The sequence below is a fragment of the Numida meleagris genome, chromosome 5 (assembly GCF_002078875.1).
Source record: "Numida meleagris isolate 19003 breed g44 Domestic line chromosome 5, NumMel1.0, whole genome shotgun sequence".
Taxonomy (NCBI): domain Eukaryota; kingdom Metazoa; phylum Chordata; class Aves; order Galliformes; family Numididae; genus Numida; species Numida meleagris.
Window position 1 is genome coordinate 36,087,903 of NC_034413.1, and position 143,405 is coordinate 36,231,307.

Here is a 143,405-nt window from a genome sequence, read left to right on the forward strand (position 1 = left end):
GGAGCTGCACCCCTCTGTGCCTTCCATTCTTCACGTAGTGCCCAAAATTATGATATAAATAGCAAAGACCTAGCGTATATGGCTTTTATCAGCAGAGGCCTTTCAGAATAGGTTAGACAGGTGCCTGACAGAGATAATACAGTGCTGACTCTTCCTCGCAGCACAGAGCTGGGTGAGGTGGCCTCCCGAGGTCTTTTCCAACCCCTATTTTTCCATCGCTGTGTGATGTGTGTCAAGATCAGTAAGTGGGGCTTGGTTTTGCGTCACGCTTGCTGGAGGGAGGTCAGGGTTTGGCAGCTGTCCTGACTAACAGGCAGTTACGGGGCGTGCTTCAGGAAGTTGGCTCTCCATCTGGGCGCTCCTCATCCTGCATAGTGCTCTTCCCCGAAGTGCTTCCCAGGCTTCTCTGCAATGAGAAGGTGAGTCATGCCAGGGCAGTGGTTCTCCTTGGCCTGGCCAAGGACTCCAGGTGGTTCCTCTGGGGCTGGCCTTAGCCAGAAAAATCCCCTACTCATCGTGACTCTAGTGATGAGCAAGACAAGGACTATTCCTGCTGGGGTACAATGCTGCCAAGCTGGCTGATTTGGGACCTGGGGCTGGGATTGACTTGATCAGTGGGGATACGTGCATCTGTGCTATTGCCAGAGGGAAAATTGGGCTTTTCTTCCAGATAGCACAAGCATGAGCCCCCTTTAGCTGCTACCTGCATGTAGGATTGCAGTTTACTGCCCAGCTGTACTTCTCTGAACAGCCAGGACTGTATTGCCCTCTATAGTGGGGTCCAGCTGGCAGAGAACCCTCATCTCCAGTCCTCGTGCCTCTGCAAGGGTTCAGTTCTAGGCTAAGGAGGGGTGCTAATAAAATCAGCCTGCTGTTGCAGTGGAGTCTGTGCTATCTGGATCTGGATTTGTGTGTTGTTTGGACATCACTGTACCTGTTCAACATCTGGCTCGTGGTTTTAGGCGATTCACAATGGTTTTGTGACCACTTTGTCCAAAATTTAGGAGCTGGAAATTACTGTTCTTTGTGTTCTAGCTTTCTTTGGACATAACGTTTCTTTAGATCTGCAAAAACTGGCAGAGAGCCTGCCCAGACACTGATCTTCAGCAGTGCCTCATTGTGATCTTCAGGGACACCCAGATGTCCTCTGCAGCGCAGGATCTCTACCTACAAGCAGCTTGTCAGAGGTGTCAGCTTTCTGTACCCATTCCCAAACAGGACTCCTGCCTGTGCTTTCATAGCCTCTCAGTTCTGCTGATTTCATCACCCTTTCTGATAAGGTGATTGGATCTGATTTGTTTGAGTTACAGCCTGACAGCTTCCAGCTCTTGCAGACACAACACCGTATTGCACGGCATGAGGGAATGTGCTGGGCTCACACAAGCCTGCATCTGAGAAAAAGCAAGGAAGGGAGCCTTATACCTAGCAGATGTGATGTTACCAGGTCAAGGATTTGAGAGGATCAGGCAATGGGAAAAGCTGTGCTCAGATGGTGCTTTAAAGCTGTAAAGAGGAGGATGTGACAGGCTGAATCATCCCGTGCTCAGCAGCAGATCTGAGCACTGCTGCACAGGTTTTTACAAGCTGTGGTATGTTTGAGTGGTCCTGGATTGGCCCCAGAAGTTATTTTTTAGGGCTGCACTAAGCTATTACGAATTCATAAAAATCAAGTCTGCTCATGGCTTATTTATCGACTGGGCACTATTTGCAGTATTTCAGTATGTCTTGTTTCTAGGGAACTGTGATTTTCCTTTTTCATTCTTAGAAGCTTCTGGGCCACTAGAAAGGCTTTTCCCCTCTAACCAAGTTCTGTCAAGGCCGGTGACCTGCTATGAGCCAGAATGTGATGTACGCAATATTAAAACCTGGCTCTTCAGCTACAGTGGGAGGATTTTTTCTGAAGCACTTGTAGTAGTTCAAAAAATCTGGGGCAAGCCGGACTGCCAATTATTACTGTGCCTTTGTCCTATGATCTAGTGATGGAAAATCTGAAGTAAGACGTGATCCAGCTGTGGTTTTGGTGCTGTTTTGGACTCTGCGAAGGAGGCTGAGCCCTGTCTGTAGGTGCATCCTTTCTGCAGAGCTGGGCAGGGTGCATCCCTCCTCTTCCCCCAATTAGCCGTGGCACATGATTTAAACCACAGCAGTAGATCCTGGTAGGAATGATATTTAGGCTGTGCTTTGACGTTGGCTAGTGGTCTCAGCAATTTGGCTTAAAAGCTGTGTAACAGTCCTGGGCTCTGTACAGCCCTCAGGATGAGCTTCCCATGTTCTGGCCTGATGTTGCCATCAGAGCAAGCGGTGGCTCCTGGTATGAGGCCAGAAAGCTGTGGGAGTTTTAAGCAGAGAATGGAGGGTGCCGGCAGCATGCCAACATGCCATAATATTTACATAAAAGTACAGGAAAAAGCCTTGAAGAGCCATTCTGGAGGTACTGGAAAGACTGGGGCACTGAGCTTTACCTAAAGGTGGTGAGTTGCCTCTTTGAGGGCTTCTGTAGAGAGGTGTGGTGGTGGACTGGGGGGGATCATTCGGCAGCGAAGCAGCCTGGCAGCATCATCTTAACATGGAGGAGTGTGTTAGGGAAGAGCAGCTCAGCCCAGGCCTTCTTTTCATTGCTGCTATAGCTGTTATGGGCTCTTAAGGTGACTTCATGGCAACAAATGTGTCTCTTTCAGATTCCTCTATATTTATCCCTCTGCTCTCCTTGACTCCAGCCAAGTGTCCTCCAAATTATCTGTAGGACTCAGGAAGGAAAGTCTGCATGTTTAACTTCATGACTGATTTCAGTACGTGCTGTGTGAATGCAAAGCAGTGGTTGAAAGTACAGCCAAGAAAATACCAAGGGGATATAAGTGTGTGTATATAGATATGCATTACACTGAGGCTTGCTTTCCTCTTTTGCTGACGTCACATTTTCTGGCACTGTGGATGCCAGGTCCTAGTATGTGACATTTCTCAGCAGTGAGAGCACCTGTGAACTCTTATGCCACTGCTAATTTGCCATCTGATGGACATGGGGAAGAAAATGGAAACACTTCCAACATGCTTGCTCTCTCCCACTTCCCCCCTACATCTCCTTCCCCAGCTGATTTTTCCAGGTCAGTCCCTGTCTTTGGTCCTCCTCTCTTATTTGAAGACCATCAGTGGCCGCTTTGTCTGGAACAGCTCCGGTGGAGGCTTCAGAGCTTCCACCTGGGTGACTACAGAATGTCTCTTATTAATGGCCCTTAAGGAGGAATGAATATCACTGTTTCCTTTTCAAGGAGGGTCTGAGGTGCTGAGCAAACTCCTGGCCCAGATAGAGCTCTGCTGAAGGCATCAGCAAGATCAGAACGTCAGCTGCTGAGAACAAGCAATGCAGGATTCTTCTATAACACAGGAGCTGCGGTGGCTTTGTGCTCAACAGAGATGTGAGGAGAGCTGGCTTTAACTAAAGTTACTTTGGTACCATTAAAAGTGCAGCCCCTTGGGCAAATGGCCCAGCTACTTGCTTAGCCTCTTGGGAGGGTTTTAGCACGCATGCTGAGCTCTCCAGCTGCTGCTGTCAGCAGTAACTCTGCTAGTTAAAGTTAGCTTGAACTATATGCAGTTGGACCATCTGCAGAAGAGATGCACCCACAGCTGCTGTCAGCTGGAGCTATGCTGAAGCTTGGGAGTGAAGACCCTCTGCCCAGCTGTAACTCAAACACAGGCATTCAGGCTTCTTCCTCCAAGTTACACCTTGATGGATGAGCTTCATGTGATTGAATGGGAACCTTGCCAAGCATGAAGGACTATCAGCAATGTCATGGATGACTGTAGACTTCCTGCTGAGAAGTATGTAAAGATCTGTTGGGTTCTTATTTTCAGTCCACTGAAAGAGTGTTCTTGTAACAACTTTTGGCTTTCCTTATATCCTAATGAGTTTTTCTCCCTTTTCCAAAAAGTCTGAGACAAGTCAGTCCTAAACTATCCACTGCCTCTATTTGTCTGATTTCCTCCTTTTTTGGAAGTGTATGAGATGAGTGCTGTTGGGTGGAGGTAGGTTGGACTTTGTCCATTCTTTGGCTTTTGCCATGAGTCCAAAGGCTTTTATCTTTTCAGTGTGACTATTAAGCAAAAAAACACACCCCCAAAAACGGAAATTAACTCACAAACGACTTCATTAAAATAATAATCAAAGCCTCATGAAAGCATACAGAAATCCTGTAAACTCTCTCTTCTTTGAAACTTGAATCTTATCTCCCCCTGTCAAGGTTAATTGTTGCTGGGTTCAAACCATGGACAAGCTTTCATTAAGACTGGAGTTTTGAGCCGTGGTTGGGCCAGGTTTGTCTGCTGGGTGGTTTGAGCAGGGTTGAATTCAGTCCAGTACGTTAAGGAGGGAGTTTCATCTGTAACAGTGCATTTCATTATACATGTGGATTTAGATCTGACTTTTAATATTTCTTGAGTGTCTTCTCCCAGGGGTTATAATCTGCAGAGCTATTTTAAAGATGGTTGCTTTACATTGTTTCTTTCTGTATTGCTTTGAAGACCACAGTATGACAATGTTATCAGATCTAGAGTGCAGGAACAGCTGTTAGAAAGTCACACTAACATAAAAGACCCTTCTAGTTTATCTGTTGAGAAGCAAATGTTCTGTCCTGGGAAGCAAATCTTCCACATTTCCCAGTTAGCCTCTGAAGAGCCAAGGCTCATTTTTTTGACCCTAGTTTGAGTCACTGTAAGAGCCCAGCCTGTGCCTTCAGGATCACAGCTCTATCAGCTGATGTTTTTACTCCTGTAGCTCATGTTCTGCTGAAGGGGTGCATTGATAAGAGGAGCTATTAAGAACACTAGCAGTGAAAAAATAACAAACTACGTCAGCGTTTAGGGAAAAAAAAATCAAATGGGCATAATGAATACTAGAAATAGGTTTACAACCACTTGTGTTAGGAAATATAAATACATATTCTAAATGACAGTTCCCACCCTCTGCCCTGAGCTTCCATTTTAATGAGTCAGCTGGTGAGGTTAATATGGGAGACAGTATTTCACATGCAAATGAGTTAAGATTATGGTTCTGCTTGGGTAAATCACAGAAACTCTTCAATGCCTCGATTTACTCAACCTTAAAATGGGGCTGTCAGCATTCTCTTCACCTCTGTTCCGTCTCCTGAGATCCTCAAGCTCAAAAGGGCACTGAGAGATATTAGAAGAGGAATGCAATGAGCTAGGTCAGGGTGATGGCTGAGCTTGAGGATCGTGAAGGTCTTTTCCATCCTAAATGATCCTATGATTCTGTATTATTTTCTGACTTTCGGCCATTTTTATGAAGTGGAAAAGAGGCTTGCTTGTATTAGCGCTGGAATGTTTCCTGGTAATTGTGTTAGAACTGGCAGTGGGGGAAGTAAACTTGTTTTGGAAAGAGCTTTTTATTTTTACAGGAATTTTCATAACTTTATCAAAACTTTCCAAATCTTTTCATACCAAATAAAATTCCTGAATTCCTATTAAATGTGACTTGATGTGATTGATTAGCATTGCATCTCCAGCTTTTTCCTTCAGCCCCCTCCTTTCCTGTGGCCTGTTTTCATTTGCTTGCTAATCCAAGCATGTCTAATGTGCCTGGTTAGCTCGGGGAGGTTTTTTTATGGTATGGATATGTGAGGGAGATCTGGCTAAGATTGTGTTTAACAGTTGGCATCCATAAATATAGGTGGGGGGAAAAGGATAACAGAAAGGTCAGGGAGAAATGCTGTTGGTAAAAGGAGATGGTGGGGAGGTCTGGGGGGGTAAAACGTGCAACTGTGGCAACAGGAGATGAAAAATACTTGCGAATGGATCCAGACACAGGAACTGCAATCTGTTTGGGCTTGTATTGCTTTCTGCTGTCATGCTAGTTGCTTGGAGAAATGTGAGCACCCGTTCCCTGTCTGTGTCCAGCAGCCCTTGCTTTCAGCTGCAGTGCTTTGGCACTATGCAGTGTCACGTTTTTCCTTTGGTGAGCTCAGAAGTGCTGGTGATAAGCAAGTATCCTTTGCTGGTGTGCTGAAAGAAAGGCCACCTTGCCTTGCAAGCGCTCTCTCTGAAGACAGCTTTGGTGATTGCATTTAGGGAAGTTAGTCCATTTGTTCTTACTGTGAAGTACAGAAACCAGACCTCTCATTTTCATATGGTCTATATCCACTAGCAACCAGCTGGTGCTAGTGTTTGGTAGCAGCTGGGAGCCTGGTCAGGAAGCTTTTTTTTTTTCCTAATTATTATTTTTTAAAATTCATTTTTTTAATCTCTGCTGCCTTCTCAGTGTTGCTCTCTACACTCTGCTTGGTCTGTCACATTCACCACTTACACGTACCCCAGCAGTATGCTATGGATAGATGCGAACTTTCTTGGTGCAGTGACCAGACGGTGCCATGCAATTGGACCATGCTATAGGGACCTCCCCAGTGCATCTCGCTTCAGCACTCAGGGAAGTATGAACTCAGCATGATTTCTGTGAAGCTGGAGAAAAAGGCTGCATGGCTCTGGAACAATCTTTTGCAGTGTAGTGCATTTCCATGTGTGAAAATGGGTAGGCATACCATTTATTAGGCTAAGAAAGCTAAAGACTGTAGCTTTTAAATGATTTGTGTGTTTATTTGTATGAACAAATCCCATGCTTCCTTCGTTAACAGGAAGTGTTTACTTTAAGTACAGCACAAATCTGCTGTTGAGTTTAAGATTAAATAAATCCCCACTTATGAAAAAACCTAAGTTCCTATGCTTCCAAGTCTCTTTGTGGTAAGTTTGAGTTCTGTGTCAGAGACTTGAAGTTGGGCAGCCGGAGCTCCAACCAAGCAGGAAGGGTCAGATTTTAGGCTGTGTTAAAGGCTGGGGCCATCAAATAGCATGATAATCCTTTCATGTGGCTGGGAGGGGATCCTCTGGAGACAGGCAGAGGCCAGCCTTGGTGGAGGAAAGGCTGGGAGCAAGGTGAAGACAGGAATCCAGCCTGTCTGAAGCGCAGAATAAGATTTCACTTCTGGGGGTTGGTTCATTTGCTAAAGCAAACAAAACCTTGGTTTTGACTTTGCTCATTTGTTTCTCTTTTTCTGGAAATGTACTCCTTTATCAAGTGCTGCAGGAAGCTTCAAAAAACTCAACTGGCGATGAGACGCTCTCAAGCAATTTCACTTCTTTTTTAGAAAGATTTCCAGGTGTGTGTTCCAGTCAGCTGAGCATGGAACACCCAGGCTCTCTTACAGGTTTAGTGCCAGGGACTTAGTCACCAGCGTGATTCTGCAGTATGCTACACGTGGTGGCTATCACTTTACCAAGCACCGTGTTTTGTTTCAGTGGCATCAGACAGTTTTTTGAGGTTCCAACATGTTTGCTAGATGAGAGACTCAGAAGTCTCTGGGTGATGGGGTTTACAGAGGAGCTAGCATCTGTCTTTGGTGCCAGTGCTGAAGTGCCTTGCAGCAAGGGTCGTTAGCAGAAAATTGTCCCCTTCTGAAATTGAGTGAAGCCTTTGGGCTTTGCCTTGATTTACCTAGTGTTGGAGGAGTACTGTAAGGCTCTCTGTCCTCCTGCACAGAGGTGATCACTTCACAGTAAACACAGAATCAGTCTGGTTGGCAAAGACTTCTAATATCATCTAGTCCAATTGACAACCCATCACCACCATGCCCTTTCCTAGTGTGTAGTGCTGCATCATTTTGTAGAAGTGGATGTCCTGTGCTCTGAAATCTTCTACCAGTGCCATGGGTGATGACGGCCAGGAGCTCTGCCCTAGGCTCTCACACGTGGAAACCCTCTTGCAGTGATCTCCCACCTGAAGCCACTACTCTGTTGGGGTGGTGACAAGGGGAATTGGCATCATTTTGGTGTCAGAGGTGCTTGAGAATGCCTTGGTTATTGAGTCTGCCCTTCTGCATAACACGTGCTATACTCAAAAACTGTAGGGAAATAAGGGCTTACCCTGTCAGAGAGAGGCAAGCAGATTTGTCCCAGAATACTAAAGCATGTCCCTGCCTAAACAAATCACACTAAATACAGCACCTTTCCCCATCTTCTCTGCCACTCCAAAGTGACAGGCAGTAGCATAAGCAAAGCTAATTCACTGACTTTTCTCCAGTGCATTGTATAATTGATTTCGTCAAATAAAATCTACACGATAAAGCTCTGGAAGTGAAGGGAGATCTACAATTCAATTGTAGTTCAGCCACAAATCAATTTCTCTCTTTTTTTTTTTTTTGACAATTTCAGCTTGTTGGTGAGGCCAGAAAGAGTGGTGGTTTTACAAGGGTTGATATGCTCTTTATCATTGACATTTCGTATCCTGGCTGAAAATGGAATGAAAATGTTGCAGGTATTTTTTGGATCAGTCACGGGAGGTCCCGCATAGGTCCTGCATTGGATCAGTCACGGGAGGTCCGTTTAGTCCTGCATAAAGCTAAATATGGTTTTTATCTGTAAGTTTTGTTGTGACTGTGCTTCCTCCGGAATGCAGAATTTGGGGAGAAATGAACATATATTCATTCCAACTGACAGGCATTCAGTTTTTGGTGACTTTTATTCTCTTCAGTGGAGTCATTGCAAGACACAGGTAGCTCTACAAATGGATTGTGCTGGTGTAAATAGCAGTAATGGGCTGGTTTCCAGCGGAACTGGAGAACTGACCTTTAAATGTTCCTCAAATGATTCTATGGTTCTATGAACTGCTGTGGTTTTAATTCATGCTCTGTCCTGTCCCAGCTTCCTCCCATGACTTCAGCAAGTTCTCTGTGATTGAGGATAGTAGGTTCAGCCTCTCAGCTTCTCAAGCAGCAGCATTGAAACAGCTCGTTTAATGGAATCCGCTCCAATTTTGGGTCTTTTCTGGAAGGACAGAAGAGATAAGAACTTATTCTTCCATAGAGGAAGGAACAGAAAGGTCTTCATCATTGTGATACTTCTGGGCTATTTGAAACCAGAACTAGACACTGTCTAAGAAACTGCTTTGTGCGTTGAAGAGAGGTCCTGGTTCTCAACACAGGAACAGTTTCCCACTTTAAGTGGGAAATGTCTCAGTGAGCTGGTGACCCCAGGAGGTTCCAACTGCTCTGTTGTTCCTGGGTGCTCAAAGCCCACGGTTTCCTACAGTGTCAATCTCTCTCTACTGAGCCAACGACACCACTGTACACAGTAGTTTTATATTTCTCTCCATGCAGAATGATTTATGAGGTTGTGATATTGGCACTCAACTGTGTATTGGCCTTTTCTCTTACTGCTGCCTGAAGCCTGAGAGAAAAGCTGCAAATGTTACTGAGACAAAGTTGATCTAACTCTCGTCTGTGCTGTGATCCCATGGGAATGTGGTGGTCACCCATGATGTGTTCCTAGCCATACCAGGAGATCCTGGTTATACTTTGAGTTTCTAAGGGAAGTGCTGGGAGGCAGTGGGAAATGGCAGAAGGCATTGCCCAAGTGCATCAGTGGGAGCTGCTAGCGTGCAGCTTAGCAGAAGTGAGCTTTAAGGATGGATTCATAAATGGAGAAGGCATCAGAGTGAGTGTGGGGCCATAATGCAAGGTAGTGCCTGTTGTCTGGGGAGAGGAAAGGAAAAGTGGGGGTGTCTTCAGAGAATGGAAACAACAGTAATCCATGAGAAACTGGCAGAGAAATGGAAGCAATAAAAGTAGTTAACTTTGAATGGACTCTGTCGATCTTTTTTTTTCTCCTTTTTTTTTCCCCCCTGTCTGCTGCTCTGTTTTCTATTCACGATAAATGCCATCTCCAGGAGCAAAAAGGAGAAATTAGACCACATCTTCTGGAATGCTCGTGTAACTGGAGGAATGATGGATACTCTCTGTCACTGGCCATTGCAGAAATGGCTTGTGCAGTACATGTATTTTGGATGGGCTGTACTCCCACAACACCATTTAGTTTTTTTTCTATAGATGGAGCTATTTTCCATTGGGGTGCCTTTTTAAGAATAGCTTGGATCTATCTAACGGATATGTCAGCTGTAGCTTTTGAAGGCTTTACAAGGCTGGATCTTGTGGAAAACTTTGATTCTTCTTTGTCCAACTTTTGTTGCTTTTCATGGCTGGAGTGAATGCAGGATAGGTTTTGGCCAAGCAATAGGCCTTAGGCTCTTCAGAGGGATATGTTAAGGGAGCGGTGAAGTGAGAATTGGTGTCTCCTATCAATGATCTTGTCAGCCTCATGGTTTCCATGAGGTTGTGTGAGATGTGGCTGCATCACACAAGTTCCTTGGGTGCTAGTTTATGTCCAGAAAGATTGAAAGTGCCAGAGGAAGCAGCCTGGGTTCAGTAGGTTTAAAGCAGTCATGTCACTACAGTCTTTTTATTTCAGGGTTGCCCATATGTGTTCTGAAAGGAGCTAAGCTGAGAGATTGCACAGATCAGAGAGGTTCAGAAATCGAAGAAGCAGGAAAAATGAGAACACCATCTAGAACCTTACATTTCCGTGTGCACCATCCACCTTATTCCCGAGCTGACGTGCAGAGCTGGGCTTCACCAGCGATCATCATCCTTGTTCGCTTTGCTTACACAGCTGGTTTTCAAGTACTCTTGAAAAAACATACATTCAATACAAATATTATCCCTGTACATCCTCCCTCTGTTATTTCTTGTGTGCGGGATCAGCAGTTTGCAGAGAGTACCTCGAATCCCATCAGGGGCTGGAGCTATCCACAGTCTGTGAGAAACATCGCCTTACAAGCTCCTTCACCCGGCTGGCCCACAGAAGTGCAAGCGCTGACTGGGAAAGGTATAGCAGCCCTGGGATGGGTTCTGTTCAGTCAGACTGTAAAAAAGGCAACAGGTTGTGAGAGAAGCTTCAGTCTGTGGGAGAGATTGTGGGGTGTGAGATTGCTGGCTTTGTGCAGGTTATTATGCTTCCATTGCTGATTTCTAAATGGAGTCCTGTTGCTGAGAGAGACCAGGTTTGTCTTTACTAAAAACTTCGGGGTGGGTTTTTTCTGTTCCAAGGTACGCATGTAACTTTAGATGGCCATCTCTGTGCCTCATCACCTCTGAGATTTTTCCACTGACATTCACCTTGAGAAGCTACAAAGAGGTAAAAACTACAGTGGCTTGCCGTGTTTTTGCTAGTGTCTCACTTTGATATAAATCCTCAGGGTAAAAAACACCTTCCTTTTGCAGCGAAAGCAAAGGCTTGAGGGATCTTTCATGAAGCAGGCTTAGTTCCTCTGGAGGACTGACATCCCCATTTTTAAGGCCTAATTGCATGAAGTCTCCTGTGATAATTTCTTAGACAGCAAGGGAAAGCGGTTGGAGCCAGCCTCCAGCATCGAGAGGCTTGAGCCCAGCGGGTCGGTGTGGTGACTTGATAGGGCAACAAAGAGATCCAAAGAACTGAGCAACAGTGATCCTGTCCTATATGCTTAGAGCTTTTTTTTTCATCCATTACTAACACAAATTCCTTGGGTTGATCAATATTAAAACGGCTCACTTAAAGGCACATTTTCTTTGTGACTCAACTCTATTTTTATAACATCCTCATGATAAAGGAATGCTCTGTAGTATCAAGTTATCACTGCTTGAGAGCGGAGGCAGCGCTCGTAAAAGGCGTTGGTCTGACACCAAGCTGATGTTGTCAGCTCGGCCACACAGGGCTACTGCAAATAGCTATGGGCAGAGGAGTGACTGTGGTCTGAGCTCCCCAAGCACTCCCTGACACTAGCCAGATCCACGCTGGTAACCTAGAGGTATGGTGTTACTCTCTCCTCTTCAGTGCTTTGGATTCTGGGATCAACCAAGGCTGCACTTCCTACCTTCATGTTGGGACCACCAATGTAACCTTTCTTTCTTAGCTTTGTCCCCAGTATAATGTCACGGCACCCTGGCTCCACTTGTTGCCATGTGTGGTACAGGTTTTTGTTTCCCAAATGATATCCTCCAAAGGATGGCTGGGCATGATGGGCTGGGCAGCTGCTGATATCTCCCTGCCATCAGGAGCTACAGCCCTGTGTGCATTAAAGCTTTCCTGCTCCTGAGTAGTTCAGGTGGCTTTGTGTCTGCCAGAGCAGGTACAGTTTCTCAGGGTGCACCTCCATCTTCTAAACCTTTTTTTAAGCTATTTCAGTTTGATTTGACAACCAAAAGCCCACAGAAGACTGGTTTGTAGGATTTTAGCCCCCACATTTAACCTGACCATCATAGCCCCCTCATAAACTTTAAATAACAACAATTTTAAAGCCCTCTACAGCATTGATTTATATATTTTTCTACAGTATCAGCATTGCTTTAAAGAACAAAGGTTTTTATAATATGGTTGTAAATTATTCTTCTAAGTATCTTAAGTGCTTCCTGGGAATGCATGACCACTTGAGATGCTTCATAATTTATTTCTTCTCATGTTTTTCAGCAAGTGCAATAAAACATTGTAAATACCCCAGAATGAGGATCTTTGCAGATGGCGCAGACATGTACCAGGCTCATGTGGAAGTCCTTTCATCACTGTGTGAAGGAAAAAAGTAGATAGAAATGATAAGCCTGAAGGTTTCCACAGCCTATGTGACAGGTGTGAGCAGTTGAAGCTCCTGAAAAGGTTATAGACATGGTAACCTTGCTTTCTGAATCCTCTTTCTGGGATCCCCACTATCATCTCCCTTTGCATTCTGGCTCGTGCTCTAAAGTCAGCTGCTCTTGTGAACTGGTTCAAAAAAAAACAACAACAAAACACCACAGGCAGATGAGGAAAACCTGTGAAGAGCAATTACCATCAGTGCTTACATGCCCTGGTTAATAGATACAGCTGAAAGGTGTTGCTACTCTGAGAAGCAGAAGGGTGTTGTAGATAGGATGGTCTCTACCAACTCCAGCTGCTACTGGTGAGACTCCCAGCTACAAAAGCATGTTTTTACCGTGTGAGGTTTGATGAGCCATCTGTAATTCTCAGCAGACACAGTCAGTTTTATTTGAAAACTGTACAGCCTTACAATTGGCAATAAGTGCTTTTGTCTACATCTAGACTTGGGTGGCTGGGACATGCATCACTTGTATTCTGTTGAGCCGAGCCATGTTTTGGCTTTCAGTACTGCTGTTTTACCCTTCTTCTGCTGAGGGCCCAATGGGCTGTTTCATATTGAACTGGCAACATCAGGTCTGAAATGACATTAAGAGCAACCTCCCAACACTTAAGCTCCACATGTAACTCAAAGAGCTCAATGAATGTATGAAAGAGATGAAAAGCCTTGCTTTCCTTAGTCTTTCTTGCTGCTGAGGAAGGCTTACACTATTTCCAGTCATCTTGAACGGTTTTTGAGAGTAAATAAATTAAATTGTTTTCTGTTATTTGAGACAGTTCTCTCCCCAGCGTTAACCTTGCTTGAAGTGTGCTCTGTTGATTTTAATATGAGAGGAATCTAAAGGGACTTCTCAGAGCTCAGCAGCCATGTATAGCAGCTCCCCCAGGAATTGACCATCCAATGCTCTGAATGACAGCATCGGATTTGTATTTTCTCTAAACTGCCTTTTTGCTTTCCCCGTGCTCTTTATCTCTCTCATTTAGTTTTTACCCATAATGGCCTCAAACACTTGTAGCCACTTAATCTGGCTGTATTCCCCAGTTAAAGTGCTGTGCTAATCTGTGTGGATTTGTTACAGAGATGTAAATGCTGGTTGAAATATTACAAGTGCGTGTTTTTCTTTGGCGTGAAGGCCAAGAGATTGCTGGTCAGTAAGTAAACAGAGGAATGGCCTTTATTTCTTGCTTGATGCTGGGATTTCTGGCTAACTGCACCTCCAGGCGCACTTACAGAATGCCAACAACCACTTGCAGTAAGGCAGGGCATGCTGGTCCTTTGACAAAACAGATCCAGAGGGCTTGAGATATCATCAGCACACCCCATCTGCTCCTGTTAGCTCATGCAGAAACAGTAGTGGTTGTATCGCTTGTGGCATGAAGTAAACACCAGTCGCTGAAGAGCATTGATCTTTGTAGCAGAGGAATTGTTCATGGCATGTTGACCTGCCCTGAACTCCTGGTAAATCACAAAGTGTTATTGATCAGTGCAGCACAGATGTAGTAAGTAGTATGTTTCGCTCTGTGTAAACATACTGGGCATGCTTGTGAGATCAGTTATGAGCCCTGTCCTAGTGACTGCCCTAGATTCATTCCCATATTGCCTACAACATTCCCTATGCTCCTCACTCACACAAGAAGTTGTTCTGAAGCAACTGGTCATTGGCTCCAGATGTTTGCCTGACTGGCTGGCTGTCCCTGCTAACCAAAGACCTGCCTATGCAAATGCATACTTTGTGCCCGGGTCCTGAAGGATGAAACAAACCGCCTGCCTAGAAAACCAGGAAAGCCCCCAAAGCATGCCTAATGTCTGCTTTATTGACGTATGGGCCTCTTTCCTGAGCAATTAACTGCTTGGTGAGGATCTCACAGACCTGTTGGAAGTGTCTTTTGACCCTGCTTTCATTCATCTGGCCACTAATAGCTTGTTCAGGGATCCAGAGGGTTTAACCCAACCAGCAGACATCGCAGTTGGCCTGGTCACTGTCCTGCTGCTCACAGCTCAGATTCCTGGCTTCGTGAAGTAATTCATAAATAAACCCCCCCTCTTCCCTGTGCTACTGGAGCCAGGACAGGGTGTGTGCTGATTATGCCCTGGTGGTTGACATCAGTATCTTAACTCTCTTCATTGCAGCCTGCTGAAAAAAGCAAATGTATCTTTTCTTTGTTGTGTCAAGAGCATGATTAACTCCTCCTGTTGCTGTGCAAGAAACATGACAGGCCCCCGCAAGAAAAAGTAATCATCTTGGAGCAGCTGCCTCCATTCTCCTTTTGCTGGGCTGTGTTTCTCAAGATACAACAGCAATGCCAGTGAAGCAATGTCTCTCCAGAGAGAGAGCTGGATGAAGCATGCTGGTGGAGCTCCAGCAGAAAGCTTCACCCACAGAGGGTGGGGAACAGCAGCTGATCCAGACTGAGTGATGACTTAACCTTGTCTTAAAATTAAGACATTTTCCTTTTTTTTTTTTCTGCTGAAAAATTGATTTTTTTCCATGAAACCCAACATTTTTTTCCTGCAGAAAACTTCAGTATGTTTTTCTCTACCCAAAGGTTGCCTGTTGGAAAGCTCCCCACCAGCTCTATTGGTGGGCCAGGGAATTTTCCAGGGCTTGTGTGGCGTTTCCATTAGGTGATGTGAGGCAATTTTCTTTCTCCATTTTCCTTTTTCTTATTTTTAAAGACAGCCAACCAAAACAACTGCTGGTGAGAGCTTTAGTAGCTGATTTGTCTCATAAAACTTGCTACAATGTGAGAGGGCTTTTCCAGAGCTATCTGCCACTTGCTTTTGAAACTGTATTTTCTCTAATGCTACAAGTAGGAGTTAATAAAATGGCTGAGGAGTCTATTTCACTTTGGATGCCTAATTGCATCTCGATTTGTTTCAGCTGAGACTTGTTAAATTTATCCCATGACCCTGTAAATATAATCTGCCCTTTCATCCCTTAAATAGCCACCATCTCCTTTCAAATGTTATTTTGTGTTCGCATTTCTGGCTTCTAGCTTTAAGTAAGTATTTTAAACTCTGAGGAGCTTGGTTCTCTGCTTTCCGTTCTTCTGGCTGTGCTGAGTACAGAAGGGCTCCACTTATCTGCACCAGTAGACTTGAGATCAGCTCCTAATTTATTTCTTGCTTTTCACTTAAAAGCTGTTCTGGTGGAGAACAACTTTTTGGCTATTGAAAGACTGGAAAGGGGCCTTGAGGAATCTGCTTTTTCTCTTTGACAAATGCCAGTAATATTCCACTTGGAAAACAATCGCTTTTATTTTTCTTCTCTGCCTTGTGCAATCAGTGCGGCAGGAAGGTGCTGGAGTGGGCCCTCAACATGAAAGGTCCTGCAAAAGGGAAAGGATGGGTCATCCTGCCTGAAAAAAAGGCAAAGGTGGAGCAGGTTCTGTGTTAAATCTTGTGCCTTCCTTTCCCACAGTGTAACACCCATCTGCCTCTGCTATCAAGCGCACGCTCTGTGCATGACTTCATGCTGGCGTGGGGATGAAACACCACCAGGAGATATTTTACTTGTGTTTTTAAAGCTCTAGGCTTTGGTATAAATCCATCTGGTAGCATGCACTGGGGAAGCTTATAACAGAGCTCATCGCTTTTCCTTTTTCCTTTGACGTTTCCTTGGCTTTCACCACTTTGCAGGCGTTTCTTCATGTGCTTTGAAATGTGATTATTTGTGAAACAGCATCATGGATTTTTTGTTTGTGATATCTCTTTTTCTCTCCCCTATCCTTGCATTTCGTCATTCCTCTGGTTCAGACTTACTTATCCTGGTGAGGAGAGATGGAGTTAACATGGCTGCAGCTTTATGCCAGTCTGTTTGGTTCATTGAAAGAACAGTTGAACTTCCTCTACATCAAATTCACAATATTGAAATAAATAATTCTCCCCTTCTTCCAGTTATTTTCATAGGTGCTATCTGCCAAGACACACTAAAAGGGCTCAGAGTACTTCATATTGCAATTTATATCTGAACAGAGAAGGGCAGGGAACAACTGAAAGGCTGTGCAGGTCCCCTGGCTTGCTGTGATCTCTGTTGATGGGTGGAAAATCCCTGAGATCAGTTTCTCTTGTGTTTTTGCTGTCCAGCATGGAAATGTATTTTAAAAGGGGGAGTTAAGTTCATCCTGCAAGCGTATGTCATGGGGAAGGTGGGTTGAGAAGGGGAGCTGCTTTGATGATGAGTATTTTTCTAGAGGAAAAATGTGTGCGTCCACCAGAAAACACTCGTGCTTCCCTTGTATAGCCCTAAGACCTGCCCCAGCAGAGCAGTTGCCAGTGCAGTTAAGGGGAGCTTTAATCCTAGAGCAATTACAGTGCTGATGGGCACCCACCAGTAAAGACACTTCAGGGAGGCCGATCCATGCCATTATTCTCACACGTGATCTGGAGGACAGATCTTTACCAGAACGCTAATGTTAAATGGCATTGGATTTGGCTGTGAATATTCATGTACAACTTGTTTTTGGAGCAAGCGTGAGCAGAGCTGTTGAACTGCTAATTGCAGTTGACAGTGTTAATTTTCACACTGTGGTAAAAAAGTATCCCAAATTTTGGAGATTTCACTTGAGTCAGGGATGAAGTTCCTGACAGTTTTAAAGGGTGCAGATGTGAAATGCTGAGTTTGAATAATAAGTCCCTTTTAAAATACTTTATTTCATCTGAAAAGTTCTCAGACTCGTTGTTACTTTGTCAAACCCAACTTTTTTCTTTTCCTCTTAGAGAGCTTGAAGTCTTAACTTCCTATTGCAGCTTTGTTTAGTTGAGTTTATGCATTCTTAGATAAAACATTATACAGTCTGACCAGGAATCATACAATCACAGTGGGAGATGGGAAGGAACAGCATAATTTATTCTTGAAACAACAGGATCATCTACATTAGAGTGCAAGTTAGTTAATAAAAAGGCGTTTAGTGAAATAATAATAATAATGAAAAAGGAATTTTGACTGAGTTTTTCTTAGGAATAGTTGCACTCAGATGGGGAATGTGGCGCTCAAGTCTTGCCACAGAGTTTAGCTTCATCTCTTGTAAGCAGCTACCCTGGTCACTCTTGCATCCGTGATGAATGCATCCTTGGGGAACTCCTATCATGTCTGCTGTGTGAAATGGGCTGCTCTGCTTATTCCCTGGCAAAGCATAGGAGAAGCTGTCCTGGGAGAAGGGTAGGGTAGAAATAGACTGGAAAGACCAGAGGGCTTGGACCAGATCCTTAATGGGGTGGATAATGAATGCTGGCAAAAAAGACTAAACCATACAAAACTACTTAACCTCAGATGAGCCAGTTGTTCTAGGTTCTAGGACAAGCAGCAGCTCCAGCCATGTTTAGAAGCTGAAGAGAGTATTGAGTAGTGCCTGTGTTCCAGGGCTAGACAAAGGGCTGCTGAGTCAGTCAAGAGGTCTGAGAAGCAGGAGAGTCGTAGGGACTGTAGGGACTATCACTTCTCTCTGAGGATGTATGACAGTGTGGGTAGGGAACATCTTGCAGGATCTCTGGTTTAAAAAATAGCTTTAACCAACAGATAGAAGAAAGCTCCTGGAAGAAGAGAAATGCTGGGTGCAGCAAAGTTAGTGTTATGACTCCCCTTAGCACAAGCTGGGGCAGGATTTGACCTTGGACCTGCAGCAAGTACAGTCAGAGTTTCTCCTGGCCTGTAAACCAAGTCACTGAGTGTTATTATGTACACGTGCACACAATAGTGCTTAGAGCCTGTCTGCTGAGATCTTTCCTTGGGGATCCATATAAAATACCTCTCACAAAAGTTGCCCTGTGTGCAAACAGAGGAAACTCCATCTAGTGACGTAAAAAGAAAAGCCAACAAAACCTTTTCACACATGTATGTGTATACCTCTTATCTTACTACCAGTTTGTTGAAGATATCAGTCCAGCTAAACAGCACTCACCATATGTGAGACTAAAAGAACTGCCTGGGAAGCACTTTCAGGCCCTGTTCTGTATTCTGCCAATGCAACCAAAAATGTCCCCTTTGTCATGTTAGTGAATGAATATTCTTGTTCCCCTTTCTTCTTGGATTTATGTCAACCCTGAGTTTCAACCCAGTTTGATCTCCTTACTTTATTGTATTGCAGACAGTAGTCAATAGCTCTCCAGCTTGAGATTGCCTGGATTTATTTTCAGGTCAATCAACTCTCCTTGACCCACGTCTGAACCAAAATACATTCCCAGAAGATTCCCCCACAGGATACCGGATCCGAAGACAGAGTGACATTGTAATGAGTTCAAGGTTTCAGTTCAGTACAACAGAGTCCCTGTTGGTGTGGGGAAGGCAACCAAGCCATCCTTCTTGTCTCAGAGCTGGGATCTCTCATGGGGCTTTTCAGAGCAGATTTTGTCATCCACTGGTTACTGCTCTTCATAGAACAATGTCATTGATTGCATTCCTGGTATTTGCTGTCTGACAGGAGACTGGTCCCAGTACCATACATGTATGTTTTCATAGCTCTAACGTGTGTGTGTGGAATTTGGTGAGCAGGCTTTAAACAATCGATGGGTTGATCTGCATTCATGATTTTTTAAATTTATTTTTTACAGAGAAGGAAAAGTGGCATCTCCTTTGGGGACTGTCTGGCACACAGGCAGAACCAAATGATATTGCATCATAAAGTAGAAACACTGCTTTGAAGAGCTGGGACAAAAATGAAATGAACTCATGAATTTATCCTGGATGATAAACCTTCCTTCAAAAGAAGGCAGCCTTATGTTTAGTACAAAAGACTGTTTATTTCTTCTATGGAAAAAAAAAGAAGTAGTGTAATCGGATAGGATTAACTTTCCAGGGGCCCTGGACAGAAGCTAAAGTACAGGCTGCCTCCCTGTGCTCACATTGGATAATTTGAGCTCTGGAGTAGTCTAAGACCCCTCTGGCTTCCTACAGCATTTGGCTATGACCAGCTGCCAGCATGACTTGCACCTACAGCCAACATTAAGAACCCCAGCAATAAGGATTTCCACAGGGAAAAAAAAATCATCTAAATGCTCAGCTGGTACAAACAGCTTGTCTCAGCTGGGAACCTGGCCCAGGTATGGGCAGAAATACAGCCTTATTAGTGTTCTTCATCTCAAGTAGTAGTTAAATCAGTTTTAGCAAATACCAATAATGTATGACTGACTTAATGTTGCCTTAAGAATCTTTGTGGTTTGTGTGTTCTGACTTTGTTGTTTTGACCGTTTGTGGTTGATGTTGCATTAGCCCTTTTAATTTTATCTACTCATTTAATTACGTAGGAACAGTCCTGTATGCACTTTTGTCAGTGGGAGCAATGATGCTTCCAATTTCACACCTCACTGGAACGGATGGGAAAGTTTTGACCAAGATAGCTGTGTAGGCAAAAGGAAAGAGGGAAGTGAGAGCCTGAGTCCGGTTTGCATGTGTGTGCACTTTTATTTTTGAAAAAATTCCCAGGTAATCCAGGTGATAAGCAAGCTCCTTCTTTAAAACTTTCCAGTGGGCCAAGTTGAGTTAGCTGTGCTTGAGCTGGTTAAGGCTCTTACAGGGTCAAACTTACCTGTATTGAATTATTGTGTAAGAGCTGTTCAACAGTCATTGTTACTTTGTGTTGGTAAAATTTGGCTATGTTTTACCCTTGTTCCTCTGGATCAAGCTAGGATAGAATATTTTGGACAGCGAGTTATTGCAGAGAAAGGTCATGGTCACGAACTGTTACTGTATGTTATCTTGTATGCATGCTGAAGACCTTCCCGTAGCTATTATGAGAGCAGCTGTACAGCAGAACAACACCGAACCTGTTTGGGGTGATTGGACTTGTGCTTATGGAGCTGTGTGAAGTTGATCTAAGTCTTGAAAACAGAGGCACGTGAATTTGAGATATTTGGGAGTGCAGCTTTGTTTCTTGGCTAATACAGGCAATTACATGTAGGTGCCCCAGGGGTGGAAGGAACATCTCCTCCCAGGTATGAGGACTCTGTAGTTGGCAGGGGAGGTCCTCTAGATTACAGCTGATTGGTTACAACCAGTGTGGGAAAATTTTTCACTGCTAAAGGGCAAAAAATTACAAGGAGGAGCTTTGTTGATGACTGTCCCCTAAATTTATGATTAAACAAAGTGCCTAGCACTGTCTTGATTCAGTCTTGTGTATCTGATGCAATACAAAATGAAGATGCCTGTAGGATTCCGTGAGGAAACTATCATCTGGAGAGGAATCTAGTCCTGTGTTATAGCATCAGACTGCTGGTGTAGGAGCAGAGAAGCAGCACAAAGTACCCTGTGAGATTTGTGATGAGCAGAGTGCAGCCTTGAACTACTCAGTGAGGGAGGAGTTGCTGCTAGCCTCAAACTCAATCTTCATCCTTGAAGCTATGCGCCATGGTCATATCTACATGTGTTTTTCACAGGGAAAATATGTGTCTCAGGAGAGTGGGGCTTGTACAGTGTGCTAAGCACCTGGAGAACATGTACAGCAGTCAGTTCCAGCATTCTCCACACTTCAAGTCAAGCTGGGGAAAACTGGAACATACATATCCTATGCGGCTGTGCTGACTGCCATGCTAAAGGTATGGAGAAAGGGGAGGTTAGCTCCCATTTGAAATGAGTGGAAGTCCTGGGGGTACTGATCCGCTGCAGACACTTCGGGCCATGCGACGTTCTAGGACTGCAGGCTCCTAGAGAATGGAGACTGAGGCAGCCGCTGAAGCAGGGCTATAGTGAGCCCTTGTTTTGCAGCTGGTCATCCAGTTCTACCCGAACCCTGAGAGTCTCATGGGACTGGGGAGCTGGGAGAGCTTGGCAGTTTCTGGTGCTGAGCCCAGCAGCAGTCAGAGTTCCAAATGAGAATGCCAGATAATTCCCACCCAACAAACATCAAACCTGCGGAGAACACAGTTGTAATGCGTTTGTTGTCTCACCTGGCATTGGTGTTTGCTAGCAGGCTAGACAGCATTCACAATGGGCCCAGTAAAAAATTACCCTTTGTGTTCATTTACTTAACATTTCAAGGAATTGCAGCTCAATCAGGGTGACCTTCATTCTCAGCTCCCATGCATGGGCTTAGATCCAGTAACTCCGGTCAAGCTATGCTGATTTTCGGCAGCTGGAGCTTGGGCCTTGCTTTTAATGTCCCTTATTCTGTACTCATGAAGTCAGTTTTCCTTGCCAAGATTATATTTGCTTTCCTTCCTAAAGGACTGCTCTAAATATCATGCTTTAAAGCACTGTGTCTTTTCTCCCCACAGAGAACAATATGATATGCCACTGTTGAATTAATATGTCTATGAAAAGTGAATATAATCTCCCCAGTAGATCCCCTTTCCAAAAGATTTATGATTTAATGAATTTTTTACTTCTTACCGGTGTGTAGCATTCAGTCATTTTACACCTAGCAGGAGTTTTTCCCAAGGAAGCAAGGGAAGGCAGGGAGGGGGGTTCCACCATCCTGATTCAAATCCTTTTTTCCTCTCTCTGCTTTGGTGTGCCACTTGAAACACTTGTTGCTGCTGCAAAGTTAAACCCAACTTTCTGTACTACGGCTTCTGTCAGAATCTACCCTTAACACATGCAAGTCGTGGTGCTGGTCTGAGAGAAGTTTGGAATAGTGTTTATATAAAAATCAATGCCTCTGAAAGTCTTCATTGCTATCTGCTTGACTGCTCCAGGCAGTATTTCTTGCTCAAAGTCCTACTTCATCTTCCTCGTGGTCATGGTCCAGCGCATTTTCAAATAAATTGCTATAATGCCTCTGACAGTGGATTATGAAGCCACAAATAACATCCATAGGTAACACCTTTATTTAGTGGAAGAGGAGTAAAGCAGAAATGAGCTGTGAAGAAGAGAGCTGCTGTAGATAATTATTAGCTACATGGGTAATATTCCTAATTATGCCACCAATTGATTTCTCCTGAAAGCTCTCTTTGCCTTGAAAATGGTAAATTGATTGCTCTGCTGGCCCTTCCCATGGCTGCTAGGATGTGTGCTGTACCTGTGCTTGGCTTTTGAGAAACTTGCTGGGATCAGCGGCTGCAAATCCTGCTGGGATCGACAGAAAGTGCTGGCAGGGTGGCTGGGCAGGGGCACTGGCAGTAACCTCTCTCATTCTGTGTCTTCCAAGGAGAAAGTCAAAGAGCAGCTACAATCCTGGGTGGCCCCATTGATTGAGACACATGTGAAGCGGTGCATGCTTTATATTGTCTCTCTAAATCATTGCTGTTCATCATCACTTGTCAAGAGGTAAATGCTAAAGGCAGTATCCTTTCTGCCTGGAAAACACCAGTCTCCAGCTGCAGGTTTTCACAGGCCCATTGGTATATGGTCCTTTGTACCTCAGATGCTGAAGCAATGTGACATCCCAAGAAGCTCAGCTTACTTTCTCTAAAATTGTAATTTTAAATCCTGTCCTTATTGTTTGCAGTGGAGAAGTTGAAAATAGAGCTTTAGATTGGTGGTATGGATAGAAACCACCTCCTGACGGATTTTTTTTTTTTCTTTTTTTTTGTGGAATCAAGAAGGTGAATGCTACAGAGGAGAAAGGAGAGAACTTCATGTCTCTTCTCTTGTTCTCCCGTTCTAGGAAGCTGACTTCTTTGTGCCACAGTTTCCTTAGCTATAAAATAGGGTAACGCAGTGCATTTGTGAGCATGAGCACCACATCCTAGGGCACACTGCCTGTCCCAGCCAGCACCACCAGCACATGCCTGGGTGGGCATTAAATGACTTGATCGTCTTCTGTTGCAGGGGAAACAAAACTGGACAGTGCCACAGTCATGGCCTGCTGGACATTCCCTACTTGTTTCCTGCCATTTCACAGAGGTGACTCTGGATGTATTATAGGGTGAGGAACATCACCAGCAGAGGACAGAGAACCCTCTTGGAGGAGGGAGGAAATGAGTGCTGCATTTCCATCCAGCAGCCCACTGGCACTGACTCCCAGGGCTGCAGGAAGCATTTACCTTTGTGCACTTCATGTATCACAGCCTGATTTCCTGCAGGCGCCTGTCTGTTCAGCTATCCCTGGCTTTGTCATCTCGACATGGGTGTTTGCACTCCTGGCCAGCACACTGTTCTCTGCCTGTGCGTGATGCTGCTGCCTTCAGACATGCGCGGTGATGCTGCTTCCGTCTCACTTCTGCTGGATGCAGATCCTCTCTTATGCAATGGAGAAATGTTTCCCTTTGTCCCTTTTTGATGTTTGACATGCTATTCTAATGCTCCCCCTCCCAACACACGCATGTACTTGGCCATACTGGCTTTCTCTCTCACCCCCTCAAATCTTTCTAACACTTGAAGCTGCCAGCTTGCATTGTTTTTTTTTAATCTATTGACTTAAGTAGGCAGGACTTGGTGTTCGCTTCCATCTGCCTCGCAGTTGGAAAACGAAGCCTTAAGAGAAAGTGAGGAGGCTTTCAACTCTCATTCCAAGTGCCAACAGGGAGAGGCTGCAAGGCACACTGTGGAATTCTGGATTTTCTGTTCCTGTCCATTGCCCCCTTTAGTGTAAGCACTAAGAACTTGTGCTTTTGAGGGAAAAGAAAGATAATGCTTTAATTCAGGCATATTGGAGAGTAATAACCTGGCTTTTAGCACTACTTTGAGCCAAATACCCTGAGTCAAGTCATTCAGCTGCGTTTTCCTTGACTTTTCTCTCATAGAGCTAAAACTGTCATACCTATCTCCACTGGTCAGAGCTCACCCTTACGTGTGTTTATCTTCAGTGCCGAGCACAGCAGAGTGTTGACTTCGTGCAAGGCCCTATGCTACCCATGGACCTGGATAGCAGAGGCTCATGGTGGGAGAGTCCTGCTGCTGAAGACAGCCTGGTAGCTGTCACCCTTCAAACCAAAAAGTGCAGCCCTGGAGCTGGAGGCTGGGGCTACTCACTTTGTCGAGCAGTTGTCTGATATTCAGGATTCAGCCTTTAGGGTTTCTCTACACTGCCTGCAGACTGGGATGGCAAACTCCAGGTGTCAAGCCACAGAACAATTGCTGAACAAGTTCTCGCTCTGTTCCCATGGTGAAAATCCATGTCCTAGGTGAGAAGGAAATTTGGGTGGGTAAGAACTCATTGTACTGTGTCTGTGCAGGGAGTTCTTGCTTGCTGGGCTGTCTCAGAGCTTGCATCTCCTGGAGGCTGTGGTTGGACTGCCTTTAGCAGCGGTTATAGAGAAGATTTAACCTCACCAAGCAAGTAGCATTGGCCCTGTGCTGATCTTATCAGGGTTGCCCTGTTTCTCTGCAGCTCTGCTTGCCATGTTGTAGGGGGATGGTTTTGTGCTGTGAGGTTCTTTGAGACTGTGTTGTTTTGCTTACTGCTCAAGCATTTCATCCCTGAGCACTGAGCAAAATCTGGCTTTCATAATGGAAAGGGAATGGGCTCGTCCCTCCTGCGTGTGGAACGTGTTCCCTGTAAAAGATAGCTGGAGGGAGGGACCTGGAAGGGAAGTGAGGGCAGTGAGGGCTCTGCTCTCAGCAAATGCAAGAGAGGAGGCTGCCTGCAACTCCTGGACAGCAAGCAGCCTTGTGGTTGCAGATGCTGGATGGTATTTTTGGAGAGGCTGTAATCTTTGATGTTATTTTTTGGCACACCAAGTAAGGAAAAACTGCTCAACTTGCTTTTTTTGTCCAAGTGACTCTGGTCTTCTGCTGGAGTATTTTTTTTTTTTTTTGCTTAGGATTTTCAGAGCCTGATTTAGCCAAGGGCTTCAGTACACGCTTATTTTTAAACTGAAGCCCATCGTTGTCTGAACTCATCATACTTCAATTGTGCCAGCATTCATGGGCTTCAGCGCACATGCAGAATTTAAACGAATGCCGAAATGCTTTGCTCACTGACAGCTGTGAAGTTGGGAGGATCAAACTGTCCTCATCCGGGGAGGGGAGCGAGGTATGTTTCATCTCGCTTGCTCCATCTGTGGGACAGCAAGGGGCTTATATTTCTGTGCTTCTCCTTCCAGGCACCCAAACCTGCAGTGGGATGGGCTAGCTTCAGTGTGTCCTTTCAGCTGTGGGAGGTGTCATGTCCACAGCTTAACCTCCTCTTTGCTGGCAGAAAACCTGAGGCTGATTAACACACTTTGCTTGCAGGATGTAAATCTGATGGATCTATGGACTCTGCTGCTTGATGGTGTTTGAATGGAAGCTTCTGATTGCCTGTGGAAATAAGTATCATGGGGTAAACAAAATGCATACTATTTGGTGGTTTTGGGCCCCTCAATACAAGAAAGACATGGAGGCCCTGGAGTACATCCAGAGAAGGGCAATGAAGCTGTGATATTCTGGAGCACAAGTCTTGTGGGGAGTGGCTGAGGGAACTGGGATTGTTCATTGTGGAGAAGGGGAGGCTCAGGGGAGACCTTATCGCTCTCTATAACTGCCTGAAGGGAGGTTGTAGTGAGGTGGAGGTCGGCCTCTTCTCCCAGGTAACAGCAATTGTACAAGAGGTGATGGCACAATTTCTTATGAAAAAGAGCAGTGAGGCACTAGCACAGGCTGCCCAGGAAGTAGCGGTGTCACTGTCCCTGGCGGTATTCCAGAACCATGGAGATGTGGCACTGAGCGATGCTGTCAGTGGGCATGGTGGGGTGGGTTGGACTTGGACTTACGGATCTTGGGGGACTTTCCAAACTGGAATGGTTCTGTGATTCCTACATAGCGCAGGTGATTAGATGGCTTTCCTTTAATGAGGAGAGATGTGGTGGGATGGATTTTTTTCAACTGTAGCTGGCACATCTCTTACACCCCATCACCTTTCCTTGGCGTTACTTTTCCTTGGCTTTGCAAGGGAGCAGAGGTGAGAATTTGCTCTCAGTCTTCTCAGCGTGTTATATAATGTTATACAGGGAGAAGAAAACAGCACGGCTAACCCGCTCTTCCCATCCTTTCCCTCCCTCCTTCTGACAGTCATTGGCTGACTGAGGGTCTCTCCACTAGTAGCCTTTGAGCCAGCCCGGTGTATGGCGGAGGTATAAAAAGAGCCGCGCTCGACCTGCTCTGTATTTTAGGAGCGGGTTGGCGGCCTGTCCCCCTTGGGCTGGGCGGGCCCCTCCGCTCCCGCCTCAGCCCCTCGAGCTGCCCGGGCCGGGGGCGGGCGGCGGGGCCGGGCAGGGCCGCCCTCCGGAGGCGGTCTCCCGCCGCCGCTATAAGGGCCGACGACGGCGGGCGGCGCTCAGTGGCTCCGAGCGGGCGGCACGCAGACTGTGAGGTAATGATGGCGGGCGGCCGCGGGGGGAGCCGGGCCAGGGCCGAGCATCGCGCTGCCGGGCTGAGGTGGCTCTGTGATATGAGGTGACACGGTTGTTCCCGGCACGGCTCGGGAGCGCAGAGTCTCGGAGATGGGGCTTGAAGCGGTGAGGTTTGTTTAGGTGGTGTCCGAGCTTGTGCGTATGAATACAGAACATCTCATTTCCCTTCGCTGGCTGTAGGGGGAAGCGGTGATTGCTCGGATGCAGGCCCCTGAACTTTGTTGGGGCGGCAGTGCTCTGCACAGATTCAGCAGCAGTTGCAGCGTGTGCTTTGCAGAACCTTGCATATTTCTGCTGGTGGATTAACCCCTGATGCAGGTCTCTCATGGCAGTGCTGCTGGCTGTGAGTCTGATCCCAAGTGTTCTGTGGGTCATTCAATTGGGTCAGGCTGCTGGGACAAAGCTGGAACCCGTGTCTTCCACTAGAAACCTCTCACTCTCTGTCTTCCACTTGGGGACATCTCGGGTCTCTGCACGGGACAGTGTTCCTGTGCCAATTCTTCGGGAGCATCACAGATGTCATCCTTGCTCTGGCACAGGGCTCTGTGCTGGCAGGGAGAGCTCAGGTTGCTTTGACTGTGTTGAGGCAAGGTATGGGGTGAGAGGACTTAGCCAAACAAGCAGTTAATTTGGTTTGAATCTCAGCCTTGTCTTTCAGCATGCCAGCAAGATGAAAGACTGGGAGGCTGGATAGGTTTGCAGGAGTGAGCTAGATCCCCTCATGGGGCCAATTTGGGCCCTGTTTGTGGAGAGATTTGATCTCTCCTGGCTGTGTGCATGGCCCTCCTTATTGCTAGTGCCACCAGCTTCCCCTTCCACCGGGACAATAGTGCCTTGAATCTTCTCCTGTAATCTCCCCCCTTATCTCCCTTTTCTTCCTCAGTTTGTCTCTGGCAGAGCCTGACTGTGGCAAGGCAGGAAGGGTGGGAGCTTTGGGAAGAGCCGATTATGCAGACTGAGGAGTAAGAGGTGCTTTGTGAACCCTTTTCAGAGGCATGAAGCTTCCTCGGCCCAGCTGCCAGTCCCCTGTGGGGACAAGAAGAGACTGCTTAGTGCAAAAGCGTGTCCCAGCTCTTCCATGCTCTGTTGTCTCCTTCATATGTGACAACATCCTAGAACAGCCGAGCATTCACTGTGAGTTTCTATAATGCAGGCTATCCCATAAGCCCCACCAAAACCTGCATCCCACCCAGGAGATCCTCTGGGGAGGCAAGGACATTGAGAGATACAAGTGGCTGAGTAAGTCGTTTCTCTGTGTGCTTTCCTTGGTTTGGCTTGTTTCAGTCACTTGATTGCTCAATGCAGCCTTGCCCTGGGGTTGGGAGCAGGAAGCAGAAGGATGCTCTCAGTTACAGGATTTACATCTTAATTGTGGGTTAGGGGAATGGGGAAGAATGAGGATCCTGGCTATGTTTCAGGATGTTAAAGTGTCCAAAGGGCTTTTATATCTAAAGGAGGAGGATTGATGAGAGAAATGCAAGCTGAAACTATCAGCTAACAAGGGCAGTGAGAGAAGAATGCTTTTCTTGACAGATCCGTTACATGTTGTATCCCTTGACAGCTTGCTCAGGCTGTCCGCCTTGTAATGGCCAGACAGCAGAGTAAAAGAAAGCTACTTGTTGCAATTAAACTGGGAGAAAGGATGGGCTGCAAAGTCTACGCCTGTTGATGTTACTGCTGTGTGTTGGAAGAGATACAGCTGCTGCGCAGCTTGTGCTGCAGATGTGGCTCCAGAGCCTTTGGAGCTGTGCAGGGTGATACACCTGTGCCATCACTGGACCTCAGCTGTCCTCCCAGGTTGTGTGTCACAAGCAGGCCGCTCCTCCTTTGGCACCTGGCCTGGTGCTCCAGGGGAATGAGAGGGATGCATCCCTTGGTGTGGAAGCAGGAGGAAGCCTGACAAGCCCAGGAGCAGCCTTGGGTGGTATTGTTGGCCCAGCGGGGCAGGAAGCCTTTTACACTGCCCTAAAAGCACAACGGTAATTAGCAGTCGGATTTTGTGTGAGCCATGTGGGTCTGCTGGGTCCCTTCCTTCTGCTGGCAAGGAACTGAACAAGTAGCCCAGTGCTTTGTCTGCTGTCTGCCAATGGGGGAAGGGGCTGAAGAGGCAAGAAAGTAGGTTTAGAAAAACGAGAGTGTGGGGAGGAAGCAGTTGTTGTGGAGCCAGCTGTGATGGGGGAGTATTTTGTAAATCAAAGCTCTCTTCTAAAAAGAAAACTTAAGCCCAGCAGATCTACTCAGCGGTCAAGCTCTGATTCTTTTTCCTCAAAGCTACGTGATAATCGTTAAACACAGGGGATGCTTTGTAAAATGGAATTGAAGGGAAGGAGGGAGAATGGAGCAGGATTTAAATTTAAAATTGGATGAGGGTACAAAGCCCCTTAGTTCCCCATTTCTGCTTAATGCAGCTGAAGCTGGACTTGACAAGATGCTTAGCAGAGCTTGTGGTAAATGTTTTACAGTACCGTGTATCAGCCAGATCAATTCTACTATGCTTGAGGGAGTGCAGATAAAATGGCTTAAAGATTCCCCTGCTGAAAGCGATAGTATCATCATTTATGCTGGAGAAGACAGATTTAGTCGCCTGACATTTATTTGGCCACAGTGTACTTTGCGGATTTCACACCCGAGTATGATAGCCAACGTGATGATGTCAGACACGAGCTGCAGGAAAAAATCCCACACAAAGCTAGTGCTGTTCCTCTTTCGTGGACCAGATGAGTTTTGTTGTATGTCTGTTCTGCTTCCTTTACTCCACAGACCTCTTTAATGAAAGCGTGTTAGCAGAGTAGGACATCACTGAAGCAGCATGTCTTGCATGCACTTTTTGATACAAAGAAAACAGCAGAAACATACCCGTTAACTCAGCTCTTTTCTTTTGATCCCACTTGTTCCACAGGTCACTCAAAACCTGAAGTAAGCAAACATGAGTGCGCTTGATTTGACTTCAATCTGGGATTTTCTGGAGAAGGCCAACTTAACAGAGGTCAACTGGATGTGCAACAGCAGCGACTGCATTACAGTAGATGCGACAACATGCCCTGGCACACTAAACAAAAGTGCCCTGCTCTACACCCTGTCCTTCTTTTGCATTTTTATCTTTGTCATAGGGCTGGTGGCCAACTCTGTTGTGGTGTGGGTCAATCTCCAAGCCAAAGTGACTGGCTATGAAACCCACCTCTACATCTTCAATTTGGCTGTTGCTGATCTGTGTGTTGTCATCACTCTTCCTGTTTGGGTTGTCTCCCTCGTCCAGCATAACCAGTGGCGCATGGGAGAAATCACGTGCAAGATAACTCACCTTATATTTTCCATCAACTTGTACGGCAGCATCTTCTTCCTGGCATGCATGAGTGTGGACCGCTACCTCTCAGTTGCCTGTTTCACCAATTCTAGCAATCGCAAGAAGAAGATAGTCCGCCGCTGCATCTGCATCCTGGTGTGGCTTCTTGCCTTTTCTGTGTCTCTGCCAGACACCTATTTCCTTAAGATAGTCTCTACCAACAACGAAACCTACTGCCGTCCTGTGTATCCTGAGGAGAGCTTCAAAGAGTGGTTGATTGGCATGGAGCTCATCTCTGTCGTTTTGGGCTTCCTTATACCTTTTCCAGTCATTGCTCTCTTTTACTTCCTCCTTGCGAAGACCATCTCTGCCTCCAGTGACCAAGAGAGGAAGAGCAGCGGGAAGATCATTTCCTCCTACGTCGTGGTGTTTCTTGTCTGCTGGCTGCCCTACCATACTGCTGTCCTTCTCGACATCTTCTACAGCCTTCATTTCATACCCTTCAGTTGTCAAATGGAGAATTTCTTGTACGCCACGCTTCACATCACTCAGTGTTTCTCTCTAGTCCATTGCTGTGTCAACCCCATCCTCTATAGCTTCATTAATCGCAATTACAGATACGAGCTCATGAAAGCCTTTATTTTCAAGTACTCTGCCAAAACTGGTCTCACTAAGCTTATTGATGCTTCCAGAGTGTCAGAAGCAGAATACTCTGCTCTGGAGCAAAATACCAAATGACTGCAACTCCAGAAAGAACCCTCCTTGACTCTCTGACTTTTTTTTCCCTTTCCTTATGTTTGTTATGAACGGGGCATGAATTACAGCCTACAAAAGAGAAATAGCAAACTGTTATTTAAGAGTAGAATCAGGCACAATATGGAAGTGGTACCAAAACTAAGAGTTTTGTTTGTGTGTTTTGTTTGATCTCCTCCTAGCCCAGTCTGGACTTCTTGACAATGCTATGCAAACGGAACTGACTTCCTAGCAGACAAAGCCATTGTGTACCATAGGTAACATGCGTTTTCAGGATAAGCTTTTTCCTTCCATGTGTAGATTCCCTCTTGTCTCATTGTATATGCTATATACATAGTGTGTTGTATTTAAAAGCTCAAGACTTTATTTTCTGGCTATTGGTGTACCTTATATAATTGTATTTGAAATTGAAATATATTTTTATCTTGTATTTGAAGTATATTGCTGTTGAGCGTATCCAGAGTGCTGTAGTCTGAGTGTTAGACTGCCGTTTGGTTTTAACTATCCTTGGTAAGGGCATGATAATAAAAGGCAGTATGGCAGTGATCTCTGACGCGCGTCCTCACTGGCTGACACAGTTCATTGACCGTGGCGTTATGTGGTGGTCATACCCACGTGTCTGGAGCATGAAATGTATGTGTTGTAATACAGCTACCATCATGTTAAAATTAAAATATTGTAAGAGTTGTTAGCTCCTATGCCTGAACTTCACAAAGCTATATCCTTATGCACAGAGTGAATGATCTTGCTTCTGAGAGTTGTCTCTATTTGTAAGTTATTTTTGTAAAATAAAGATCTGGAAAAACTACACGTACTAGTGGTTTGACTTGTTTTCCCTGTTGCTGCCATCCATCTTCTTAGAAAAAAGCCAAAAAGAAGAAATCACAAAGCTTCTTTCTAGCTTCTCTTTAATCCAGGAGCAAACAGGTCAGTTATTGGTTGTGTTTTTCTGGTGTTTGTTGATGGTGGCAGAAACCATTGAATGAGGAATGTGAGACAGCCCCAGTGAGTGGCAAGAGGGGAAAGGAGAGGGAGGAATGAGTCTGTGGAAGGATGTAGTCTTTGGGAAGGTAAGGCTGATGGATTTAAGATTAAAGCTGTTGGGAATAATGAAAAGTTGTGTCTGTAGCTTAGAAATAAACATCTAGAACAAAAATATGGAAGTTCACAAAAGGAATGGATGCTTGGACTAATCTGGGTTCAATCCTCTGCCATTTTTGCTTGCAATGATATTCAGAGGTTAGCAGTCCTGAAAGCATTAATCTCTTTTTCTGTCTTCTCTTTGTTGTGAGCTGCTTTAAATTTGCATTGTCATACTGTAGAAGTGCGGGGCAAGATTCAGCTGGTGCAGGATGTATGGAGCAGACTTTTTTAAACCCAGTGAAGCACTTCAATCATGTCATCCTCACCCCAGGACAAGGTAATTAATGTTAAATCGATGATGCTGACTTGCTGTTGCTGGTTTGTGTATTTTGCAACTTCAGCACTACTGCTTTGCTGGTGAAGGTTATAGTCAAATTCCTGTTGTGAACAAAGCATGCTCTTGTCCCTCTGAGATCCTGATAGTCAATGGTTTTATAACGACTGTGCTTTGTTTCTTTATGGTACATTGCCATCTTTGTGAAGATGATCCTATAGATCTTGGGTAGCGCTGAGTGTTGGGGAGGTCCTGCAGGCCTGCTGCATGAGCTGCACGGATAAAGTCTCCAGGTGTTGCACAGCTGAGTCTGTTACAGCTCCTTGGAGGGGAAGGCCCTGGGTTTAAGCAGCTAGCTTTTCTCCTTGCTCCTTGACTGCTATCTACCCAGAGGCAGAGCTCAGACATTGCCCGTGACATGCGGGATGCCAGAGACAGCATAACTCAGCCCTGACCGCTGTGTTTCTCAGGGTTGGTCTGCTATGGGTTAGCACAACTGCTTTCAGAGAGTCTTTGCAGGGGCAAGGTCTGCCTGTCTGCTCCTGAGCAACAGGGACATTCTGGAGTTGGATATAATAGAAAAAAAAATGTACGTTGGAAAAAAAAAAATCTCTTTGTATGTACCCACATACCTATATCTGTTCTAGGGTGTTTACCTTATGGGAGTGTGTGGCCCAGTTCCCCAGCTGATATTCACATTAGGACCAAAAAGGTGCTTCTGGGCACCATGGAGTCTGATGTGAAGGAGGATTTTTCGGCAGTAACAGGTGGGTGAAAACATGTATCCTTGGGGAGAAGTGAGTGAGACTTGCAGTGATTGATGTGATGGCTGCTGGGATGCTGTCTGGCCAAATGTCCCCATCCTGGAGCTGGGGTGTTACAAGGGGTCCCTACTTTGTCCCGCTGTTTGGTGCAGGATTGTGGTCTGGGTCCCAGCAGTGCCAACGGATCCTCTCCTTCCTCTGATGGCTACAGGTGTGTAGCACGCTTGGGTACTCACTTTTCCAGGAGGCTTTTTATAAAAGCCTCAGTGGAATAGCAAATAAAAATCAAACCTGATGTGTCATAATCTGCATTGGAACGAGTACTCCTGCTGAACTGTTGGTCTGAAAGGATCCCAGCACTGTCAGGTTCCATGTGCCTTGCAGGCAGGCACCAAGCAAATGAAAATACATCTGCTCCCTGACAAAAGGTTTGTATTTTTTTTTATAGAAAGTGCTTTATTGTTACTCAAACACAGATTTCCTTTTATGAGCCATAAATGGCATTCAGGTGTAGTGCAGAGACTTTAAATCAGATCCTCTGGCAACCATCGAGATATTGTATTGTAAGAAACGCCTCATAGGCTAACTGGCTCGTTTGTCCTTTGACTAATTCATGGTTTCAGTGCTCCTGACTTTACATACTAGCCTTTGATGAGTTCACTGAGCGTAAAAGCTATTTAAAGTTACTAAGAAGCAAGAAATAACTCATCTGTGAGCAATATTTAAGCACGTGTCTGCGGCAGCGCTGCCAAAGCCAGACCTTAATCTGTTTCAGAGAGCTACTTGATGAGGCGAGTGTGACTAGTGCAAGGTGCTTGAGCAGTGGGGCTCTATGCTGTGTGAAATACAAACAGAAATGGGTTTGGTGAGAACTGACTTGTGTTCAGTCCCACCATGGAAATCCCAGTGTGCTTCTAGGTTCACTGCTCCCATATGGTGTGTGGAAGAGCATCTGAGCCAGAGTCTGCTCTGATTTACACCCTGGCTTTACTGTCAGATAATGCTGATGATTTGAAGGGAGCACTCCAGGATTTATAGGGCTTTTTATAAGAAGGATCAGAATTTTTAGCAATAATCCTGTGCAAGTGTATGTGTGCATCTGCAGCACTAATGCAATGTAATACCCATGTACAGCAATAACGCAAAGACATAATAATGGCAACAAAACAGATAATAGAAATGTGAAATTGCTTTTGCAAAAGTACATCCATTACAGGACTGTAATATGATTGAAACCAGGCTCAAAAAGATCCTCTGATGGATAATCCAGCTGTAGCCCCAAAGCAACCGGGCCTTTCAAACACCATAGTTGTGAGGAAAAATCAATCCCCTTCTGTTTTGGTAGTTGTTCTTTGAAAACAAATCCCTTTTTTTGTTCTTTAGTTGGTTTCAATCCTTTTATTTTCCAAGGACTGTGGGCGTGCAAGGCCTTAGTTAAAGGCCTCAGTCCTGGAAATGTTCTGACCTCATAGGACCAAAGAGGTGTCAACACCCCTGTAATGCTGTGAACCCAGGGAAGCCACACAGTACCAAACATCTGAGCTTCTGTCCCTACCTTGATGCTTTTAAGTCCTACTGCTTCCCAGGGCCCTTTCTCTGAAGGACAGAGCATGACCGTAGCCAGGAAACCCAGAAAGGACTAGAAGTTGGGGATAAATGCTTGTTTTGAGCCAGCCTCCTCCACGGTAAGCTGTTCTCTTTCCACTTGAGAATGTGAGTCCAGCAGAAGTTGGTCTCCTGCAGGGTTCCATGCACAAGTACGTCTGTCCTTATGGCAGTGGCACAGAGAAACAGCTCAAAGGAGGCACATCCTGATGCCCTCTGTTTTACAGCTCAGTCAGAGTGAAGCTGAATCATGGCACTGGGCTTCAACACTTTGAGGGCAAGCATCCAAATATTTTTGCAAAACAGAGTGCTGGGAAACCACCCAGACCCTGCACTGATGCCAAGGGGCACAGCGCAAACGAGAAGTGTGCAATCTGTGCTGCTTGGTGGGTCCTCATCAGCAGAGGGTTCAGGTTGCTGTGTGTCGACTGGCTCTTGGCATCGGCTGGTTTTAAGCCAGCTCTAATGATGGATGCTTTTACTTCTCCCCTCTAGGTTGGAGGGGAAAAAACCCAAACCCTATCATGTTTACTGTCCGTACAGTGCCATTTCCAGACTAAAGAAAAAGAGTTAAGTTACATTGTAACAGAGCAGTGCTGACAACGGCAAAGGTCAGGAAACTTTTAAGTAAGGTCACCCTATCAACTGCAACAGTGAAAGGATAGACATCAAATGCTTTGCCATGAAAGGCTGAAAAGAAGTAAATTCAGCATGATATATCGAAGCCCAAGTCTCTTTCATATGTTGCAGAGCCTCTGACATAGCAGGTTTACTGTTCAAGCTGTGATTGCCTTGCCAACATATATTCTGAGTTACCCAGGCAGATTTAATGTTTTTGCAGTAGTGGCTTTTCCCTTTTTTAGGAGGGCACTTGTCTTTCTCTTTTCAAAAATTGTTGCAGAAGATTTCAAACCTACCTAGGAAATGCCCTTAATCAATTTAGTTCCACCAGCAAGTATGAAAACTCAGATCTTTCTTTTTGCTTTCTCTAAACATTGTTTTGGTTGCTTGAGTAGGGTGACCAAGTCACAGCTTGACAGAAAAGTGCTTTTTGTTTGTTTTTATTTTTTACCCATCCAAGTGGCAGCTATGTTTTGTCCAGAAGGATTGACGTGACTGACAAGTGTTTTGAATTTCTAAACTCCAAAGTCTCAAAATGCTTGAAAAGCACATGACAACACACACAAAAATGTAAATCTTTGGAAAACAAGCTCCAACTGCACACACACGCACACACACACACACACACACAAATAATTTGGTAAAAGGCTGACAGACGTTGCATTCATTCCCCCTCCCCTTCTTTTTCTTTTTAACAAGTCAGTGTTTTTGGGCCACCTACACGCACATTTATGTGTTCTGCAGTGGGTAATCTGGCTACACAATGAGCCAAAGTGCAGGCATCGAGCGTCAGCCTGGATCTATCTGCATCTCAGGGTTGCAGCTCCTATCACAGCAGCTTGTGGGGATCTGTTCCCATCACCTCCGTATTGATCTGGGCCTTTGTCCAGTGGGTTTGCAACTCTTGGATGTTTGTAGTATTTAGCACTTGGGTTGTATGTCATTGCCTCTCACTGTCCTGGGTAATGATGGGGACAAAGTGGATTTGCTCACTCCAGATTATCCATGACAGAGAAATAAACCTCTTCTGGAGGTTACCCTATTCATATTTCCCTGTATCAAGGGCTAGTGAAACATCTGCTACCTGAATTTTGGGTGTGACTTCTCTAAGTGGCCTGTAATTCCTCTTTGGTGTGGCCGTAGGCTTTGGTTTTCCATTCAGGATGGAAGATGTGGGAATCCTGCACTGTGCAGAGGGTGCTGAGCCCTGTAGGATGTGATCCTGAGTTCTTTTCTCTAACCCAGCCAACTTGTTTCAAAGGCTGGCTTCGATTTCAAGGTTGCCCCGTTGCTTTGGTGAGGGGCGGAGGTGATGCTTTTATAAAGAGAGTGGTGATGGAAAGAAAATCTCTCTTCTCATTTCCCGTCCTGTCTGGACTGGTGAATGCGGTGTTCTTGGTTGATGGATTCAAAGGAGCGAAGGAGGCAGTCAGTTGGAAACACTGATTCTGCAGGCGCTCAGGGATCGCTGGCCACTGCTTCCTCTTGGTTCAGCTTGGCTGGTTCATCATGGGCCCAAAGTGGTACTGTAATGGGAAGCTGGCTGGCGGAGAAGCATCTCTATCTTCTTTCGCAGTGAATCACTAAAAAGCTGGAGTGCCTTGGATTCCTTCTTCTGGGAGAGAATGGCCCTCATTGTAAGTCTGGAGAATAAAACAGCAAAAAGAGAGAGGGAGGCTCTTCCCCACACATGCGCCAGCTCTCTTGGCCAAGAGGTAGGCTTGCTTTGCATGTCTCAGCCACATTTCATTTTGGCAATACCTGAGACTTTCTAACCCTCTCCTGACTGTTGTGTCTTTTGGTGGAGGTGAATGTCAAGCATTGTTTGTACAGTCGAATTGTAGGGTGGTGGAGCCTAGGAAATCCCTGGGAAAGGAGGAGAGGGGAGTGTTTAGTAAGAAAAGTATCAGCAGCCCCATTGGCTTCTTCTGGTGAGCTGTTCTTGATCTCAACTTCTGCTCTCCCTCTGCCTGACAGCACACTGGATCTGCCATCACCCCATTGCACCAGGTCATCTCTCAGTCCTGCTTTGGAAAAAGGTGCCTTGGGATACAAGCTTGTATTTAAGGCTGGAAGCTTTCCGACAGGCAAACATCCTGGACGCCTGAGAGGTGACTGCTTGGCTCAGCCCCTGAAAATTGAGATGCAAACCTGAAGTGCATTACACCCCTCCAGGGAGGGGTTTCACACTTGGAAAGCTTTGTGAGGTTTCCAGCATCTGCTGCTTCCAGTCAGGCTGGAATCCAAAAGTGCAAAGGCCCATGAAAGTGATTAATAAAGAACAAAAACCAGACCCTGAGAGAGGTTCAGCTCCACGACTCCTCTGAAATTGTAGGCCCACTCTCTGCTGGCTTGCAGAAGTCTTGTGCTTTACTGGGGTATTTTTGAAAGCCTGCCCATCAAACTAGGTCCAACCCTGGATGCTGTTTTTACAAGGGTAAAGAGCACCTCCAAGTATAAATTGTGTGTTGCCCATTGACGTAAGTGGGTTATACACCTTCATGTGGCCGCAGAGTTTGGCCCAGATAATTCAGTGCAAGTGAGTGAATTTACTTGCATGGGCAGGTGCTTCTGTACACCTGGCTTTCTCCCTGCAATTTGTCACTGTGCTTAATGGCAACTTCTTTTCTTTGGTTATGTCAGTGAGGCAGTCCCAGGTCCTCATGGCCTAGATTTCTTCCTTCCAGGCTTCTAGGTAAGCCCTCTGCTCTTTGGGACCAGTGGCTTTTTGACCATGTTGTGTGCTGGACCTTGGAGGTTCACTGCCCTTCTTTGAGGGATGCCCCTGAGTTCTAGGCAGTGCTGCTGTGCTCATAGCTGATTTTCATGTTAGATGAGAATCTTTGTTAGGCATTTCAACACTCATCCCATGTTACTGGCAGCTATAGTTAGAGAAAGGCAGCAGGGCAGATAGTTTCAAGGCTCACCAAGGTGACCCGCCAGCCTGTACCTCGTAGAACAAGGCTGGAGACAGCTGGCAGAGGAACAGCGAAGCTGTTGGCTTTATCTAGGCCACATGATTTTCAGGGAGGGGATTTTTCTGCCCTTTACTGCCTCTGCAGTAGAGACACCTGTCTGGATACCAACACTTTATTTCTCAGGGTAGATGAAACCCATCTGGTTTGGTTTGATGGTGCCTTCTGTTGTCTCCCTCACCTCCTCCTTACCCTTAGAAACCCAGGGCTGATTGTTGTCCTGCTCCACACTGCGTGTTCCTTTCTGTCCCAGGGCCTTATCTCTGCTTTGCACTGGCCAGGGAGGACCCAGGTCCTATCAGTGGTGCTGCAGGCACAGCCCTGCCTGGACCAGCGGCCTGAAATCCCAACATGTCCTGCCTTTCCTCTTTACAGCATGGCTATTCTATGACTTCTTCCACTCCATGTTCGGTTGGCCTTTCCCAGGCTTGCTCTGTGGTCTGGTTTGTGCCGATGGGTCGCTGCCTTTGAGGTGGATCAGACTGAGATCTCAGCCCAGCGCTGCTGCATCTGACCCTTAACCGAAGGGGAGAGCAGCGTGGAAGAACCTACCCCTGTTCTCAGAAAAAGGCTGGATGAGGACAGACCTTACAACCTGCAGCAGCAGTTGCTTTCCCAGAGGACCAAATTCCTGGTCCCCACTGTTTGTTCAGACTTAGCTTCCTGCCAGGGGTCATTTCTCTGGTTCCTTTCACCAACATGCACAAGTGATTATGCTCTGTAAGAGCAGTTTTCAGGCCATAGTGCTGACGGAACAAGAGCTATGTGTGTTCCCTCCCCACGAACTGATGCTTTTGCTGCCTGCAGTGCTCCCAGAAGTGAAGGCGAGGCTTGTAGGAAGCAATCTCTCTTGTTAGATTAGCCTGTAGATTTCAGACAAAACAGACAAGTCATTCTTCAGGCTAAAAGCCTATCTATTTTTTTTTTCCCATTTGTATCAGCGCTGTTTTTCCCATCTTTATCTGTGCATTGCATACAACCAGCTGATAAAAGACATGCACCGTGCTGTCCAACACTGAGGTGCTGCCTGGGCTTGGCAGCAACCTGTGATCTGGTTGAGCTCAGTTGTAACCTGCCTCTCTCTGCAAGCCCCTTGTACGTAGGTGATCCATGTTCAGGTGGGCTCTGCCCATCCGTCCTCCATCAACCAGCTGCCTACAAAGGCACGATGGCCTCTTCTCCTGGTACAGAATATCCCTGGAGGTGCCTTTCCCAGGCAGCTCATGGGAACTGGGGTCAGATACAGCCCTCTTCCTATCCCCGTCCCTGGCTGCAACAGCTGGGATTGTTTCTCTGCAAGTCTAATATGGGTAAGTCATATATCATGGGGGTAAAAATAATGGCTTTTTCTCTAGTGCCAGACATTTGGAAGCATCTGGTTAGATAGAGAAGTACCCAACATAGATAAATCATGTTTAAAAAGCTTGTAAATTTTGTACTGTTTTTTTTTTAATATACATTTTATTTATTTTTTTTATTTTCATTTGTGCTTCCACCTCCTGGGGCATCTCCCCAGCTGGCTGTGGAGGAGTGGTTGTCAGGGAAAGCACAGCCCAGCAGATGCTTCTTGAAAGACAAGAAAATAGTAGAAGAGCTCTGAATTCAGTTTTATACCTCGTTGACTTGGGATTGCCTTTAAAAGCTGGATTTTCAGCTAAAGTGGGTTTCCTTTTACTCTTTTGGCAAAAGAAACATTTTTCATGGGGCTTTTCTCAGAGCATATGTTCTCTTCATTTAAAAACTGGCTTTTTAAGCTCTGCTTTATAACTATGTTATATACCAATGCTTATGTAGTAATTCCTTGCTCCTTTCTTATGGCAGGATACTCTTTCCAGTTGCATATATCTTTGTCAGGCTTTACCTTTTGGGACTGGATTTTTCCACCTGAGGTGTCTGCCTTGGAGTCAAGTTTTCAGGGGAAATATCAGCTTGGAGTGACCCAGGCATTTCTAAGAATAAGTCAGTGGAAAATCAGATAAATTTGTCTGCCTTAAATCAAGTCTGGCTCTCTGCTGTGGAAAACGTATGGGGAAAAAGCGCAGCATGCTTTGGAGCAATTGCTTTGAAATTTGATGGTGGAGGGGTAGGAGGTGAGGGTCTGTGTGCTGGTGCTTTGGTTTTTGTGTATCTCTCCAAATCTGACCAAAACAATCTGGGGTTTGCAAGTGCTTGGAGAAGACCTACTAGAGCTTGTCAGCTGAATTCCCTGAATGCACCTGTCCATAGATCATGTTTTACTCTACCAGTATCTCCCTCACACCCAGGATTACAGAGCAGAACTGTCCTTTGTCTGTGCAGCTCCAAGGGCTTTGGTCTGAGACAGGTGGATGGCTTGTCCTTGGGGAAACTGCATCTCCTTTTGATGGCTTCCAGGGGGATGGAAAGCATCGAAATGCAGCAGATGATGGGCAGCTTGGACCACTGGGCCACCTCCAGCCTGGGTCTTGGGGTTGGAACTAGATGATCTTTAAGGTCCCTTCCAATCCAACTCATTCCCAGTCTGGGAAGGAACGGGTGTTCTGTCTCTGCCCTGGTGCCCCTTTTGGAGAGCTTTTTTGCTCCCTTTTGGGAGCAAGCTGGAATCACCCACCACATTTCACAGCTGGGTGCTAGCTTAAATGGGACAAGTTTCCTCCATCCTGCAGGGCTCTGTTATTCTCTCCTAAAGAGCTGCTGTCCTCTCCAGCATTATCCTAGCTCTTCCATCTTCAGCAGCAGTGAGGGGGAAAGACTGCCTGGGGTGCAGCAGGCTGGCTCTTCTGCTCAAAGAAAGACAAAGAAAGGCATTTTGCCCTCCAGAGAAACCCTGAAAGTGAAGATAGTCAAAATTAAAAGAAAAAAAAATCATGTTTACATGATCTAGAGCCTTGGCCCGTTGTCTGTTGGCCAGTGCGCAATTAAACTCTCCAAACATGTTGTCTGTCTCTGTGTGATAAGATAGGAGAGTGTGAATAGAGTGTTATTGATAGCTTCTGGACTTGCAGTGTGCTGGGGATTTGCTCTGGGAAATGGCGCAATGGGAGATCTCCCCTGGAACACCCTTTATGTTCGGTTCACAACTGATTTGCTCCAAACAAATGACAAAGTGCATAATCTGCATGAGAAAAGCTTGCAAAGAGACAGGGGCTCAGCTGTGAGATCCCATACGATAACGTGTGTGTGCGTATGGTAGCTGGGTGGGTTTGGAAAGGCCTTTTTGCCTAAAGTCCATCTTCCAGGGAGAGTGCGAGAGGCAGCTGACTCTACAGGTTTGGTAGCTGAGATGTAAAAACTTGCTGGACCAGCAACTCACTGAGCTGATTTCTGCAGGGCTCTGCCTCAGAATTGTTCTATCTTGGACTAGAGAATGGCCAAAGTCTGCAAAAAGTATATCTTGCTTCTTGGAAATCTTTAAGTGCAGGGCATTGCTCAGCTGGGTATTTAGGCCAAGTAGATTAGGGAAAGGCAGGAAGAGCTTCTGACTGTGCTGTATCTGTAGCATAGGTGTTAAAGATGTCTTTGTGAGCCAGTCAGAGAAGAATGCTGAGGAAATCCTGTTTGGGTTAATCTTGTTTAATTTTACAATCAAAAACATATGGCTGGCCATCTGGCACTTTTTGCAATCAAATATCTCACAATTAACAGTAATTTACTTGCCCTGAGACTTCCAGGATCCTTATGTGTGCTTTTTTTCTCCACCCCTAGTACGTGTGGTCCCCCTCCTGGAGCACTGCTGGGTGTAAGCTGAGCCCCAGAGCTGTCTGTAGGAAGCTGTGGTGGAGAGCAGTGCAAGGATCCCACGGGCATCTACTTTCCTGCTGCACCTTCTGCTCACACCCCCAAGAACTTCTGCCTTTCAGACCCCGCAGGAACCACATTTAGGGTAAGCCAAGTGGACCACTGTGCATACCTGCACATGCATCACTGCAAAGAGGAATGAGGCTGCAATTAAGGGGATATACTAATTACACAGCTACGTTTTCTACCAAGCTATGGGATTTCTGTAGATCTCTAAATGATTATTGCCAAAGCAGGTTTTCTGTGGCAGTTTAAATTACTGAATGTAATTAAACAAGATGCAGATGATCTTCTGCTTTCTGGGGGAATTAGAAGTGAAATGGGATGCAGAATAAGACTCAGCAGGCAAGTACACCGTTTTCCTATGTGTTCTTTCATTTGGTTTAGAGACCCCCAGGATTCACCACACTGAAGCTGACGGGTCTGACAGACCACTAGGATCACAGAATGCCCCAAGTTGGAAAGGATCTGTAAGGATCATCGAATCCAACTCCTGCCTCCACCAGGAGCTGCACAACCAGATAGCGTGTTGCTAGCTTGTCTTCGTTTAACCCAAGGATGAATTTGAGCCTTTTTGACTTGCAGTCTAATAGAGATGCTTTCTATTTCTGCTAACAGAATTTGCAGACAGGATGTGGAAGTATCCTGCCCTTCAGGAATGATGGGATCCATCTCTGTGGTAACGCTGAATTGTTAGGTGGTGCTGTTGAAAATGGCTTTTCTTCTGCTGAAATACCAGTCTGCTGCTTCAGGTACTTTATTTCCAGAGGTGACATTGGAATTTGCAGCCTCTTCAATAATGTCAGGTCTCTTTTGAATGAATTCTTGCCCATCCACCTCCGTAGCTTAACTGTATGAACTCAGAACACGAATAAATGAATTCCAGATGAGAGATCTGCATACCAGGAGGTAAGGGCTCTCCCGGGCATTCCTATGTGATTGCTAGCTCTGTTTACTATCCTAATATTTTTTTGCTAGCAGGTGAGGAAAAAAATAATTGAGCTCTTTCACTCCTCCTCCACAAAATCACTGGCTTCGTATGCATTCACTGGCATTCATATGCTTCATATCCATATGGTGCTCGCTTAATTAGCAAATGGAGCAAAAATATGCGTTTAGGTACCAGGGTAGGTTAGCCTGCTGTTACACTCCATCCTCCAGATTGTTTGCTGAAATAGAGAGGAACCTTCTGAAGGGCAAGAGCACACTTTAGCAGGGCTCCCAAAGGGGAATTGCCATCGATTGGATGTGCACAGCTAGCAGATAGAGAGTTTCATGGTGCTCCAGCAGCTGAGTTATCAGATATCAAAGATACAGCTTGGAGTAGATTTGACATTCACCCAGAGCAGCTCACTGTTCAGTCTAGATAACGACAGTTAGAAAAACAAAGTGATTAGTGGAATACCATGGGCACACAGGTCAATAAAATGGTTGTTATTAGAACAGTGAAAAAATGCTGAGTATTATGATTCAGGACATGTGTATGTGGACATTTCTAGGCAAATGCTGTTGAGTTTTGCACAGAATGCATTTTGGAATTTCTCCGCTCTGATCCCCCCTTTTCCTCTTTCCTTGCAGAGCCACAGCAATCTCTTTTGTCTCTCAGTGCAGGGTGGTTTTTGTTTTTGTTCTTTTTCCCACAGTGCAGCCTGTGTCTTCATTCTCTTTTCCGGAAGAAGAAGAATGGATGACCCAACAATTAGGACCTAGGCATCTGGCAGGTGAGGGACGCCTTTGGTAGGAGCTCTCCTCTTTCTGGGGCATGTGCAGTGTGTCACTAAGGATATAGTTACAAGGGCTGATGGCTTTGGCCTGAACTCTGCTCAAGGTCAGGTTTGCCCACCCTTTGACACTGTTTAGAAGAGACTGTGCCATCATCCCTGCCAAGCAGAGGAAAGTCAAGAGGCACTGGAGGCCAATAAAGGACAATGAATCAGCCATGCCACAGAGTGAACCTTGTTCTTTAGCAGAGCTGGATTTCACCAGCACAATAGCTAGATTACACAGCCATTTCCTCCAATTACCTTCTCTGTCAAATCTCTCTGTCATCTGGCACTAGGAAAGTTTGGTTTAAAATTCATTGTGAATCAGGGCAGTGACACCAGAGATTTCTAAATTAATATCCTGCCAGCAGGAATTGAACTTGTTTTTTCCAGTTGTGTCAGTTCTGATTCTGTTGCTTGTCAGAGAAAACTTTGGCTTGCCATCTGGTCTCAACCCAGCACTGTGAACTTGCTGCGCTGTGGTGGCCTGGTGATGCTTTTGCACTGGGCCCTTGTTGTCATCTGGTAAATGAAAAGCAGGAGATCATGGGCACAGGGTGCACTGTGTGAAGGAAAGAGAAGACACGACCTCTTCCCTGAAACAGTGGAAATATGCATGCTTTTGCAAGTGGGGATGACTATGGGACAGAGATCTTCACGGCTGTTAAATGAAATACTGCAGACCCACGAGGTAAGCTGCAGTGGGGTTGGTGGGAACTGGGAGGCTCTCCGTTTCTTTGTCCAGACTATAGCAGTCAGACTGGGGCAGTCTCTGTAAAGAAAGGCTGGTGGTGCAGGTTGTCAATGTATGTGCAGCACTAAGGGAGGACCACTTAGCAGCAGGGACAGCATAGGGCCTGGCATGTGTCCTTCTCTTGGAGCTAATTTGGGGTGCTGGTGAGCTGGCAATGAAGATGCAGTGTGCCTTGAGTGCTGACAGCACAGCTGGGAAAGAGAAGACCCAAATTTGGAAAAAGGAGCCCTCAGTTCACTCTGCAATGAAGGACTTTGTAGGAATGCAAAGCTGAGTGCTACATAGGTGTTGATTATTTATGTCTCTTTTGTTGGCTGTTCTCTCTTGCCATCTTCTCATCTCTGTCTGTCCCGTGTCCTCCTCTCTTAGTTTCTTTTCTGACTGTCAATGTGTAGGTGTGGGGGCTGTGGTATTCACACAAGGACCTCTGCGAGGTTCTTGGCTGTGGTGGCCCATGGTAACGTACTGCTGTAGTGGTGATACAATTATAGAATCATTTAGGTTTGGAAAGACCCTTAGGATCAAGTTCAACCATCAACCTAACCCTGCCCAGCAGGGAGATGCTGTCAGTCTTGTCCAAATTCTTTATTGGTAGGATACTTTATTACTGTTACAGTTTCAGGATTGTTAGGGTTTACATCAAGTCCATATTTTTTCCAGGGTTTTTTGGTAAAATGTGCTCCAAATGGAAAATCTCTTTGGAAGCTTTGTACTGTTCCTATGTTATGCTTCATAATTTATGCCTGGTTCCCTGGAGCTGGGGTTGAAGGCCATCTACCTTGGGCTGACATAATGCAAGAATGATTAAGACCTACAAGGAGGGTTTCAGCAGAGTATTGAGGCTGTAGTGGCTGATGTGATATTGTTGCTTTCATAGGTGTTCAGAAGATGTGAAGGAGATGCTGCATGTCCTGAAGCTGGCCTGGTGGAGCTGAGAGCAGCGTGCGGGGATGGATGGACCCAGTGCTGCTGATCTGTGGCAGTGAGGCTGTGCATTGTACATGGAGCCACTCATGTGATTCCTGTTGAGCCAAAATATTCTTTCAGAAAGTGAACTGACCAGATGCCTTATTATTATTGCTCACAATGCTGTCCTCAGAGTACGACAATCCATCAAGGGGCTCGGCGCAACCCTACAGAAAAGTCCCTGACACATTTTTACAGAAGGGCCAGGTTCTCACCATTTGTGTGCATTTGTATCCCTTGACAAATAGCAGTTTGACTTCAATTTTGTTCCAAGTCAGTGGTGTCAAGCGCAGGGCTCCTATTCAAGTGCCCACCAATGGTGATCCACAACTCACTGCTTCCTCTTTTTTTCTTGCTTCGTTTCCCTCTGACAGTCACTGTTTCTTTTTTTTTTCCCTTCTTTTCTCCTCACATATCTCACAGGTTTGTTTTAAAGACAGTTTTAAAGGATGCATCCACATCAAAAAATATGCCTCTAATAAGAACTGTAAAAGTGGCTCAGAACTATATGTGATGGGGAATGGCATAGATATGTAGCTGATATGACACTTGATTGTTTTCTGGTAATTTTTCCAAGTCGATTAGCAGACTGGCTAGCAAAGCCTTGGGTACATTGAGAAATACAGTGGATTGGCTTGTCCTCAACGTACGGTTCCTGTGTTCCTAAGTGCTCTGAGCACGTTGGGCATGTGGTAGAATTATTACCAGGGTATCAGCAGTGCTGCTTGTCCTGCTGTATATGCCTTTTAGGCAAGACGTTGACTTCAAATTGCTTTCTGAGTTAAACGTATCCCCAAGATCCCCAAACGTATCCCAAAGAACAGACTCCAGCTATGTCATATGATGTATGAACATATACTGCAATGATGTCCCTCTGTTTCAGGTGAATTGAAGGATGTACAGAAAAGCAAGCTGGTAGTGGAACCAGGGTCACAAATGCATGTGTACAGGTAAGGGGTGTCTGAACATAACTTCCTTCAGAGGAATCCAGTTCATTATTTAAGTGTACCACCCTGAAAGCTGTCTCAGTGGGAGCTCCCAGAGTGGAGATGAAGTCCACACACAGCAGTCTATGCAGACCTGGCTGTGTAATGCCAACATGACTTCTGCTGGTTATTAAATGTTTCGTTTTATAAATGAGGAGTCTTTCATATTCTCCAGACTGTGACTTTCTGTCATACTTTTTCTTCTGACTTCAGCAAGTAATTTGTGTTCTCAGAGAGCATTTTCCATCACATGAGCCTGAAATGGAAGAGGATTTATGGAATGGAGAGCATGAGACACCAATTCAGCAAATACCAGAGTGTGTATGTAAGCGTTTGCAGGTCTGAGATCTAAATATGCAAGTGGTCTTGATCTTCTTAAGCTGCTCCATACTGCTGACTCCAAAGGCTGATGTAAGAACCTGCAACACAGTTTGCTCATTACGATTTTTGGATGTTTTGTGTAATGAGAGCTTTCTCACTGTGTTGATTGAGCATCATCTTTCAATCACTACCATTCTTGACCTGTTTAATAGATTTACTACCACCCTCAGCAGATGCTGAATGTCACATTGTCAGTGCAGTAACCTCATTACCTTCTTATGATCTTAAGCTTCCATTCTCTTAAATTTTGGCAAGTACATGATGGTGTACTGGCCTATTATTGTTTCTTTCTTCTTCTGACCTGTTGATGCCTCCCAGCTGTGGTTCATCATTACGAGGCCATTGGTGGCCCGGCCTATGCGCTGATGCTTTCTCTGGAGTTCAGCTTTGAAGCTGCACAGCATATTGCAAACTTTTTTCAACCTAGGTAAAGCCTGAGGGGTCTTGTGGCAGATAATGTGTGTCTTAACCAGTAATTGTAAAGTTGGGTTCTGTAATTAATTTTTCTATAAAACTCTCAACCTCAAGGTGAACTTTCCTCCATCTATTAATAATTAGCATGGGGGAAGAATACCCTTGTCTGGAGGCATAAGACAGAAATGAGTGGGGAAGAAAGGCGATTAACTTCTTTGTGTGAATGATAGATGTTGTTCGCTTCATGTCTTAAGACATGAAAAGCCAAATGAAACAAAACTTTGGCTAAAAGCAGAGTGGTTTTAGCCTTAAAAAGAATTGGAGTAAATAGGCCCAGAACAGGCACTGGAGACCCCACCCAGCAGATTCCACTCATTCCAACATAAGCTCAACGATACCTGTGTAATTCTTCATAGAAGTTTTTTTAACCTGTTTCTGCTTTGGGGATCATTGAGATGTCCTTCTTTTTTTTTTTCTTTCCCGAACATGAGGCTCAGAAGCACACACAAATGCTTGGATCCTCATGTTAACCTCTCTGAGCTGTGGCTTTGGGAAAAGCACCAAATATCACAAGAACAGTTAGCACTTCATTGTTTGCATTAACTATTTTTTTCTTTTTTTCTTTTTTCTTTTTTTTTTTTTTTAAACAAAAGAACTCCTGCAATGGAGGGCTCTGTCAGAGAACAGACCTTCCCCAGATCTTCGTGTGGAATTGATTATACACTCTGGTGAGTTGGAGTTGAAGGACAGCGTGATGCATCCCAATGTAAACCTGTGGGCAGCAGGACTTGTTCAGCCAGATTCAAAGGGATGAGATTAACATCTGACAAAAGCAGATAGCATCTGACAAACCTTAGTACTGAAGATTTAAAGTCTGCTGAGCTGCTGCACATGGTAATATAGCAGTTAGTAAAGATAGCTGCCTGAGGATAGCTTTGCGAAAGGAGAAGTGCGGGTTAAAGAAAAGTTGAAGAAGATACTCGAAGCATTTGTTGATTGTCTGGACTCGCTAAAAAAAAAATAACAAAAGAGCAATTTCAGCTGACCCTACTGAAGGCTTTTGGGGAACTCTTGGGAGGAAAGATGAAAATGCTTTTGATCCAGGAACCTTCAGTTGCCCTGAACTTTTTTTGACACAATCATACTTTTTTTTCCCCCCCATTAAAAACTGAAGCAAACTCAGAAGCTGCTTCAACCTGAAATAAAAATATCTTTCAAAACACTGGAATGAGTTTACCTTTATCAGACCTTTCTCTCCTTTATTCCTTTTGTCTTCCCTCTGCTTGCCTCTGAGCAAGCGTTGCGCTTATGAAAGGAAAAAGATGATGCCTGTTGCTTCCACGCAGTTGCTAACATGCTCCGCTTCACCCCTTGTACGATCTTTGCTTTTCTACTGTTTTGGATGATGAACTCTCCTCTCTGTGGAGTGTCTCTGTGCTGTGGTTGAGGTGTAATGGCTAGATTTTTCTTCTCTCCCAGATTTTGTACTCAGAAACTAGCCTGTAGTTAATAGTTGTGACTGTAATCTGTTGCTGAGCTCCATCTGGAGTGATAGACTAGAAAGCAGTAGGTAGAAATGCCATTCTGCAATGACCACAAGTCTACTTCCTACCTTCAAGTCTGGGCTGATGGTAACCTTTTGAATCCAGTTGCAGCAATTAGGGATGCACCCTGATTACATTTTGAAACCTCTGATACTTGCGTATCCCACTGGAAAGGTAATAGGTGTGAAATGTGTTGTAATGCCATCAACCACTTTGGAGACATAATGCATAAGTGCATTAAGACATGATTTATTTTCACTGCTGAGCCCTGAATTTTCTTCCAGGGGATCCCAGTGTGCTTGTATGTCTCAGCTCTGTAGGCTGCAGGAACACTGAGAGATAACAGAGCTGTCAGGCATGGTTCTGATTTGTGGGGTTGCTTGAGGCAGGCAGCTTCACGATGGGCGTGATTTTCGTTTCTGCTTTGTTTTGTTCACTGCAAAATTCTTTGGCGTAACGCCTTTCACCTTGTCTCCAAACGAACGTTTTTCCTCTGTGTTCCACTCAGTGACTCAGGTCAAAGGCATCTTATTTAGTGCAGTATGTTCCTTGCTTTTTGCTTTTGCCAGACGTGTGTGAGCTCTAGGAAAAAAACAGGAATGGGGGCAAGTGCTATGAGTGGCTTTGCTACTCAGAGCAGTAGGCATTTTCTTGCTGACTCCCATACAGTCTCTGAAAAGAAATATATATATATACATATTTTTTTTTCCACATTTCAGAGGCCTGTCTGTAATTTGTAGCTCACCAGGGTCTGCAGGCCAGAGGCTGAGGAGTGCTGCATCAAAGGAGCTGAGTGCTGAAGATGTGGCTGAGATAGAAATGAGGGTCTGAAGTCCCAAACTGGAAACTGCCCAGGCCTCCTTGCTCACCTCCCTCCTGATGCTGTGAGTACCTCTTCTCAACCTGATTGATCCTGGAATCTTTATGGTGGCTTACAGTTCTGTCTCTGGAGTTTGTTTAAAGACCGAGGCTGATCAGGACAGAGAAATCAAGTGTGTTCATATGTCTGTTTACCTTGTTAGCTTCCCCAGTATAAGCTCACGAGTTGACACCTCCTTGTAAAGGCCAACTTTGGTTGTCTCCTTTGGCTATGGAGCTGCAGGACACCATGCCCTCACTTTACCCCTGGAAGAGCTTGTGTTGAAACCCGTGGTATGACTGTTGATTGCAGTGCTCCCTGCTCATCATCCTAGTACTTGGGGCCCTTCCTTCTCCCTGGGCTCTAGAACGGTGCTGCCTCTTGGCTTAAACTTTCCCTTGGGAGAGTCCAGCACCATCCTGGTCTCCCTACAAGGACCTACATGTTGAAGGCACAGATTTCCATCTTGGGCTCTCTACACCCAAAGTGAGCCAAACTATTAAATACTTCTGAATTTTTTTGAGAACCCTCAGATATGCTGATGATGAGCCCAGAAATGCTTGGATTTCTGGCTGCTAATAATCATAGAGCTTTGCCAGCATTTGGAGCAGCTCACGCTACCATCCCAACATGTGAAAAATGGCTGGCTGAACAGTCAAGTACCTTCACGTAGATGTTTCTGAATACCTTGCTCTGATCTGCTCAAAATGGTGATGTTTATCATGTAACTCCTAATTATTTCTGATCCAACACTTGAAATCCTGGCCCATATACAAGTCAAGCTGGCTTTATCCAGCTTACTCTTTCCTACGTGCCAGGTGGAAGGAATGTCTCTCTGGTGTGCCAAGAACATGGATTTTTGATGATACCTTGCTAAAATGCTTTTTAGTGGGGCTCTGGCCTCTTGCTTCCTCGGAAACTTATTTCACTTTGCACTGACTTGCATTGAAAAACAGCGAAGGCTGTTGGAAGAATTTCTACCATGCTTTCCATCCTGCTAACAAGCCAGATGCTTTTCCTCTGGGCAGATTTTTTTTTTTCAAACTCTTCAAGCTCAGACTTTTAAATGACTTCCTACTTGTAGAATTTCCTCCATTTTCTGTTGTGCAAAGAACTGGCCATGGGGCTAGGACTTGCAACCCACAGATGGCCTGATGTCCTGGCATCCAAAGCACTATTTGTTAAGCTGGAATTGCACATGGGGAATTTCTGTGTATTTCAGATAATAGGATCTGCCCTAGTGATGTATGATGTTGAGGCACATCTGCTTTTGTCTAAACTGAATTCTGTACACCACACCCCTTCCTAATGGAATCATGATGTTAATTGGAGCTGATAGGGAATTTCCCAACTTGGATATGCAGTGATTGGTGCAGGCTGAAATTTCCAGCTGAAAATACGCTGAAAGACTTGAGGGCTGTTGCAAAATCATGTCAGAAAAGAAAAAAAGAAACACAAAACTCTAGTGCATGTCTAACCTTCTTTTGCCATGTGGAAACTTGGCAAAGTTCTCTTCTTATTGAGACCTTACTTAAGAGACCTTCCTTACTGCAAAGGTGAGAAATGAGGGCTGCTGGTGGATGACAGCTAGAGCTGACTGCTGTCTGTGGACATCTGGCTTTAACTTATGGTTAAAGCAAAGCGGGTGAGTACTCTGCTAAGCAACGTGCCTAGGTTACATCAGTGCACCCACCATCAGAAATATGGAAGCAGAGGAAGATGGAGCTGAAATGTTCTTGTGGTTGTTACGTGGCCTCTTAAGGCAACAGGAGGAGAGTTCCTCCTCTGTACCCTAGCTCCTGACTGTCAGAGAGGTGCATTCTATTTCACTGCTGGTCTGACAGCTTTGCATAGGGGAGGAGAAGAGAAGCTGGGAAGTACCTAAACCCAATGTAAATGCAAGTAATGTAAGAGAAGCAAAACATTAAGTAGCCTGAAGGAATTCTCAGACTGATCAGCACTTCTAGCTCATATAACAGCGCACAGTGCCATCTCTCCTCATACAAGGCTAGACAAGGCTTTATGACCTGTGTGAGCAGCAAGGCCTTATTTGTATGCTGTAACACCTCTGCAGCACCAGGCATGTTCATATACTAACGTGGTGTCATGTTGGTACCAATAGGTGCCATAAATTGTGTATTACATGATCACTGTAGCTCTCGCTTGCTGCTTACCATAAGAAGAGCTTTAGGAACTGCATGTGTTTTGATTATAACTGCTGCAGATGTTCATAACCTGCAAAACTGACCTTTTTGCAGCTCTTTGGCCTGGACACATGAATAATGATGCAATCTTGGCAACCCCCTGCTTTTCTTAGCATTTGGATGTGGTAAAATTACAGAGCATCGCAGGCATCTCAGGAAAGTGTGTATCTTAATTTATTCCAGCCTTGAGAATATTCTTAGGCTATTTTGCTAATCAACCCTTCAATGGGTATGAATCCTTGGCACTCCCCACCAGTTCTGAACCTTGGCTTGGCAAAAGATGCTTGTATAATACCCAACTGTCTCGAGCCTTGAGTCCAAACAGTATTCCTTATCTTTCTGCAGATGGCGATGACTTTGCAGGCCATGTAATTCTAAAGTTTCTCACATGAAAATAAGTCACTGAAGTCTGGAAACAGTCTCCTTAGTGATTCCACTTATAAGCCCAAGTGAATATGGAAATGGAGATCATTGCCTTAATGGTGCTTTTCCCATGTGTTTTTCCCATATGTTTTTCTGCAAGTCTTTCTCTTCACCTGCGTGTTTCTGGTTGATCTTTAGCTTTTCTTTCTTTTGGTGCAGTCACAGTGTTGGCTGTGAGCAGCTCCATTATTACCAAGTTGCATTTATTACTACAGAAAAATCTTCTTCCTGTATCATTTCCTATCTTCTCCCTACCAAGGTTCACTCTCCCTGCCCATATGAGATTGGGTTCTGCTCAAAATCCATCGTGTGGCAAGACATAAAACCTCAACATCTATAAGTGTGGCCGACTGGTTGGCTGCTGTTTGCTTTAACTCCCAGTCCAGTTCAGCTGGTCACCTGAGCTCAACTGACAGAGGACAGTAACAGAACGAACTGAGGAATTTTGAAGAAATAATGAAGGATATGGAAATAATGCCATGAGACAGACCAGAGACAGAAGATCTACTTGGGAATCCTAGGAAGGGCCTCTCCATCTCCTAGCATGGCTGTGCCTGAGTGGTGAAAATGTCTGGCTATAGCTTCCTTTGTGGCCACCTACAAAAGCAGTGCCCTGCATTTTAAGTACATTTCATTTACTAAAAATTAGGTGATACATAACTCTTTCCATTGGGAAAAATCACTGCTCTTCTTAAGACCTGCTCAACAATTCAGTCTTATTTTCTTTTTAAATTCAGCTAATTTTTTAAAATACGCATTAGTTATTTATGTGTGTACCAGATTTGTGTGGGCTTGATGCTGACTGGCTGCATGTGTGTTTACAATAGCCCTTGTGTTATCCCAGACGGCAGCCTAAAAACACTTCCAAATTATTCCACATCAGAAGCAAAGAGGGTTTGGATAGGCTCCTAGGGGAAAGTCTTGAAGTGCTGCCCAAACCTCAGTCCCAGTGCTGTAAGTCAGGCACGTGGCTGATACTTTATCCACCCAACTTGGACTTTTGCAAGCTGTTTTGTGTGTGGAGGGAATGGGAAATTGGGAGCAATTTTAATCAGTGATTTCTCGGAGATGGGCTTCTTCCTTTCCTTTGCCCTTTTTCCTTCTCCTTACACGCCTGCATGCACTCTGTCTATTCGTGTTTTCTCAGAACTGATGGAAAATATGTGCACGTAAGCACAATAGCAAGGCTGTACTAAAAACCCCACAGTGGGTAAAGACCAACCTGTTTCCAATTTATGCCTTTTTATGCTGATTTTATGCATAAAACACTTCACTTGAATGACTGTAGGTGGATGTGCACTAGGGACTTCAAATTCAATGCTGTCATTAGGGTTTGGGGTTTGTTACTGAATGTCAAAGTGTGCTGGGGAAGTCCAAACCGAAATGGTGCTGTCATCAACAGCTGGTAATGCTCCAGCAAATGCTCCAGGCTTTGTCCTCGTAAGTGTCACGGTGGTGGTGATCAAAGCTGCAACTTCTGTGAAGAGGAAGTGAAATTCTGCCCAACTCCTTCTCCTCTGGGTCCTCATCTCTCGCACAGCTGTGTCTCCCACTGCCCTGGGACTGAGCATGGCTAGATGTTCCACTTCTGAACTTCCATGCTGATGCCCTAGGGCGTGGAGGAACAGCTGCCGTTCGGGTGAGCCAGCCCCTGAAACCAGCTTGCCTGAAAGCTTTGCATCCTTCCAGTAGAGCAGGCTGTAAGATAGAGCTGCCTTGCTATTTTGGGCTCAAAACCATGATTCCCAAAGTGCAGTGCATGGGCTGTCAGCGGCTGGGCAAGACTTTGTATGCATCTCTATACTTTTCCTGCAAACAGGTTCTTCATTACATAGCACTCATCCTGAACTCATGAACAAGTCAAGGTCTGCAGTGATTATTCACAGGAGCATAAGTCAGCAGTTTTGTAGCTGTCTCCCAGGCCACTGTATGTCAGCAGTGGCCACGAGCATTGGAAAAGGACTGACAGTGTTTTGTTGGCCACCAGTGAGATTTCAGTTCTAGAAATATCTGAGCTCTCTGCGTTTTAGCTGGACTAAAGGTGACATTGTTTTCCAGTGATGTTGGCATCGTTGTGGCTTAGGGCTCAGTACCTGAGCCAGCTTTGATCTCGCACTTTGAGTTACTCAAGTAATGGCACACTTTGCAGTTGGAGTGAAGATCACTTTAAAAAATGTTATTTAGAACCGGTACACGCATTGATTTAGGAATGCAAAATGATTTTATTACTATCTCATCTCAAAACCTTTCCCTTGACCGTCTGTTATTCTGAATTGCAAAATGTATTACAGAACCACATCTGTCATACTTTATAATGTGAGGTAAGACAAGCTATGGTTGCATGCTTGCTCACTCTCTCTCCCCCTGCTCCAGAGTAATGCAGGAATAATATACACAGTGTCAAACCTCAAATCAGGTGCATCACATTTTACCCATCTAAGCCTTGGGTTGAAAGAAGGGCATGCTTTGGATTGGATGGATGAACAAGAGTCTCTCACTGATGATTCTTCAGCTGAACCTTGAACAGGGGTCACGCTATCAGGCTGGAAGAAGAGACAGGTTAAATATTTCATAACTCCTTAGCACTTGATTTTGCAGTTCTTCCATTCTTTCGACCCAGCAGAGATACATGAACATTCATAGACATTCCAGCCACAGCTTTCATTACAAGCCTTAAAATGTCCTTTGAAGAAACCCACTCCCCTGAATGCAGCTGTGGTCAGGATTCTGCAAAGCAAACTCTCACAGCAACACCAGTTAAATGATTTTGATTGTCTGCTATGTTGCTGGGGCTCCGAGCAATTTGACCACTTAGTACGTATACATATGGGGTCACCTCAAGGAAGACTCTCTTGAATCCGCTGTTTCCCATATTTTTTTGTAACAAACCCTGCAGGGTTTGAATGCATCCCACCAGAAGGAAATGTATTTGATACTTGTGGTCACTTGACTCAAGGAGCTGGAGCTTTGGGACGCTTGTCTTTTTCCTCTCCAACTTTATAACAGAAATTCAGGAATTCTGCAACACTGAATGACCTTAAAGAGAAAAGCAGCAATAATTGTCCTGGAGCTTGAGCCAATTCTTGTATTCATTAGGGCAACAAAGCTTTTATCACTCATGGAGTAATGATGCATTTTTAGAGCATTTCACACCTACTTTAAATCTCAGTAAAGACATGAAAGTTCTTTGGTCGTGGCCACATGGTATCTATTGTTGAGCAGCCTGTTAAAATGAATCAACCTAGATTAAGTGGCCAAAATTACCACTTGCTATCAATTATCTGAATCCATTCCTTCCCAGACAGCCCCATGAAGAGGTTGAACACTGATTAAACACTTCTTTGCCAAGTGGAGTCCGAAAAGTTCTGGCAAGAATTGTGTGCAGCAAGAGATGTAAGGGGCTTGATGCATTGCATTGGTCTGCTTGAATCTCAGCTGACCGCTGCTGCAAAATCCTTTGTTAGAGTGTCATGGTTTTATGATTTTCGGTTATTGGTACTCCACATCATAACATCATGTAGTAAATGTACCTGGTTCTCAGAAGAGAAGGACTACTACATTCCCCACGGTACTTTGCTCCTCTGTTACCATTTTCCAGCCGGAGGGAAAAGATAAAAGCTCGCAGTATAAAACCTTGCAGATCACGAGACCTTGTCCCTTTTTCCACCCATCTCTCGTCTTGGCAGCACCTCGCTCTCCAGCCGTCTTATCGTCGGTAGTAGAGTAAGGCCTACCTTGATTTTGGGACATTCTCTCTCTCTGTATTGGATTTATCAGCTTAAATTGTAATTATATTGTATTATAGTGTGTTGTTTTGCATTCCGATATTTTATTTAGTAAATTAGTTTGTTTCTCCTCAGATTGTTGCTGCTATTTCTTTGCTCTCAGGGCCATCTCCCTACCCTTTTCCCCTTTCCCCTTTTCCCGGGACGGGGGCCCGTGGGTCCCCCGTTCCCTTCGTCACGGAATCGGGCCTAACGCCCGTAAACCGTTGACATAGAGATACTTCCATCTGCCTGATGAGAGCTTCTGTATTCTGGCCCTGAATTTCCTTGCTCTCTCCCCAGTGGTATTATCTTGTGAGGTCATTATTATTGCTGGCTGTAATTCACACTCCAATATCCTGTGCTTGGAGGATGCAGCCATGCAGAGCAGGGGTGCAGTACAGAAGCTTAGCCAGTGTGCTTTCAGATACACGTGCTGCAGGAGGAGGGTAGGAGGGAAAGGGGCAGCTGCTTTGTGACCTTTCCCTGCTTAAACAGCAGCAACGGGTCCATCTTTACAAGGCCCTTTTGACCCAGGCAGGCTGGATCCATCAGTGGAAGAGTGATGCTTTGTGCCAGCTGGCTCTGCAGCCCCCAGATAAAGCTTGTGGCTCATGAGAAATGTGAGTAGCAGCCTTGCTTGCTGGGGCACCTGGCTTTGATTCCACCTTCACCACCAGGCTAGTTGTTCTTCAGCAAGGGGATACACTGATCTTGGTCAATCTCTTATATAACAACAAGACAGTTCCAAAAAGGCAAATCAGTGCTTTAATTTTTCCTTTTCCACCTCTTCTTTCCATTGCTCTTCTCTCTCCCCATCTTGGAAAACCCACACATCAGTGCGTGCAGAGTCTTAAGGACGTAGTCACATTTGGTCAGAATTAAGGAATTTAATCTCTCGATAACGGTAGGTGAATGACCCTGATGCCAACATCCAGGATAATTCTTCAGTTCCACTTAGACTGGGAGAATAGTTTGAATTCAAAATATGGCTTTAAAGCTTTTGGATTTTTTCCTGTGGGATTTGAAATAGTGTAATTTCAGGAGAATTTCTTACATGTATCTCTGTCAAACTGAACTGTAACTACTATTTTTTTTTTAAGTGAAAAGTTAAAATTATTGATAATGAGATTCTTGGACATCTTCACTTGAAATGTTGGTACTTGAAATATATTAAAAACACAGGAAATGCTGACAACATCCTTCAGATGCTTAGCTAGAAGTTAGTTGTGATTCTTGGAAGGGGCTTATTTCTCCCTCCTTTGTACTGGTTCTCTCCATGTTTGTTGCTGGGGATGGAAGTACATCAAGGCTGCCTTCTTCATGTCCTTGCCATGAGCACTGACGTCACCCAGGCTTGCTTCTGGAGGTGCTGCTGCATGTAACAATAGCTTGAGGATCCTGTAACTTGCTCATGCCATGATAAAAGCTGCAACACAGGAAGGCAAACAAAGAAGAGGATTAGACCAAACCAGTTCCAAGAGGATTAGACCAAACCAGTTCCAGAGCACATACCGCCCATATTAATGTCTTGTTGAAACAGAGAGCTACAAAAATGCTACCCATGCTTTAAAGAGAATGCAGGCTTGTATTCTGAAGCCCTGCCTCTTTTTGCCAATCTCATAGGGTGTATTCTGCATTACCAATAGAATGCAGCAAGCAAGATTTTAGTTTATCACTTTGGAAAACAGAATGGTACTGCTGGAGGAATGCAGCTTGTATGGGAATTGTGCTTACCAATCAGTGCGATCACTGGATTCTCCTCCTGAGATTGTTTAGGGGAAAGCACTGAGCCTTGCAACAAGCCCGCATCTCCAAGCAGTGGCCCCGAGGCACTTGACATCCCAAATTTCATCTCAACCGTGCAGTGGCAGAGGCAAAGTCAGGCTTGGTGAGAAACAAATGTGCAATGTTCAAATGTGGTGTTTCAAATTCAGCATGCCACACATCTTGTATGGAGCTGTCTGTGCAAGCTGAAGCTGACTGCATGACAGCAGGGTTGCATTATTAAGATTCTCTCCCAGTGTAGCACCAGATGTGGGGTGGCAGAGGCAGACAGTAGTAGGTCCAGTGCAGCAAGACCAGTTGCTAGCATGGCATGCCTCTACAGTGGGCTCAACCATCCCCAGTTGGTTTCCCTGTGGTGTTGAAGGTCTGGCTCATAGGGTCAAGCAGCAGTCCGCCTGTAGCTCCTTTCAGCCCTTCCCCATGGAACAGAAGGCTTTGTTTTTCGCCAGCAGCAGACTCATTGCAAGAGGGCACTGGGCAGAAGGTGGCTTGCTTCAGGTCTGACACAGGCTATGCAAACAGATCCTTGGGACCAAGTCACCAAGTTGGTGGCACGAGTCCCACTGTCACCTCGGGCACTGCTGGGCTTGCTCCTCACTGGTTGTTGGAGAGCACAGTTTCTGTGCTTGAAATTCCTGATGTTTGTGGACTTTTCACTTAGTTATTTTTGGAAAACATTAGGTATAGCTTGGCATCCTGCCTAATGACTCCTGGAGTATGGGTAATTTGCTCTGTTAGGGAAACCTCTGAATTCCCCACTCTTTTGTACAATTTTATTTACAGAACCTCGTACCAATCTAAGAGCTAATGATGGTGCCAGTTTTCCATTAGAAATCTAACCCTAATCCCCCTTCTCACGTTATCCAAACAAACCTGGTGTGCCACATTCCTCCTGTCTGTGTTACAGTGGAAGAACAGTCCCAGGAAAGCTTAAGCATGATGTGAAAAGAAGCAAGACACTGGAGAGGGGAAAGTTGGAGGTGATCAGCGTTGGAAAAAGCTGGCATGGAGTAAGTATTCCAGTGCTGGTGGTGTCAGCAAATGCTCTAGTGAGGCTCATAAAATCAGTATGGGTTTGGGGCTTAGAGGGCAGAGAGGTCTGAGAATAGCTCTGTTTGTTGCCAGCATCACACTTGGTCTCGATGAAACCCTTCCAAATTTCTTAATGTTAACCAATTCTTAAGAAGCCCCTAGAAATTTATTCCTTTGGTTGAGTGTTCTCTGAGTCCAGCAATAACTTCAGGCTTTACAGACACTCCTGGGTTTATTCTTCCCTCCAGAAGAAATGATGGATATTTATGGTTGCTTCTAATCAGTTCCTATTACAACTGATTTTTATTTTTACTGAAGTTTGCGGTGTGCTGAAGCCAAGCTGCGAAGCTCTGGGAGCTGCTTCCCCTTGGGGACTCTCCTGGACTCCCCACCCTTTGGTCAGGAGCAGTCTTTAAGATCCTGGAGTACGTGTGGGTCCTTTCCTTTGAGTTCACAGCTTTTGAAGAGGTGCCTTAGAAAGTCTTTTTTCCTCCTTGCACATAAAAAGACAGGCTTCTCACCCACAAGTCAAGAACAGAAGACTGTAAGGTACTCCAGATATCTAAGCACAAGTTTCAAAGCTGAGTTCTGAATGAAAGGGCTCCGTGCTCCTCGCTTGGCTTTCCTCCTCTCCATCCTTCATAGATGAGGCATTTGGGATCACTCAGCCCCATCCTAATGCCTCAGACTCTCTGTGCTCCATCCTCCTGCAGCCTCTACTGTCCTGCTTGTATTCTGCTGGCACGTAAATCACTGAGATTGATGGGAGGACACCGGGTTTGAGGTGATAATGTATTGGGAAGCTGCTAAAACCAAACCTCAGCTGGAGCAAAGCGGATGGATAGCACTGAGGCATCCCCTAGCTCAAGGACCTGACCTGCAGGCACCCACTGGTTCTACCCACTGTAAATGGAACCTGCATCTGGCTGGCTTTTGCCTTGACAGACGCCCATCCCGCATCCCTTGTAATGAATGGGGGATGGCAGAGTGTCTGTCAGGGCAGGATTTGCCCTGTAGTGTCAGTAACTGCTCTGACGGCCTATTTACGCTTTCATCTCCTCGCTGTTCCTGCTGATTTATGCCATTTGTGGAGCTGAGCAATGTGGCAGCTGCAGGGAGGAAGAGATGAGAACCAGAAACCCCTCAGGCTTCCTAGGAGACGTGCTCTTTAGTCATAAATCTCTGTTGGAGGAGAGCCTCCGCCTGCTCTGCTGCACAGCTCCTGCAGCAGGGGAGGCCCGAGCACCCGATGTCGCTCCCCAAAACGCATCGTGCCTCTTTGTTTCTCTCTCTGCACTTTCCAGGAGCCAACAACTGTGCTGGCTTGCCCAGTCCCAGAGTACTCAGCTGTCAGCAGCTCCCACCAAATGGCATTCCCCCTCTGTCACGCATCAGAGAGCTCCGCAGGCATGGGCTGGAGCACATTGCCATTACAAAGGAGTGAGGTTTACAGGGAAATGTAATATCTGTCAGGCCCAAGACCGCGTGGCTCTGATCAGTACTTAGTGCTGTGCACAGCGCTGTACAAATTGCTGCTTGTGTCGATGTCCTTTGCCCTCTGGATCTTGTGGTGCTGTGCTGTTCATCTCAGTGTGGGGTTTGTTTCTGCCACCGCAGTTGGATGCAGGAGGAGTTAGCTGAGTTGTTCCTTGTGTTCATAGAATCACGAAATGGCTTGGGTTGGAAGTGTCCTTAAAGGTCACCTAGTTCCAACCCCTGCCATAGTCTGGTTGCCCCCATTACGTCAGGTAGCCCAGGGCCCCATCCAACCTGACCTTGAACACCTCCAGGGAATGGGCACCCACAGCTCTCTGGCACCAGTAACAGGGAGGGTGATGGCCAGGGTGGGTTTAGGTTTGGTTGCCTGGTGCCTCCTATGGCTGTCCCTAATAGGGGTGGGCTGCTGTCCCTCTTCTGCTTGGATTGGCAAGGTGGTGGGATGGAGACCGCCTCTCCTACTCCTCACATCAGTTCAGAAGGGGGTGAGGGGCCTCGCCATGTAGGCCTTGGCAGCACTTTCTTCAGTATTTAAATGAAGCGAGATATCAGCAATAATGTCCTTTAAGGGAAAAAAACACAGAACTAATGCCAAACACGTTTGTTGTTGCTGTCACCATTCCCTTTCCTGTCGTACTGAAAAACCTATCAAAATAAGGAACAGTGTTTTTTTCTGAACTGGAAGGCCTTTCCCCATTTGTTGTTTTCTCTGTCAGATTGCCAGTTTGCTTTTCCAAAGGGTTTACAAGCAGAACCTCTATGGGCTGCCCAGGGAGGCGGTGGAGTCACCATCCCTGGAGGTGTTCAAGAAACGTATAGATGTTGTACTGCGGGACGTGGCTTAGTGGGAAATATGGGTGATAGGTGGATGGTTGGACTGGATGATCCTAGAGGTCTTTTCCAACCTCGGTGACTCTATGACTCTATCTCTGTGTAAGGGAGCAAACACACAAATGAAACATACAAATTATTTGAATTTTCACTGGGTTAAAATAAGATATAGTGGAAAAAAAAACAAACAGTAGGGGTGTGTGTATGTGTGTATGTTTTTTCCAAACAATCTTCTTATAGAACGCATGTTCTGTTTTTTGGCATCTGAACTGGCCTAGAGAAGTGTGGGTGCTCTGTCCCTGTCCCTGGAGGTACTCAAGACCAGGTTGTATGGGGCCCTGGGCAGTGTGATCTGGTGGGGGGCAGCCAGCCCATGGCAGAGAGTTGGAACTGAGTGGACTTTAAGGTCTCTTTGAACCCAAACCATTCTATGATTCTGTGATCTCCTTCCGTCTGGTGACAATCACGAGATGTTGTGCTGGAACTGGGATTTCACACATGGTTCTTGCTCAGGATCGCTCAGGTCATGTACTTCAGATGTTTCTGCTTGTGGTCTGTCTCGAAGTAAACCTGCATGCAAGAGGTAGACCCCTCATGAAGGAAGGCTGGAGACGCAGGAGAGGTACAAGGCATCCTGCAGGGTACTCCTTTACTTGGCCAAAGGATAGAAAATTCATCTCCCATTGCAGCAGTCAGTTAATAAACCATAGGCTTGCTCTGCTTGAGGAAATGGCTGGTTTCAGAGTGGTTTCAGAGTGTAAGTTGAAGTTCAGAGTTAAGAAGCCAAGAGTTTGTGCCCTGCTGATTTCTGGTTCCTGAATGCCCGCACTCTATTAATTTTGGAATAAAAATGAAAGGTAGATTGAAATGAAGAAAAGTGGTGCAACATAGCCTGAGACCCGTGCCTGGGGAGCCACGTTCCATCTCTTCATGTGATGCCGTGAGGCAGATAGAGCTCATCCATCACTCTGAGGCATGCGTCCAAGCCTTGTAATTAGTGAGTATAACTGGAGGTTTGGAGCTTAAACTGGTTCTGGCCTGTATTTTTTAATTAAGGCATTTTTTAATGTAACCTCTGCTTCAGGTCATCTGATAATACTAATCTGGACATAATGCCTAACCTTCTTAACCTGAGATTGTTATTTCTGCACTTTAGTGCCAGTCTTAAAGAAACATTACCCCATCAGTTAGATGTGAGGTACCAAGGGGAACCAAGCCAGATGCACATTAGAATGCTTTTAAGAAATAATTGGATCGGCCCTGATGATCGGCTCCCAGCTGACATTCTTGGGCCTCCCATAAAAGCACAAAATGCTTATGTTTCCCTTGTTAATGCTGCCTCATCCACACTCTGCCTGCTTGCTATAGGGTCAGAAGGGATCCTGTCTTCCCGTTGTATACCACGTGGTGATGACAGCTGATACCCAGCAAGGACAGCATCTCCAGATACTGTTCCAGAGAGAACTGAATGGCCCATATGCCCTTATGGTCACCTGTCCCACTTCTATCTTGGAAAGCCATGGGGATGTGCCAGATTTTGGTCACACACGGCCTCCGAGGCATCAGATGCCCAGTGACAGAGCTCCAATATGTGTGTATGTGCAGACGTACTTGATAAGCACTGCCTGCATAAAAGCATTGTGGGGGAGACTTTGTTCCTATCAGCAGATGGAACAATCGATGAAGTCAAGGGATTAACAAAACAAAACCAAGCGCTGGACAGTTTTATGAGAGACTTTTTATGGGATTTTACTTATCCTGTGATACTCTGTGCGTAGCAGAATCACACTGAGAATCACAGGGAGAAATGCTAATTCAGGATTTTATATATGGGAAACAGCATGCTAAGTGCATTCCTTAAGTCAGTCCAGAAACCACCTCCTGCAAAAATTCATGAAAAGCACATGAAATGCCTTGTCAGGCTTGGCTCTTTTATCTGAGAGATTTAAAATATTTTCTCTAGAGGAAGAAAGGTTCCTGGCGGGTTTGTTTGTTTGCTTGGTTCTGGATAAAGGTCTTCTGAAGGTGGGAAAACACCCCCGTCCATCTGACAGAGGGGGCAGCCCCTCGACACTGCTGGGCTGTGATTTCCTAGAGCCAAAGTGGATCCTTGATTTCAAAACCCAACTTAGAGTGTCTGCCTATAGAAATGTTATGGTCCAAGGGATTTTTTCCAGTGGTGCCAAGGAGTTAGAAATGGTCTCTGGTGCTGCATTTCAGTTCTCTTTTATTTGTGAGCAGGCTGCCAGTGCAGCAGTGGAGAGTAGCGATGGCAAAATGTTGCTGCAAATTGCTTCTTGCCAGCCAGTTCTGCTAGCCTTCTTAGGAGTGAGCAGCATAGAATCATAGAACCACCAAGGTTGGAAAAGATCTCCAAGATCATCCAGTCCAACCATCCACCTACCACCCATATTTCGCACTAAGCCACGTCCCGCAGTACAACATCTATACGTTTCTTGAACACCTCCAGGGATGGTGACTCCACCGCCTCCCTGGGCAGCCCATAGAGGTTCTACTTGTAAACCCAAGGAGAGAAAAATTTCCACATCATCTTAAAAAAAAAAAGGAATGGAAAGAACAATTTGAATGAAAGAGCTCAAAACTCCAAATTGTTCCCACTGGTTCTTCAAAGTACAGTGTTTCAAACATTCATGGCTCAATTTACCACCTATTTGGCGGTGGGAGTGTTTACAACACATTCTCTGCATTCCCTTGCCAGAAGTGCTGTAAAATCAGCCTTTTCCCCCTGTATGTGATGCAGAGAATGACTCACATCTGGAAAATTCACCTTACAACTCAGCACCGAGCTCTTCTTAAAGCTACGTACCGAAAGGAGATGGCAGCCGTGGCTGTATCCATGTGCATTGCTGTTCTGTGGGTGTGGGCACGCAGATGAACTGCTGTATGCTTGATGTAAGTTCAAGTTGGGGTGACAGCAGAAATGGAGAGAGATGGGCTCCTGTGCAGGCTCTGTAGGCTCTAGTAGGGGAGAATGGATTGAATCAACATTTGGTCGTGCTGAAGAGGCTAGGCTGGGCATTTCTAATGATTTCTTCCTCCTTTCCAAGCTTCAGACGAAATCTGCACTGTTTCCCACAAGTCGGGAACTGAGCCCAGAGGGTGAAATTCCATACGATTTGCCGATTAATTCCACCTTCATTCCTGCATGCTGCTCAGTTGTGAGGTCTTAATTGGTGCTGATGCCTTGTGCCAGCCTTGTCATGCAGAGGGAAGAATCCCTCTTTCCACACACACCTTCACCCATCAAGACAGTAGACATATATACATATATATATAAAAAACTACTGTTTCCAATTTCAGTGTAGTTGCTACTGTGTCTCTTGATGATATACGAGGGTGTCACGACTCGTTATGTCACGTCAGACAAAGAGGGGGAATAATAAGAGCTGATGCGACGCAGCAGCAGCTATTTTGAAATTGAAGAAGGTTCTTTGCGCACCAAAGAACACATCTGTTTTGTGGCATAATTCAAATTAACTGGGGGGAAATTCACTGCATCTAGGGTGTCTTCCAAGGTGACATGCAACATAGAAATGCGGTCTTGGGAGGACTTTATGAAAGCTCAGAAACCAGAGCTGTTTTAAATTGCTATTTCTGCTATCAGATATTCTGATAGCAATTTCCTACACTTGACTGATTCTGCCTAATTTGCACTTACGCTGATTGCAGTTTTATAAACAGAAATTCCTGGGCTGTGTATCTCCCTACCAAGGGAGGAGTTGTTTAGCTTTTCACCTTTCTCCTGGATGAAGTTGGATTTGCCCATGCAAACCAGGAGCCTGGAGGGAGGGTCTCCTGGGGAATTAAAAGTTTAATCCCTGAGGATATGGCAGACTGTATCCAGGACAAGGGGGCATGAGGCAGCTGCTGTTTAGGCTGAGGTGATATCTTCAAGCTTGCTCCAGATGACAACCCATCCTTGCAAAGCTCGCCGTCCTCTCAAATGCAAAGCTGTAGGGAACAGGGGATCAGGAGGAGAGACTCACCCTCTGAAGCTGTGACCGAAGATGAGGTTCCCCAGCTGTTGTGAGACATTTTGCTTTTGGGAGCTGAAATAGTTATGTCACATCCCCTATGTCAAAGGGTAAGAAAAAGCTCCCTAAGTACTAGTTTTTCCTCCTCTTAATCATATCTCTTGTAGCTTACAAGTGTAAAATAAGCTTTGAGCCTCTCTGAGCTTTGCAGAGATTGCAAAATGCAGCAAATCCTTCCTGCAGGAACTTATGGCAAAGAGAAATCCTCATGGCTCCATCTCCAGCAGCCCTCATGGAGCTCCCCCATGGGCAGAAAACTGCAGGGGGTGGCCCAGCAGCTGGGCCTGTGGGTCTCAGATTGGGCCAGTGCTATGGAGAATGGGTTCTCTGCCACAGGCCAGCAGGGTGAGCAGCAATAAATCATGGTTGCCTCCCGTGCCTCAGTTTCCCCGGTTGTTGAAACGACGGCAATGACGTTCTTTCTTATGTGGCACTTCAAGTCTCTTCAAGTTATGGTCTCACCTGGAAACACCTCATTTTATCCTGATTACCTTAATAAGCACAGAGTAGTGTAGTACCCCATCCCTGGAGGTGTTCAAGGCCCATCCGAATGGGGCCTTTTTGGAAGCCTGAGCTGGTGCTTGATCAAGTGGTTGGCAAGCCTGCCCACAGCAGGGGATGGAACTAGATAATCTTTGAGGTCCCTTCCAACTCAAACCATTCACTGGTTGGTGATTTTGGTAGCAGCTGGCTGTTTCTTGCCATCCTGCATTGGGCTGGCCACCTGCACCCATGTGTTCTCTGATCTCCCAATGCTTCCAAGGCAAAAAACAAAAAACTGAGCATTTTGTCTGCTTTCAGTCTTGCCAGTAGTTCAGACAATTCACCTCATCCTTGCTGGATGGTCTGCATGGGAGTGTTGCACAGAAGTACTGTGGCTAACATCCAGTTTTCATATCAACTTGTGCGTGGCTTCCCTCTCGCTGCTCCTTCCGGGTTCCCGATGCCTGGGTCTGGGAGGCAGCTGGAGGCAATCTAACCACTCTCTGCCTTAACAAAGTGGAGGTTTCCCCTTTTTTATCATCCTTGCTCTAGTCCTGCACTCCCTCTGTTTATCTAGTGCTGGCTTCAGTGCTTCTCAGACTCTGATTTAACTCACTAGCCTGGCAAAGAGGTATCCAACAAAAACACTGAATGCTTTTCTGCTGGGTGCTTGAGTTAAAACAGCTCCGAGCGTCTGGATGAGGAGCCCATCTCTGGAGCCTGTTGCTACGTGCATCACTGGCAGAATTCCTGCCTGCTTCCAATGGGAGCAGACCCAGCAGTCCCTTGCTCTGGGCCAGGACTTGCTGCATATGTCCCTTGGCCCATCTGGCCATGGCCACACAGGAGCCTGCCTGGAGCAAACCCCTCTGTGCCCACACTGGTCCCTGCTCGTTTCCCTCACTCAGCTCCATCCCTGCTGTGATTCCTGCTCTTCTCTTCCTGTTTTTTGGGGATTAGGTGTTGTGAGGCCTGTCTGCCTTGGGCTTGCAGCCATAAGCACCTGGACCAGCGTGTTGAACTTTGGGGTATTCTTCACAATGTGCAGCTTAAAGGCAGATTTATGTCAATAGCAGCCAAGTAGTGCTCGGTTTCACAAAAATGCAGGTTCTTCCCCTAGTGCTGAGAGACAAGGAAGGCTGAACTGCTCAGCCACAGCCTCCCCTGGCCATCCCAAATCCCTTCCAGTCAAACCCACACCCCTCCACCTTGTGTGGTTGGATTTAAAGAAAAGCCTTTTGAGGTTACAGGCTGAGCTTTGATCAGAACAGGAATGTATCCAGCTCCACCTTCAGCTCATCTAGAAACAGATTCATTATTTAACTATCTTGTATATGGATGGTGACTTTTCTTTCATCCCATGGAAAAACAGCCCAAAATCTTGCATATGATGCTCAAAGCCTGGGGAATGTCTCTGGTGGCCGGATGTAGTGGTTCTCTGCTGAACTCCCTGAGGGACTTTCCTAAGCATGGAAGAAACTAATCATCACATTGTTCTGGATTGCTTTTCCTCTCTGCTGATAGTCAGAGGGTTTGAATGGGAGTGCTGCTCCAATTAAACCAGGAAAGATTGTCTTGCTGGGTGTGCAGTCTCTGTTGGATGGCTGGACCCAGAGGAAGGAGGTCTTCACATGACACAGAATTAAGGTTGAATGGATGTATTTAGTATGTGGGCAGTGAAAGGGTTTTGCATGTGGGTGTGCAAACTAGTGTTGAGTGGAGCTGGTTAGAGAAAGAATTCTGGTTCCCTTTTGGATGAGAGTGTATATAGAGGGGCTCCTCCTCCCAAAGAAGTAAGGGGAGAAAGATCAGCAGTGAACAAGTAGGTTTTCTTTCCCCGAGGAGCTTTATTGGATTGGGTATTTCAGTTTCAACTTTTCCTGATGGCTGCAGGAAGTGAGTTTAACAGACTCCCATGGCTTGGCTATTCAAGTTTTCTAACAGAAAAATCTTTACTTTTTCAAAATGACTTTTTCCCCTTAAACAAAGTGGAAATTGTCCAGGGAAAGATTTTGATTTTATGCTTTTTAAGTTGGAGAAATTCTCCTTCAGAACCTTTCAGCTTTCACAGTAACTATGTTCTCACCACCTCTCTGGAGTGTTTTGCAGTGCCCCTGAGCATGGAGCACTGCAGCCAGCTACACCCCAGATACTTCACTTTAGGCTGGCTAGTTTATGAGAGCAAACATACAGCAAAAAAACCCCTCATGCTGCAGCATCCACCCTGTTTCTGGTGTATATACTTAAAGCCAAAGTCTTATGACACGTTCCAGTGTAATTTCTCTGTCCTCTTTGGGCTCTTTTGTGGAAATCTATATGAAGACATGAGAGAAAAAGCAGTCTTACAGGCAAAATGGTTGTGACAGAAGCTACCATGTTGTTTAGATCATCTTCTGGTCTGAAGCCAACCTGAGATCATTGTGATGGTGCTCTTGGGTTAAAAGGAAGGTAGGTCTCAGGCTAGGATCAACAGAATGAGCTACTGAGGGGTGCCACAAATACAGATATTGTTTTTATCCCTACACCTTTGCCCCAGGCAGTCTGGGACAGAAATAGAAAGCTCCAAGTATGTCAACGTTTGTCAAACTCCCTTCTTTAGGGTAATGAAAAGAAGAAGGAGGCCTTGTGGGATTTGATTCCTATGAAAATGGCACACGTTTCTCATTCTGCAGAAGCCCAAAGTAAGTACAACTGCCAGACTTTTACAATAGGAATTTGCTAAGTATGTATGATTCATAGTTCAGACTGCTGCTTAGCTCCAGAAGGAGTTTCTGAGCAGCTGTTGCAGCGCTGAAGGCTGTCATGCATGGCTTGATGTGGAGGAAGGGTGTGTTTCCATGTGGCTTGGCACTGCCTTCCCAAAGGAATATGCCAGAGCAGGGAACGATGTTTGATATCAATCTTTTCCTGCAGTCATGAAGATCTAATCTCCCAAGGGAGTGGTTGGGCTGGAAGTCAAACTCCGATAGCTCTGTGCTTCGCAGGGTGTAACACGTACCCACCTTCATTAATCTAATCTCTCTTCCTCTGGCTGGTGGCCATCCCCTTTCCCTGCCACGCAGCACCAGATGCTGCACGTTGGGATGCTGGGATACTCCAGTTGCTGAGACATGCCCCTGGTTGAATTATCCCATTTTGGTTGCTTGGTCACATCCACTTTCCTCTCTTGGTGGTGATCTGGGACTGCCCCTAGACATCCCATCAAAGCATGTCCTCTCTGTGGCTTCTGTTTGGCACTCGCTACTCCACTTGGCTGGAGGAACAGATGTTAGAGATCTTGCCTTGCAGGGAGGAAGGGGGAAACCGCTTTCTAAACAAAATCCTCTCTCATGTCCTGTAGTTTCCTGGAACTACTCATTTGTATACTGTAGATATTTATGTGTCCCCTCCTGTGTGTGTATGTGTACATCTATAAATATATGCATGGGTAAGCAGATGTATATATACAGTGCTTTATTCTGGTACGAGTATATTCATGTTGGTTCAACAACAACAGCAGTACTGCGGTAAGAAAATGCATCTCTATCAGAGCTTAGCTTTGCAAGTATCACGAATTTTTTCATGTCAAGATATGAGTAGGTTCTCTAATGTCTTTAAGAACTCTTGACCTTTTTATTTGCATCCACTGGATTTCACTTGAACTGAGTTGATCTGGGGCAGAAGTACTGGGAAGAAAGCAAGTCTGTGTGTCACTTCTTACTGGCAAGGTGGCAGGTGGAATGTGAAAGGCAGCACAGTGAAGAGCTCGGTACTGCACCTCTGAAAATGCTGATGATTGCATTTACTGCAGATTGGTAATGTTTTCTTTAAGGCCTTGCTCTAAGCAAAATGGCATATTCAGAAAAAAAATAGGGTTACAGGACCATGCGTTCCCCAGAAGGATTGCTCTATAGGGTGCAGTAGGGTTTTTGTATTGTTGTGCAGGTGATCAAGGCCTTTGATGTGGTGATGCGACAAGGGGAAATGGTTTTAAACTGAAGGAGGAGAGATTTAGATTGGATGTCAGGGGGAAGTTTTTCACTGAGAGGGCGGTGAGGCGCTGGCACTGCTGCCCAGAGAGCTGTGGATGCAGCAAAAGGGATGGAGCAGCATCAAGACAGGAGAAGAGGTGAAGAGAAGGAGCTCTGACCCACAGAGGAGCAAGAAGCTGGTGAGAAGCTGGCACCAACTTCGTGGATCCTGGCTGTATGGTTTGTAACAGCTTGGCTCTGCTCTTCTGGGAAAGAAAATGTGAGGCCTGGCTCAGGGGTGTCAAGGCAGATGCCAAAATGAGGTATTGCCAAGGGCATTTTTCACATCTGAGCAATCTCCCTTCCCACTAGGAAAGACTAGGCAACTTTTCCCTATCTTCCCTTTGGAGTCTCGGGTTTGCTGTTATGTGTTTTGAGGCGAGTTTGTTTATTGCAACTCATCTAAATATTGTGCTGCATGTGTATTCAGATCTGTATGTAAAGGCAGCAATTGCTTGCTAATCTATTTTTTCTCCTGCAAACAATTTGCTCACTTACTTCAGTGTGAATCAGGAATGCGTTCTCCAACACTGACAAATTCTGGGTTCATATAACCCCTGTGGAGGAAGAACTGGGCTGTGTGTGTTTATAAGCAGTGAGAGAAAATATATATCTCTGCACACAGAGTTTACATTCCATGTGGGCTCTCTTGCCATGGTGTCCAATAAAAGGAGAGATGATTTCTTTCAGAAAGCGCTGGAAACATCTGGCTGGGTGGCACCATCGCCAAATCCTGTATGTGGGATCCAAATGAAGTCAAGCTCAAAGCAGCAGCCCTATTTATTTGGGGTGTTTTCTAGGGACTAACAGGCTCTGTGGTTAAATAATTCAATCAAAACCAGGCAAATGGTGCTTGAGGGCTCTTAGAAAAAAGCCTTGAAGGGCTGGAACTTGTTAATTAATTAGGAAGGTTTTTTGCACCCTTTTTTCATCATGGCTGTCTATACAAGGTTGTTATCCCATGCAATTCTTAACTCACTTGGAAGAATATTCAGCAGGTTCCTGGCAGAGCAAGATTCAGATTAATGATTTTGATCTTTAAGTAATACTGTTACGTGCTCTTCCTGTTCCCCTTCCTTCACTAGGTGTCCAAGCTGCCAGTGCTGCCTGTTAAATGTAGTGTCTGATGAGCCTGTATCCTGGTCGGTAGATTATAGACAGGCTTTGTCTTAACAGTGGTTACAAGCTGGCTGGAGTTGGGAAAGTCAGAAAACAAACAAAAAGGCATAAATAGTTCATGCATGCATGGAGACTAAATAGTGGCTTCCGCACCCAACAGTTCTGCAAGACCCTCCTGTCTTTCTGAAGAATTAATGTATCATCAAAGCTCCAAAGAGCCAAAGAGCTTCCAGTCAACAACTGGATCCATAGAGGACAAGCTTCTCTGTGTCTACCCCAAATCCTTCCAATGGGCAATGTGCCACAGAACTTCACTTGCGCACTAGCTAGGGCCCCAGTTCATGCTTAAATTTCATTTTTCCTATGTTAGACTGTGACTAACTTTCATGCTTGTGATTCGCCTGGCATTCATGGATGAGCCAACTGCTGCTTGTGAATGGGGATATGCTGACTGGAACAGATCTAATCAAGCTTTTGGAGTTTTATTGATTTACTGTTTTAGTAACCAAGCTGATTCATACACTGTTAATTCTTACTGGTTACACACATTCACAATTTTCACTTCGGTACTAACAGGATCATTAAAAGTGCAAACATTAGCACAACAATTTCAAATAGATCTTCTCAAAGAGTCTGGACACAACAGTCCTTGGCTTTTAGATACCCAAAGAAGAAAAACATTTTAAAAAGATTTCTAAAATTTCCAAGTAAGGCCTCTAACTCACCTTTTTAGGCAATAGACAGGATCGTGGTAACTTTTCTGCATAGTAGAGTGAGATCTATCAGCACAGTGACAGATTAAATCGCTTGTATCGAGCAAACATCTCGGGCCTACTTGTTCCTTCCTTGCTTTTTTGCAAATCTAGAAAAAACTTGAAGTTGTTTAGTGTTCATCTTTTGCCTCAGAGGAGCATTTTTCTCTGCAATTCATAGTGAGGCTCCTGCCCTTTTAATGACTCTTCATTACTCAGTGTGGCCTTCATTGACATATTGAGATGGCTATCTATCCTTTCCTTGGAAATGTTCAGTAGAAATCTATTTGACAAACAAATTAGATGATTCCTCCTTCTTCTTTAACATCCTCAGCATTTCCTACTTTGTTTTGTTTTGTTTCATCTGGTTTTTAATGAGTAGAAGAGAAAGTTGATGCTCCAGTTTGTACATCCCTCCTGTACCACCACTTATAATGTCCCTGATAAATGAAACTCAGTGCTGGTTGCCTATTGTCCTGCCGGGGTGAGTGATCTGATGACTCTTTTTTACGAATGAGGACAAAGACAAAATTTAGTGGAAGTCACCAGACTTATGCTTCTTCCCAGATTTTAGCAATAGACATTAAATGTACATGAGGCATGCTGCCGGTCATGAACCCTAAGGGCCGGGCCTTGGCTGCAAAGCTCCCAAAGGGAGGAATTTTCCCACTGCTAATCTTTTTGGCATGGAACTTGGCCTCTCTCAATGCAATTGTTATTTTTATCCATCACTGAATGCTTTACAGTGCTATCTGGGTGGTCTTTAAGATGTTGTATACAATTAACGTGGGCTGACTTGGGGAATGGAGAAGTATTATGAGGAGGAACGTGCAAGTGTGGGACCAGCCAAATTCCTCTACAGCTGCTGTGGCAGCGGTGCTTGCTCCTCACACAGTTCAATGGGGAAGAGCTGGAAGGGGCCCACACCTATCTATCAGAGGCCCACATCTTTTTGCCTGCTGTCTTTCCTTTTGAGAAAGAGCTGTATGGAGCTGTCAGTCCCGGCAGGATTTGCCTCAGGTCAGCAGTTTTATAGGCCTGGTCTTGTCAGAAGTCCAATGGTTGTGTCCCCACAACCCCATTGAGGGAGCCATAGTGATGACCGTGCTGACCTTAGGGGTTAGGGCTGGATGTGAAGGTGTTTGCTCTTCACCGAGGAACACCTCTACAAGCATCACTTTCTCCAGCCTGTTTTACAGAAGCAAACTCTCCCAATTGAAATTTGGAGGACTTTAGAAAACAGGAGTGCTGACTAAACCCACTTGGTATGGGCAGAACTGACCAGAGAGGACTTCTGCAGACAGCAGCATGTCTTGCTGAAAGCCCATCACAGACCGTGCTTCCTCAGCAATCTGTCATCAGCAGGGCACACTTCCCTGGGCATTCCTTTGAAACATAATTGAGGGTGAGATGGAGTGGAAATTATATTCAGCAGGGGATTGCTACTTTTTCCAGCTTTTTTTTCCCCCTGCTACTGAATGCATTTTACAAACAGCTGATTAAGTTTTGTGGCATCCCGTGGCAGCTGTAAATGGTAATAGATCATTGCTTTATTTCCTTCTTCATTTCTTGAGTCTGAAAACCTCAGCTAGTCAGCAGCAAATGAGGAGGTACAGGCGGTTAACGAAACATGTAATTGAAAAAGAAGGGAAAAATAAAATCTCCATATGCGTGAGAAGTTACAGAAATCCCCATGCACTGAGAAATACATTCGTGACAGTTTGGAAAAATCAGTCCAGTCATTCAGTGGCTGCTCATGGATGCATGTAGTGGATATAGCAGCCATCTACAATGTGGGCCAAGTACTGTTGGCAGCACCAGCCTGGGGGTTGGTGCCTTGCCTGATGTACTAAAGTTTGACTTGTTTGTGTGGCACATCCCATCTGGGAATGAAGTCCAATTGGATGCAACATCAGCTTGGTCCTTAATTTTTTCACATCCTCTTCTCCTGAGAAGCTCTGCTGCTCTTTAAAGAAAATTGGCAGTTTGTCAAGGGGATGGCTGGCAGGAATCCAGGGCACCATCTTCATTGTGCTGTGGGCTGCTATGCACCGCCGACATAGGACTGGTCTCCTCTGCTCTCCCCTGGGGATGAGCAAGGGCCTGTGCACATGCCCCGTGTCCAGATGCTCTCCCCATCCAGCAGACACTGCTAAGATGTTCTGTGACCGCCATCATTCAGGGATGGAGCATCTGTATGTTGGACGTTTGCCCATCATGGAATGGAGACCACTAGCTCATTTGCTCTGGAGTGATGAGCTGTGAGAGGCTTACAGCCCTACAAGTTTCCACAAGGCAGTATTTAGCTCTGGAGGGACCCAATTTATTCTCTCCTCCGACCCCAACCCTTGTCTGTTTGGTTTATACCATTGTGCCACAGGAAAGCCTGAAGACTCCAGTGTGGGCAGGAGTGCAGATTTCTACTTCACTGAAGGGCGAGAGGCTTAGAGGGATGAGGCAAACCCAAGAGAGCCATGGCAGTTCAGCTCTTCTTGATTAACTTTGTTGTTTTTTCAGTTTTCAGTGGGGAAAAATGTAAGTCTAAATAGCACTTATTCCTTCTTTTTTTCCCCCTCCTCTCATAATTTTCCATCTCCTCACCAGAAAAAAATAGGGGGGATTTATGAGAAAGCAAAGCCAATTTTTTTTTTGGGTCCCATTTCATTGTTTTAAAGACAGGTTTATTTTCTTGGTGGAAAACCAGCAAAAATGAATGTGGAAGAGGAAAATCTGCCTCTCTCTCAGTGACACGAATGACACATGGTGAACTACTTTTGACAGAGCAGTGGGATGAAGGGTTGCCAAGCCCACCCTGTGTGAAGTCCCCTCCATGTCCCCTCCTTGAATGTCTCCATCACTGTTCCCTTCCAGATCCAGCCATGGGGCTGCAATGGGCACCATTAATATGTCCTAAGGGTCTCAGCAGTGGGAAAACATGGATCTTTGGTCAATCTTTACCTCTGCACCCCAACATGACATTTAGATGTTGTACTGAGGGACATGGTTTAGTAGGAAATATTGGTGGTAGGTGGATGGTTGGACTGGATGACCTTAGAGGTCTTTTCTACCTTGATGATTCTATGATTCTATGACAATGTCAGATACCACACCAACCTTTTGGCTGCTTCCTCCCGTTGCATGAATGTTCAGCTTACAGCTTCTAAGTAGAAATACGCTTTATGCAAATGAGCAGGCAAGTTAGTGTAATGTCCTCTAAACTGAAGCTACAGCCCAATCTGTAGCATCAGCCCTGGCAATAGCGATTACCAGGCATGACACCCATGAGGAGAGCAGCTTGGGGCTGAACTTCACGCCTTTCCCATTGCAACATTGCACTTGTGTTGGGACAAAGAACTTAAAAACCTTTGTCCTGCCCATGTGCTCTGCCTAGCCAGCATAACTTAAGCATTTCTTTTTCAGCCGGCACCTTGCTAAGCATGAAGGCAGGCGGGGAGGTTTGGGAAGCTTGTGTGGGCCTGGCTTGAACAGCGTGAGAGAGAAAAAATGATCAAAAAGGTGAAAAACGCCACCCATGTTGCACTGACACTGACAAACCAGATTGACCCCTCCATGGAGGCAGACAGGCTTACCAGGCTGGATCGCCCCATTTGGGATGCACAAGCTGGCGTGTGCTGCTTTGCTCTGCTAATGATGCTGCTTTGATCCCTGCCTATTCCCCTGCTGACCTTGGGGACCCTCTGCCACACTCTTGGCTTTGTTTTGATCTTCTGCAATAAGAAAAGAAAACAAACTGATGCCTTGCATTGACAGCATCCCCAGTCTGAAGCTGCTGGGATTGGGGTTGAGAGATGGATTTTCTAATGCTTGTCCCAAATGCCTGCGGAAGCTTTACTGGTTATTGCTCTAAGATCTGTATCGCAGCGGCTGGCTAATGCGCACTCCCTAGGGAGAGATATTTAATGTGAGTCCACAGGAGCTTCTTGAGAGTGGTTGTTGGAGCAGTGGGGTGGGGCAGCAGGTTTGGAGCAGTGGGATGAGGAAAGGAGCTGGGACAGAGGTATGATGTTATGCCATACTGAGCTACACCACATCATGCCAATGGGATGTTTTATAAACTACTGAGAGCTTGTGTCCATCAAGCCTGGTCAGCATCAGGCTCATGGAAGACAGCAGCCCCATCACAATCATCTTGTGGCCTAGCCAAGCCCATGACAATCTTTCAGCCCTTTCTTGGAAGCAGTGAGAAAATGAGGTGGATGGGGAAAATCTCACCCCACAAAAAAAGGAACAGTGAAGATTTAAGAGCTTCTCTGAAGCCCTGATGTGAAATCTGTCCCTCTTATCCTTTCTTCCCCCAGTACTGTGGGCGTTTGCTGGCCTGGCAAGAAAGACTCTCCCTGAGGTTCCTGTGTTGCTCTCCTTCCCCAAATACAAGTGATGCTGAAATATCCCACTGGAGCCCTGAGCCATCTCCCTCAAGGCAGCCGCATCCTCACATCAACATTAAACACCCTTCCAATGGACCTTAATACCACAATGACCACACAAATGAGATTGTTTCTTCTACAGAGAAATGCCAAAGAACCATTACCAAAGTCACAGTGGTGGGATTATTCATTCATGGGCTTTAGATAAGAACATTGCTGCTGTGAGATAGGGCGCTGCTCTTCCATGGGACTGAGGGCTCCATAGTGCAAAAGCACAAAGCAGCAGCAACATCAAAGCTTTGGGCTCTATATTTTTCAAGTGGAGTGCAGCTGCAAGAGCTGAAGCTGGGAAAGTTGATCAGAAAGTTGGGGGAGAAGGATCTGGGTGGCATCTATGGGCAGATTTCACAGATCCATGAAGGTGATGGCTGCAGAGTATTATAGGTGGTGATGGAGGGCTGAGAGATCTGGTCTGCAGAAACAGGCAGTTGACTTTTTTCTCCACATTGGTACAAAAGAGCACTCATGTATGTATATGTGTATATATATATAAGATGTATGTATAGGCATATCTCTATATCTATGTCTGTATCGTCTATTTCCGTATCATTACCAATATCATCGGTATCTGTAAATATATACAAACTGCAGGAAATAGGCAGCTCGAAGACCATTCAGGTGGAGTTAAACTAGGCATGGTATAGCCTGTCATGTAGTATCTTCTCACAAAAGCTAAACATAAATCATTTTGATGAACGTACTTTAACCACCTGGGCCCATCATTCCAATCCTGTGGTTGATCTAATACTGGAAGTAAATAACTCAGCCACGTTCTATCTCCATCCTTTGGAAAGTTCTCTTTCCCCCAGTCATAAATACATGGGGCCAAGTTTTGTCTTCTCACCTATGGCTGGGACCTACTCAAGGCAAATGTTGGCTTTTGGTGGTTCCACCATCACTACCCATCCCTCTGCAATATTAAAAGAATTGTGTTGGAAGAAAATGGATGCATGCTCCTATAATGACCTTTGTTTGGTCTAGAAACAAAGAGAATTTGGAAAATGGTATTTATTATGGCAAAGCATTAAAAATAATAATAATAATAATAACCCACCATTTAAAAAAAATGGAAGAACAAAATGTAACCAAGCCTCTGAAACCCCCAAAAGTTGTGGGATTATTTTTGGCAGGAAATGAAAAAATTTCCTTTTCCTTAATGTTTTCTCTTTATTTTCTCTTTTATTTTTCTGAACACCATGCAATTTCCTGACTATCTCTAATCTGAGCAGAATAATCAAAAGGACGAGAGGGCAAACTGGGATAGCTCCTTCCTGCAAGGAAATGATTTCCAATCTTTATTTGAATGCACTGTATCTTTGAATGCCTTCCTGACATCCTAGATAGAAGTACTATTCGGCAAAGGTCCTTGTTACAGAGATAGGGGCTGAGAACAGAGGGAAAATAATGGGATTGTATGCAGACAGTCACATAAAACCCAAAGCTGGAGACTAGCTAGGGAGAGAGAGCTCTGGGGTAATTTTTCCTTTGTTTTCCTGCACACTGATATAATCCAAATAGTGTTTTAGGTTTATTTTTTCAGATCATACCCTGGCCTTTGTGTTTGGGAGTACAAAGCTCAGGGCAATTGCTCCCATGATCTGATTAATGTGGCTAGCTCTTCCCTTAGAGGCAGAATTATGGGAGTAATTAAGGCTTGCTCAGTTTGCAAAGAGGAAAGGGTTTGCAGCTTGTATAGAATGGAGAAGGGGAAATCTTAACATCTCAGCTCCTGTACATAATCCTATTGCTTCTGCCTACCCAGTCAAATCTGGGTGAGAGTGGCAAACGTTGCACGTGTTCTTTGGAAATGCAAAGCAACCTTCGTGTGAACAAAGCCTGCTCCTCATTGACTGGCAAAGAAGTCCTTTGCTCCCAGAGCATGCTGCAAACACCATCCTCCAAGAACAGTGTTGGGACCACTTGCTTAGACCCTGGTTCTCATTATCATTTTCAGCCACAGAAATTTCCCCCTGCTGCAAGAGTCGTGGCGTGCTCTAAAGAGAAGAAAATGCAATACTTTCATTTGACAACATGCCTTTTGGTCAACAACTTGGTTCTGGTTTTGGACAGATTTGGGATTTTTCTCCTTTTTTTACAATACTTGGGAACTTCTGATGCCAGTATTCAATACTTGTCCATACTTATGATCACCGTACTGGGAGATCATCTTCAGTAGCAAACACCCAGTGTATTCTGTCCACATAGCAGTAGGGAAACATGAGCCCACAATGATGTTTTTGCCATCCCCTCATGATGCGCTGGGGGTTCCCTCTGTGGAGAGGGTGGAAGCATCCCCAAGCCACAGCCCACTGAGTACTGAGGGACGAGATGAAATGCCTTTGATAGCAAGAGCGTAAATAGCTCCTGAATCAGCTGCCCTGGGGGCTGGAGAGTGCTCCATCACTTGGGGTCACTTGGCTCCGTGCTTGATGTGCAATTCCAAATGTAATTGATAGCTCGGGGCCTGTTGATGGGTTCCTAAGTGTGCCTTTGCACGGCGGTGAAGATGCATTCTCCCTGCAGCAGAGGTCACTGGGCGAGGCCACAAAAAAGGTTGCAGGAGGACAAGGGGCTCAGAGAGATGCAGGGGCATCAGCCCCCCACCTCCAACATGAAAGCCAGGAGGGAGATGAGGGCTTTATCCTGCTCCCCCGGTGCTGCCACAAAAATCCCAATTTTCAGAAACATGTTGTCACGGTATTATCTAAGGGTCTGCGTCCGTGACAAGGGGAACAGGCCCGAAAGAAAAAAAAACGAGAAAAAAGAGGAAGGAAAGGAAAAAAAAAAAATTGCCGGCGGTAAGGGCCAGCCCCCGGGCGGTCCGGTGGCTAAAGCGGCAGAGAAGCCGCGGAGCCGCCACCTGGGAAGACAAAGGGAAAGAGGGAAAAAGAAAAAAAAAAAAACAGCGGCACCAATCTGAGGAGGAACAACCAACTTTACTAAATATATCAAAATGAGGCTAGTAGAATTATATTAGAGAGTTTACAGGCTGAAAATCTTACACAGTAAACTGCAGGAGGACCATGTGCTTTCTCCGCCGAGCAGGAAGGAACAGACCCCGCATCTCCCATGCGGCTTCACCACCCCCTCTCACGCAAAGACCCCTGGGGAGTGCACCTCCTTCCCTCCCCCTCAGAGGGCCACACCAAAAAAGGTAGTTTGCAGTAATCAGGGAATTAACTCTTTAACTGCCCGTACCTTACATGATGTAATGATGTGGAATACCGACAACAAAAAATCACAAAACCATAACACATGTGGCTCCCTTTTGGCCTTGCAATGTGCAAATCTAAGATCTCACCACGTGAAAATACTCCTTCAAGTGCCCGTTTAATCTTCCAGTTTGTTCTGTCCAAGCATACTTCAGTCCCAGCAGCATCCGTAACTCCCTCCCTCCTTGATATCGCATCGAGCAGGGGTCCTTGGGAGATGAATGTTTGGAGCAAGGAGGCAAGTTGGTTCTGTACCTGTTTATTTTGCTTGCTGTCCAATCCAGTAATAGGTTAAAGTTGTCCTGCTCATTAGCCATAACATCCCAGCAGCCTAATTTTCTCTGTCCCAGTTGACACTGGGGACCTGGGGTGCTAAGGAAAGAAGACACTAATGCTGCCACAGAGATGGAGGAAGGAGAGTCTTCAAGTCTTAAGAAAAGACTGTCAACATTCAAGTGGCCTTAAAAAATGGATTCAGAAGTGGTGGCCCCATCTATCAAGGGAGAGATGGCTGAAAAACAAATACAGATGGAAAAGACACATGGTCAGAGCAGTCTTGCTCAGTATCTATCACTGGATACATATACATGGATGTAAAAATTTATGTGTACATATAAGTGTTACACATTTGCATAAGGAAGCTTGTCTAGAACCACAGCATGTAACTTTTCTGTGTCAGCAGGCTTTCCATCAAGCTGGGTTTACACATGGGGACCAGATGTGGCCATCCCAAAAGATCTGCTCACTTCTATGCTCCCTCTTTCATTTCTCCAGCTTAAGTACAGCGTGAGACCTACGGGCCAGCAATCCATCTGAGGCTAAGTGGAAACCAGGAGTGATTGCTTACAACGCCATAAATAGCTAAATCACCACTTTCAAAAGCAAATAGGGATATGTGAATTAAAAGCAAACTCTCCAAGCAGTTTGTAGACATTCCAGTTTCTTGTTTTAATATCTCCGAGTGCCTTCTTTTCCCCTGCTCTTCACTTCTCTTGGTGGGAGGTGGCACATTAGCAATGCTTCCCATGAGTGGGAGGTCCACTCTGGTTATCAAAAGGGGAATGAAAAAAACGTAGGACTCCTCCAAAGGAGCCTACCAGAACTGGAGACCTCAGGCGTCGGGGGAGCTGTCTATTCAATTGTTCTGTTAAGGGAAGCAGACCCTACAGCCACCCCTGAATAAAGGGAAAGTGGCAGAGGTGTGACAAGGTGACCAGTTCAGCCACAGCACCCAGAGACGCGGTATTTTTTTGCATCTATAGAGAGGTACCAAAGTGATATGAGTTCAACTGTGCAAGTCCTGCTGCAGAGAGCCATCCCCAAGCCCTGCAGCAACCCCATAAATAGACTGGACATTTGGTGTCGTAATTCCAGCAGTGCTCAGCATTGGCTCAGCTCTGCTTTATTCAAAGTCAGCAGGATCTGCTGACTGCGAGCCAGCACGGCTCTTACAGCTCTTTTCTCTCACTAATTACTTCTGGCTGCTGTGGAAGCCCCAAGGACTTCAAAGAGACGACACTGGATTTTCACGAACTATCTCTCTGGATCTTCCATCCCTGTTTCTCAGCCCTTGGTGGTCCATAAGGCTTCAGAAGGGGATCCACTAAACAACTGCAGAAAACATTAAAACATATCGCGTGTTCCCACAAATGCACATTCCCACACACACAAAGGCAAGGAAAATAGAAATCAAAGGGCAAGAGGAACAATAGTAATGCAGCTTTTTTTAAACTCTTTTTCTTGGGGGCTATAAATGAAGAGGCATATGCAGAAGATGGACTTCTTTGCTCTCCAGAAGGTGAAATGGTTCTTGAATAAAATGAGCAGAAAAATGCAGCCTGCTCTGCACCAGTAGCACCAGGGGATACTGGGGAGGTGGCCCAAGTCCCTGGGGACCATTGGATGTCCTTAGTAATGTGTAGGACTGGAAATCTCTTCAAGCTGAGTTCTTGTTGCTTAAAACTATTAACTCATCTTCAGAGAACTTTGTATTTGTCACACCTGATCAGCTGCATTGCTGTTGATTGGTGCTTAGCCACTCTGTTCCTGGGACCTGGCTCTGAAGCAGAGCAGAGATGGGCTGCCTTAGCTTTGGTGGGGATGTGCTCCGTGTCCTGCTGGGAAACACAGCACCAAAACTACAGCAAGAATAATGGAACTGTAGAATTATTCAGGTTGGAAAAGATCCAAGATCACCAAGTCCAACATCAACCCATCCTCACCATACCCACTGACCACGTCCCCAAATAGCACATCTCCACCGGTTCTTGAACACCTCCAGGGATAATCACTTCACCACCTCCCTGGGCAGCCTGTGCCAGTGCTTGACCAAATGTTTTGGGCCCCACGTGAGCTTCTGTACTCAAAGGGAGCAGGATGGTGACAACAGCAGTGACAGCACTATGACAGGCAGAGGGGATCTCCTGCATGCTGTATGGGCTGTGCAGAATGGCCCCATGACCCTCAGATAGTAGAGACTTTTTTCCTTTTATAGGGCATTGCTCACCTTCTCTGTGCATTTTTGGGTGTGAAGTAGTAATTATACCCATTTTCCACTAAGAAGATGCATATAGTGCATCTTCACATAAAACAGAGAAGTTTTATAGCCAGTCAATGAGCTGATGGGACAGCTCCAGACAAAGCAAACAAATGGCAACATCAGATTTCAGACAAGTTCAAGAAATTTCAGGCAGGCTTTTTTCCAGCCTACACCCGCTGGATACTGGGTTTGCTCTATTTGCTCCACTCTCAATTTTCTCCCCTTTCAATGAATGGAAAAACTGAATTTTCCACTAAGCCATTAAGAAAGCGGAGGTTTCACAACAGTCAGGCTGATTTGACCGTGCTCATTTGAACGGGCTTTTAGTAACCTTCAGAGACTGGCAATTCGGGTGGTAAACCCTCTTTATGACCTGTTATTACCTGTGCTCTGCTCAGAGGCAGCAGAACTCATTACAGGCATAAATGGCCAGAGCGCTCCTGCATACCAGTGTGGGCTGCTTTTAACGATCTCCCTTTTCCTACTTCTTCCCGATAAAAATACCTTACTGGTAAAAAAAACAGGGACCACAGAGCTAGCTGCTGGTTTGCCTCGTGGCTCCTGTTCCTGAGGTTTTATTTTGCTGCACTTAGTTTTTAGGAAGTCAGCCACTGTGGCACTCTTTGTGTTTTTTATTTAACTGTGCATTAAATTCTCCCCTTTGCTCCAAGTTTTATTAGGGAGAAATTAAAGACAGCCTTGCAAAGCTGGAAACACGGAAGGAAAACAAAGAAACAGCCCCAGGATCAGCCCTGTTACAGCAGCCCACTTCTCCAGACTTGATATAATTCTGTCCATCACATTTTGCATAGGGCATGGGAGCAGTAGGCCTTGCTCCAGTAGAAAATGAGGGAGAAATGAAGACAGAAAGGGATCCTGTTTTGTTATTCCAGCCCCCAAACTCACAGCTGGTGGGATGTCTGTGCAAGTTGATCACCTCGGGTGTCAGAGATCCTCAACAGCCCCACAAAACCTCTCGCTATTATGAATTTACACTCAAACAGAAGACGTTTGATATCTCTACCAAGCAGAACTACCAAGGCCTACGGAGTCCCAGCCAGCTCTCTCAGCCATGCAGTGTCACTCCAGAGAAGCTCAAGAAGCTTGTCCCAAGGAGGACAGTGTTATGCCAGGGACAAAGTAATGTGATCTGGCTGGTGCTGCAGAAAACCCCGAAATCGGTTGCCCTTCAGATCATGTCTCCACACCTATCTGTGCTAGAGTTTCTCAGCAGAAGTGAAAGTTGTAGAAGTTGCATCTAGTCAATACCGAGAGCACCATCTGGTGGGCTGCAGGGCCAGATAACACAGAGCTGGGGACAAGTTTTGGGCCACAGAACGGCCCAGACATGCATCTGGTCAGAGGCCTCAAGGAGCCAACATCCCCCTGGTCTGGCTTCCCACAGGCACCAAGTGGCAGCCTCAGGGAGAAGGTGGGAAGAAGCCCATGGCAGGGCTTAGCAAAGCAAGTTTCTGTCTTCAGACAGATGGAGCTTGATGTGCTCCAAGAACTGTGTGCCAGATTTCCCCCAGAAATGCTTGGAGAAATCCCTGAACTTGCTCTACTGAACAAAAATTTAAAATGCAACTTTAAAGAATTAGACAAACCCAATGCATGCCATGGACCATTTTTAAACATCAATCTTTTTGTGGACTCTGACAGAACCCTGGAACACTTGAGTGCTTTAGGGTAGGAAGTGTCCTCTAAGGCATCATATGGCTTTGCCTGGTAGCCTGGGCTTTCCTCCAGATGATGATCCTCCTTTTACCTGTGTGAAAGCCCATTCAAACACATTAGATATGTTCCTGAGCATTGCAGCTCCGTTGCCTGCCCTGTTTGGGGCTGGCCATGGGGCTGGCAGAGACATCACAGTACAACGAGGGAGGAACTCCTCCAGGCCTTTTTTGTACTGTCACGCTATAAGTAACAGCAGACTTTGCTCCAGTAGTGTTCCCTCCATGTGAGCTGTTAGGAAATGTCTTCTGAGGTGATTGTGCAACCCAATGCAATCAAGGGCTTCAGCTTGCGGAGCACTGCCATATGAAGGATGCAACAGCAATGATCACCTTCTATGGTTTAATAACCTAGATTCATCTAGGCATTGCTTGTCTGCTCATACTTGGGTCAATGTAGGTGAGCTGGACTAGATGGCCTTCAAAGATCTCTTCCACCTCAAACAATTCTACAATTCTATGAAGGTGGATTATTCAATAGAAGCAATAGCTAGTGGTACCTTATCCTCAGCATCACTTCTGTTTTCCTTGTAAAACCCTTGAGTGAGCACCAAGGGGAAAAGTAGCAACAAGGGAGCTTGCAGCCATGCATCTCTGGGTGCTTTTCTGTGGGTTCCCAGGGTGCTGGCTCCATCCTCTGCTGTGTCCTCAGTGCTCACCCTCCACATGCCCTCCTCTGGCTGAGGCAGTGTGGGACCCATTCCCACATTTTCTCAAAAGAAAAATCTCATAGGAAAACACACTAAGTTTTTTCATAGTTTTCATAGCATAGCAGGTGGAAACATGCAAGTAATGTAGGAAAAAAAGCCAGCCGGGCGGGCCCAGCTCTGTTGTCAAAGCATCAAAAACGAGTTAATAAAAACTCTGACTGTTGCTCTTCTGCAGTAAACACTCCCAAGGGCTCAGCTGCCAGCAGCAGGCTTAGCTGCAGACATGACCAGAAACTCTTGTCAGCGGGAGCCTGGGGAAGTTTCTCCCAATACCACCAGTTTGGTCTTGCTGCAGACACATGTATGATGCTGGCACTGCTGCCCAGAGAGCTGTGCGTGTCCCATCCCTGGAGGTGCCCAAGGCCAGGTTGGACGGGGCCCCAGGCAGCCTGAGCTGGTGGGTGGCAGCTCTGCCCACAGCAGGGGTTTGGAACTGGATGATCTTCGAGGTCCCTTCCAACCCAAGCCATTCTATGGTTCTAAGATTCCATGAGTCTACACTTTATTAACACTGATGGCTGCTGACCTGTTGCATGCCCATGCGATGCTTCCCCAGCAGTTCCTTGCCACTATGACAAAGGAAACAAGGAGCACGACAACTCTGGGCTGTGGTTTAATGAGCCAGAATGGCAAAAATCCATCATGCAGATGAGTTTTTCCCAGTGATGTTTCCCTTCCCCCTGTGCTGAGAGCTCTGAGTCGCAGCACCTGCTTGCTTCAGCTGCCGTGATTAACACTGGGGAAGACAATGATCAGCCAGGCTTGCTTTCTTCTCCTCAAACAATACTGAAAATCTCCTGAAAGTGGCGTGCTCTGTACAATTTGAATCAAAATCTCCGCATTAATAAGTGCGCCTTTGGACTTGAAGAAGTGTCTTTTATGCAGGGCTCTCCCTGAATTTTAACAAGCATGGCTTTTTACCAGAAAAAAAAAGAAAAAAATCAAAAAAGAGAAGCGGGCACACACACACAAAGACAAATTTCGTTAGGCTCTAATCTCTGATGGGCAGTTCCTTTCTGACAAACACTCCCTTTCAGCCCACCGTGCTTTGCTGCTGTTTTGTTCCCACCCAAATGCATCCTATCCCAGGACAGCATGAAGCACCAGGTCAGACACCCCCAGTAAATGCCACGTCCTGGTGTGAAATGAGGAGATGCTGAAAAGTCTAATAGCATATTTTTTCCCTCCAAAAGGTGCAAGGTTGTTAATGAGGTGTCCCATGCGGCACAAGCCTGGCAAATCCTTTGATTAAAACCAGCTCGAGTGGTGGAGGCTGAGTTATTTGTACTCAAGCCCTTTGAGAGATGGCAGCGGTGGTGGCTGGGAGAGGAGAAAAGGATGAGATATCATGTGCACTAGGCTTAATTTGGCAGTGTGGTTTAAGGTAATGTCAAAAAATGGGAGCAGGTTGTTAAATGACATTAGTGCTCGATTTTCTAGAAAGAGCAATGCTGGCAGGAGGAATTGCTTTGAAATGCTGCATTTTTGGGGAGGTTTGTCAAAACTTCCCAGGTTCAAGCTCAGCTCCTCAGGGCTGGGGTTTGGCTTTCTGCTGCAGTTCCTCCCTGATGTTTTCCGCTCCAGGTAGGCCCCCAAATCCTGTGTATTCCCAAGAATCTGCTCCAAGGCTTTGGCTGTGAGCTCCCATACCTGCCGTCACAGCAAGGAGAGCAGGGAGCCAGGCTCTGCTTGGCTCTGGGCTTTGCATTTACTCACTGCACTGTAAGAACTCCCGCCCTGCTGTATTCTCACTTTGATTGCTGGAAATACGAGTCCACCACAGGAATGGCAAAAAATGCGTAAGCGTGCTTGGACACAGAACCAAGGCAAAAGGAGCAAGAATAAATAAATTACAATAGGAGGAGGAAAACAGTCAATTCAAACTCTGCAGCACGCTGCAGGAGGAGTTCATGTTTTTGGCAGGCAGCCCTCTGGAGCATTCCTGCCATAGCTGCTCCAGCCCCAGGGGCATTGGGTTGTTTTTGGGTCGGGTCATTCCAGCGATGCCTGCAGACTGGGGAGGGGTAAATTCGGGTCACAGCAGCTTTCACCAGATGCCATGGTTTGGGATCTGCAGGTCTATGATGAACTGGCCCCAGCTCTGAGACCCAGGTAGGATCCTGCAGGAGGGAGCCAGGGATGGAGCTGTCCACTGGGAGCAGCCAGGAAAGAAGAGAAGCCCCCATTTGGATATTGAGGTTGGGGTCCCCCGGTGTGGAGCTGGCTGGGTAATGGTTTTCATGCCTCACAAAAACTTTGTGGTTGCAGACGGCCTGCCCAGCTGAATGGGAATCCATGGGATGAAACGTACCCCCAGCTCCAACCTGAAATGAGAACACGATGTACACTGAGCCGATGCTCTGGGTGCACTGGTTTAGCAGGAGGGGAATGCAGCTGTGAGAGCTTCCCAGAGGAAACGTTTTGGAGAGATAGAAAAAAACTGGGGGGAAGTCTGGCAACTTCAAGTGTTTCTGAGTGGGAGCCTCTTTTGGAGTTTCATTGGCGCTGTAAATATTTGGTCACCTAAGAGATTTCCTGCACGTCATTTGTCTTCTGATTGAATGTTCTGGCTCCACGTTGTAGCTGTTGGTGTGCACAGTCAGGTTCCCCTATGAGATCAAACAGCAGTGAAGCAGCCACACGCCTTCACGCTTCACGCCTGCCTGGAGATGGGCTCGGCACAAATGAAACAAATCAGCAAGTGGGGAAGCCTTCAAGTTTGCCACGTTTGCTGCAGCCGTCTCCTTTGAGTGTGTGTATGTGTCAAAAGTGCCAACTAAGTGTTGGCACAAGTCTTGCCTTATCCCATCTAAAGTTGCTAAATGGCTGTGAGCAGCATAAAGCTTGAAAGAGAAATGAAAACAGCAGATGCTCCGGTGATCTTTGGGTAGGGGACGGGCAGAAGGGCTCTGGCACTTGAGAGCGCATCTGGTTACTTTACGCAGTGACATCATGTGTGCTAATGAAAGACGTACCTCGCTCTGTAAACATTCCACGCTCAGCTATTCCGGCTGCAATAACATTGTGTTGAATGCAAAAGATAACAAGGACTCAAGATAATCATATCGAGCATGTTTAAAAAATTGACCACCACTTAGAAAAACAAAGACTGAACTATATGCAAATGGGGAGGAAAGCTGGCGATGCCCCTTGTGTCTCCCCCATTATAACAGCACGCTTTGTGCTGCGCATTGCAACCACAAGTCCATAAAACATGAATTAGACAATACAGATATTTCGGGAGAAAAATCCCAGCACCGCACATCTGTTCCTTGGTCTCCCGTGGCCAAGAAGCACAGGGCAGGCTTAGATGCAGTCAAAGTGCTTTCAACGTCCTGCTCCTCTGGCAGCTCTGTGCAAGCTCAACTGGAGCCATGGGACACTCTGTGCTCCCCACATTAAACACATGCATGGTTCTGCCAGAATTGGTGCGTGGGGCTTGAGCTAAAGCAAATGACAGGCTCTGGATCAGATCTCTCTTGAATAAGCTAATAAGTTTCCATCCCAATGGCTACTTTGGATTTAAGATGAAGATGATGTGCAGAAATGGCACTTGACAGAGTGCAGTTGGTACCTGTTGCTCTGCTCACAGAACAAGCCATTGGGAGACAATAATGACCCGTCCCTGCCCCACTACCAGGCTGTGCTTAATGGAGCCTCTGTGGGGAGGTCAGGACTCCCTGTAGGGGAGATTATTACTGAATAAATCAGAGCAACTCTGAATGAGCAGCGTTTTTCCATTACTGCACAAGAACCTGGGGCATGGCAAGGAGATCGGATATCACCGGCTCTGTCCTGCCTTGCGTGCAAGGGCAAGGGGAGAGCACAGCAAAACATGTGTTCTCTCTGGAAAGCTGCAGTGGAGAGATGGCGTTCCAAGAAATCAGGTTTTCAGCCACACTGAAGCGAATGATTTAGTGGGAAACAAGCACTGAATGTAAACTTCTCTCCCCTCTGCCCCGCTGCATGCAGTCTGTAAAGCAATCATTCACACGCTCATCTTCGGGGAAGTTTTATGAGAATGTATTGCAGCTCAGGCTCTGCTTGTGAGCAGCTCTCTGCAGGTCTAACCCACGCCTACCCTTCCCAGGGGGAAAGAGAAAGGAATACGCCTCAATCCTTTGGAAAAGCTGGGAGAAAAAAGGCAGATTTGAGGATGCTAGGCAGCATGCTCTGATTGCTCGCTCCAGTGGGTGGATGCTTTTATTTTTGAGTGAATCAATCAATTTGAGTGAATCACTCTGGTTGTGATTCAGGACGGGTGATCCGCTCCACTACCTGGCAGCTTGATCTCAGTGGTGTTTCTGCCATGAGGACTTTGCAGGAAAAGGACTAACCTTTTACATGATCTAGTAGTAATAGGACAAGGGGGGATGCTTTTAAACTAAGAGAGGAGATTTAGGTGAGACATTAGGAAGAAATTCTTTACTAGAGGGTAGTGAGGCAATGACACTGCTGCCCAGAGAAGCCGTGGGTGCTGTATCCCTGGAGGTGCCCAAGGTCAGGTTGGATGGGGCCCTGGGCAGCCTGGTCTGGTGGGGGGCAACGGGCCCATGGCAGGGGGTTGGAACTGGGTGATCTTTAAGGTCCCTTCCAACCCAAGCCATTCTATGATTCAGTGACTCGTTTCACATGGCCAAGCTGCCCAGCTACAGATTTCACTGGGAAATGATGGACTGTGATGCCAGGGCTGGGAAGTCTGTCAAAGTGACCTAAACTGGGAAAGAAATAAGCTGAAAGAACAATAAAAGCAAGGGAATGGAGCACAGCGTAAACAGAACAAGAATTGCGTGTCATGTTTCCCTGAATCATCTGGGCCCGAAAGACTTCTAAATATAACAAATATTGAAAACTTAAATCCTGTCCAGTATAAACAACAACAAAGTAATTTTTTTCCTGCCTGGCAGAGAAATAGGAAAAAATTCCATATGGATCCCACAGGCAAATTAAGGACAGGATGAAGCCCTGGCCCACGTGGTGGCATGGCCCTTCCTAAACACTTGGGCTGCTCGGGGCCATGGCTCCAGTCCCATTCTGTGCTGGTCTGGCTGGGATGCGGCTGGGAGCATCCAGACATCTGCACATTGGCTCTCACCAGTATGGGCTTGGAGGAGCACATGGCAAAACCCACCCTATGTCTTCAGCACAGCCTTTTAAGGCTGCATCTCAAGCTGGAGATTTCACCTTACTGAAGGAGCACGGGGTTGAGGAAATTTGCATTGATAACATCGGGCCGCTCTGAGCAGCTTCAGTATTTTTAACTGTGTGTGGTTGTCCATGAGAACTGGAAAGACCCTGCCCCAAACAGCGTCAGCCTGGAGTTATAATCAGGTTTTTTCCTGTGTGAATGGGAAACACAGCTTGAGCAAAGGGGACGGTGGTGTGTGGCCTGGGGTGGGGTAAAGCTCTCCTGAAATAATGGAGGGGATGGAGAGCTTCCGGCAGATGCTGGGTCTGGAGGACGTGGCTAAAATGTGCAAAATTGTCAAGGCAGAAGGTAAAGTGAATGGGGACTGCATCCATCTTTCTGAATGTCCAAGGCCAGAAGTCTTGACGATGGTGAGCAGTGAGAGGTTTGCAGTGGTATGGTTTTCAGAGGGCAAGTGAACAGTAGATGGATGGCAAAGTGGGTGTTTTCCAACTATCTGGCCAAGACACTATCTAAACTATGAAGGATAAAAAGAGTTAACAAAGCAATGAGTAAACAAAGGATGTCAATATGACCTGATTTCTATCAGTATTTGCCAGTATTTAGTCCATTCTCTGCCATGTGGCTGTGGTTTCCTGTTTATACAGGGCCTGAAGAGAGATAGTCACAACAGAACCTATTGCAATGGGCATCTGTAATTCATCTTATTTCTGGAGCTGAAGCCAGCCCCACAACTGCAGACAGATCGCAGGGGCTCAGCTCCTGCTGCCTGCTGGGCAGTGACCCATGATCAGGTGCTGGTGGTTGGTTCTGGTCTCGTTAGGATCTGAAATCATTCAGTCAACCCAAACAAGATGGAAAATGTCATTCAGCTACAAGAAAAAAAAATACTGGAAATTAATTCTTTGTAATTTTTGTAGCTTCTTGTTTGACATCCGATGACAAGCATTTCTGGAGTCAATCTGAAGAACATATGTACAAAGCATTTTAAGGGAAACATCTGCCCTATCATCTGCAATAATTTATATTCCCAAGGCTGCTTATCTGGTGCTGACTGGTGGGATCTCTGTGTGCAAGCTGAGCTTCTGCAATTAACCTTCTTCCAGCAGACAGACACTTTTAGTACCTCCTCTGGCGCTCTCAACATGAGATGTCTCAATCTGTCAGTCATCATCTCTTCTCTCCCACCACAGTGGAGAGAATCTGCACAGGGCTTCCCATGTCCCTGTGGAAAGCAAGTGAGAACCTTGTGTAGTCTTGGTCCAGCAGATGTAAGAGAAGGAAGGAAGTCCCCATGGGATGATGGTGATTTAAGAGCAGGATGGAGGGCCCTATGGGATTATTGGGATGTGAGACCTCTCAGAAACATCCAGCCCCAGTCAATGCTGCTCCTGCCAGTGTTGGTAGGACTTGTGGGGATGACCACAAAGCGGTGTCATGTCATTGCTTTTAAAGTTTTACCCCACAAAAATAACTGTTCTGGATCCATCTAGCTGAGGATCCTGCCTTTAAGAGCAACCGAGCAACCAAAAGTGGATGTCTGCAGACGTGAATGGCTATAAATCCAGGAGAAGTGTATATGGTGTTTCCTCCTATTATTCTTCCCAGGCTGGGTGCAGTTGCTCTGCATTTAGCAACCTTCAGCAGAGCCCTCATTGCCTGAACCTGTCCAAACCTCACAGAACGATCACCATGGGTTGAAAGTGTTAAGTGCTGAGAGATGTAATGGGAAGTGAGGAATGGACGCTCCTAGACCTTCCCAGCTCTGCATCTGGACCTTCTCCATCTGTGCAATCCCTCCCAGTCACAGGAAATGCCAGGAGAGAGTTACCTGGTTATGGCTTCTCTTGATGGCTTTTGCTGTCTGGAAACTGGATGACAAAGGTAATGAAGCAGAGACATGCTTTAAAAAACTTGCTTTAAAAAAGGAAAAAAAAAAAAAGACATTGTTATGTGGGTCCCTTTCTTGTAAATGGGGCACATCCAGCTCCTGATGCCCCCACTGCAGAGTCTTGAAATATTAACATCTTCAGATTCAAAGTGAGAGCCAAGCATGAAACTGAGCTTCAGATGGGAGCTGTCAGTTTAGCAATACTTTCACTGGAGCAATGTAGAGCAAATTAAGGAACGGTTTTTGTTTTATTTTTGCCTTAAATTCGAGCTATGTGGAGAGATCTGCAGTTATTGCTTTACATATTCCATGCTTTGTTTACCTTCATGTCACTCTAGTGAAGATTTTGAATCTATTTTAGTGACATATAAAGAATTTCCTGTTTGTTCCTGTTTGAAGGGACTTGATGAGTATTTCCATAAAAAGAAGGGGGTCTGAGGGAAAGGGCTTATCTTGCTGTTTCCAAGGAGGAGAAAGGTTTCCCTTTTCTGGGATGTGCTGGGATGATGCTGTGCTCTTAGCCACAGAGATGTCCACTTGTGGAAATACTGGTGGCATGGGCAGCTGATGCTCTTTCTACTAAAGTACTTGCTGAACACCTGAAGTCTTACCTTCTGCGTTCCAAGTGTCTTTACTACAGTGTCATCAATCCATACCACAGGCAATTAGCATTGCGGCATTGCAAGATGTAGATTCAACTGGATTGTTAATGAAACTCTAAATCTGAAGGCAAAATGCTGGAAGAACTGTCAAGCCACCCCATTTCCTTCTTCTACCCCTGTAAGAGCCATGGTTATGGCTAGAGCAATGGACTAACACAGTATGGACTCTGAAAGCCCCAAAAAATGAGTAAGAGGTTTCCCTCCCACCTTAAGGACATCAGAGGCAGTGCTGCTGGGCAGGGCAGAAGGAAGGCCTCAAAAACTTGAAGTGAGCTTGTAGGAAGGCTCAGGGGAGAACATGAAGAAGTGGGGAGATGCTCATCCATGGACGTCCATCAGTCTGTGCAGTCAGTGGGTCAGAGAAAGTTCAGCAGCTAATACCTGAACTTTCCCCAAAGAAAATCCTTGTTGTTGCATATTCTTTGGCTTATGATAATTATTTTAGTCAGCATTTATGCAGTATAATTAGTTTACTCGGCAGAAACACAACATGAAAAATCTGCAAAAGTGCTCTAGTGAAGGCACTGCAGGAGCGTGGCTTTCTGAACCATCTAGATAATCCCTGGATCCCTTTGGATACATGTGGTTGTGGAAGCTCCTTCTGCTTTTGGCCTGGTAGGATGCCACTCCATCACCACTACACCGACTCCCGCTGCAACCACAGGGCAAGTCTATGGGAAGATCTATAGCTTGGGCTGGGATCCCTGCAACCACAAGTTGAAAGGTCACTATTTGCTTGGTGTCCGCTGTGTTAATTTGTCATGTTTTATCTCTTTCTGCTACCCAAGCAGCTCCAGTGTGTAAAATACTCCAGGTCCGCCAGCCTTCAGCTGAAAAGCAACAAAAGCAGGGTTCTGCAGCCTTTTTCATGTAAATGTTTGTTAGCAGCATGATTGTCTCACAAACCCCACTGAAAGCACTCAAATTGCTTTAAGGGTTTGCAGTTATGTTCTCCTGACAGTCACTGTGACAGCTCTGGTCACACCGTGCTGTCCTGACATCCATGTTCACCTCACAGGGGCTTTTTAAATCACCTAACATCGGTTAATGGACATTTAAGATGAAGTAATTTCCTTTTTATTCTCCTGCCTCTGCTGGTCAATGGTGGATGAGATCACCTGCATTTTATTTGGGGGTCAAAGGAAAAATTGGCAGCCTCTACCTTGGCTTTTTTCCCCTTCTCCTTTGAGCAGGATGGAATTTCTGCAGGACAATTAACATTCATTTGCTAAGTGGCTCTGCAAGCCTGTTTGCAAGAAATGCAAATACTGCAGGGCTATGGTGGTTTTGTATTCTGGGGTTCACCTAAAGTAGGCCTTGATGCTGAGGTTTTGAGCACATTTAGCTCTTGGCATGCCATGAGGCTGAATGTATCTGCAAGCCTTTCCAAGGCAGAGGTGCTAAGGCATACGGCATCTTCAACATTTTGAAAATGCTGTTGTATCACAGCTTAAAAATAGAGGTGGTTTGGACCTCTCAAGGTGTTGTAGTAGGGAATTTCAGTCTGAGAGGGGTAGCTTGAAAGTGCAGGCATTGCAGTGGATAAAGTGGATCTGTGATGTTGGTCTCCCACGAAGATAACCCAAGGAAGCTGACTCCTCCAGGACTGCATTGTTTCACATCAAACTGTCTGCTCGCGGAGCAAACCCGATAGCAGGGTGTTGATTTATGAAGTGGTGGCTGAGTTCCCAACCAGAAGCAGCAGAAATGTTTTGCATTTGGGATATGACAGCCCAGGCTCCATACATCTGCAAAACCTGGTGGTGATTCGGGAACTGACCTTCCCATGTGGATCTGGGATCAGGGACGTGCTGGTGATTAGGGTACACCAAAGGGGTTCCTCTCACCTCTCCCCAAATGCTTGTCTTCCATTTAGGTTGTAGGCAGAGTGCTAATATGACATTACCTCCGTTGGCTTCGGCCAATGCATTCAGGAACGACTGGGGGAGGACAGGCAAATGTACAGAACTTTTCCCCAGGAAATGAAGCTAAAAATGGATTTACTCCTTCGCAACCAATTAATGGACTTCAAAGAGCAAAACTGAGGGATGGCTCAGGCTGTGGAACAGTTTGGCACAGGATGGTGAGAAGGGGTAAATTTAGCACGATGGGACAAGCCAACCTGAAGACCTCATCACAAAATAACCCCTTGAGGGCATTCACTTGGAAAGTCTCTGCTTAATTGCAGCCTAATCGCTGCTGTGGGTGCAGTTCTCATGCCTTTTGAAGATGTCTTGAAACTGGCCAGTGGAAAACTGCTCGAAAACTTGTTTTTTTAAGATATCAGTCCAAGCCAAAGGAAATATGCCAGGGAGTCACGGATATGCTTGGAGCCTATCAAGATGCAGAGATGAGGAAAGGCATATCTTGTTTCCTCAAGCAGGGAGAATTAACTGCATGTGAACAGGGACGTTGCTGTCCTGGAAATAGTCATAGGGGCAGCAGCAGCAAGCACAGATAGAGTTTAACTCTTGCCTTTTTATCTTTCATACCTCAGAACAAAGAAACTGCTTTGTGGTCATCAAACCAGAGGTGTGATAGCTAAGTGGCTTAGGAACCACTTTTTGTGGTTCCAAACACATCTGATTTGCATTAAATTTCTGCAGCATCTCGTAATATTTAATTTTCAGCTTTTTAAACGCGATGCAAATGAAAATCTCATCCAGAGGGCCTGGGAGAAACTGTAACTAGCAATTAAATAAGAATGGGAATGAATGAGTGCTTTAGTAGCTTGCTAGAGGATGCCCCCACTGTTGCCCAAAAACCAGGTGAGGATTCTGCAGCCATCGTGTGCATGGCAGCACTGTGGGCCCCAGCAGAGATGCATTAATAAACTCATCCTTGGTCAAGGTTACAGTGCAAGCTGATTGCTTCTGATTAGGGATTTGTATTCAATTGTGAGATCCTGCAGTTTTTATTACCTTTATGGTAATAATTGCAAATAATAAAATGACAAATTATTGTAATTAAATTTTAATTAATTACAAAACTGTTACTTTTAAGTTTATTCATGGCAGAGACAATGATACTGAAAACAATTCATTAAAGCACTTGCTATGTAAATTATGAAGCCAAGCATTAATATCAGGCAGCTCATGTGTTCACTTTTTGCATGGCAGTAGGGAATTTGTATAAGGGACGGCAGTTCTCCTGGATGATTTTAATGGCATACTTCAACAAGTGGAGAAATACCAGCTACTCCTGAGCTGATATTGTTCCCAAAGACAGGTTTTGCAGCACCCTCCAAGTTGTCTGCAACCCATGCATAATGTTTTATAACTTTCACCAGCTAATAAACGTAGAAAGCCTTCTGTCCAGGGGGAAGGCACGGATCAAGGAGAGACGTGATCAGACAGAAAGGCACCTCCAGCTTGGACAAGGAGAGCCTAAAGCAGCGAGGCACACCCAAGGTTAATAACACGTTGCTCCACCAGCTTCTATCTAATCTTGGAAAACGTCCTCTGCCACGAAGAAAAATGGGAAAGTGATTATGTGACTTGAAATAAGGTCTTGCTCTACTGTCTAGACAGCTTTAAAAAACATCAAGCTGGGGTGTTCCTATTTATGAAAAATGCAGCTGTACTTCTGCCTTCCTCGAGCAAGAGAAGAAAGCGGGGCACTTGAGGTCACTTAGCTCACTGAGCCCATCCATGGGAATTTATCCCTCTCTTTTTCTTCTTTCTTTCTTTGTTTTGCTGCTGGTGCTGCACAGCTTGTGCTCCCAACCTGCCATCCCCAGCACGCTCAGCCCCTGTGGACATCTGGGTGTTGAACCAGGGGGCTGTGCGCAGAAGGGCTGCAGACCTGCGCTTTTTCACTACGATATCACAGTCAGAATCACTTCCCCGAGCAAAGCTGCAAGCAGCCTCAGACCCTTAATAGAGTCTCTTCTAGACTCCATTAAATTGGAAGCATTCAATCTGCCCCGATTGCAGCCTCAGCAATTCCCTCCCCATTATTTTAAGCCATGATAAATTATTCATAGGCTATGCATTCTTTTTTTTTTTTTTTTTTTTTGCTGATGGTGTCTATACAGGTGAAATCGGATGGCCAAATGGGATGGGCAGGACCTCCAGCATGCCCTACATCAGAGGGAGCCCTGGATGGCCACACACAGCATCCTCTGGAAATCACAGCATCAGTCGCTGCTGATGCTCAACCCAGATGGCCAGCAAACCCCATTGATCAAGAGGCTGTGTCCTACAAAAGGGAGAAATAGGTCAGCAGATACGGTAATCCCAGCTTGATCTAAAGTCTTCGGGACAGGTGGCAACCTTCATTTAATGGAACAATGAGATCATTAGGAATTCATAATGAACTGTACCGTGGCCATGGAAGTAGGTCACACTTACCCCAGGAAGACATCAAAATGAGTCTGTCCCCATTCGTATGCAGCAGCAGAGATGGCTATGGGCAGACTGATAGCTCTGCCTTGGGATTTGCTCACCAGACAGTTTTAGGGAGGGGCAAATGCAATGGATGTAAAATGGTTTACATTGTCCCAAATGAGAAGAGGACTTAAAACATGGGTAGATTCATTTGGAGGTGTTGTGTCTTGTTGGCCATGCGCGTAGCTCTGCTGTCGTGGGTGAGATGGCAAGAGGATGGTCAGCTTGGGAAGAAGCATTTCCCAAATGAGTCCCAGATCAGGGTCAGTAACCACCCAGGAGGACAGAGAAGAGCTCTGCAGTCCTGCCAAGGTCCCTGGGATTGAAAGTCAAATATGCTGCGTGTTAGTTAGCTGTTTTTCTCCATGGACTTTTTCCTGCTCCTGTTGACCCCTGCAGGTGAGAACCAAGTGCTTGTGATAGGTCTGTGAATTTGAAAAGCTCCTTTTCTTCCCTCCATTTCCTTCTGCCCCCAAACTTTGACATTCTTACAGTCCTATGTAACTCTGTTAGCCACCAAGAAGGCAGGCTGCTGCCCTGCAGGAGGAGAGCAGGCAAGCCGGGCAACAGGGAGGCGAGAGCTTCCTTCCCTGCTCAGCTAGCAAGAGCCCCAGGGTTGAAGATATGAAAGGGTAAGAAAATATTTTGCCAAAGATGTAATAAGTGGTAGTGGGGCTTTGAGGGTATTTTATTTTATTTTATTTTAGGTGGATTTGAAGGAAGCCTTTTAAAAATATTTAAACACAAGAAACTGTTAAAATAACACCTGGGGGCTGGTTTGAACTCTTCCAGAAAGCCACCATGTGAAACTCATGCTACTACCAAAGATCCCTATGTTGCAATGCATTTTCAGGGACAGGGTTCAGCCATTCTCCGTATTGGCTTTGGCTTTTGCCAAAACACCGCACAGTCATTACGTGCAAGGTGATAGGAGGCGGGTGGAGATGTTTTACTGGAAGAATGGGAAAGTAGTTAGAAAATTCTTCAGGTCTTGGGGACTGCTGAAGATGGGCTGATTTTGTTGGCTTATTCAGAAAAAGGCAGCCTAAATGGGAACCCAGTCCAGCTATGGTTGCTCTGTTACTGATGGTATGGCATTTAAAAGATGTCTTTCTTTTGAGGAAGGGAAGAGAAGGTCCCATGGGCATGTGTCCCTGGCCATTAACAAGGAAGGAAGACTGCCCCATGGCGATGCTAGCCCCCTGAACCCCAGCCCTGCCCCTTTGCTATCAGTTTGGAGGACTTAAACAAAAGGTAATATCCATCTGGTTGTGTAATGCAAACATCACACCATGCCAGGCAGCTGATAAGGAATCACCTCGTGCTGTTAATGAGGGAACTTGACACAGCCTTAAAACATGTTCAGAAAAAAGAGAAAACATTTCAAAGAGTGCCTTGAAATGGAACATTTCTAGTACTTGAAAAAGCACAAAGTAAATGTGGTTCATGTCTGTAAACATTTTCAGCTTCCCCTTAAAAAATGTAACGTCTGTAAAAATTTAATCAAAAGGTAAAAACTTTGTCAGTGTACAAAGGAAAGTTTCTACCAGAAAGACAGCCCAAAATGGCCTGCAAAATGGGTTTGCCAAATAGGTTTGGTTTTTTTGCCCCCTCTTTTGAGTGATCAAAGCAGCAAGCTGTCAACAGTTTCACCTGATCCATAGTGATATTGCAGTGGTTCTTCAAGGTCCCAGCCAGAAATGCAGGTCCTGATGCTTGATGGACTTGCTGGACATTGTTCATACTTCAAGGCAACTGCAGCATTATTGGATTTTTTTCATACTGCTCTCAACAAACTGGTGGACTAGCTGGGAGACCAGTTATTTAGAGATTTCCTCTTGAAGTTCTGATGTTGAAATGGAGATTACTTTTAGAAGAGTGGATTGAAATGCCATTTCCAGGTCTCGTGTGACAAGGTTTCGTGGGAGCTCTCTGAGGCCTCATGGAGCAACTCGTTCCAACCTTGACCAAGGCTTGGCCAAGGTGGCTTGAGACTCTAGTGTTTCTTGTGCACACTAAGAGATTAAAGTTAAAAGCAGTAGAATGGTGCTGGTGGCCTATTCTTAACTTTAAAAACTTTATTTAAAAAAGGAAATAAAACTTAAGGATATTTTTCAAATATAATAAAGCATTGATTCCTGGTACCTTTCTGCTAGTCTTTGAAGCTGGGTTTTTTTTTTTTGTTTTTTTTTTTTGGTCCTATCCTGGTGAAGTAGTCTCACAGAAATAAATCTTAAACCTCACTGGAAGCAAAAACATCATTGTAGCCTGGCTGATGTGTCAGAAAATCTGGATCCAAATCACATCTTGCTAGCAACCTCCCAAGTGGTTCCTTGGAGAAACCTCTTGTCTTCCCCTTGCTTTTTCCACCTGGAGAGACAAATTTCTCTTTCTTCATTTTCAGTGAGCACCCTTGAGACAGATGTATTAGTTAAACTGCTGTTCCATTGTTAGCTATTCACAATGGTTGGAAACACATTACAATAATAACAGTCATTAAAAGCTTGAGTTAGATGAGAACAGTCTTACAGTATGCAGTGTTGATATGCATAGTGCTAAAGCTGCTTCCAAAACACACATACAGGAGGATAGCTCTAGCTGCTTATCTCACGTGGAATTGGCAGATTCTTTATGTTGTTGCTGAATGGTGTTTCCTTCTTGTGTGTACATGCAGACTATGAGTGATGCTATCTTACCTTCTTTTCCATGCTGGCAATCTTCCTGCTAACTCAACCCCTTTCTAAAGATAAAAATTGGCAACAGACTAACAGACTCCGACAGTCAGTTTGCTGGTGTGGTAGGAGACCAAGGCTGTGGTTTCCTGTCATTGCTTACTGTGAAGGCAAAGTTGGATGCCTCCATGAAGGCATTCATCCTCAAGCTCCTGGACATTCAGGTAGATGTGTAGTATCTTCTATGCAAAGGAATAAACCAGATGATCCCAACAGGCCTGCTAATCCATGGCATTCCCAGTCTGGTGTCTTTCTTTTTGGCATCTATTTAAGGAAAAAAATGTCTCTTGAAGAATGCAATGTTTCTACTTCCCCCAAAATGTGTTTCTCTCTATACCAAAAAACTAGTTGACAATTTCAACTCAAATGCATAAATAGATTTCATTTCCAAAGTGGAACTTCTCAACAAAGTTACCATTTACTGAAAATAGTTTGCCTTATGCCGTATATTTTACGTGTGCTATAGATTTTCAGAAGACAACTTTTCCAATAGCTTCTAGATTTCATCAGACCTTAAGCAATGTACTATACATTCTGGCAGTAAAACCTGGTTACACTGCTGCACAAACAGCAGTGAGATTTTATATAAATCTATAATTTATAGAATAGACAGACAGAGAAGACATTTTGTCGTCCTGTTCAACACTTCGATGTCAGTGAGAACTCTTCCTTCGTGGGCATTTTGGATGAAAATCTTGAAGCATTAAAAAACATATTTTTAAATGTTTACATCTGGGGACATGCCGTCAAATCTAGCTTAGATGCGCGTTTTATTAACCAGATGGTAATGTCCTATTTACATTTCTCATATAAAACCATCTGTGCCTAAACTGGGGAGACACTGCCTCTTGCTACAGTTGGGAGTTTGGCTGCAGGGGGTGTAGCACTGCTTTTGTTAGCATTCAATTTTCCTCACTCATCAGAGCTGAATATGTAACACTAGTTTTATTTAACCTTGTTCTAATTAAAGGATTACAAAACTGCGGTTGGCTCTTTCTGGAACATTTTGCTGGCACCCTGTATTTGCTGCCTTTAAACAAAATTGAAATCTATTGCCTTGTTTTCCCTTGATACTGAACTCATATTTCGCCTCCTCTATTTGCATGCCTTGCATGTAGCCTTCTCTACCACCAAATAATTCTTCTTTCTCCTTGGTGTGAAATCCTGGCTACACTGAAGTCATGAAAGTCTTGACATCAGCTTCAACAAGGTCAGGATTTCTCCCAGTGTGTTTGTTTTCTTTAAATACTTATAGCCTGTTACTCCAGCCAGTCTTTCCTTGAGCCAAGTTCAACACCTCCATCTCCACCATCACTGTTGTTCTATGAGCTCCCTCCAAATTACAGCGTTGGGTGCCCAAAAAAGGAATGTGCTATTTCAGGTGTTGTCTAAGAAGTAACCTCATAGTAATACCATTTTTCTGCTATTGGCTGCACTAGCATTTTTTTTCCCCTTCTCCTTGTTTTACTACTGTATCCTGTTGCATTTTCATGTCATTAATAGAGAGGTGACAAAAAAAATAGACCTAACTCTGACCTCCCTTTGAAATCCACAGCTCTGCCAACAACATGCTCTGTTGGTTGCCTCTTTGCTTTTTCTTCCATCTAGCCTTCATGGACTGTTCCTACCCGAGCCAATTTGAATTAATCTTATGTGATGCCAAGAGACACCATACTGAAGGCATCATCATGTTAAAAATAAGAGACGCATGGGAACCAGATTTTGTCTTTTATGCAAATTTTCATGATTCGAAAAGAAATTTTCCTTCAAATTTGTTTTCCTTTTGTGACAAAACAGAGTATCAAGTTCAAATTTGCTTACAAAGTGATTTTTAGAGAGGAAAAAAATCAGTCACCAATCAGTATAGTCTAATTTATATTGTATTATGTTAGTATGAATTATGTAAGCTTACATAAAACTTAAATGAAGAAGACAAAATACTGATAAAATCAAAGCTATAGATTGATAAAATCACATGTATTAACACAATGCTCTCAAAAAGCTAGATATCTTCACAGAATATCATTTTACAGTGGAAAACTGTCCAACAAGAATGGAACGACTAGCAGCACTAACCTATGATACGTAGTTTCTTCCCTAAAGCCCACAAATACTTCTCATTTCCTTTGGAAAAAAAAAACAAAACAAACAATAATTGAAGAATTGTGTAGGCTTTCTCATCTTAAAGATCTTGTTCTTGTTATCTCTGCTATGGAAAATAGAACTACCTTCAGGAAAGAGTGTTTATAAACCAAGCTACAGTTATTCAACAACAGAAACATATTTATGATCCATTATTTTGCTTTTTAGCTACTTCTAAGTTATAGGAACTGAGTCATTGCAAAGAATTAGTGTGGATTTACTCTGTGCTGTTTCCTATGTTCCTTTTCCTGAGCAGTTTGTTTTTTTTTTTTTTTAATTAGAAAATCACCAGTTGTGATATTAAATTCCCCCTTTTTAGCATTTTAATGTTTGCTTCTCATAATCCCACTCCCTTGCTGTTCAGTTTTGAGTTAGCGGTTTTGTTTTTATGAAGAGCACTGCACTATATGCCTCAAACAGAGGGGCATTAATTCCCTTCAATATGGTTATGTAGCTCTTGTGAAACCACCCTAAGTTCTGGCAGGGAGAAGCAAAGACATCTCTAACCTGTGTGGAGGAGGTGGTTGTGGGGCCTATCTTTGGAAAACTGACATGTTTGTATCCAGTCTTAGTCTTACAGTGGTTCTTGAATAGTGACCAAAGACCCGCTGAAGTTTTAATTCAGAGAATCATAGAATCACCAAGGTTGGAAAAGACCTACAAGATCATCCAGTACAACCATCCACTTATCACCAACAGTTCTCACTAAAGAACTTCCCAAGTAGTCCGCAGATCTACTGATTTCCCAATAGCCAGCATCTGAAGGCCTCCAAAACACTTCATTTTAACTGCAGACTCTGGGCATGAGCCAACGTGTCTCTTGCCTCCTGTCAGTGGGTCTTTGATGGCAAGAAGGCAAACATTAATGAATGCTCAAAATATTTGCTAGATTTATTTCTGACCGGTCATGCTAATATCACTGGAGAAAGTGACTGATTGCTTGAGCAAACCAAGAGCTGGTGTTAATGGAGTTAAGCATTACTTCTTGCTAAAATCAAAGCAATCGTTGGCCTCATTTCCCTTCACATGTTCAGGCATGGGCAAGGTGGTTCAGTATCCCCCAGGACAGGCTATGGACATCTCAAAGAGCTGTCACCTGAGCCTAGCTGTCCTCAGCGTAACTCCTCATTTTGTTGACTTTCCTCCTTTTCCCAAACATCTCTTAAGCACAATAATTATTACACTGATGGAAGAAAATTACTGGCTACAGAAATTGCTTAATCAAAATGGTAGGAGCATTTCCAATGATGTGTCCAGAGTGGGTTACTAATCTGGCAAACAATCCAAACACTCAGACTGAATTTATCACATCGTTATCATTTTTTTTCTTTTTTTTTCTTTTTCAGGCTACAAACAACGTCAAAATAACCATTCCGGGTAATAAGACAGCTCCATCATATCAACTTGCTGCATAATTCTCTTCTGTCAGACTGGCTTCCTAGGCTCGGATTTTCCTTGCCTGCCTCTCCGCCAGATTAAAAGACCCTTGCAAGCTACACAAGTGAAGTCTACAGGCAGTGAAATCCCATGACCTCTAGGTAAAATGAGAAATTCAGATGTTAAAAAATGGAAGATCTCCAGCAATACCTGTGTTTACCTCTTGTCTTTCTGGAGACGCCTTTACTGTCTCACTATACGCTGCAGGATTGTGTTTACTGGAGAGAACGGAGGGAAATATGCAGAACAGAGTGGTGATGGGACCATGGTTTTACGCAGCCACGTATCTCTACGTGGAAGGAGTTAGGAGGAGGTGGGTCCTTTGTGTTTGCTCTCAGACCTTGGGAAAGAAGCCTGGGAGCTTCACATCCCTCCATGTGAGGGGGAGATGGGAAACACTCAGTGCAGACCACTCTGTCTTAGGGCTTTCCCATCTCACTGATTTTATTTGTGTTTTGGGATAACTCAAGAATTGCCATGGCGTGCTTACAGAACCCCAGTTGTGCTGGGAAGCTCAGGCAGGCTCAGGGCAGGCAGTTTGCTTTGGCAGGTGCGGTGTGAGTGCATGGAGTGAGGGCTGACCACCGCCTTCGCTCTGCGCTGACGGGTTGGCCATTTTCCTTGGGTGGTGGCCAGCCCTTCCTGCTAGATTCATGTTACAGAACTGCATTTGCACTCTTCTCCATCATCCCAGGCATCCAGATGTACGACAGACGCACACACATGCACTGCACTGCGGATGCTGTGTTTTGGCTGCAGCTGAGGTAAATGTTATTTCTATACTGTGATGAGGATGAAATAATACCTCCAGAGGATTTGGAAGAAAGACAGAGGAGACTCAGTTTGTCATGATCTGCCCATAGGCTCTTTCTCTCTTGAGCACCTTGTCATACAACAAGAAATAAAGCAGGAGAAGAAAACGCAGCCTACTAACAAATGGGATTTTGGCCCTTAAGCAAATCCTGGGCAGCCTTTTCCAAAAAAACCAGCACGCTGTTTGCGATGGCATCCTCACCCCTTGTTTTCTGTTGCTATCAGGACACTTCTTCCTCCTCTCTTAAAATGCGAGTTGCTCACCGCTGCTCAGCTGCAGCTCACACAGAGCCTAACTCTGGGGTCCTCAGCCTGGAGGAAATAGGAGGAAAACACAAGCTCATCCAACTGATGAAATCCTGTCCATAAATTAGAAGTGCAGGCTCGCAGCTCATGTTTTTAAACCCTAGCACATCCGATTGCTCTGCTAAAGACTCTCATTCTAGCAGAAAACTATAACAGTGACAAAACCCTATCTAATGGGGAAAAAAGGATATGTGGCAGAAGGACAGGTTTGGCTTGGATTGTATTTCTTGCCCCATACGTAGCACCATGTGACATCCAAAGCACATCACAGCCATAGGATGTCATCGTGGTGCTGCTGTGAGACTGTCCTATGTGCACAGAGTGGAGCACCTCAGCCTCGTCCCTGTCCCCATAGACAGTGATAGTGTAGGGAGAGAGGGATACCCAACACATGGTAGTGTGTTGGCAGGGCACTTTCCACCCCTTTTCTCTATAACCTCCATGAAAACATAATAAATTACTTACGACGTCTCACATTAAGTTTTTAAGTAGAATTTTCTGAGCAAGAAACAGAGTTTTGCCATGCTGCAAAGGTAACCAGGGTGATGGGTGTGTGTTTTGTGGTTCCCTCCACTGGATGTGCTCTTTTCTATCCAGTGAGTCCCTTCTGTGAAAAGTGAGTAGTACTTTCTCCTCATTCATACTTTTCTTAAAAAAAGTGAAGTATCTTTCCAGGCCGCCCACAATTTAAATAAAATGGAAGTAGGTCAAATCCTTCAAATTCCTTCCTTTAACTCCATGTCCCTATTACAGCTGTGCTCCTGGAGCTGGGGTATTCAGTCCCTCCCAATCCAGGCTGTAAAGCATCTCTTCTTCCATCCCCTTTTCCCTAAATATCTAAAGGACCAAGAGGCTTTTTCCCACCCTCCTGTGACCCTCTCGCTCCTAGCCCTGTGAAACGTGAGTCCAGAGCTCAGGTTTTCTCACTGCAGAACAGCTGCAGGCAGTCTATATGGGGATACACTGAGTGACATTTTCTGGATTGCCCAAGAAACAGCCATCAGCCAGGAAGACACCCACAGGCAGCACTTTGCAGGAGATGCTCTATGGCCATGTCAAAAAATGCCCAAAGATAAGAGGCAGGGGTTTTGAACTCGATGATCTTTCAGGTCCCTTGCAACCCAAGCCATTCTATGAATCTATGATTCCAGGTTATGCTGAGATTTTGTTGGTACACCTCCAACATCTCACCAGCTGAAACCCATCAGATCACTTAGAGTAATTTTGTCAAAAAATGGCCTTTATAAGGAGAAAAGGATGCACCTGAATTTGTGCCTTGGTATAAATTTCTTCATCGGAAATAGTGCCTTTCACACAGAAATTTTCCCAGCTTCTTCATCACCATTAATAACCTGCACTTTTCTACACCGGATCATCCTAAAAGCTCAGACAACTTGAGCTACTTTGTTTCAGTATGATCCTTTACTGGAAAAGGAAGTAGCTGGGTATTTCCCATCAGCAAGACTGCTGCTTGAAGAGCTTCATTGCAACAATTTTCTGCCTGTAAATGCTGTTTTTCCCCATGCCTGTTTTCATAGAAAAAGAGGTTGACAGCACAAAGTCCCTCCTCCCTGAAAAGAACATCTGGAAGGAAAAGTTAAAAACCTGAGGGCAGCCCGTCCAGCTTGGAAATTGCTCACAGGGACTTTCACCACATCTGTCAGATGACTGAAAACCAAATGCAGTAAAAACGCTCCTTTAGGGACAAGACAGCAGCAGGCAGAAGTCAGGGTCCCAAAGCCCAGCACGAGGCTCTGTGATGGGGGTTAGATGTCCCCTGGAGGCTGATGGGACGTCCTGCCCTGAGCCACTAGCCCCACCGCCCTAGCGAGGTCCCCTCTGCTCTGAGATCATCTTTTGCTGGTGTCCAAAGCTGACTCAGTGCTCACACGTGCTGCTTTTTGGCCTTATTTATTACCATTTCCCAACATCCAAAATAAACAATGCCTGAGGTTCTTCAACCCCTTCAAGCAGGAGCTGTGCCTGCGCTGGGGTCCTGCATGCCCTGGGCTTAAGAGATGATGACAAATCCCCTGGTGCAGGCAAATGCCTTTCAGCTAAGTCCGAACTTGTTTAGTCTCAGAGGCACAGGGAGCTGAAAGGAGAGTCTGGTTGGCAGCTCTGGTTTAAACAGTGTGACCAAAGCATCACCTGTACTCTTCTGCAGATAAATCACAGTTCAAAGGAGCTCACGCAGCAGCAGCTGGGATATCCGAGCCAGCAGCAGAAGGCAATATGTGCTTCCAACCCACCCCTCGCTCCTCTAAAAACCCACAGACAGGAGTGGAAAGACCACCACCAGTGGGTCTCAGCCCTGGGTGTGCAGAAGGTAGGACTCGATGGGCAGCCATGGCCATGGGGAGATGAGAATGGGAGGAATGGGCGAACCAGCGGGAGCAGGACTGCAGCTTGCTGGCTCTAATGACTCTGGGCTATGCCAAAGGGCAGCTTGATGGATTTAATTTATCGCTATTCCCGCCCTACATAATCTCTGCCACTTTCAGTTTGTATATCTTTCCTTGACATGTATATTTAGCACTCATTAACCACTTACCTTGGGCTAATAATTCAGCTTTTTGTTCCAAATTCTAAATTTCCTCATTTCCGTGAGTTCTTGGAGCCAAAGAGAACATTTCTGACAGATTAATTTCAACTTTGTGTGAAGGCTTACTGCAGCCTTTTGGTTTATTTAAACAAATTTTTCCATGTTTTTCAAAGATTAGTCATTATGAAAACATCTCATTGCTTTAAAGCTCTAAATGATTCCTACCCCTTTCAGCAAAAAGCAAGTTCAGAATGTCAAAAAGTGGTTGTTTTTAAGAGGAAAAAAAAAAAACCTCATTACAACTGGGTGCTTTTGCCAAGCTTGCAGCAATTAACATCGCTGTTTCTGTCCAAATCCTTTACTGCTCTAATTTATAGGTGCTATCATTGCTTTATTCTAGATTCAATGGCCCAATGGTTTCTTTTCCATCTACTTAACCTCTGTCAGCACATAAATTCTCAGGAATGATGGGACCTGGAGTGAGCAGCTCTTGCACAACACCTTTTTGAAAACATTAAGTACACCGCAGTGCTTCAGCACACACTTAAATGTGACTTCAGTGCAATCTTTGCAATTGTGTCAAACAAATGCAGTGGGGATTAGGACTGTTTGCTGGAAAAAGAGACTGAGGCAGAGGGGTTGAGCACTGTCACGCGTGATTTCCTGCCTATGCAGAGAACAACATCAATGCAACAAGTCAAAACAAGCACAGATTGCACCTCAGGGTTTTCCCCTTCAGCAGAAATTGAACTTGTCTCACAGCTGAACCTGAACCAGAACCACCAAGCACAGGAGATAACAAATATTTAGATTCTTGATTGCAGAGAAACTGGTGAGGTGCCACCAGAGCTCTTGGGCAGGAGCCTCTCTGCAATTCCTCATCCCACCTTGGGGAATGCTTTGGTCAGCAAAAGTCTCCAAGAAACATTTTGTGGTTGGGTTTGTGTTTTCAGGTTATTATTTTATTTCCACTGCTCAGCTGTAGAATGAGACATTGCACATGCACAAGGAATCCTCCACAGGATGCAGGAAAACAATCAGCAGCCCAGCCTGAGTAGGAAGTAGTTGGAAACCTAGCCCAGCCCGCTGAAAAGTAAAGCATTCAGCATTGAGGAGGATTTCTCCCACTGGTGCAGGTTATCTCCACGGGCAAAACCGGGATGGAGGACAAGAAAAGCTGGAAGCAAAACTCAGGGAGGCCTGGAATTGGGCAAGAGGGCAGGAGAGGTGCGAAACCAGCCCCCAGCCTGCTCCTCCGCTGCAAGACTCACCCTTGGGCTGCACAAAAATCCCCGCCGCCAGGATCCTGTCTGCAAAGCCTGTTTTCAAGTTACACAGTGCTAATTTGTGGTTTTGAGTAGAGACTATTGGAAAATAGCAGCACAAATCCAAACCAAAGTTGCTAATTTTGGCTGGTCTTTGCCTTTCTGGGTTCCAATTGCAGCTACATTTTTGTTTGAAAACATGGAACTCAGACATAAGGAAAAACAAATTCCATTATGAAGATTTCCTTTCATTAGTGTGGCCTAATATAACTGAGTTTTGCACAGCACAAGGACAGGATATCCCCTGCCCCCACCACCACATTTGGGTTTTTTTTTTTGTCTGTTTTGTATGTTTCATATTCATAGTGGGTTGAAGAGGTGCCTGAGTGGCAGGCACCCCAATATTTGCATGTAGTCAAATTAAGACCTACTTTCCCATGTAACGTGTTCAAAACCAACCTGTATGCAAGGCTGGCTGCCCCCTCATAGGAGAAGTCCCAACATGTTTACGCTCACCTTGCAATGACACAGAGCAGAGAAGTACGCTTTCTGATTTTTGCAGCTGATAGTGCCCCCATTGAATGGAATGACTGAAATCCTTGTAAGCTTCAAGGTACTTATGACATCTGGGGAATTCATGCTCAACCCATTGTTATTTTTGGAGGTAAGTCACTGACTCCTGTGCAGACTCTGTGCCTGGTGGCTGGATGCCCCAGGTGGTGGGGACCTCAGCCAAGTCGCAGTGGGGACCTTGGCCAAGTGGTGGTGGGAAGATGTCCATGGTGTGACACCTGTTGGCACTGAGCCTGCAGAGGAACATGAGCTCCACCACAAAGCACAGCACCTGAACAAGTTTGTTGGACTCGAGGTTACGGCTGCATCTGCTCATTGGAAACAGATTTAAGAAGCAGACGTACCATGCACTGAGATGGCAGGAATAAATCTGCTCAGGGAAGGGTCATTTTCCATAACACCTGCTTGTTATTGTCTTCTGTGCAGCGTGGAGTCCTTTTACAACCTTGCATTTGGGGAGCTTGGCTGGGCTGCCAAAAAAAACAGAGGGAATCGCTCTTTTATGAGCCATCCCTTCTTCCCTTTTATGTTGTTAGGAATTTCCCTATGTGTATCTCTCTCACAAATTCCTTTTAAAAACGTCGCATCCAAGTGAAAGTGATCCATCCCAGTTTGGCTTCTCTCATATCAGCAAATGGAGCTCTTGGTCTCCTTTTCTCTCTCTCTTTTTTCTTTAGGGTTTCCAATACATCGGCCCAATGGCCTGCAGAAGAAAAACTATCTTAAGCGAGAGCTAATTATTGCCATTACCCGTTCTGGCTGAAGGGAAAGGTTTACTGTGAATTCTACTTGGCCGTGGATTTTTGGTTAGGAAGTAATAGCACAACTGCTAAACTCACACGTGAAGACTTGGGTGAAGCGCTACTGCACACAGCCGGCACCAACCCTGGGTTAAGGACTGTCTTCACAGCTGCAGGTCTATGAGTAGGATAAGAGGTCAACTCGGCACTGATTTAAGAGCATAGCATTGGTGTTGCTGCTATGTCTGAGAGTGCAGTAAACACCAAGCAGAGGAAAACAAGAGCTACTTGAACGCTTTCCAAGGAAGTGATTTATTTTTTCTCCTGTGGTAAACTCCCCTTTGTCAAAATGAAATCATTCCAGGAGAGAAATTAGCTTATAAAGATTTTGGTCAAGCCTTGCATTTGTTTGTTTCCAAATGTCTTTTTAATGAAGTCGTAGAACCATATCAGATTTTGTAAAAGTCAGAATGAGAACAAGATGTATCCATTTTGCCTTTAAAAACAGGGATGGAAGCAAAGGAATAGTTTATATCATTCATTTCTCTGCCCCTGTGTGGGATCAAATATTTTTTGGATATGCATAAAAAGCCAATAAATGTTAGCATTCCTTCCACTTTGCTTTTATCCTCTTCCTCACACTGCAATCTCCCTTTTCACAATGCTTTGCTGCTGCCCATTAAATGCCCTCTGCTGCCTCTGTATTTCAGCTGCCCTGCATAAGGAAGGCACAGTTACAAACCTGCACCGGAGCATCCCATCCCCTGGCCCTATTGCAAGCTGCCTTCCAGCAGCTTTCCCCTGCTCCCCAGACTAGGACAGGCCACATCCTGCCACAACCTTTTTGTATCTTGTTCCTCACTCCCTTCTGAGTCCTTACAGGTAAACATAGGAAGTAATTTATAGCAACGCTGGAGAAAATCTTTTCTGTCTTATTAGCAGTTTAAACCAAACCCATGCTATTGCTGCTATTGGAGCTGGCCAACAATGGCAATTTAATGAAATCCAAACATTTTGGGAAAATGTATCAATTTCACCTACAGTTTCAACAGGAAATTATGGAAACATTTCCATCCCATAGAGTCAAAATGTTTCCTTCTGACAACTGCATTGGCTGTTTTTCTACCACAAACACTGCACGCAGAGCAGTTGATGTTCAGATCTGTATCTGACGTATTTCAATATAAAAGTCAAACCAAAAAAAAAAAAAACAAACCAAAACCATTTCGGCTTCACTGGTAATTTGCTTCATTTGTACTTGGAAAAAGAAAGTCGCATATTCCAATGGCTGCTTCCCTCAAGACGAATGCTTTAGAGAAAGCTTTTTTTCTAACTTTAAAGTTCAAAAGTGGCAAGGAAATCTGAGTCATTCGCCTGCTTTGAATAGTACAGAATAAATGGGCTTCTCAGTCCTCTTGGCTGTTTCAACATCTCAGCCAGAGGCCTCTATTAATAACCCAGTTAACTCTAGTATGACACTTTCTTGTCCCTGTCTCACAGATGGGAAAACAGCCTGGTGGTGATCACCCAAGGTCATCAGCAGTGGAGCTGGGGCCACAGCCCAGTCCTTCTTCCACTGCCCATCCAGCCTCACGGGAGGCTAAGATTGGATATTGGGAAGAATTTCTTTACAGTGTGGGTGGTCAGGTACTGCCCATGGAGGGTGTGGAGTCCCCATCCCTGGAGGTGTTTAGAGACATATGGATGTGGCTCTGAGGGACATGGTTTAGTGATGAGACTCGGTAGACAGTAGGACTTGACAATATTGCTCCTGCTGGGCAGTGACCAGAGTTAACCAAGTGAGAGGTAGTAAGATTTTCAGGTTACACCCCATTATCATGTGTTATTGCAAATGCCATGGCATGTCCTACAAAACCTCATGTTTGGAGAATTGCAATGTCCTATGAAATCATACTTTAAATCCCTCATCTGCAAGCGCTGGTGCTTTAGCACACTGTCATTACCAAAAATGCTCAAAAGGATAGTAGGCTGAGGTGGAGCTTGACCAGATGAGGATCTTTTTCACTGGAAGAGATTTTACAGACTTTGCAATGAAAGTCTGTCTCTCTCATTAAAGAAGTAAAATAGATGGGAAAGTGTTTATCTTGTGGTTTAGAGGGTTAGATCCGAGTAACTGATGGATCAGGTGCTGGCAAGAGATTGGCTTCACAAGGGTCGTATGGAAACAGGTGGCAGTTACATAGGTGCGTCAACTCATATCCATACTGGACACCCAGGGATGCTCAGTGGGCTATGAGTCAGCCCAGCATAGCATAGTTCCCTCGCCAAAAGTAGACCTCTTTTCTTTCTTATGCTGGTAGCTAACCCATGAGGATTGTATGGGTAGATTCCCCCATAAGAATGGTTACTCTGTGGCAGGAATAGTCTCATTTTAAATTCCTCCAAATGACATCATCTGAGTAGGAAAAGGTACTTGTGTATCAGGATAAAAGCATCCATATGAGAATTTACACCAAGATATCCAGAAGACAGAGAACTCATATCCTAAATCCATTTAACTGATCCATGTGGACAAGTACACAGTGTAGGGATGACATCCTATGCTCCTGTATACCAAATGAAGCCATCTGTATTTGAAAAACATAGTCTTCTGGTTCCTCTTCCTGTTGCTGGTTGCTTATATCTTTTGAAATAACAGTGATTTCCTATTTGGCAACTCTATTGGACCAAGGTATGATTCCTGCGGTGCAGCCATCTACCTATTTAGATGCAGATCTTGATCTTCTCAAGGCTATGTATATGTGCCTGTCCCAGGAGGCCATCAGTCCATGGTCTATGGCTCCTAGGTAAGCAGGAATATGGAAAGTATCATGGGAAACATAGTCTGAATGTAGCCAGGAAAACAGCTCATGAATAGCAACACGGCCACATTTTTATGGATTCTGGTTAATGCCGTACTATTGGTACACTGGCAAAAACTCAGCATCTTGGTTAAACTTTTCAAGTTACAAGGCTTCCATCCAAAGGAAACCCAACTGAAATTAAATATTGTTAGGATTGTGGGCTTTTTTGCTGTTTGTTCCCAAGGGAAAATGGAACTCTCCAAAACAGTTTCTTGCAGAAAATTCCAAGTTTGCAGAAAATGCATTTGTCTCCCCGAAAGAGCTATTTCAGTGGAGAACTCCTGGCCAGCTCTGAAGATCAGTTATTTAGGGCCGAGCTTATGTAGAGATGTCAGTGATGTAGCCAAATATTAGCTAAGTTAGCTGTAGAATTTGATCTTTCACATATTTATCTTTAATAGAAACAGAGCCATCAGTGGCCTTAATGGTTATTTGTGTTCCAGATAACTCCCTGCCCTCAGTTTGAGAAACCATCATTGTTTCCTTATGCCCAAGGGACGACTTCTTTAAAGCAATAGTGTCTCCATCTAATAGCTACCATAAAACAAGATTCTGAGGTGTTGGTGAGTATGCAGCAGAGGCTGGATAAAGCCCATTTAAATAGCAGAAGCTGTATCCATGCTTATGAGTCATCTCCTAGGTGTGCTGCAGGACAGAGTCCTAAGTTGTGGCTGTCTGGGCACAGCTCTGTGTGGTCCAGGTTGCTGTCCATTCCCCTCTGAATCCCCCAGCAATGACCTTACTGCAGCTATTTCCATGCCTGTAAATCACCTCTTCTGCGTGAGGCAGTGCCATTAACTTTGCCATGCAAAGGCAAATTTACAGCAGGAAGCAACAGTAAGAAAATACTCCTACAAGAAATGACACGAGGTCTGTACAGGGCATGCCATCCATAAATCCCAGGCAGCCCCACGCGCCATGCTGATGGGCCATTCCCACCCACTAGGAAAGACTGGTGCTTTGGTTGGGAATGGAGCAATGGATCATGTGCATGGCAGTCTCCAGGTAGAAGAAAAGCCAGAGCAAAGCTTCCATCCAAGGGGATGCCAGCCAGATGCGGGGCACCCTCCTGGGGCACAGTCAGTGTTGGGTTTATCCTTGTCCCAAGGAAAGAGGTCCCAGTTCAACAGCCCAGAATCTTCTTATGGCTAAAATGAAACATTGTGCCAAAACCTGAGAACATCTTCTGCGCCTTCCGCAGAAGTCTTGGAGCCAGCGCTCTCAGCAAGCAGCAGTCTGGGTCAGGTGCCAAGAAGGCTCTGCTAAAGGAAACCCAACAGCTTATGAATGATTTGTTTAAACAACAAATAAGTGAAATGCCCGCCCTGGCATACAGAGCTGCTGGCTTTCCAGTCCTTTCCAAGGCTGCTGCTGCATAAATATCCTGAGCACACAGCTCTGCATCATGTGTCCAACCTCTCTTGCTCGCTCTGTGGCAACCTGGGGTCTGGAAATCCATCCAGGCATCTCTGTCTCCCTTTCAGATCCAGGCTTTGGCTCTGCTGGCCAATCCACTTCCTGCTAGAATTATGCTTTTCTAGGTGCTCTTCGGGTGAGCAAAAAACCTGGGCTAGAAGGCACCTTCCTTAAGTTTCCTCTTAAGGTTTTGGGGGATCTATGGCTTTCTCAAGGTATTTGACATTCCCTTGGCCACGGTGAGCTCCATGTTGTTCTTCTCGTGGTCCTCAGTGTGCCCAAAGAGACAGTCCTGGTTAAAATTACCCCTGGTGTAATGTCTTGGGGCTTTTTTTTTTTTTTTTGATGCTGCATATGGAAGGCAGCTGTCAATTAGCAGCTGAAAAAATAGCCTGCAGTGCTAATGAGAGCAAATCTAATAGAGACCTCTTCCAAATTGTTTCCATCCATTTTTCAGGGCCTTTCATTGCTGTCATATTAGAAGGATGCCAGAAGGAAAACACGAGGGAAAAGCCCCATTCAGAGGTAGGTTCCTCTCTGCCAGGACTGGCTCAGAGGCAGCCTTCTTCTCTGAGTTTCATTTACAGGAGCTTCTCAACTCTTTTCCAAAGCTGCATTTAGCCCTGGGCCCTGGCCAGCTCCTGCAATCTCATTTCCCTGGCAGGATGAGAAGAGGGCCTTTGGTTTTGTACCAAGCACTGCAGCCATACCGAAGGCTGGGGACGGATGCTACCTCCCAGCCACCTGCTGTGCTGGTTTGTGGCTATTATTTCGAATGGAATGTAGTTAAAAGGGGAACATTATCTACTGAAAAAGCAACAGAAAAATATGCAATGTTTGTAAATCCTTAGCAAATAAAGGCTTTCTAATTGTTCTGTTGGTAAGATGAGGTGTCCTGGCCCTATGGCATTGGGCACTGCAGACAGAAAGCAAGAGAAGAACAGGGCAATGAATGAAACACAGAGAGGGCAACACAAACAAGAAAGTGAAGTGATCTGTGAAACTATTGTGTATAATCTCTGCATGTATGTACACGTACAAGTTACCCACTTCAGGCCATGGATATACCCCAGAGCTGTTTGGGGTTGAGTTATGTTATTAAAGGCCCAAAAAGCACCTCTTCCTCCTGGCTTTGCTGTGATGCTTGGCCCACCAGCATGGCCCCAGATAGGAGCTAATGCACCAAGCATGCCTTTAATAACCTTGGGACAGTAGCAGCTTTGCAAAACAAATTTTCCCCAGCTGCACCCACCTGGATAGCAGCTCACTCAGCTGCATGCCACGCTGGCCTTTCCTTCTGGACCCGGCCTCACAGATCTGGGTCAGATCAGGACAACCCGGCCATGACCCTGGTGCTGGGACGTGGGGAGTTGGGCAGTGTGGATGATGTTCAGCACAGCCAAGGGTCACACCATGCAGCCCTGGACATCTGGTCTGGGCATCTCTGCCTGGCTGCCAAGCTCAAGCAAAAAGGGAGAGGGGAGGAGAAAAGCAGAGGAACCCCCCATCCATGACCCCAGTGCTCCCCAGAACCACCTTTACTCCCTCCTCGTCCCTCTCTGGAGTCTTTTTCAGTGTCCACATACTGCTGGCTCTCAGCGCAGGTGTGAAACATCCCCTCTGGAACTCCTGCAGTTGTTTTATCACAAATCCTCCCAAGACGAAGCCCTTTATCCCCCCAGATTCCTGGAATGCCAAACACTTGGAATGACCTGAAGCATTCCCCTAGTCCATCCATCTATCTGTTCCACACCAAGCTCGCCCAGACCATCTGCAAGGTCGTGATCCCCAGCACCGCTGAAAGCACGTGTGTGTGTGTGTGCATGGGAGATGATGGGTCCAGGCAGTCCGAGAGCCAAGCCAGCCATCTGCTTCACAGAATACCACATGTGCTCACTGTTTTTAAAAGGGAATAGAGCAAAACAACCCCTCATGAGATAACGGTTTGCAAAGTCCTTCAAAGTCAGCCCTGAAGAGCTGCGGCTCTCTGCTTGCTGGGGCAGGAAGGTAAATGGGGCGGAAAGCTGCACAGCAAGGAGAGCTGGACACACAAAATGGGTCTGTTTGCAGCTTTCTAGTGGTGCAGGGCAGACATAGCCCAGGATGAGAAGGAAAGACTATATTTATGCCAAGGAGAAGCAGTAGATATAGCTTTAGGGACAGGGACGGGGTCTGGAGACACCAAATTGTCACAGTGTCCCCAGCTGCTCTTCATCCAGACCCAGTCTTCCCTAACACCTTCACTCTCACTGCCTTTATTAGGTGGCATAACCCCATGCTTGCTGGCACCCAGACCATGCCTCAGCTGCAGCCAGCTCCCTGTAGCAGCCTTCTCGTGACAGCTTTTCCATGCTGGAAGGCTGCTATCGTGCCCCTCTGCCTGCTGTTCTGGCTTAGACTAAACACAGCCAGCCGCCTCGCCCATCCCCTGTAGATCACGGCTTCTCAGCTCCTTGTCATTCTCGATGGTTGTCTCTGGATTGTCTCCAAGTTGTTCTCATCTTTCTTCCTGTCGCCTCCGCAGGGCCTCAGCGTGCAGAAGGAAGGGTGAGAGGGGCAGAAGGGCAGTGTCACTGTCAGCAGGGAGACCTATAGTGTGACACTGCTGGGGCTGGGGACACCTTTCCTGAAGAGGAAGGTGCTGAGCTGGGGCCTGAGTTGAGGCTCCTCACCCCGACTGAATGCAGCATTTGAAGCTCTCGTTTTTGCACACTGAGAGGGAGCACGTGGGCTCACTTGCTCCTGGCAGGCTTCCTGGGGTCACAACCATCCCATGGCCAGCACAAGCCCAGACATTCCTGAGATGTCTGGGGCCTGACGCAAGGTGGTGTGATGGGACAGTGATGGGGAGAGGCAGGAGCAATGATGCTTTTTTATTTCTACACAAGTGTACACCCATTTTCTCACTCTCCCTCTGAGACATTTCCAACCCACGTCTGAATCAGCCCTGGGCTTGGACTAACCCTAACACAGCCCAACACTCAGCTGCGGACTGAGCTCATAAGGACTTAACAATTTGCTGGCAAACCTTGAGGAACAGGCAACTGTGGTGGAAACAAGCGAGGCACCACCAGTCCCCTGCAAAAACAGGGGGAGGCAGATGGGGTTGTGAGGCATGGAGAGGGTGTGCTGGGTGAACAATCCCTTGGACATGTACTGGGGTATCACCAGGTCTCAGGTGATTGCCACAGCTGTGGCAATGCACCATCTGTGCATGACCTTCTCCAGAAGGCTTCTGCCCCATTCTTGTTTCTTTTTGTTTTGGCAGATTCCATTCCTCTGCCTTTTAAGACTATTCTCTGAGGTCTGATATCTGCTCAATATCATCTTCAGGTATTTTCAGAGGTGATAGAGAAGACTGTGAGAAGAGTCACCGGTGGCTTAAGCCCTTGGCAAAAAATATGGTGTGTTGGAGAGATGCCTGCAAGGGGAGCGGGACTCACGGTGAGATGGCTGTGCTGTGATCTCAGGCACGCGGTGTCCATCCCTCCACCCATCCTCCAGGCTCACACCTCCTCAGGTGTTAAAGACATCAGCTGGCCACCCTCCTGCTGGTGTTTTTCCATCTGTCTGTGCTCGACAGCTCATATTTTTCAAGGATGGGTATGCGGAGCAATAGGGCAGTGCCTGAGGATGGAGCGCATTGAGAGCTGAGTGACCCACAGCTCAGGGAGCACGCAGCGCTGAGATTCTGGGGTGCTTGCCTCTCAGTGGGATGCACTGGGACCACTGCAGGGCCCCTGCTGCACCCCTGCGTCTGCATGGTGCTTGGTCAGGAGTCAGACATGGGCTTGGAGGTGACAGCTGCAGCTGGGAGAAGTAACAGAGTGAGCCCTCCAGGTTTATGTCAGTGAAGCAGAACAACAAAGTGATTGCTTCCAAGAAACCTCTCTTCAACCTGCAATTTGAAATATTTTCCGTTCCTTTGTTGTTCAACAGCATACCAGCATTCTCCAAGGGGAATGGTTTTGTTTCTGTGATCTGTGTGTATCAATAGCATTGCTGCTGCTGCTGCTGGGGGTTTTGGTCAAAAAGCAATGAAAGCCCCAACTATGCCAAAGATGAAGGTCTGGTCTCACTTGCTCCATGGGTTTGAACTGGCACAACAAGCTGCTGGCTTGCTGGCTCTTTTATAAACAGCTTTATTAACGAAGGAGCGGGGAAAATGATAAATGACACCTGGAGTTAGCCAGGGTAGATTACTCACAGGCACTGTGTGTAGCTGATCTCGAAAATAAATTCCAGCTAAATTCTTTTAAAACTTTAAGGAGGGGGAGAATGGAGGTGAAACGAGCCAAGCTTCAGACAGCCCTTAAAATGTGCACTCCCAGACCTTGCCGCCTTCATCCAGCAGAAGAGAAGTCGGTCCCATGCATCCTCTGGCAAAAAGCAGGATTCAACAGGTGAGGTGTCAGCAGTCAAACTCCATCACCTGCATGGACATCCAAAGGCCACCAGAGCTTACCAGTTCAGTCCGCATTCGACTTGGAGGGTGTCTTCCAGCTGGCTCCGCTTGGGCAGAGGTTAGGACTTCAAAAATCCAGCTCTGGAAATGTGCTTAATCAGGACAAAGCCTAATTAGAGCCGTCTGAAAGGCTTATTTTTTTCCATCAATGCTCCTGTCATGCAAAACAGAGCTTCAGTCAGTGTGGAAGATTATTAGGAATTTTAGAAACAGGGTGGATGCTGTTGTCGAAAATGCCTTCTTCAAACAAATGCTCCTCTGGGGACTTTGAAGCGGTTCAGCTATTTATTCATTTGACTCTCAGTGAAACACTTTCAACAGAAAGCTGCTCTAGAAATGGACCCTTTCCAGGCGTGGTGGGGTGATAGATTGCTGTTCTGTGTGGAAATCGGTTAAAATTTTTCATCTTTCCATTCAAAAGGGAGACTTCTATCACTGGCACAGCAGTTGATCAATTCACCACTATGCTTTAAACTCAACAACCTCCAGTAACCTAATAAAGATATATTTTAAATATATATTACCGGTTATATGTAATTTAACAAATATGTTCCTCCTGTGCCTTCGCCTTACGTTACACAGAAGACATTTTAACAGTTTGAGTGATGTTGCTTTTATGATGCACAAGTCATTTTACTGAACAGCATGACAAAAGTTTGCTCAGGCAGGAATTTCATTAACTTCAGGGTCCTTGTTGCACTTAGTGGCACTGCTCTTGGCATGCAAGAATAATGGGTTCCAGGGCCTAAAATCTCCATTATTTTCCACCCAGTTTATTTAAAAATCACTGGGTGGATTGCAAAAGGCTGCTAAACAATGAACACACTGTTGTTTCTGATTATTTGTTGCTGTGCCCAGAAGTTTGGTGTTGCAGGGTTCCCTGAGAACGCTTTGGGGTGCTGCAGAAGGAAATGAATGCTGTAAAACAGTTCCTAATTATCATACTTTCTCTTTTTGCTCTTGTAGGTTGAAATGTGGCTGTGCCTCTCCCCCTTCTAAACTTTCAGAAGATGGAAACTGAACTCCAAACTGCCTTAGGCACTTGGAAATATGTCTTTACAGACAAAGCAAGGAGGCTGGCTGCAGTGATGTACAGTGATGTGCTGCTGTAGTAATGTAACCTTCGGGCACAAGGAGCAACCCAAGCCAGCCAAGACACACGTATTTGTGCAGCAAGCATTAAAAAACAGACCCACCTCAGCCAGATCTGCTCCCAGACCACGGCCATCTCAGCGCGTTTATGCGTGAGGGATGAATGGTGCCTTGTCACGGCCATGTAGCCAGAGCCCACAGCCTGGCTCTGCTCCGTTTGCCAGCCTTTTTATGGGTCCCTGATCCATGGTTAGCATAAATTAGACAAGACTCCAAAATAAATAGCCTCCTTCTGTGCTCATGAGCAGGTCGTGCACGTGGGGAATGCTGTGTACTGTAAATAAATGGCTAATAAAAGCTCAGTGTTCTCACAGAATAAATAGTTTTGTGGCTTAAATTAAATAGCTATGTCAACAGCCAGCAAACTATGAAGCTGCTGGGTCCATACCAAAATACCTTCCTGAGGAGGGCTCCAGCAGTGTCCCATTCTGAGCAGCACAGGGGCTGATCCTGCTGGCATGAGCCCCCCAGCTCCCACTCCAGCCTTCTGGATGAGCTGGTTCCTGCCTAACTTGGGCACCTTTTTAAGGAAGGATGGTGCAAAAAGCAATCCCCATTGAAAGAGTGTTGGCATGGCTTCATTAACATAGATTTTGGTAAATGGGCATTAAAGTTTGACAGGCATGATAATGCCAGGCTACCATATACCAGTGTGGCAAAACGTAGGCTAATAGAGAGAAAGCCGCTCACAGTAATACTGCCATTCAAAGAAGGTGGAAATGATTAAGTAATAATTAGCTAATATTGTGCTTTTTTTGCATTCAGCTTCCACCTGTAGGCTTTTCGAGATCATTAAATAAATGTCACAGGAACTCTGGAGGTGGCAAGTAATCAGAGCGGCTGGGACAGCTGAAACAACTGCAAGGGGAAAAAAAAAATATTTTGCAAAGGAAACTTCACTGAACTCTTCCACAAAAGACAAAGGAGGTGAAAAGGAGCAATTTTCTGTTTCATTTTGAATGGATATTTTTCTGGTTGCGTTGCTTTCTGGATGTCATGGTTTTATGATTTTTGGTTATTGGTACTCCACATCATAACATCATGTAGTGAATGTACCTGGTCCTCAGAAGAGAAGGACTACTACAGTCCCCACGCTACTTTGCTCCTCTGTTACCATTTTCGGAGGGAAAAGATAAAAACTCGCAGTATAAAAACTTGCAGATCACGAGACCTCACCCCTTTTTCTGCCGTCTCTCGTCTTGGCAGCACCTCGCTCCCCAGCCATCTTATCGTCGGTAGTAGAGTAAGGCCTACCTTGATTTTGGGACATTCTCTCTCTCTGTATTGGATTTATCAGCTTAAATTGTAATTATATTGTATTATAGTGTGTTGTTTTGCATTCCGATATCTTATTTAGTAAATTAGTTTGTTTCTCCTCAGATTGTTGCCGCTGTTCTTTGCTCTCAGGGCCATCTCCTTACCCTTTTCCCCTTTTCCCTTTTCCCGGGGCGTGGGACTGTGGGTCCCCCGTCTCCTTTGTCACGGAACCGGGCTGAACACCCATAAACCGTTGACACTGGAAGACAAAAAAAAAAAAAAAAGTGAGCAGAGATGCTTTCATCAGAAGGTAATTCTGCTTGAAATGTCTGGCAGATGAAGCAAGGCTTTCATTGCTCAGCTCTCCCTGCTGGGGCTGGGACATGTCACCTTTTCCAGCATGGGCACTGGGATGGGGCTGGCTGGTTTTTCAAGGATGTTGGCATTGGGATGTCCTTGAGGCTCGGCCTTTCTGCTGTGGTTGTGCAACGCTTTGTTTTGGCTCACAGGCAGAAATAAAAGCAGAATTTAGGGATCTCATTTATTGTTCTCCTGCTCCAACCACTAATCTGGAACCCATCTGTGGAAAATTGATCAAATGACTACGTTATAAGTTGCATTCTTGCTGCTGTTGTTGCCATAAACTCTTACAGTTCCTCATTTATGGAATGCACGTGTCTCTTCTTTTAGCCTGGGAATTATTTTAATGCTGAATAATATTGCTTGTCTTTTAAACAACCAACTTTCCTTTATTGATTATTACACTCATTTAATGGCCCAGCCTGTGCTAGAAGCCCATCTCCCCCCACTGCTGTCCCATTTGTGATGTCAAACCTGTTGTTTCCAGCAGCAAGCAGAATGCAGACCTCACATCAGCACTCCTCAAATCCTGCAGACCCATCAGGCCAATCAAGACATGATTAAGAAGTCACAAAACCCACTGTGAGAGGAGGAAATCAGTGTGGACAACGGTGATGCTAATTGCCTGGCAAGCCTGTACTCAACAATTCAAGGATCTTTTCCAGCTGGCTATGTCCAGCCTTATCCTTCTCAACACGGAGGCAAATTTACAATGGGATTATGGTTGCTGTGTCCCTCTGCCCCTGAGCCAACTCACTGTAAGCTGCTTCTGTTGGAGCACAGCACTGGTGAACTCACAAGTGTCTAGCAATGGGAAACCCACCGTTATATAGACCTATATGTAACCTCTTTCTAATCCCTTTTTCCTCATGCACCTTTTCTGACAATGTTTAGTCCCTATATGAACGCTGTGAGAGCATCCTTGCCATGTCTCCAGCTCCTGGTACCCAACCCCTGTTGCACAGCATTACCATCCAGCCTGTGTACACCTATTTGCTCTTTGATATTGCCTTCTCCTTTTGCTTTCCTGTCTTTTCTTTTCTTAGAAAGCTTAATTTTACATGAAATCACCAAGATACAAAATATCTATAGGAATGTATGAAGCTTGTCATAAAACTCAAACCTCTCTAATGAAAAACTTCTGTTTAGCAAACTCTCTGTTTCATGATGAGAGGTCCCAGGCACAGTTTTTGGCAAAACAAGTGCAGGAAGAGGCTCTGCAGGACTTTTGCTTTTACCTGCTGTTTCCTGGGGAGCATGGAAGATAATCTGTGTGGGATGGGAGGGGAGCTCTGGGGACATCCTCTCATCCTGGCAGAGGAAGCAGTGGATGGAGGGGTAGGACAGAACCTCTCCATCACAGAGGTTTGGACCAAAAGCCCATGCCATGAAATATTTATTCTGTGCGACACGTCTGATGGAGTTAGATTTCTGTCACTGAGCTCTTTTCCTTTTGCTTTGTTTCCATCTCACTTCCTTTTCAGGCCCCCTTGTTCCAGCATTTATGGAAAGTATGTGGCAAAAGACCAGAAGAGCTTATTTTTCCTGTCCTTGTTTCAAGAGGTGCTTCCCCCGCAGTCCTGCCTACAAAGACTCAGGGAAATTCAGGATGGAAAGGACCTGTTGATTTGCTTTTCGTGCTCCTGCCAAGGTGAAAGCTTCCCATACAATGCAGTCCTCAGTACATCAGATCTTCCAGGTTTAAATGATGCAGGTGTCTTGCTGAGATGAAACCTTCCTGTGCTGTGACAGCATAGATAACGTGGGGATGAGAGGTCTTTGTGTGATGCATGGGCCTCATGGTGGCCCAGTTGCAAGGCAAGGTCAGCACCAGTCCTGTTTGGACTTCTAGTCTGGCGTGGTTCAGGTGTGAGCTTTCCCCTTACCTGCTCCTGTGCTTGCACCCCTGGTCATAATAACCTGAGAGTATCCCCTTGCTACATGCATGCACCAAACCCAGCAAGAAGGGTTGGCATGTTTAAAACCACAGAGGTTGACCACTTTTAAATGCAACATTAAAGCCTCTTTGTTTGCTGACCAGAGGGTCTGCTTCCAGACCACTTGCCCACCGCACTGAGCACACTGCAGCTGCATTAGCAAGGTGGAGATGCACCCACCTGCATGCAGCAAATGCAGCACAAGGACATTTGCTGACTGTGGTTGGAATCCCACTATGCTGGTTCCTCATTTGCTGAGCTTTTCAAGTGAATATGGTGCAAATGCTCAGAAGAGAGAAGAGTTGATGCCAAAAACAGACAGCAAGATGCAGCAGGGTGTCAGCACTGCACTCGTGCTACTTCAACACCCACAAGTCCCCAGGGCTAGATACAATGACATCCACTCCACAGCTTCTGGAAGCCATGGTGCCACTTCTGGTTGGTGGATCCTGCCAACAGGATGCAGATCTGAGCTGATCCTCAGAACTCAAAGAGCAAATGAGCACCTCATTTCCCCTCCCAGTCTCACATAAGCAGATCTGAAGAGACGCTCTGGAGGGTCTCCGCACCATGAGCAAGTCCTCGGCCCCATGTGTGGACCACATCTGGATGTGAACCAGCTGTTGGCAGCCAGAGCCACGCACATAAACAGCCCATTGCAGCACAGGCTTTGGGTCACAGAGAGGAAAGCCCGGGAGCTTGTCACAAGAGTCGGGGCCATGAAATCTGATTCTGTTGGATGTTATGGGCGAGGAACCTTGAACATCATGGACAGATGGCTGCAGCTTGGGAAGGAGCTGTAACAAGGCATTGTGGATACAAGATCCTCTTTGTTAGGATGCTGCTGAAGGAGAAGTGACTGTGTGAGAGGTTTCAGCACAGCTGCCTGAACTCCTTACCTCCTGCAGATCAAAGCCTGCCTTTCTAATCGCATCTTTTATTACACTCACCAGAATGCTCTCCCACCATCCCACTGGGTTCGTAGAGGGAACAGGTGTTTTTAACAACTTTAATAGTTTTAAAAGCATGCCCTAGGAAACACAGCAAGGCATCGTGCTCCTGTTAGGATGTGGGATGCTGAACCTGGCAGGGAGGTTCATACCAGAGCATCTCCCTCGCTGGTACAGGATGCTAGTCCCACCTCACATGGACGATGCCATGGGGTAGCTTTGGGCAGAGCTTGCCCTGTCTAGAGCCTGCCCAAGCACAAGTCAGGTTTTCAAGGGAGGCACTGAGCTCCAAGTGCCAGCAGCACCTCTGGGGTTCTCCATGTATCCCATCCCACTGACAAAGAGGGACTGCTGGGGGGCTCCTGCACAGGGACAGTCTGCCCCGCAAGTGCCCCGCTCCATCATTCAAATGCCCCATGCTGGGCAAAGGATCCCCAAATTTCCCCTTATGCTGCACTGGCGATCCTCCTGTCCATCCCCCCAAATCCCCTGTGCTGGATGAGGGATTTCCTCTTCTCTTTTTCCCAAAATCTGCGGGATTTCTGGGATTTCCAAGCAACTGAGTTGAGTGGTGGATGGTGTGGTGAAGAGAAGAGACGTTATGTTGTTCAATGACACCAAATGTCTTCACCGTAGAGGACTGAAGTATGCAGAGAGCAAGAATTGCTGGCCCAGGAGCCAGCGTTATTTGGAAGGGGACAGAAACTTGGCTGAGGATCCCATGGAACAAAGCAAAAACAGGAAAATGCATAGACATGCCTTGAGAGTCATAAAAACAAAGTTTAGGTTAAACACACACAGGGTCTCCTTTTCCCTTTGCAGGTTAAGAACGGGCAGCCTGTGCCTGCAGAGCTGCTGGCAGAAGCAATTGCTCTGTTTTTTCCCTGCCTATACTTGAGAACAGTGGGAGGAACAGGCTGGGGTGCCCTTTTTGTCCCCCTCAGCTCCCCGGCATCCCTGGTTTAGGTGCGTTCTGTTAATTATAATGCCATGCATGCACATTGCTGTAAACACCTGTCTATAAAGTGCCATGTAATGCAGAGCAGCACCTTAAATTCACAATGCCCTATAAAAATGAGACAACATTGTTGGGGGGGAAGGGGATGGGGGTAGGGAAATTAATGGTTGGGAAAAAGAAGTTGTAATTTCTTAGCAGTGTTCCCAGTCTTGGGGATATCCTTGGATGCTCCAAATGCACTGCCCCAATGCTGGAGCAGCAGACACAGCATCCTTGTGTCAGGGCATTCCCAAGGCAGACCTGAGCTGTTTGGGTTGGCTGCAATATTACAAGAGGGGGAAGTGGTTGCAGGCTGCAAGCACTCAGAAAAGGGCTGGGTGAAGGAAATGGCCTCCTCTGGGCTCATCAGCCACTCACCGCTTCCTCTCCGCCCCGCACAGCTCGTAAAAACGAAGCGTTTGTCCTCTTTGATGGCAGCGGGCAGTGTAAAGCTGGCTTTGATGTCATGGAAGGAAATAATGTATTTAGGCACAGCCCTCGCTCAGGTCAGACATGGCTAATATAAATCAGGGTACTGAGGAGATGGGGAAGGGTGTGGAGAAGTTCAACTTGACCCTTTACCACCTTTTTCTTTAACTTTCACATTAAATTAACTTTCCTATTGTTCTGTATTGCTGTGCTACATCTTATTTTTCCCATCATGATTCTTTTGTTCCCCTGAAAAGCTTTTGAACAAGATGAGAAAAGGAAACCTTTTGCAATCATCATTGCATAGTGTGCCTTCGGATCTCAGACAGCACACGAAAGCGGCAGGGGAAAAACAGGCCTGTCACAACACTCCCAACAATCGTTCTTGGAAATAGCCTGAACATCCTTTGAAAACAACGTATTGCTCCTTTGGACGCTCAGTACTGCAGAACCCGAACTCATTTCTGCCGCTGCATAAGATTCATAGTGGGTGTAAATGAGTTTCCGAGATTTTTGTGCCATCATCGCCATAAGGAGCTGAATAAAAATCACATTAAATATACTTCATACTTCTGCAGCAGCTGGCAGCCAAGTCTTAAAGGGCTTTTCAATCCCACAGGCCAAAAGCAGAACCACGATCCTTTCAAGCCAAAGAGATTTCCCATTAATTTAACCTGTCCAGATTTGCCATGGGCCAGATTTTCTGAGGATAGGCTCTTCCTTTAGTGCTTAAATCAAAGAGAAGCTCCCCAGAAAAGCAGATGACCCTGTGACTGACCACTGGGCTATCCTGACTTGGTCACTGTCTGGAGATACAAGATGGTGCCCATGAGGCCATCAGTGGGGATGGGAGGGGCAGCCTGTGGGAGCTGGGAATTTATAGATGGATCCTGCTGGAGCTGAGATGGAGATGAGATTGGGAAGTATTTGCTGTCCAGAGGGCAAGGCATGTGAGGAGCGGCTGAGGGTTGTTCAGCCCAGAGAAGAGGAGGTGATGTGAGAAGTGTAAAAGATGCAAAAAATCATATTCCCCTCTTGCATCTTTCCTTCCCAGAAATGCTATCACATCTTTACACAGCTGTCGAAAAGCTGGAGCGGAGAGAGAAGCTTCAGTACAGGTGTGCAACAGGGCAGGTTTGGGCTGGATTTGTAATTTTGCATGAAATATTTCTCTTCCAGAGGCTGTTCTCCACTGGATGAAAGCTGTCCCAGCATGGCTGCGGGGTGTGGGAGAGGTGGTGAAGAGGAGGGTGAAAAGCAAGCAAAGAGAAAGAGGGGGAAAAAAACAAACAAATGGGAGAGGAAAGGGGCATTTCTAGTTATATTGCTTGCATAGAATCTGTGGTCCTGGCAGTTTTGGGAAGCTCAGCTAACAGCACTGGAAAGCAACACTTTCTCCTTTGTCCCAAAAGCTTAATGAAAGACTGAATATATATATATATACATATATATAAAGATGCCTGGCTGCCCCAAAACAGAATGAGTTTTTGGCATGGAGGGGACAGTGGGGCACTTGGAGGTGGTCAGGAGATGAACTGGAGCAAAGAGGAGCAGAGCAACAAAACCACCCTCATATTTCCCCAGGTTTTATGCATTTCCCTTGCAGCTGGTGCCCTCTCGCGGAAAGCTCTCGTCACTCAATTTTGTCTATTTTTCTTAATGCAAAAGCCTTGTCCAGCAGTCCATAGGAACCACAGTGTCACCCAAGCCCAGCACGGCCAGTGGGACCCAAAGTGGCCTTTTGTGGGCACACAGCTGCTAAATCTGCATCGCCATCCATCTGAATAAAGCAGCAGTCCTTCACATTTATCCTGGCGGATTGTTACGGTGTTACCTCTCTCGCAGGTATTCATCTATATATCAATAATATATATACATCTAGGATACCCTTAGAGGATATATATAGATATCCCTTTTTGCCATTTTTATATGGATATACTCTGGATATATGTATCCTATACATATATCTTGTTTATATATATGTGTGTGTGTATATACATATATTTTTATATATACATATATATGTTATATGCGTGTGTGTGTGTATATATATATATATATATATATATAAGTATCTCCTGTAAATACGTGTGTATAGATATGGAGAAGGTATATACAGAGATACATATGGAGATATGTATGGAGCTACATGTATGAATATTATATCCTACACACAGATATATGGGATGTGTCATGCTATACATGCCACATGTAATACCTCTTATACATCACCCCATAGGCAACGCATAAGAGTGGAAATCAACCACTTATTTGCATCCAGACCCAAGGAAATAAGAGGAAAAGGCCAAACCCCCAATCCCCGTATCAGCTCTGCACCGCCCACTCCCCGCCCCCAAGCTTTTGGCCACGCCCCCAATGGTATTGCCCCGCCCCCAGTCATCCCCGTCCCCGAAGTCCTCCAGAGCATAAGAGAGCTGGAGAGAAGCGCCCCCAACTCCCGGAGGACGGAAGTACTTAATGGCTGAGACGGAAGTGACGCCGAGGCGCGCTCGCCGCCTGAGGGAAGGCAGTTGTGGTTGCGGGAGGATGCCGGTGGCGGTGATGGCGGAGGGTGGTTTTGGCTTCAGGAAGCTGCTGGAGCAGTGCGAGACTCAGGAGCTGGAGGTTCGGGGGCTGCTGAGGGACTGGCGTGGGGCTGGGGTTCGAACTGGCCCGCTTGTGCTGGCGGAAAGCGCCTCGGAACTCGCGGGGCTGCGGGCGGGTGCGCGCGCTTTGGTGTGAGTTGTAGGGAGCGGCTGGAAGGGGAGGAGAGAGAAGTCCGCTTGTGTGCGGCTGCCGTGTGATTGAGCAAAGGAAGGTGTTGGAAGGAGGCGGGCAGTGAGCTGGGCTTGGGGAATTCCTTCTAGGTCTGTGAATCTCTGGTTAGCGGGCCCACGCTGGGAACTTCCTGCACAGGTTTCTAAGTTCGGGTGTGTGAAGAGTTCCCGAGTCTGATTGTGTGCAGTGCTGGCGTATCATTAAGACTGACATATATCAGCATTTATCACTCAATTTTCATGAAGTTGATTGACTTAGATCAGCAAAAGTAGTTCCTCACATAAAAATTGTCATAACCCCAATAAAGGTGAACAGTTTCTACATGTTCACTCCTTGTCCACTGACCACATTACAACAGCCTAAATTCCTCATAATTCTGTAATAATGGTAATCACAATACCATAATCCTATGGTAAATGCAGTTGCTGCTATAATGATGCTAAAAGCCATTCTCTGGTGATATCTGCAAACCTCTCAGGAGGGGTCTTGTGGAGTTTGTGGCACTTCTATAAATGTGAAGCTTATGCTTCGTGCTGCAGTGATTTGAAAGAAAGGAAAAATATGAATTTTCCCCTTTCACATACTCTTTAGTGATTCTGACTTTAGATCTTGTTATCTTAGCAACTGAAAAGAGAGAGTTGATGTAGTCAGTGTTTGCTTGTACTAGTGTTTTTCAGCTTGCTGTTGATGAGCAGTGCAGTTTTACAGGATAAAGAATAATCCTTAAATGGAAAGGGGTACTGCTTAACAGTTCTGCAACACTGAGCCTCACTTGAAAACAAAAAAAAATCTGTTTCAATTTCCTGTTTCTCTGCTGAGCCCAGGTGCCCTTTCATATTTCCACCATGGTGCTGTAGCTTCTTAGTATGTCCCTAATTCAGTGGGAGAGCATTATGGAGTTGTGGAGGAGCTGCTGTGCTGGAAAAATGGCCAATCCACTTCCTCAGGTGATGGATGCACGTGTATAGTGGAGAAGTGTACCCTTGTATCATGTGGAAGAGTTGTGTGTTTTACTTAGAAGCTGTGTACCTGAGCAGATCCTCGAAAGAGTACCTGGACAGCACTTACACTGCAGGTGTTCATTAGGGAATCTGAGGAAAGGGATAGTTAGGGTAATGAGGTGGTGCTGCTCCTCAGACAACATGTTAAGCTTATGTACTAAATGGATTCCCAGTGAGAACTATCAATTCATTTACAGTTTATTTCTATAAATGCAATTATCTTTTCATTCAGATTTAACAGCCTTCAGGGCAGTGGTGGTGGTTTGGCTTGGGCAGTTGATTTGAGCCTGCCTTGTCCTGGCTTTATCTGCCTTTTTGGCCTCTGCAGCGTTGTCAGACCTGTGGGCTGCCTTCTGGGTGTCAGGGATGGAGCCCAGCAGGTTTTGGGCTTTGCTTCTGCATCCAGAGGTTTGGCATCCCTTCCTTACTTCCCTGCTGCAAAGTGTTGTGCTGGATGTCAGCAAGATCCAGGGGCTGTTACAAAGTCACTGAATTTAAACTGTGCCCTGTTTAAAGCCTCTGCTCTATCTCCTGGATTAACAGGAGAACCTCTGCTGCCATTTAAACTGTTCCCGAATAGTTTGGTAGTGCTGGTAAGTTATGTGCTGTGCTTGTCTGCATCCGCATCAAGATTCTTGCAGGCACAGTGTTACCTGCTGACAGAATTCATGTTTTACAACATGAGCTGATGCTATAGGCTGACTTTTTTTATTACAGGCCAGGTGTTGCTGTAGGACATTTTAAACTTGCATTAGGGACCGGAAATGTGATAGAGCAAAGCCATGCTTCCTGCAACTTCTTATGGAGAACAGAGGTAGCCCTGTTTCTATTTCCATCAATGTTACTGTAGATGCAAAACTATTGATTTTCAGTCTGGTTCATTTGGTGATAGTTACCTTTTCATCTGTTCCACTGGTTTTCTGGCAGAGAAACTAAGGAATTTTCTTGCATTTGGCACAAAGAAAAGCTGGAGACTTTGCACAGTTCAGGCAGGTGTTATTACTTGACCTAGCTTTGTTTTAGTGCATGCGATCTAGAGAACACCTGCAGAGACTGTTGTGTTTGTGGATGGGTAATGAGCCCTGGAAATGATGTCAGAATAGCTGGGGATGATATCTCCTTAGTGAAATTGCTCATAATCTCCTTTTGGCTTTGGCGAGCCTGTAAATTGTAGCTGTAAATAAATCAATAAATACTAGGCTTCCTCTGAGTACTTTCTGCGCTGTCCTTTTCCTATAAGCTTTGTAACAATTTATCAATCTTTTCAGCTTTTAGATGATGGTAGACTTCCAAGATTTTATAACTTTATTACATTTTTGTCTCATTTGTATGGTTTATGAGGTCTGCTGAAGTGTGGTGTCAAAGCTTGGTTGGGATTTTTAAGAAGTTTAAATGAGCAAAAAAACTTTCTGGTCTGGTGTACCCTGAATGGAATTGAAGTTGAGGTCAAGATAGATGACGTTATTGACTAGAAGGGATGATTCTGAGGAAGTATGAAGTTGATTACTGCTTCCATGAGCAAGAGCTAGAACGTTGGTGTATTGAACTATGTGATTTTTCTTATTCTTATGGCAAAACAAAAGTTTTATAAGCAAAACTGGCACATGCAAGCGGTATCTCATAGGAAGATACAACTGTATTAATGAAGTATTGTGATAACTTCTGTTGTAAATGAAGCGTGTGGACCTCCAATGACTTGTCCATAGCCATTGCCCAATATAAAAAACTGCGGCTGCCTTGGAATGCTCTGTTTTACTGAACTTAGCTACTTTTAAAATACCTAACAAAGTGATTTGTACTTGTTCTTTAGGCCCCTGGAGGAATCGCAACACCCCTTGTTTATGGCCAACTTCTAGCTTTATACCTGTTGCATAATGACATGTAAGTGGCTCTTATTAATCTTTAACCTCAGATACCGGATTTGTTACTATTAGTCTGATCCAGATTGATCTGTATTTGCTAGAATACTATGAGTCAGGCAAGTGACTAACATCATGCATGCAGGTAAATGCTGTCGTCTTAAAAAAAAAAAAAAATTAAGACAAAAAAAAATCCAGAATTAGGTCTCTCAACCTTTACTGTCAGGAAGAATTCTCCTATGTTGGCTCTTGCCAACTCTCCCTGATCATAGGGAAACAAGTTGAATTTTAAAAGTTGTTTAACTGCTGCAGTTGGCTCCTTTGGAAAGCGTTGAATGCTTCAGTGTTTTGACTTGTAGCTTTTCAAGGCTGGATTTGCTTTGTGTAAGATTGCAAGCTGCTGCTTGTCTATAAAGTTATAAGCTTTCTGTATAAAGAATGAGGAATGTTGATGGTTTAAGCAAACTAAATCTGTATCTTGACCCATCTGAATAAAACTGTAATCCTTTAAATGTAGCCTGATGGGTTATTACAAGTAAAAATTTGATCCTTTCCTCTTAAAGTTTTATTGAAATAGTGGTTATATTCAGGCAGAGTAAATGACACTGCCATGTACATATACTGCCGGCTCGTTGGTCTAGGGGTATGATTCTCGCTTAGGGTGCGAGAGGTCCCGGGTTCAAATCCCGGACGAGCCCTTGTTTTTCAGGTTGGAACTAGATCTAGATCTTTAAAGTCCCTTGTAAACCTAGCTGTTCTACGATTCTCCGAGGGCAAATTCCATCCTGTGTTGAGTTTGCGTAGTAGGCTGACTCAAATTAATTTTGGTCTGATACTGTAGAACTGTAATTTAAAAAAGAAAATTGTGGTGAAACTTGTTTTAAACCTTTCTGAGAATTTCTGTTCACTTCTGGTTTAGATTTCTGCTAGTGTACTCTAAAGATCAATAATTAAAAATTTCAGTATGTTCAGCCTCTACAATGCATATGAGAAAGCTAGATTGGGAAGAACAAGCACAGTCTAAATCTCTAGCCTCTAAAGTGAGCTGCAGGAACACTAAGAATATTTTTGTACAACAAATACTAGTGTTTCATTTTTAGCTCATGCTCTTAAGTTTCTATTTTTGTTCTATAATATATCAGTACATTAGTACATGTGTGTATAATTTATAAAGACACATATGTTGGTGGGGAGTGTGCTCTGGAAGGCGCTGAGAAGTCTTTTAAACTTTCTTTAGGAACAATGCACGGTACCTTTGGAAAAGAATCCCTCCTGCAATCAAATCTGTAAGTACTTCATGAAATTCCAGTTGGTACTAAAATGATTTCATGTAAACTTGAAAATGATAACTTTTTCCTTCTCCAAGGTTTCTGTTTTGTGAGTAGCCTTGGGCTTGATTCTGTGCCATGAATACACGGCCAGCAGATGGCATGCTGGTCTTCCAGAGATCTTCAAGTTGCAAATCTGTCTATTGCTTCTTTTCCTTCTCAAGTAATATTATAACGTAGAGTTCTGTAAATCTAGAGTTTTTATTAGAAAACCTCAAGATAAAGGGCAGTCGGCTGGAGGAAGGCAACAACTCTGGTCTAAGTATCTGACTCTGGGCTGGAGTTGCACTGCATGTAAGGTTGCAGAATACCTTATGCAGTGAGTTATATCTTGATATTAGTTGTTCCATCAAATTTAACTTTCTGAAGGCATTTTCTTTTGCACTGCCTTTGGATCAAAGATGCGTTTTGATGCTTTAGCTACTCAAATCAAAGATGTTACTCTACTACCCAGACTGGTGTTTGGTTACTCTTCTGATAGACTGGCATTTGTTCTGAGCCTGTTGACCAATATACAACACAGTAGAAGTAGCCCTTAAAGTCAATTGTGGGAAAACGGTTGTAGTGAGCGTGATACCATTTTAAATGTGATCCATGCTCATGACTTTCAAGCTAAATTGTCTTCAGTATGCAGATGGCCTCTGCACTCTGTAAAGCCTCTGCTGAAGGAGGAAACATCTATTTGAGGAGAAAATAGTTGTACTTGTCCTTTGGCAACTCCAGTCAGCACTCTGCGTGCAAACTATCCTCCATGGTTTTAGCTACTATGCCAGCCTGAATTGATGCAACTGATGTGAGCAGACTTTGCTCATGTGAGTGATAAGCTTTGGCAGAAGGACGGGTCAGGAATGAGCAGCAATTATAGCTATTTAAACAAGATTTCCCACTGTTCCTCTCTTGATTGTTTACAGGTATTGATATCCGCTTCCGATGGGGAAAGAAAGGCAGTAGGAATGAGTTGTATAGAATGGTCATTGTAGAGAACAGACAACTCTGAATTAACTGTTTTTGACAACAGGCAAATGCTGAACTTGGCGCAGTTTGGTCAGTAGGACAAAGAATCTGGCAAAGAGACTTCCCAGGAATCTACACAACAATCAGTGCACATCAGTGGTCTGAGACTGTTCAACCAATCATGGAAGCACTTAAAGGTACAAACTGAACTCCTGCAGGTAGCGCATAACCTGAAGTTATTTGTGTATGTTTTTGAGAAGTGACTACTTGGGATTGCTAAAAATCAAAACTGGTCAGGAAGCTTACCAAGTTTTTATTTTATTTAGAGGATTTTAGGTATCGGATGTAAAAGAAGAGCTCACTACAAAAACTTTTAGATTATAACCAGCATACTTTTATCTGTTGCATGTTCTTGTATATTCTTAGAGTTTCATATACAGTTTGTTTTATTCTGTGATAGCACAGCAGGCGACTAGATACACAGCTTGGTCAAACTCACTTAACCAAGAGTGTTGGCAGTTTGGTTTGGCATTTCAGAACCTTGTGATGCTTATAAAGATTTCTTTTAAATATGGCTTTAAAGAAATGGTTTAGCGCTTATAGGCTGTGTAATACATATGTGCAAATAACTAGTCTTGCTACTAGAGGGCACTACAGACTGCTAAAAAAACCTTTGAAAGTATTTTGCAATAGTAAATTTTCTGTGGCTTTAGGAACAACCGATTTGCAGATGCTTTGCTATCAAAGCAGACACAGTGGGGGAAAAAGTCATGAATAGTTGTAACTAATTGCTATTTTTAACGATTTTTTCATGAGTTTTCTGATTCTGAATAATTTGAGGCAAATTTAACTTCAGATGACAAATACTGTCCAAAGCTGAGTTTCCCAAACTGCAGTTTGCCTGTGAGTGGTAGTACCCTAACTGCATTTGGAGTTGAAATGCTGTCCCTGAGGGGTTTTCTCATGGTATAAGCAAGCTGTTGCCTCTAGCTGTGACCCTTGAGACCTGAATAATTGTTGGGAGGGAGAACTTTGAGGTTTTAGTGATTTTTTTTTTCCAAGTGGGTTTTGTGCTGTTTGAATTGAAAACATCTCAGATTTCCTAGCTATGGAGATTAGTCTACTGTCTAATTACAGTATTTCTCTCTTTCTAGATGCAACTAGGAGGCGAGCTTTTGGACTGGTTTCTCAGGCATATACCTCAATAGTTGCAGATGATTTTGCAGCCTTTGTTGGGCTTCCTGTAGAAGAAGCTGTGAAAGGTACTTTGTATCTATTCATTGAGAAGATTTCTGCAAGTGGTTAGAGAGCTATAGGTGATGGTAAACAGAAACGTATATACAAACTCAGAAATTTTTATAAAGAAAATTGATGAGGCATTAAATAGAGGTAAATTGCTTAGTTTGGTATAAATGTTTTATTTGCTACTATTTACCATTGTTATTTTCCTCTGCTGTATGTTGTGGGTGTATCAGAGCAATTCAGGAGTGAGCAAAAAGTGAAAGATGAGAAGGCTCATGTGCTGTTACTTTCAAGAGCTTGTTTGTTGAACTAAATGTCTGAATGCCCATAAGAAGTGTGCTAGGGTTTGTAACAGGGTACTGAGATGCTTTTCTACTGGTCTTAGTGTGCATCTGTTTTGTTTCTGGCAGTTGTATAAGATTTGTTCTTACAAATGTGGAAAAAAAAAATGTCTTTTCAGGTGTATTAGAGCAGGGCTGGCAAGCAGACTTCTCCACTCGTATGGTAATGCCTAAAAAGCCAGGTAGGTGGAACTGTTATTTCATTAGACATTGAATTTAACATTTTCTAATAATTAGATGCTGGCTTTTAATTAAAATTTTAATTAAAATTTTGCATAATATTTTGCTGCATTTCTTATATGGATTTATGCAGCTATGAAACATGGTATGTTTATAAAGTGTAGGAAGTACAAATTAGTGAGTTTAGTTTTAGGTTACAAGCAGTCTGGGTTAAACTAAATCCTCAAATTAACATTTTTAAACAAAAGCAGACAGGATATGCTATGGCTTTGCCTGCTCCTCCTCTGCTGTTGGCTCTGACTCAGTGGAACATAAGTTGGATGACCTCAAATGACATGTCTTAATTTAATAAAGATGAGCAAAAATATACCGTTTTTGAACCTGAGAAATTTTGTTTGGAGAAGTTGAACTTTAGGGAGGGATTTAGTAGATCTTTGTTCTGAGGACCTAAAGTTATGGGTATAATTTCCTTTGCTTTTATAACTATCATGCTGTTAATAACAGGATTGACGTTTCTGCAAAAACACTTTTTTTTTTTTCCTAAGGTGGTATCTAAGGGTGTTTTCTGTTTGAGACCCAGATGAATGTTAAGCTGTGAAGGCAGAGATGTAATGTTTTGTCTTAAGCTGTACAGTACAGCTCTGGAAATAGGAGTCAAATTGTCATGTACCTAACATCTATAAAGCTAAGAGCAGAGGGAGGAAAAAATCTTGTTTGGGCAGAGTTCTTAGGTCTTTGGAGCCCAGAACATCTTAAACTTGTCTCAGGCAGGGTGCTGGCATTGTTTTGTCTGCCATTAGGGCAGGATGACCAACCAAAGTCCTGAGCTTTTACCTTTGACCAGTTTCTCTTTTTCTCATGAACTGGTTGCAAAATAAGCTGTTTTAAGAGCTACTTACACTTGGTACTTTTCCAAAACTTGGTTGCAAGAACTACTATTGAGGCAAAAAGTGGCAGTCAGCTGTTTTGAAGCTGCATATGTTATTCACTGGACTTTGAGCATTGTGCATTTTAACTCTGAAGTAAAACCTTGGCACAGAATAGGCTTAATTTTAGAGACCTTTTTTATGCAGGTTTGGCTTGGCGCATATGATTGTTAAAATTAGTGCAGTGGGCTAACTTCTGTTGTATTTTTCTACAGGTGTACTGGAAGCTTCCTTCAACAGATTTATTCCTTCATCAGGTATTTCCTGTTTGTGTACAGTCTACTTGCAAATGTTGAAGACTTGCATGATTAATATAAAGAGTTTCATCAGCACTACAAAATATGACTTGAATCCTAGAGAACTGTGTCCATCCCTTACAAATAAATATAACTGGGCTAATTGGACTACTTACACGTTTCCATCTTCTCTTCCTCTTATGTATGAATCTACACTTTAAGCCGTGCCCAAAACATCTACCAGAAGTGTCTAAAATGTAGAGGTTTAATTTCAAGCCAATTTGAAGGGCTAGAATGTTGCTTCTCAAAACAATTCTGTCGTTTACAGCCTTGTCTTAACACGTACTTGCAGTCCTAAGCAGTACGTTTCATTTAACTGCATCTTGAATGTTGCCTGTTAACTTTTAAGAAGGAAAACTACATAACATTTATCTTACTTTTTTTCAGTCATTTTTAATTCCTGACTTATCTAGCAGGTTTTAGTCACTTGTCTTCCAGTCTATCCTTACTATAATTTCAGACTAGCTAGCATTTATACAAGTACTTGTACGTGCACTGCCTTTTCCCACAACCTGTGCAGTGCTTTTTGTTAGTCAGATAAGCCAGTAGATTTATTATGTTCAGTGTGACAACTTGTAAGGAAAGGAGCAACTGAAGTGCTCCAGGAGTCTTTTTTCTCAGTGGAGATACTGTCAATCCTCATTATTGACAGATTCCAGTATATGCAACATGTTTTTTGGAAGCATGCTGAAAACTGGAACTTTTAACAAGTACCTTTGCTGTTAGCTCTTGTACAACTTAACGTTGCAGATGACAGAAATGAAGCCTGTCAGCTAAAGCTGTGTAGTTAAGAGACCAAACCTAGGTATGTGCCCTGTCACTGGCTCGTGTTTAAGTTTTTCGTTGCTACTGGGATGGATGGTTGATCTCCTTTCTTAATTTCATTAATGCGTTATTTGTTTTATTTTTCTAGAACCTGCTCCGGTTCCACCAATTCCAAATGAACAGCAGTTGGCCAGATTGACCGACTATGTGGCTTTCCTTGAAAATTGATGAACCTGCTTCTCTGTCTAGAGCAACTTGGGAATCCTGTGTACTGACAGTTCTAGAAATCTAAGACTTATTTTGTATTTGTTAAATGTTGCAACATCCCCTTCTCAAATATGTAAAGTATAAAGTGTATGTTATCCCAGTTTGTTTTGCCAAAGCCAAGCTAGCAATTGAAACAATCGTTTAACTTCTGTAATACTTGTTCAGTAGGTACACAGCAGTATTACACAGTTTTTTTACTGACTTGTAGCTAAGAGATGCAGAACTTTTTTCAGGTGTATCAGAAGTGGAGAAGAAAGTTTTGAGTAATGAGGCAGGTTAACTGTATTAGGGGGGTTAATGTTACTTGGTTACATGCTTCTGTGGTGAGCACTGCAGTGCATACTGCAGATCAGTTGCATGTTCATCTAAACTAGAAAGCAACAGAATGCTTTACCCACATCTGTAGAGAATGTTTTGTTGAAACAGTAACAAAACAACTTACAGTAACTCTTCTGGAAGTCTTTGACATTTTTCTTATAGTTGATCTTTTTTTTCCTTGTTGGTCTCTATGGTTTAAAACTTCTTTCTTGTTTTGATTGAGGAGAGATTTCACATTGGACGTATTTTTATGGCAGAATGATTGGAGTCCTTTAAGGAAAGGAAAGGTTCGCTTTGAGGAATAAATGTTTTACTTTTGAAGGTTTTATTTTTGAGTACACATAGGACACTAGGTATTTGGCTTGGAAACCACGTACCTTCTTAAAGCCTGTCATGTTGTGGTTCTTTCCGGTACAGTGAACCTGGATCTACTACAAACAACTCTCACCTGCTTTTAAGCTTTCTGAATTACTTCTGCAGTTACTGGAAAGGACTTTTAATATCAGATACCTAAATCAGATAGATTTCCCTGAGTAGAGAGGCCAGTCAGGGGAAGGATATTTTTGTGCTGCAATGTCAGTTTGGGGAATAAATTTCCTATACCAGAGCACTGCTGTGTTGATCTTTGAGCTGGGAGTGGATTTTAGAAACAAAAAGATGAGTTGCATTCCCGGGCTTTTTACCATTCTTATGGTGGTAAAGACTGTGGAGAATAGTGGTGCTTTAAAGGGCAGTGCGTGCCGTCACTCACTTCTAATCCCCCTTTTTCAACATCATATTCAGTGGTTTATTGTTGAAGATGTCAGGTGTGCTCTGTTATGATTGTTTTTCCAGTGTGCACTACCTACTGTACATTCTCTTGTTGGGGGATGTGTTAGCAGAGAGGAATTCTAAATTGTGCACTGCTGCTTTGAGAGCTCCCTTTATATGTAAACATTTAGTCAAAATGATTATTTATTTGAAACTAACCCCTAAGACCTGGATTTCTAAATATGATGCAAACTTATCTTCAGTGATATTAAAGAACATGTTTACACTGATCTTGTGTACTTCATTTTTAATTTTCTTCTGAGTACAGTTGTTCTGGTTTGGCTTGTTTTTCAGTGGATTCTGATTGGCCTAATTTGAACAGGGCTAGTTAAAGATTAGTGCCGTACTTTGTCTAGGCAGGTATTTAGAACAACTTCATGTTTATATTAAAACACTGGCCTTCAGGTATCACTTAAAATGTACAAAGGTGTGCAGTAGTTAAACTAAGTGAAAATTTCCTTTTCAGTGTGTATATACTGGGCAGTATTGGTGGAGGGTTTTTTTTTTGGCAGCACACAGGTATAATGCTGCTTGCAGCAAAGAAAATTAGAGATGATTAACATAAATAACTGTGGACTTTTAATAAATGATAGAAATGGAGCTATGTGGATGCTGGTAGTCTGCGACTCAAATGTAGCTGATTCATGTGATCTGTCCAGTTTTAGCAAGTTTGTCATTTTGAGATAGATAGTTTCTAGTCTGCTGTAAAACTAAAGGTGGTTTTTAGTTTTGGGTGTGCAGTTAACTCATTTCATGCCTGGAGTTCTATGCTACTAGCCACGCTGTTCTCTTTCATCATCTTTACCATCTATGCTACTCCAGATCTTTCATCTTCATTGCCCTTTTTTGTAGTTTCTGTTTCACATTTCTCTCAAAGCTGGTCTGCTTGTTACTGCTCTGATACAGAGCATGGCTGTTTTATTTGGTTTTGGTGCTTTTTAAGATTGCTTTTGTTCTAACATCTCTTGAGCACTGCCCTATTGTCAGAATAATAGTGATAGTTATTTCGATATCAGTAGTGATAACTAGTTTGTGTATCATTGCATGTTCAGGGATTTTTCTCCTCTGCTTAGTGTGATACATGCATGGGTAACAAGTGCACAGTGAACAAGTAGATAAAATTCAGTATTTTAAGGTATTATCTCTGCAAGCAGAATTCTTGATTAACATTTATAATGCTTACATTCATGCCTTGCTAGCATAAATATCTTTAAATGTAACAGGTCTTGTGGTGCATAATGGTGGTCTCCATTATGAAAACTAACTCTGCTGCTAAACCTGTCTCTTATATGGAAATATTTTTTAATGCTATATTGTGTAGTTTTGGAAAAAAAAAAATGTATGAAGTAGATTGCTTAATTGACATCTGTTGGTTCTTCCTGGGGAAAAAAATAGTAGATCTGAAGCTGCCTGCAAAACACAATTCCATACTTCCTCAATACTTTTTTCCTTTTTTTTTCCTTCATTTTTTTTCCCTTCAGTGCAAATGTCATTTGATTCTCTTGCATAGATACTAATACACCCTGTCTTGATATTCAGGTTATAAATGAGCAGGTGAGAAGTAGGCTGAATTTTAATATCTCTAGTTCTGTTACAGAATCTTAAATGTTGGTGAGGTGGGGGCATTAAATCCAAGTGAAATGCTGTACTTAGTCTGAGCAGGGTAAACGATACCAATTACTGAATTGGTGAGGCACTGGAATAGCTTGTCTAGGGAGGTGGTGGATGCCTCATCTCTGGAGACTTTCAAGGCAAAGCTGGATCAGGCCCTGGGTAATTTGATTTAGCTGTGCATGTCCCTGTTCATTCCAGGCCAGTTGACCTAGATGACCTTTAAAGGTCCCTTCCAACTTCTAAGGATTCTATGATTCTAATTGATGTTATTTTGGAGTAAAACTGGAATACGTCTTAATTTAATCCAGTGATACAACTTAAAACAAATGCCTTTGGGAGTATTGTTGATAACTGTCTTGAAACCTTTAAGGAGCTTGCTTGGCACGTGTTGAGCTAATGAAGTCAAATTTTTCAGCATACTCTTAAAAGCAGTGATCAGCTGATAGAAAAAAGTACCTGTAAGTAGGGAATTTATAGCCAGCAGCAACTGTATCTAAGTCTTCTGTGGAGATTAATGCTGTCATGGATGGTTTGTTTTCTGAGCTTAACTATGCCATAGACCCTCAAAGTGGGAAAGAGGACTATCTCACTATGAAATGATGGGATTTAGTTTTAAGATATTGGATCAGAAAATTTGGATTTTCAGCAGATAAGTAATGGAATTTACAGGTTTAGTGGCTGAAAGGCAAGTGCAGCTTTTGTATATTAGCAGAGGGTCCCTAGTAGAAAGGTGAATGTTGTTAATATCATAGCTTAATTAATTTTCACCGGAACAGGCTGCCCAGGGAGGTTGTGGATTCTCCTTCTCTGGAGATATTCGAGACCCGCCTGGATGCCTACCTGTGCAGCCTGCTGTAGGGAGCCTGCTTTGCAGAGGGGCTGGACTTGATGATCTCTAGAGGTCCCTTCCAACCCCTACAATTCTGTGATTCTGTAATCTTAATCTTATTAGGCAGTCTCTGAATGCCATGAGAAAGCTGTCCTTAGAGCTATTGTTAACCTAGCAATCTTAAGCTAGGAGCTTGGAGCTCTTGTAAAGGCAGTGAGTAGCCTTGGTACAGGAACTACTTTAGGCTTGCTCTAATGCACATTATGTTCTTTAGTTGATGAGTGTGTTCGCATTTTTGAGAAGTTTTTACAAAACTTTTTGAAGGTTTAATAAAAAAAAAAGTGACACATGCCATTGAAAAAGTTGAAATTGCACATCTTTGCTTTTTAAAAAAGTTCCTTTGTCTTCTTGGCTTCAGCCCATCTTGTTCTAAAATACTGCAGCCTCAAAGGGGTTGATAATAAATTTTGCTGAATGGAATTGGTCTACTAGATATGATCTACGTTAAAAGATTTCAGTTCACGCTTTCACTGCTTTGGCAAGTATACTTTTGTGGTTCTTTGTCCAGAATGCTGTCTTGGTAAACAGCTTGTGTAAATAATTTCCTAAAGACGTTCTGTCATTTGACTACTTACCTGGGCTGCTTTAACCCTGTGCTTGCAACTTGGCAATGAAGAGACAATATTTTTGCAGTCTAATTTACTTTTAAAATGAAAGCAAGTAATGCAGGTTTTGGAGTTCTTCCAAATGCTTTTTGGTCTGCAGTGCTGGAAGTCTGGAGTGGGAGGACCTTTGGATTAAACTATTAAGAATTCAGTTGGGAGCAGAGATTTCTGAAGGATTTGGGAAAAAAATAATTCCATTTCAACTTTTGTTTTCCATTTTCATCTGCATCCCACATGTAACTGCATTTTTTTTTTTGTATTGCGTTAGCCTCTCCTATGTAGGTCAGTGATCGCTCTATGTGCTTAATGGAACTGCAGGTATCTTTAACACAGATAGTTACAAACTCTGTTTGGTTGTGGAGTATGCCTCCCTGCTGAAGATCCTCACAGAAGTCTTTCTGGACTTGAAGAACAAGCTTACTGGATATTCCAGGATGTGATCAGAGCTGTTGATAACTCAATGTAGTGCATTCTCTTTTCATTTTCTTGTAGAAAAATGCCTTACTGCGTGTTGCATGGGAACAACACTGATGTTGCCTTAGTATCTGGTGCAGAATCAGTTGAAGTGCGCTATGCTTAGCTGACATTCTTCCATTTTTATGATCTGAATAGACTTTGAAAAATAGTGCTGGTTTTTCTTCATTGCTTCTCTGTGCTGTATGGGCAGTGATATGCAACTGGCCAGTTCAGTTTCTGAGCATTGGGAAAGTTCCTTTTATGGGTGGAAAGGGCATCAGCTCTGCATGGTGCAGACTGTCCTCGGGTGGTATGAAAAGTGATTGTGGTTTAAGCTTGTTCTGGTGATTGGTCTTTGTGATAGCAGGCCCACTGTGCTTTGGAGGTCTCTAGCTTTTCTCTTACCCTAAATACCTTCCAGAGCTTCTAAAATGAATGTTGAAGATTATTCAAGTTAGTCATAAGCCTTCTGCCTAAGCAGAGGAAAGCGCTGATAGTGTTGTCTTTAAGTCTATTCCAGCAACCCAGTCTATGTGCAATAAAACATAATTTGAGAAAGTAGGGGAGAACTGGAAAAAGATTGTGGGCAGTTGGTTTATTCTGCTTATGTCCTTCCCTGCTGGAGCTGGCTGGGCTGTCATCCAGGAGGCATGTTGGTGTTTCCTTCCACACTCAGGAAGAACTATCTGGGTTGCCTGGCTTGGCCCTTCCATTTCCATAGCCACAAACAATTCCAAGCATCTGGTGTAGATCCTGTCTTTCTGGATTGACAGAAGCAGTCCTAAAGCCTTTATGTAGTGTTGGCATTTTCAAACATAGTTTAGTTGTTCTCTGAAAGTATTTATTAATATAATAGTAAAAAGGAAGGGCTTGGGATTTTACTCTGGGCTTAGTCTTGTGAAAACTAGAGCTTGAAAGATACCGTGCAGCTCCACAATACTTTCTTTTTCAGATCTGTTCCCATTTACTCACTCTTGGAACTTTTTTTGTGATTTAGTAAATGAGTGGCTAGCTTCTTCAGTTTGTTTATGAAAGTTAAAATAGAAGCCTAAGTTTATTTATTACGACTCAAATGTTTGTGTCAGAAGCAGCGGAAACCAGAAGGAAATGGTTATTCTACTAAGGAGTTTTGAGATAAATGTTGTCTTGCATAAATGTTGAGGTAATGGTCTACTGTACGTTGACAACGGTTATCTTAAATCTGAGAAACAGTACTGGGTGCTGGTTATGGACCTTGTGGTTTTATATTTTGGAGTTGATATACTGGAAAATAATGCAAGCTATTATCCACCTGGCTGCTTTAGCAATCCAATGCTCTGGAGTTTTGTAGCTTCAGCTTGGCTTGTTGTAGACACTGCTTCAAAACAATAAAACTTGCCTTTTTCAAGTGTCAAGCAGATGTTAGGAAAAAAAAAGGATGGCTTTGCAGTCAGCAGCCAATAGATAATAACAAGTGAAAGGCAAATGACTTTCAGGTCTGTGATGGGGAAACAAGCTTAAAAATATTTTTGTTTCTAGCTTGGAAAACTTACTACTTTACTTTCTGTTGCTCAACACAAGTATATTAATGTGCTTTCCTGGTTTCCTATTTTTAAAGTTGGTTATTAATGCTTTCACAGCAAAGAACTCTAGGTGGGTTGCTAGGGCTGTGTGCCACATCTCAGTGTAAATAACATGAGAGAACTTCAGCGTTAGAAATGGGGTGTGTACAACTGATTTTGAAATATTGCAGTACATGTGGATATCTCTCTATTGTGCTTTTTGTCAGCCTGAGAACATGTTCAAAACTGCATAGAAGGGCCTCTACAAGTAGGAGCCCAGTTTTTGTTCTGTTCGAGCCTTCTGCTTTGTTGAGATAGAACAAACAGTGCTGAATCACAACTAGTATATTACTTTCTGTATTGTAACAGCTCATCCAAGCTGAGATTGATGTAGAAGTATGTGATGAAAATCCTGGGATAAGAGGACTCATAGATCACTGACTGCACAGAGAACAGGGCTTGACCTCTGATTCACAAGGTAGGGCACATTCCCTTGTAGATGTTTTTAATCTGACAGATGTTTGAGGTGTATGAAGGTTGTTTTATTGCTTTGTCTTTTTATTGGGACCTGAACCTGCGTGAGGTAAGGCATA

At 44.8% G+C, this 143,405-nt stretch overlaps 2 protein-coding genes and 1 non-coding gene across 9 annotated transcripts; all 3 read left to right on the forward strand.

Moving 5' to 3' along the window:
- On the forward strand, nt 286-78,633 carry ACKR3 (atypical chemokine receptor 3). 7 transcript variants are annotated; one of them, XR_002439508.1, is made up of 7 exons: nt 286-419; nt 41,813-41,990; nt 42,293-46,785; nt 47,823-47,897; nt 49,433-49,597; nt 58,659-58,761; nt 75,850-78,633. XR_002439508.1 is itself a non-coding variant. In XM_021399516.1 (3 exons), the coding sequence occupies exon 3, from the start codon at nt 29,637-29,639 to the stop codon at nt 30,729-30,731; it is 1,095 nt and encodes a 364-aa protein (XP_021255191.1). In that variant the 5' UTR covers nt 363-419; nt 20,876-21,034; nt 29,610-29,636; the 3' UTR covers nt 30,732-31,556. The 7 variants fall into 7 exon arrangements, 5 of the variants coding, with proteins under 5 accessions (XP_021255189.1, XP_021255191.1, XP_021255190.1 ...); XR_002439509.1 differs by lacking the exon at nt 286-419 and adding an exon at nt 39,097-39,438; XM_021399516.1 differs by lacking the exons at nt 41,813-41,990; nt 42,293-46,785; nt 47,823-47,897; ... (1 more) ...; nt 58,659-58,761; nt 75,850-78,633 and adding exons at nt 20,876-21,034; nt 29,610-31,556 and having other exon boundaries at nt 363-419.
- On the forward strand, nt 127,111-137,937 carry COPS8 (COP9 signalosome subunit 8). Its single transcript, XM_021399499.1, has 8 exons — nt 127,111-127,267; nt 130,232-130,302; nt 131,518-131,566; nt 132,627-132,759; nt 133,717-133,824; nt 134,265-134,327; nt 135,467-135,508; nt 136,461-137,937. Exons 1-8 carry the CDS (start codon nt 127,121-127,123, stop codon nt 136,538-136,540), a joined length of 693 nt encoding a protein of 230 aa, XP_021255174.1. The 5' UTR covers nt 127,111-127,120; the 3' UTR covers nt 136,541-137,937.
- Nucleotides 130,907-130,978, forward strand: TRNAP-AGG. Its single transcript has one exon. It is a non-coding gene; the product is annotated as a tRNA-Pro (tRNA).

Bases quoted from the DNA above. Each gene is read 5' to 3' on its own strand.
- ACKR3 (XM_021399514.1), top strand. From the start codon at position 29,637: ATGAGTGCGCTTGATTTGACTTCAATCTGGGATTTTCTGGAGAAGGCC.
- COPS8 (XM_021399499.1), top strand. From the start codon at position 127,121: ATGGCTGAGACGGAAGTGACGCCGAGGCGCGCTCGCCGCCTGAGGGAA. The intron at 133,825-134,264 runs GTACTTTGTATC...ATGTCTTTTCAG, and splicing joins TGTAGAAGAAGCTGTGAAAG to GTGTATTAGAGCAGGGCTGG. The intron at 134,328-135,466 runs GTAGGTGGAACT...ATTTTTCTACAG, and splicing joins GGTAATGCCTAAAAAGCCAG to GTGTACTGGAAGCTTCCTTC.